The following is a 121896-nucleotide window of genomic DNA, read 5'->3' on the forward strand; positions in this document are numbered from 1 at the left end:
AACAAAAAGAATAAGATATTTAGGAATGAATTTAACCAATGAGGCTGGAAAATTATAGACTGAAAACTAGAAAATATTACTGAAAGAAATAAATTAAGACCTAAATGAATGGACAAAACATCCTATGTTCAGGAATTGGAAGAATTCATATTAAGAAGGCAATATTACCCAAAGCAATCTACATATTAAATGCCTTCCCTATCAAAATTCCAATGACCTCTTTTGCAGAAATGCAAAAGCTGATCTTAAAATTCATGGGGTCCCAAATAGCCATAGCAATCTCAGAAAAGAAGAACAAAGTTGGAGGACTCACACTTCTGATTACAAACCTTACTATGAAGCTATAATAATGAAAATACTGTGGTACGGGCATAAGGGTAGAAATATAGATCAATGAAATAAAATCGAGAGTTGAGAAATAAACCTATACATCTCTAGTAAATTAATTTTTGACAGAGGTGCCAAGACCATTCAGTGGAGAAGAATAGCCTCTTGAAATGATGTGGGGACAACTGGATATCCACATGCAAAAGAATGAAGTTAGATGATGATATTGTGAGCCAATGATTGTACACCATGTATGGAATGTTGGTAGGTTAAAAATGTTTGTGATATGAAACTTAACCCCACAAAGGATAGGTCAAGTCTACTTAAAATTAGGCCTAAGAGTCACCCCCAAGAGAACCTCTTTTGTTGCTCAGATGTGGTCTCTCTCTCCAGCCAACACAACAAGCAAACTCACCACCCTCCCCCTGTCTACGTGGGACATGACTCCCAGGGGTGTGGGCCTTCCTGGCAACGTGGGACAGAGATCCTGAAATGAGCTGAGACTCAGCATCAAGGGATTGAGAAAACCTTCTCGACCAAAAGGGGGAAGAGTGAAATGAGACAAAGTGTCAATGGCTGAGAGATTCCAAACAGAATCGAGAGGTTATCCTGGAGGTTATTCTCATGCATTAAATAGATATCACCTTGTTAGTCAAGATGTAATGGAGAGGCTGGAGGGAAGTGCCTGAAAATGTAGAGCTGTGTTCCAGTAGCCATGTTTCTTGAAGATGATTGTACGATGATATAGCTTTCACAGTGTGACTGTGTGATTGTGAAACCCTTGTGTCTGATGCTCCTTTTATCTACCTTGTCAACGGACGAGTAGAACGTATGAAATAAAAACAAATAATACAGGGAACAAATGTTTAAAAAAATGTTTGTGTTTTGTTAATAAAAATATTTTTAAAATATCCCCCCTAAGTGGGACATGACATCCAGGGGTGAAAGTCTCCCTGGCGACGTGGGAGAGGACTCCCAGGGATGAATCCAGACCTGGCACCGTGGGATCAACAGTTCCATCCTGACCAAATGGGGGAAAAGAAGTGTAATTAATAAAGCATCAGTGGCAGAAAGAGTTCAAATAGAGTCAAGAGGTTACTCTGGAGGTTGCTCTGATGAAAGCTTCAGGTGGACCCTGCTACCCATCATAGCCCGCCAATCCCCAACCAGGACCATTCCAGCCAATCCTAAAGAACACTTGGGGAGATTTATAAGATTCCACAAGGGTTCCAGTCACTAGAGTAACCTGCCAGAAACTTACAACCTCCAGATGGGTCCCTGGTCCAGATAAGTCCTGAAACCTAGCCCAGCCTCTCCAGAACATCAGATAGTTCCATCTCCCTACCCCGTATTAGTGACAGACCCTTCCAATAGCAAAAATGTTAAATGGCCATAGCCCAAACACCCCTAAAGAGAGGGATGGAAAGATCAAAGGTGATGGTGGAGTTATACAGAGAAGATAGGCTTTAACAAATGAATAAGAATGCTGAATCATTAAATTGATATCTCTTTTAGTCTCCAGTATTGTAGAGCAGCTAGAAGTAAAAACCAAAATTGTGAAATTGTAACCCATGTCAAAGTCTGAAATATGTTCTACAACTAATTGTGGTGCTGTGCTTGGGAATTTATAGCTTTTTTGTATATATGTTTCTGTTCTCCCAAAAAAGAAGGGAAAAAAGTTGGTTGTGATGATAAAAAAGTATTTAAGCCCGCTAGCCTCCTATATTCTGGAGCAGCTAGAAGGAAAAACATGAGAGGATCGTACGGTAACCCATGACAAACTCTGGGATATGTCCTGTAACCAGATTTTGAAGAGTGCTTTGAAAAGTATTGCTTATTTATTTCTTTGCTTTGTATATATGTTATACTATACAACAAAAAAGTTTTTAAAAAATTTAAAAATAAAAAGAATGAAGTTGGACACCTATCTCACACTATATGCAAAAATTAACGCAAAATCGATCAAAGACCTAAATGCAAGAGCTAAAACTATAAAATCCTTAGAAGAAAACATAGGGATGAATCTTGATGACTGTCAATTTGGCAATGGATTCTTAAATAAGACACTAAAAGCACAAGCAACAAAAGTAAACATAGATAAATTGGGCTTCATCAAAATTAAAAATGTTTATGCATTCCAGGACACTATCAAGATATGAAAAGACCATCTACAGAATGGTAGAAAACGTTTGCAAATTATGTATCTAATAAGAGATTTGTATCTAGAATATATAAAGAGCCCTTAAAACTAGCAACAAAAAAAGACAAAAAAATTTATTTTTAATGGGCAAAGGACTTGAATAGAGCTTTCTCCAAAGAAAGTACACAAATAGTAAGGAATCATGAAAAGATGCTCAACATCATTAGCCATTAGGGAAATACAAATCAAAACCACAAGGAGATACCATTTCCTACTCACTAGGATAGCTATTATTTAAAAAACAGAAAATAACAAGTTTTGGTGAGGATATGGAGAAATTGGAACTCTTGTTCATTGCTGGTGGGAATGTAAAATGGTGTAGCTGCGGTGGAAAACAGTTTTGTGGTTAAACATAGAATTACCATATGACCCAGCAATTCCACTTCTAGACATACGGTCAAAAGAATTGAAAACAGGTATTCAAACTAATACCTGCATGTGGATGTTCTTAGCAGCATTATTCACAATAGCCAAAAAGTGGGAACAAGCCAAATGTCCAACAACTCGTGAGTAGATAAACAAAATGTGGTATATACATAAAATGGAATATTATTCAGCCATAAAAAGGAATCAAGTATTGATACATGCACAATGTGGATTAACATTATATTATTGACAGATATTGGAAATATTATACTGATGAAAGAAGACAGATGCAGAAGATCGCATATTAGATGGTTCCACTTATATGAAATGTCCTGTATAGGCAAATTCATAGAAACAGAAAGCAGATTGGTGGTTGACAGGGGCTGGGGTGGGGGGAGGGAGATTGGAGGATGACTGCTTAATGGCTACAGGATTTCCAAACTGTTTTGGAACTAGATAGAGTTGGCAGGTGTACAATATTGTGAATATATTAGTTGCCACTGAATTGTTCACTTTAAAATGGTTATTTTAAAAATTATTGTGGTGCCATATAAAACATAAAATATGCCATTTTAATAATTTTTAAGTTTACAATACAGTAACCTTAATTACACTGAAGTTGTTACTTTTGTGTTAGATGGATTTCACCTCATTAAAAAAAAAAATGATTACCTCCATTTCTTAAAAAGTTAAACATAAATTTACCATGTAGCCCAGCAATTCTGCTCCTAGGTATCTATCCAGGAGAAATGAAAGCATATTTCCACGCAAAAACTTGTACACAAATGTTCATAGCAGCATTATTCTGAATAGCTAGAAGGTGAAAACCATCCAAATGTCCTACTGGTGAATTCATAATCAAAATATGGCATATCCATACTACTCAGCAATAAAAAGCAATGAAATATTGATACGTGCTGCACCATGGATGAACTTCAAAAACTTGCTCAGTGAAAGAAACCAGACCCAAAATAACACATATTATGATTCCATTTATATATGTTTCCAAAAGATACATGTCTATAGAGATAAAAAATTATAATAGTGGTTGCCTGGGGCTGTGAGTGGGGACAGTGACTGCAAATGTGAATGAAGGAATTTTTTCGAGTGACTGAAAGGTTCTGGAAGTGAATTGCAGTGATTGTTGTACAGTTCTAAAGATGCCAGTATTCATTGAATTGTATATTTTAAAAGGGTGAATTTGATGGCTTGTAATTGTACCTCAAAAGAGCAATTAAAAAAAAAAAAACCTAAAACGTTGCCTCAACCCATCATTATACTCTAGCTATTTCTCTCCTCCCTATCATGGGCAAACAGCTCAAGAGTTGTTTGTACTACTGTCCATACTTCCTCACTTCTTGCACACTTTTTCCTGTTTTATCATTTTTTTTCCTCCAGTCACGACTTAACCTATTATATATATATTTTAAATATTTTTACTGAGAAATCTCCACACACATACAGTCATGGTGTACAATCAGTGGCTCACAATGTCATCACATAGTTTTGTATTCATCACCTTGATCATTTTTAGAACATATGCATCACTCCAGTAAAATAAATAAAAAGAAAAACTCCTTCCCCCCTCCCTCTCATTGACCACTGGAATTTCAATTCGCCCAATTTATTTTTACCCCTTATCCAGCACCATGTGCCCTTCCAGTTGAGAGAGAAACCCAGCACATCATTGGTCTTCTTGAACAAAGTTATCTTTCCCTGGATGCCTTAATTTGGAGATTTTCACGGCCTTAGAACTGTAAACTAGCAACTGAATAAATTCCCCTTTTAAAAAGCCATTCTGTTTCTGGTATGTCACATTCCAGCAGCTTACTAACTAAAACAGATTTTGGTACCCGAGAAATGGGATGCTGCAGTTTGCAAATACCACACATGTTGGGACAGCTTTTTAAATGGATAAGGGGAAGATTCTGGAAGAGTTCTGAGGAGCTTGACAGAGAAGGCCTAGAATGCTTTGAAGAGACTGTTGGTAGAAATGTGGACTCTAAAGATAACCTCTGATTAGGCTTTAGACAAAAATGAGGAATGTGCCATTGCAAACTAGAAGAAAAATGATCCCTGTTTTAAAGTGTTACAGTATCTTGTGAGACTGTGTACTGCTACTGGATGGAAGTTAGAATTTAAAGGTGACAAACTAGTATACTTAGCTGAGGAGATTGCCAAATTGAATGTGGAAAGTGCAGCCTGGTTTCTCCTTGCAGCTTATACTGAAATGTGACAGGAAAGAGATAAGCTGAGAACTGAACTCTTGGGTATAAAGAAACCAGACATTGATGGTCTGGAAAATTCTGGGCTTCCAGAAAGGGAGACCCCATAGAATAGTGCTCCATGTGAGGAGTTAACCAAACATGGAACCAGTCAGCCATTTCAGGAAAAGTCAGGATTGGAGATGGAGTTATCCAGGAAGGATTTGTGGAAAGTTCTTTGTTCAAGCATACTGCATAAAAAACCAACAAGACTGTGTGGGATCTGTGTCAACAGAACTACTGCCAGTCTGGACTAAAAGGGACAGAAAAGGGACACATTGGAGGAAAAAACTTCAGAGGCAGGACTATGGAAGCTAAGACCTGAAGTCAAGAAACCACAGGCCAAGACAGTGGACCCACCCAAGCACTTGGAGAAGGTGAGTTTTCCACAAAAAGTTAATCACTTTTTCAACTTTTTAAACAGTTCCTATATGGGGTACTGATGACTTTCATAGCTTCAGAGCTCTAACTCTGAGTTCCAGGTGTCACATAAATACCCGAAGTTTCTGGGAATTACCAGGTTATATACAAACAGCTCAGTATCTCAGAATTAGAAATAAGTTACTGCTCCTGAAACCCATTAAATTTTGCTTCCACTCCCACCTTCTTGACCCATAGCAATTTACCATCTGCCCTCACCACTCCATGCAAACTCTCAGCAAAACTACCAATAAACTTGTTGCTAAATCTTGTTCTGTGTACCAAATCTTGTTTTGCTGACTACTGCTTCTATTTGGAACATGATTTGCCCTTGGTTTTTCTGACACCACACTCTCTCCTGGTTTTACCCTTCCCACTACTTCTTGGTTCCTTTTGGGGGCTGCTCTGGTGTTCAATGAAGTTATGTCCGAGGCTATTTTCTCTTCTCATCTGTACAGTCTCGGTGGGCAAACTCATCCATTCCTACGGCTTTAATAACCATCTACATGCTGATGACTCCCAACTCTATAGTTCCAGCCTGTATTTATTTCCTGAACTCCACATTCATATATCCAGCTGCCTCCTGGATATCTCCCCTTGGATGTCCCACAGACACTTAAAACTCAGCAGGTCCAAAATTAAATTCAGTATTTTCTCCCTGAAACCTGTTCTGCCTTGTATTCTCTGTCTCAGTGAATGTTACATCATCCACCCAGCCACTTCGGCCATAGACCCAGGCTTCCTCTTTGATTCACTCTGTTAATTACCACGTGTAATTTATTCCTAATCATGTTGATTCTTAACAAATTTATTGTGTTGACGTATATTCCTAAAATATGTAAATTTGTCATTGTCACCGTTTTCAAGCATACAAGTCAGTGCAATTAATAATATTTACAATATCATGCTATTACAGCCACCAACCATTACCAAAACTTTGAAATCATGTTAATTTTCACCTCCTAAATATCCTATGATTCAAAGATTCCACACAGGGGTTCATGGACCCTCAAGGTTTTCAGAGAATCCATGAATGTGCTGAACTGTAGGTAAAATGTTGTGTGATTGTATGTATAGGCATTTTTCCAAGGATAGTGTATAGGCCACAGCTTTCCTCACAATTTCAAAGGACTCTGTGGTCAACCAAAAGTTAAGAACTTTTGAAAGAGAAAGCTGTGCATTTCTCTACATCCACTATGTAACCTTCCACTCTGTGACCAGATGTAGTCACTAGAGAGGGTTGTCTATCCCTATAACAGCTTCTCTGATACCTTAGGGCCCGGAAGAAGGAGGGGAACTTCCAGAAGGCATGGACTGCGTGCACTCTGCCTCAGGGGGTTCCTGTGTGCTGTGACGCCTACTCCTCTCCTCTCATTCTGCTAGCAGGATTGTTTATTCTCTTTTCCTCCCCTCCCCCATTCCTCCCTCTTCTCCATGTCTCCTTTTTTTCTGTTCCTCATTCTCCTCCTCTTCCTCTTTCCATTCCCCACCTGATTCCTCATACTTCCTTAATATGTGAATTGCAGTGTACTTGTGGGTCTTTGACATACACAGCCTGAAGCCTCTTAAAAACCAAGACTAAGAGGCAGCATTCCCCTACCCACTGGATGCTCTCTCTTGCAGACACTACCCCAACACATAAAAGAGGAAGGGGGGGCTGACTTTGGAGATGAGGAGTCAGTAATAGGGACACCCCAAGTATAGCTGTAATGGGATAAAAGAAACATGTGGGACAGATCGAGGGATCATACACCTTATGATCTTTGATTAAAGCTTAAAGTTGAGGGGTGGCAGTCTTGGGGTTTGTTCATATGAAACTTAACCCCACAAAGGATAGGTCAAGCCTGCTTAAAATTAGGCCTAAGAGTCACCCCCAAGAGAACCTCTTTTGTTGCTCAGATGTGGCCTCTCTCTCCAGCCAACACAACAAGCAAACTTACCACCCTCCCCCTGTCTACGTGGGACATGACTCCCAGGGGGTGTGGACCTTCCTGGCAACGTGGGACGGAGATCCTGGAATGAGCTGAGACTCAGCATCAAGGGATTGAGAAAATCTTCTCGACCAAAAGGGGGAAGAGTGAAATGAGACAAAGTGTCAATGGCTGAGAGATTCCAAACAGAGTCAAGAGGTTATCCTGGAGGTTATTCTTATGCATTAAATATATATCACCTTGTTAGTCAAGATGTAATGGAGAGGCTGGAGGGAACTGCCTGAAAATGTAGAGGTGTGTTCCGGTAGCCATGTTTCTTGAAGATGATTGTATAATGATATAGCTTTCACAATGTGACTGTGTGATTGTGAAAACCTTGTGTCTGATGCTCCTTTTATCTACCTTGTCAACAGATGAGAGGAACATATGGAATAAAAATAAATAATAGGGGGAACAAATGTTAAAATAAATTTAGTTTGAAATACTAGTGATCAATGAAAAGGAGGGGTAAGGGGTATGGTATGCATAATATTTTTTCTGTTTTCATTTTATTGCTTTTTCTGGATAGATACAAATGTTCCAAGAAATGATCATGATGATGAATATGCAACTATGTGATGATATTGTGAATTACTGATTATATATGTAGAACAGAATGATCAAAATAAGAATGTTTGCATTTAATTGGCGTTTTTTGTATTAAAAAAAATAAATTAAAAAATTGAAAAAAATTTTAAAAATAAAAATTAATTTTAAAATTAAATAAATAAATAAAGTTTAGGGGTGGGCCACAGTGGTTCAGCAGGCAGAGTTCTCTCACCTACCATGCCAGAGACCTGGGTTCGATTCCCGGTGCCTGCCCATGCAAAAAAAGTAAACAACAACAACAACAAAATTTGAAATTTGAGTCTCTCCCAGCGTGCTGCGGGCCCCTCGGGCTGTGCGTTGCCTGGTTGCCTGCCTTCATGTGCTCGGACAATGACCCACCAGGGACCCTCCAGCAGGCCGAGGGAGACAAAAGTGGCTCTAAATCCATCACATACACATTGACACAAATTAAAGGATTTAATATGAAGCACAGAAGCAGATAATGCCAAAGAGCAAGCAGCAGTTGTACACATTTGGTGAGTGGGGCAGCATTTCCTTTGCCCACTACTGCAGAGATGGAGGAAATTACTCAAATTCAGTAGGAAACGGAATACACCGAAGGTATTAGCAATTGAGGGTCCCAGAAAAATTAAAAGTCCCACCACCAAACGCTGACTTGGCACAAGGATTCCAAGTCAGAGTTCCAAATGCTAGTGTAATAATGCAGGTTCCAGAGAGAATTTCTGTAGCAGGAAATCATGAACACATTCCATTTTCAAGTACTGCAGATCTTGACCTTATTCAGTGAGCTCCCTTTAAACCTCTGGCATTAAAAACCACCTCCTCGTGTACTTACACTAAGTGAAAGACCACTAGATTTTCTGGATTTAGAACGACGGCCTCCAACCCCTCAAAGTGAAGAAATCCGGGCAGATGTCAGACTGAAAAGGGAGGACTCTATGAGTGAAAATAGTGTTCGCCAAAATGGACAACTGGTCAGCAATGATCGCGCACCTGTGTTGCGTGGTGGGTCTGCTGCCGCCACTTGCAATCCTCATCGTGACAACGTCAGGTATGGCATTTCAAATATTGATACATCAGTTGAAGGACCTACAGATGACATGACTGTTGCAGAGGCAGCTTCCTTAAGACGACAGATAATCAAACTAAATAGACGTCTACAACTTCTAGAAGAGGAGAACAAGGAACGTGCTAAGAGAGAAATGGTCATGTTTTCAATTACTGTAGCATTCTTGCTGCTTAATAGCTGGCTCTGGTTTCGCCGCTAGAGGTGACCTCAGCTTTCAAAAATATCTGTCTCAAAAGCTGGAAATATAAAGAATGTGCAAACTTCTTTGTTTGTGTCTTTGTATCATGTGCCATTTTATAGTCTATATCCTGAAAATGTAATTTTTCCAGAAAGGAGGAGGAAGGACCTAGTTTTGTAGAAGTAAAGATATAGTCTGCCACTGGGCTGTACTCACTTTTAACTAGTTCTGCAGGAACCCCTCCTTAAAATTCTCCCTTTGCATGTTTTGTAAGTAGGCGCAAGCTTGTTTTTGATAGGAATTCATTTTTTGCCTCATCAGTTTGCACTACTAATTCTCTGAATGGGAGACGGCATAGAGTACAGGTTTGGAAAAGTACCTGTAAAAGGAAAACAGTTCTTTATTTTGTCCTGTTTCTCAAACACTGTTAGACGTTTTGTTAATAGACATGTTTTGCATCTGCAACTCAACGTAACACTTTTGAAGTCAAAGTCTGATGTCATATTTTTTTAAAAAAGCCACCTAATAGTTCATAATCACCTTTAAGTGCCTGTATAGATTAAATTAAAATAATTCCTAATATTTCAGCAGTTATCTAATATGTATGCAATATGTGCATCCTCATTTTCATTTTAGTTTTGCAGATGGTTTTCTATAAAATATGTTTTTATAAGTCCATGTGTGAATGGTTTTAAAAACTACAGAATAAAGTACAAATGCAGTGTGTTTAATAAACTGTCAAACAAAGCAAAAAAAAAAACCTTCAAGTTTGGAAGAAGTTTAAAGTTATCTAACCCAATCTTCCTCTCCTCTCTTACAGATGGTCCTTCCCCACCCCCACCCTGGCCCCTGGCAAACTGTATTCTAGTTCTTGATTCTATCAATTTACTTATTCTAATTATTTCGTATCAGTGAGATCATACAATACATGTCCTTTTGTTTCTGGCTTATTTCAGTAAACATGATGTTTTCAAGGTTCAACCATGTTGTCTCATGCATCAGAACATCATTCCTTTTTATAGCTCATTAATATTCCATTGCAGGTCTATACCACATTTTCTTTATCCATTCATCTGTTGATGGGCATGTGGATTGCGTCCATCTTTTGGCAATTGTGAATAATGCCACTATGTACATTGGTGTGTAAATATCTGTTTGAGTCCCTGTATTCCATTTATTTTGGGTATACAGCTAGAAGTGGGATTGCTGGGTCATATGGTAATTCTGTACTTAACTTTCTGAGGAAATTTCAAACTATTTTCCACAACAGCTGCACCCTTTTATATTCCCATCAAAAATGAAAGACTGTTCCTATTTCTCCATATCCTCTCTAACACTTGTTATTTATGATTTATTTTAATAATGTCATTCTAATGCATGTGGAATGGCATCTGATTGTGGTTTTGATTTGCATTTCCCTAGTGGATACTGTGAAAAGCAGTTTGGTGGTTCCTAAAAGTTAAACCTATAATAACTGTATTAGTCAGAGTGCTCTAGGGGAACGGAACCAACAAGAGATATCTGTAAACACGAGATTTCATAAAAGTGTTCCATGCAACTGTGGAGATGCACAAGTCCAAACTCCTTAGGGCAGGCCACAAGCTGACAGCTCCAAGGAAGGCTTTAATGAATCCCCCAGGAGAAGAGATTCTGAAATGGAGAGAGATTCTCTATTCTGACTTCTCCTTTAAAGCCTTCAGCTGATAAGATTAAACATCAATTACTAATTGCAAAAGACACTCTCTTTGGCCGAATGCAGAGGTAATCAGCCATGGATGCAAAGTGCTGATGATTTAATAAACCAGATTTTTTGGTTTATTAACTAGCCACAAATTGCAGTGATGGTTAGGCCAGTGCTGGCTTCTCCAGACAACTGGGCAGAATGACCTGGCCAAGTTTACACACGAACACAAACTATATCAGTTCACGCCTTGTCAACTTCACAACCATACTCATCGTGCAGGTTTGAAAGGATGTATGTACCCTAGAAAAGCCATGTTTTAATTCTAATCCCATTTTGTAAAGGCAGCCATTTCTTCTAATCCCTATTCAGTACTGTCTGTTTGAAACTGTAATTAGATCACCTCCCTGGAGATGTGACTCAATCAAGAGTCGTTATTAAGCTGGATTAGGTGGAGGCATGTCTCCACCCATTAGGGTGGGTCTTGATTAGTTTACTGGAATGTTATAAAAGAGGAAACATTTTGGAGAAAAGGAGACTCTGAGAGAGCAGAGAATGACAGTTATGAGAAGCAGAGAGTCCACCAGCCAGCGACCTTTGGAGATGAGGAAGGAAAACGCTTCCTGGGGAGCTTCATGAAACAGGAAGCCAGGACAGAAAGCTAGCAGATGATGCTGTCCTTGCCATGCACTTGAGAAAGAAACCCTGAACTTCATCAGCCTTCTTGAACCAAGGTATCTTTCCCTGGATGCCTTAGATTGGACATTTCTATAGACTTGTTTTAATTGGGACATTTTCTTCGCCTTAGAACTCTAAACTAGCAACTTATTAAATTCCCTATTTTTAAAAGCCATTCTGTTTCTGATATATTGCATTCTGGCAGCTAGTGAATTAGAGCACATATCACCTTAAACCATGCTTAATTAATAAATAGAACACAAAAACAAACATATTTTTCACCTAGCAATATTCAACTGTCTGCGTGAAATTGGAGGCACACTAAATCCAGAATCGGTGCAAGTCCTTGGGTACTTAATCTGTTAAACTTAATATTCTGTAAATTAAATACTATGACATAAACAATGCATCTTATGTCATATGATAAGGGGATAAGATAGTGAAGAAAACAAATATATTTGTTTTACATACAAATAAGAACATACTCATAACAAAATGAGGAAATATTCATACCATCACAATCCTCGTTTCTGTAACTGATCACATGGTCGTAGTTCATATTTATCACTACCTTCTTCCACTCCCCATCCCATGTTCCCTTTCCCCTCAGCAAGCACTTCAGCTGGCCGTGGTTCTTTGCCTGGTGGGGTGAACCAAACCTACATTCCTGAAGTTTCTGAGTCATTGGTAGTCCTGCCTGGATTGGGTTGTTGAAATTTTCCATTGACTTTAATCACAGGGCATGGTAATACTAAGAGAGGTCCTAAAGGATCTCCTGCATTCCAGGAAAACTCTTCTTTACCTCCATTGTATAGTTGCAGTCCTATTCCCCCACGACAGTCAGGATCAATCACCCCAGCTGTTCTAGTTTGCTTGCTGCTGGAATGCAACATAACAGAAACAGAACTGCTTTTTAAAGGGGGTATGTATTAAGTTGCAAACTTACAGTTCTAAGGCCGTGAAAATGTCCTAATTAAAGCAAGTCTATAAAAATGTCCAAACTAAGGCACCAACAAGAGGTTACCTTCACTCAAGAAAGGCTGATGAAGTTCAGGGTTTCTCTCAAATGGAAAGACACATGGTGAACATGGCAATGTCTGCTACGTATTTCTCCAGGCTTCTTGTTTCATGAAGCTCCCCCAGGGGTGTTTTCCTTCTTCATCTCCAAAGGTCTCTGGCTGCATGAGCTCTCATGGGTTCTCGTGGCTTTCTCGTGGCTCTCAAGCTTTTTCCAAAATGCTTCCTCTTTTAAAGGATTCCAGTAAACTAATCAAGACCCACCAGGAATGGGTGGAGTCACATCTTCCTCTACTCAAAAGTTACCACCTATGAATGGGTCACATTTCCATGGGAACAACCAAAAAGTTTCATCCAGCAATATTGAATGAGGATTAAAGGACATGACTTTTCTGGGGTACACAAATTCAAATTGGCACATCAGCAAATACAGTGATCTCCTTTCTTGCCTATTGATTCAGAAGTATGAGAAGCACAAAGTAGCCAGTTAAGTAGTCTTAACTTCTAGTTCAATGGAATCAATGTTGTGTCTCCTGGTAGGAGCACTACTCCTTTTGGAACTAAGGCCTGTAGACCAGCAGAGCCTAATGTTTCAGGAATAGGAAGCAAAAGTTTTTCTAGTGGATCACTTGGAGTGATAGTGAGTGGTGCTGTTCCTATTTTCACCCCTTGATTCCCCCACCCATGAATCCTGGATACGGAAGAAACAACACCATAGAGTGGATGCTGATTCAGAGCATACACAACCTACTGGAGAACATTGTCCCAGCCCTGCAAGGTATTGCCACCAAGTTGACACTGTAATTCAGTCTTCAAAAGGGCATTCCACTATTCTATCAGCCCAGTGGCCTATGGATGATGGGAACATGGCAAGACCCAAGAATTCCATGAGCATGTTCCCACTCACACTTCATATGCTGTGCTGTGGGTTCCTTGCTCAGAGGCAAGGCTGTGTGGAATACCATGATGGTGGATAAAGCATTCTGTAAGAACGTGGATGGTAGTGTTGGCAGAAGCATTGTTGCAGGAAAAGCAAACCTATATCGAGAGTATGTGTCTATTCCAGTTAGAACAAATCGCTGCCCCTTCCATGATGGAAGTAGTCAAATGTAATCAACCTGCCACCATGTAGCCAGCTAGTCACCTCAGGGAATGGTGCCGTATCAGGGGCTGAATGTGGGTCTCTGCTGCTGGCAGATTGGGCATTCAGCAGTGGCTGTAGCCAGGTCAGCCTTGGTGAGTGGAAGTCCATGTTGCTGAGCCCATGCATAACCTCCATCCCTATCACCATGCCTACTTTGTTCATGAGCTCATTAGGCAATGACAGGAGTTGCTAGGGAAAGAGGATGACTGGTATAAACAGAATGGGTCATCTTAGCCACTTGATTATTAAAACCGTCCTCTGCCAAAGTCACCCTCTGGTGAGCACTCACATGGAACACAAACATCTTCATGTTTTTTGACAGGATAGAAAAGTCTATCCACATGTCTCTTCCCCAAACCTCTTTGTTGCCAATTTTCCAATCATGCTCCTTCCAAGTCCCTGACCACACAGCCAAAACATTAGCAATAGCCCATGAGTCAGTATAGAAACGCACCTCTGGCCAGTTATCATTTCAAGCAAAATGAACAACCAGGTGCACTGCTCAAATTTCTGCCTACTGGGAGGATTTCTCCTCACCACTGTCCTTCAGGGACATCCTGGAAAGGGGTTGTAGAGCTGCAGCTGTCCACTTTTGGGTGATACCTGTATATCATGCAGAATCATCTGCAAACCAAAACCAAGTTTTCTCTTCCTCAGTTAACGAATTGTAAGGAATGCCCCAAGAGGCCATAGCTCTGGAATGTGAAAGAGAAGGTAATGTGGCAGGAGTGGGGGCATGGGTATTTGGGCCACATCTTCATATAACTTAGGACCCATTTGAGCCCTATCTGAAATATACCATTTCCATTTTTGGAGTGCTGCTGTGGCTTTATGGCTTGGTGGGTCAGACAACACCCAGCTCATGATAGGCAACTCAGGTCTCATGGTAACTTGGTGGCCCATGGTTAAGTGTTCAGTCTCTACTAAGGCCCAGCAGCAAGCTAAAAGCTGTTTCTCAAAAGGAGAGTAGTTATCTGCAGAGAATGGTAAGGCTTTATTCCACAATCCAAAGGATCTGCTTGTGATTCTCCTATAGGGGCCTGCCAAAGGCTCCAGACAACATCACTATTTGCCACTGACACTTTCAGCACCATTGGATCTGCTGGATCATACGGCCCAAGTGGCAGAGTAGCTTGTACAGCAGCCTGGACCTGTCACAGAGCCTCCTCTTGTTCAGGTCCCCACTCAAAATTAGCAGCTTTTTATTGTCACTTGGTAAATGGGCTGGAGTAGCACACCCAAATGAGGAATATGTTGTCGCCAAAATCCAAAGAGGCCAACTAGGCATTGTGCCTCTTTTTTGAGTATAGGAGGGACCAGATGCAGCAGCTTATACTTCACCTTTGAAGGTATGCCTCACACCATAGGACACTTAGAAATTTTACTGAGGTGGAAGTCCCCTGTATTTTTGTTGGATTTATCTCCCATCCTCTCCCATCCTCTGACACAGAAATGCCTTGCCAATAAGTCTAGAATAGTTGCTACTTCTTTCTCAATAGGGTCAATCAACATGATATCATCAATAACGGACAAGTGTGATGTCTTGTGAGAGGGAGAAATGAGCAAGTTCCCTGCTGATAAGATTATGACATAGAGATGGAGAGTTGATATACTCTTGAGGTAGGACAGTGAAGATATACTGCTGGTTTTGCCAGCTGAAAGAAAACTTTTTCTGGTGGTCCTTGCTAACAGCCATTGAGAAAAAGCATTTGCCAGATCAATTGCTGCATACCAGGTACCAGGAGATGTGTTGATTTGCTCAAGCAATGATACCACATCTGGAACAGCAGCTGCAATAGGATTCACCACCTCATTAAGTTTATGATAATCCACTGTCATTCTCCAAGACCCATCTGTTTTCTGCACAGGCCAAATAGGAGAGTTGAATGGGGATGTGATGAGAATCACCATCTCTGCATCCTTCAAGACCTTAAGAGTGAAACTAATCACTGCAATCCCTCCAGGATTCTGGTATTGCTTCTGATTTACTATTTTCTAGGTAGGGGCAGTTCTAATGGCTCCACTTGGCTTTTCTTACCATAACAGCCCTCACTCCATGAGTCAGAGAACCAATGTGGGGATTCTGCCGATTTTTGAGTATGTCAATTCCAATCATGCATTCTGGAACTGGGAAAATAAGCACAGAATGGGTCCAGGGACCCATTGGACCCACTGTAAGATGGACCAGAGCTAAAACTCCATCGCTCACCTGACCTCCGTAAGCTCCTACTCTGACTCATGGACTAGAGTGACATTTTGGGTCTCCTGGAATTAGTGTCACTTCTGAGCCAGTGTCTAAAAATCCCCCAAATATCTTATAATTTCCTTTTCCCCAAGCCACAGTTACCCTGGTAAAAGGCCATAAGTTCTCCTTGGGGAAGGTTTAGAGGAAGATTAACAGCATAAACTTTTGACAGTGGAGCAGGGTCCTTCCCCAAGTGTACCTGGCCTTCCCCTCCTTTAAGGGGCTCTAGATCTGTGAACTGTCTCAAGTCTGGGACTTCATTAAGGGGCCACGACTCTGTTTTTGTAATTTAAGTTAGACTTTTGTTCACTTGACCTAAAACTCTTCTGCTTATATAGCTCAAACAAGAAGTTAGTAGACTGCCCATCTGTTGTACATCTAGATACTCCATGATCTACTAGCCAATGACGTAGGTCTCTGAGAGTCAAATTATTTGACTGCTGCTTTGAGTCTGCTGTCCATTAGAGTGGCCACACCCACCTTGCCTTTGGTGATAGAGCACTGCCACAGGACTTCTGCCAACTCAAGATCCAATCATCCTCATTGTGTTCAAGGATTACTGTTAAGTGACAGCAGTTCCCACAGTAATATGTGACCTACAGAGAGGGGTGACTACAGAACTTTTCAGGGATGATGGAGCTAGTCTCACAAATTTATTTCTTACAGTTCTGGTAAAAGGTGTGTCCTCTGGATATTCCTGGGGTGTAAGAGCAGGCTTTCCATGACAGATCTACTCTAACATTCCATTCTCTCTAAGACGTTGGATCCCCTCATCTAAATTACACCAGGGCAGTTCTGGCATTTCAACCTCAGTTAATGTCAGCCACCTTTTGATCCACGTGTTAGCCAGTCACCCAAACAAACTTTTAATACCTTTTCTAACCCTTGTGCTACAACAGTGAATGCAGAATCTCTGCTTAATGAGCCACATCAATAAATTCAGTCTGATCCAACTTTATATTCCTTCTATCATTATCCCACACCCTTAATATCCATTCCCACATGCATTCCCCTGATTTCTGTCTGAATAAACTAGAAAACTCATGCAGTTATTTTGGGGTATAGCATGCCTCTTCATGGGGACACACTTTGTACCTCACCTTTTGGGGTCTGTTTGGTCTTTACTCTAGTTATAGGTCTTGAAGAAAAGAAGGGTGGTGAAGTGGGTCAAGAAAAGAATTAGAAGTGCCCTTCAAGCCAATTGCCTCAGGGCATTCCATTGCAGTTCCATCTGGTGAAAAAGGATTAATCTCTCCAGACAGAGGAGTAAAGGCTATTACCCCAGGGGTGGTGGTTACAGGTTTAGCAGGCACTGAAGGGTTAATCTCTTTAGGTGGAGGTTAGATGGCAGACTCCTCAGGGCAGACTGGAGGTCAGGAAGCTGTCTCCTCAGGGCATGCTGGAGATTGGGTGGCTGTTTCCTCAGGGCGGACCATTAGAGGTTTATTTAGCAAAGTCTCAGCAGAATCCAGGGTTCCAATATCCCCATTGCCATTGTTATCAACCCATATCAATTTTCAGGATCCCATTCTTTTCTAATCAAGGCATTTAACAGCAGACACACTGCAAGACTGAGATTTTAGTTTATGTTGTAAATCTGCTACTTGCCCAATGAGGCTCTGCATATGGTTTTCAGAGATCTCAAATCTGCACCCACAGGAAATAAGATTTTCTTTCAAGCCACACACAGAAACTTTTGAATCTTTCATGACATTTATGTTGCAAATTTGAAGTCTTCAACTCAACCCTTCCTCTCATAATTGTATCCAGCATTTTGAAGAACAACCAGCCAATATCATTATACCTCTTAATGCCACAAAACTCTGTTAAGGTGTCAAGAACACGTCACCCACAATTAGCAGAATCAAATGGTGATATTTTGCGTAGCTATATTGCCAACTCATTCCATGAACTGTCAGTGCCATCTTGATAATTGGAAATAGAGTATTAGTGCCTTTGAATCTAATCAGAGTAGAAAGCCAATTGCAAAACCCATTTTTAATATTCTGTTTAAAACCATTCCTGGCACAAAGCTGTATTAGTTAGGATTCTCTAGGGAAAAAGAACCAATAGGAGATATCTGTCAATAAGAGATTTTATAAAAGTGTCTCACGCAACTGTGGAAATGCACAAGTCCAAATTCTGTAGGGTGGGCTGCAGGCTGATAGCTCTGATGAGGGTTTAATGAATCCCCCGGAAGAGGCTGACTGGCTGAAATGGAGAGAAATTCTCTCTTCTGACTTCTCCTTTAAAGCCTTCAGCTGATTAGATTAAATGTCACTAATTGCAGAAGACTCCTCGTGGCCAACTGCATGTGTAATCAGCCATGGATGCAGTCAACACTCTGATGATTTAATAAACCAGCCTTCTGGTTTATTAACCAGCCATGAACTACCCTTACGGTTTTTTAGGCCAGTGTTTGCTTGATGAGACAACTGGGAACTATAACCTAGCTAAGTTGACACACAAACCCAAACCATGATAATTGCCATATGACCCAATAGTTCTACTCCTAAGTATACAACCAGAAGAATTGAAAGGAAGGACTCAAGCAGATACTTGTACACCAATGTTCATAGAAGAATTACACACAATAGCCAAGATGTGGAAACAACCCAAATACCCATCAATAGTTTATGGATAAACAAAAAATTATTGATGAAAAAATATGAATATTATGAACATTATTCAACCATAAAAAGGAATGGTGCTCTGACACATGTTACAACATGGATGAACCTTGAAGACACCATGTTGAATGAAATGATCCAGACAAATAAGGTGAAGCATTGTATGATTCCACTTATATGAAATATGTAGAATAAGCAAATCCATAGAGACAGAAAGTAAGTTAGTGGTTACCAGGGGTTGGAGGAAAAGAGAATGGGGAGTTATTGTTTAATGGTTAATTTTCTTCTTAGGTGATAAAAAGTTTAAGGTAGTGGATGATTGTGATGGTAGTACAACATTGTAAATGTAATTAATGCCATTGAATTGTACACTTAAAATGGCTAAAATGGCAAATTTTATGATTTATATGTCCCTACAATAATAAATAAATAAAATGAGTTTGTTCATTAAGAAAAAAGATCTGCTATGTGACATTTTAAGACTGGATCAATTAAAACTGTACTTCAAAAAATTAGGGGAGTAATTAGGGCAGTAAATAAAGAGGTATTTGCAAAGTCCCACTGGGGGACAGGGGAGAAAGGAGGAAATATTCAACTTCTCCATTTGGAGAATTTCTGATATTCTCACAAGCAGTGGGGACAACCAAATCAACAGGCTGAGCCCTCGATTTGGGGGCTTGCCCCTATGAAACTTATTCCTGCAAAGGATAGGCTAAGCCTACTTAAAATTATGCTGAAGAGTCACTCCCAAAGAACCTCTTTTGTTGTTCAGATATGGCCTCTCTCTCTAAGCCAACTTAGCAGGTGAGCTCACTGCCCTCCCCTGCTATGTGGGACATAACTCCCAGGGGTGTAAATCACCCTGGCAATGTGGGACAGAACTCATGGGATGAGCTGGGACCCAGCATCAATGTATTGAGAAAGGCTTCTTGACCAAAAGGGGGAAAAGAGAAATGAGACAAAATAAAGTTTCCGTGGCTGAGTGATTTCAAACAGATTCAAGTGGTTATCCTGGATGTTACCCTTATGCATTATATAGATATCCATTTTTAGTTTATGGTGTATTAGAGTGGCTAGAGGGAAGTGTCTGAAGCTTTTGACCTGTGTTCCATAGCCTTGATTCTTGAAGAGGACTCTATAATTATACAGCTTTTACAATGTGACTGTGTGTTTGTGAAAACCTTCTGCCTGATGCTCCTTTTATCCAGGGTATGGGTAGATGAGTAAAAATATATGGATAAAAATAAATAAATAATAGGGGGATAAGGGGTAAAATAAATTGGGTGGATGGAAATATTAGAGGTCAATGAAAGGGTGAGGTAAGAGTATGTATGAGTTTTTTCTTTTCATTTCTTTTTCTGGAGTGATGCAAATGTTCTAAAAAATGATCATGGTGGGCCGCGGTGGCTCAGCGGGCAAAGTGCTTGCCTGCTATGCCGGAGGACCTCGGTTCGATTCCCGGCCCCAGCCCATGTAACAAAAAACGGAGAAACAGAATACAATAAAACAAGAAAATGTTTAAAGATGTTTCCCTTTCTTCCTTCCTTCCTTCCTTCTATCCTTCCTTCCTTCTCTCTGTCTTTCCTTTAAAAAAAAAAAAAAAAAAAAATGATCATGGTGATGAATACACACATATATGATGATACTGTGAGCTATTGATTATACATCATGTATGGAATGTATGTGTGTGAAGATTTGTCAATAAAAATAATTTTTAAATAATCAGGGGAAATTTTTATTTATTTATTTTACTGGAAAAGTTGTAGGTTTACCGAAAAGCCATGCATAAAATGCAGAGTTTCTATATATCCCAATATATGCAACCCCAATAAAAATATGGAACTTCTTTTACTAAGATTGCATTGAATCCATGAATTGCTTTGGGTAAATTGACATCTGTGGATAGAACATTTAGTCTTCCAATCCATGAAGAACGTCCAGTACAATGTATCTTTGCTCTGGCTAGAACACGCCAATGTTGAATAACAAAGATACAATGGTGTATAATTCCTTTTTAATGCAACTTTGTTGAGATATAATATGTATTCACATACCATAGAATTATCCAAATTGTGCAATCAGTGGTTCACAGTATCATTATATAGCAGTGCATTCGTCATCACAATCGATTTTTGAATATTTTTATTACTCCAAAAAAATAAAAAATAAGAATAAAAGTCAAAAAGGACACCCAAAGCATCCCATACTCCCTCCCCCCTCTTATTTGTTTATTTGTTTGTGTTTTTTTTTCTTGGTCATCTATTCATACACTGGGTAAAGGGAATGTGAGTCACAAGGTTTTCACAATCACATGATCACACCCTACAATCTCTATAGTTATTCAATCTTCAAAAATCAAGCCTATTGGATTACAGTTCAACAATTTCAGGTATTTTCCTTTAGGTATTCCAATACACCAAAAGCTGAAAAGGAATATCTATAAACTGCATAAGAATAATCTCCAAAATGACCTCTCAACTCTATTTGAAATCTCTAAGCCAATGAAACTTTATTTTATGTCATTTCTCTTCCTCTTTTTAGTCAAGAAGTCTCTCCCAATCCCATGATTGCAGGGCCAGGCTCATCCCCACGGGTCATGTCCTACATAGGTGGGAGGGCAGTGAGTTCACCTGTGGTGTTGGCCGATGTAGGAGCCACGGGTTAAAACAAGACCTGCAGAATTTATTGGGAGCAGCTGGCGTCAGAGTGGCGGCAGGAAACTGAGGAGATTGTTATCTGCTTAATTGGAGGACAGTCTGAGTGGGAGAGAATGTTTGTTTCTTCTTTTAACCCCAAGGTCTTGTTAGCTATCTCTTGTATGCAGGGAGCAATATACTGAAAAGTACGCACTCTGTTTTATCACGAAATGTACGCATGCTTTTAGTCACGTAAACCCTGCAGTATATATAAGCAGGAACTAGTTAAGAATAAAGTTGTCTGTTGTCTGTTATGGCTGAGCTTCAGACCCCCTGATCCCGTCTGTCTCTTTCTTTCTTTCTCATCATTCCTTAATATCGTTCGAGCTCCGTTTCATAGGAAGCAACAGGCTGAGAGAGCGAGAGACCACATCTGAGCAACAAAAGGGGTTTGCTGAGGGTGACAGTTAGGCATAATCATAAGTAGGCTTAGCTTTTCCTTTGCAGGAATAGGTTTCATGAGGGCAAGCCCCAAGATTGAGGGCTTGGCCCATCAAATTGGCAGTCTCCAGTGATTGAGAGAATATCAGGTCTTCCCCAGGCAGGGAAGTTTAATATTTCCACCTTTTTTCTCAATCCCCCAAAGAGACTTTGCAGATATTTTTTTAATTTTCTGCCCAGATTACTGTTGTATGTACACCAGATTACTCTCGTATGTACACCACCTGTACAAACCAACAGGATCTCACTCTGTATTCAAGGTTTCATGTAGTTATGGTGTTTGAATAAGTGGACCATACAAGCTACATTCGATATTGTCCTATTGAAAATATAAATTTTGCCCTAAATAAACATTACTTCCTTTGGTCTCACACAGAAGTCAAAATTTTAAAATACAATCAATATCGTCCTTTACCTTTTAGTCTAATTAACCTTATTCCTATCCAGATCAGCTTCAATCATATCTGTAATTGAAGTCTGATCGATTTTTCAGTGTTTTTAACAGTTGCTCTATGGGGTAATGCTGACTTTCATAGCTGTAGAATTCTAGATCTGGGTCTCAGGTGTCACAAATACCTAAAGTTCTAAGGAACGACCAAGTTATACACAAATAGCTCAGCATCTCAAAATTTAGAAATAACAGTTACAACTCCCAATTAGATGTGACTGCTACAAGAGTTTACAATCTAGGAACCTTTACAAGAGGACTTCACCTGATATCCTATGCTCTCAAATTCAGTTGTCAGAGTTTGCATACTATAGTTAGTTCATAGTAGTTACATGTTATAGTATTTGTCTTTTCATTTCTGGCTTATTTTATTCATTATACTGTCTTCAAGTTTCTTTCACCTAGTTGCATGCCTCACAACTTCTTTCCTTCTTGCAGTTGCTCAGTAGTCCATTGTATGTATGCACCACAGTCCCCCTTCCATCTTCAGTCGATGTACCCCTAGGCCACTTCCATCCATTGCAAAAGGCAGAACATTGCCACAGTAAACAACTGTGGCACTGAAAGCAAAGAAGAAAGCCCCTGTCCCTCCCAAAATCGAAGCCAAAGCAAAGGCTTTGAAAGCCAGGAAGGCAGTACTGAAAGTTGTCCACAGCCACACAAAAATGGAGATCTGCACTTTAGCCACACTCCGCCAGTCCAAGACACTGCGTCTCAGAAGACAACCCAAATATCCTTGGAAGAGTGCCCCCAAGGAGAAACAAGCTTGATGACTCCGCCATTGGCAAGTTCCTCTGACCACTGAATCAGCCATGAAGAAGATTGAAACCAACAACACAAGTGTGTTCATTGTGGACGTGAAGGCCAACAAGCACCAAACCAAAGAGGCTGTGAAGAAGCTCTATGACACTGACATGGCCAAGGTCAACACTCTGATCAGGCCTGATGGACAGAAGAAGGCGTATGTACAACTAGCTCTTGACTATGACGCTTTGCATGTTGCCAGCAAAATCAGAATCATCTAAACTGAGTCCAGCTGGTAAATTCTAAATACAAGTTTTTTGGCCCTAAAAAAAAAAAAGGATCATATGTCAACCCCATCTCTAGCCTCCTCTGGAGCCACCTCAGTGCCCTCCAGAGAGGCGCACCTCTACTTCCCTACCAAGAGTGAACAGATACATCCCTCTTTCCACATTTCCTCCAGCAGTCATCTCACTATTCATTTTTAAACAGTCATATTCACATATCTGTATAATTCTTTAAATGTGCTGTTGGATTGTATTTGCTAGCATTTTGTTGAGGATGTTTGCATTTATATTCATAAGAGATATTTTTCTATAATTTTCTTTTCTTGTGGTATCTTTATCTGGTTTTGGTGTGAGTTTAACCTCATAGAATGAGTTAGGCAGTGCTCCCTCCTGTTCAACTTTTTAGAAGAGTTTGAGCAGGATTGGTGTTAATTCTTCTTTGGTAAAATTCACCAGTGAAGCCATTTGGTCCTTGGCTTTTCTTTGTTGATAAGCTTTTTTATTATTGATTCAATCTCTTTACTTCTTATGGGTCTGTTGATATCCTCTCTTTCTTCTTGAGTCAGCGTAGGTAGTTTTTATGTTTCTTAGGATTTTATCCATTTCATCTAGGTTACCTATTTATTGGCATACAATTGTTTATTATATCACCTTATAATCCTTTTTATTCTTGTGAAGTTGGTGGTATTGTCCTACTTTCATTTCTTATTTTAGTTATTTGCATCCTCTTTTTTCATTTTGTCAGCCTAGCTAAATTTTTGCAATTTTGTTGATGCATTCAAAGAACCAACTTTGTTTCATTTTTGGTCTTTGTTGTTTTTTTAATCTACTTGCTGGAATTTTGACTGAGATTGTGTTGAATCTGTAGATCAAATCTGGAAGAACCAACATCTTAACTATATTGAGTCGTTCAATTCATGCACACAAAATATTCATTTATTTAGATATGCTCTGGTTTCTGTCATCAGCATTTTGTATGTTTTGCTTACAGATATTGTCTATATTTTGTTAGATTTATTCCTAAGTATTCCACTTTTTGTGCTATTGTTCATAGCATATTGTTTTAATTTCAAATTCTAATTGTTCATTGCAGGTATATGGGAAAGCAATTGACTTTTGTATGTTGACCTTGTATCCTGTGACCTTGTTGTACTCTCTTATTGGTTCCAGGAGTATTTTTGTAGACTGTTTGGGATGGTCTATAACTCCACATATTTTGATGTTTTATTTTTATTCATTTCAAAATATTTTTAGATTTCTCATAATCCTGGAATTTCTTCTTTGATCCATGTGTGTTGAGAAACGTGTTGTTTATATAGATGATGGTGGCAAAGGCATGTCTATTTACTTAGGTTGGATTGTACGATGTGTGAATAAGACTGTTTAAAAATGAACAGAGAGAAACAAGTGCTAGAGAAAATGAGGAAAAAGAGATATACCTGTTCACTGTTGGTAGGGAAACTGAGAGTTGCAGCCCCTTGGAAGGCAGTGTGGTGGTTCCACAGGAGGCTAGGGTGGGCTTGCCATATGACCCTGCAACTCTTTTGCTCAGCATGTACCTGTAGGAACTGAGTGTGGAGACATGAATGGACATTTCCACACTAATGTTTCTGGCAGCGGCAGTGTTTGTAATCCACAATGAATGGAGGTGGCCTAAGTGTACAATGAATGAGGGAAGGAAGGGGCAACATTGGTGTATACTACAATGGGCTAGAGGTATGATTGAAGCTAATCTAGATAGGACTAAGGTATATCAGAATACAGGGTAAAGGATGATATCATCAGTATTTTAAAACTTCAACTTCTGTGTGAGACCAAAGGGAGAGAAGCTTATTTGGTGCAAAATTTATATTTTGCATAGCATACTGCATAATTTAACTTGTATGGACAGTTTAGTTGAGCATCACAAATACATGGAATCTTGAACAGGACGTGAGATTTTGTTGGTTTGTCCAGGTTGGTGTGGTGCACCAATAAATCCCAGAGTGATTTGGGCAGTGACTAAAGAAGTATTTGCAAAGTCACCTTGTGGGCCCAGGGAGAAAGAAGGATATATTCAACTTCCCCATCTGGGGAATTCCTGATGTTCTTGCAAGCAGTGGGGACAGCCAAATCAGTAGGCTGAGCCTTCAATTTTGGCATTCGCCCCTCTGAAGCTTAGCCCTGCAAAGGATAGGCTAAGCCTACTTAAAATTAGGCCTAAGAGTCACCCCCAGAGAACCTCTTTTGTTGCTCAAATTTGGCCTCTCTCTCTGGGCCAGCTCGGCAGGTGAACTCACTGCCCTCCCTCCTACATGGGACATGACTTCCAGAGGTGTAAATCTCCCTGTCAAAGTGGGACAGAAAGCTCAGGATGGGCTAGGACCCAGTATCAAGAGATTGGGGAAGCCTTCTTGACCGGGGGTGGGGGGGTGGATAGAGGAGAAAATGGGACAGAATAGCATTTTGGTGGCTGGGAGATTTTGGACAGGGTTGAGGGTTTGTCCTGGTGGTTGTTCTTGTGCATTGTATGGATGCCCCTTTTTAGTTTGTGGTGTGTTGGGGCGGCTGGAGGGAAGTGCCTGAGGCTGTGGAGCGTGTTCTAGTGGCCTAGATTCTTGAAGACAATTGTATGAAGATATAAAGTTTACAATGTGACTGTGATTGTGGGAACCTTGTTTTTGGTGCTCCTTGGATCCAGGGTGTGGACGGATGAGTGGAAAATGTGAGTAAAGAATATGTAAATGGATAATGGGGGGATAGGGGATGAAATAAGTTGGGTAGATGGAAACACTCGTGGGAGGGAGGGGTGGGGTGTATGGTATGTATGAGTTTTTTTCTTTTTTCTTTTTCTTTCTTTTTCTGGAGTGATACAAACCTTCTGAGGGATGATCATGGTGATGAGTGTACAGTTATGTAATGATATTGTGGGCATTGATTGTGTACCACATGTGAAGTGTGTGTATGTGAGGATTTCTCAATTAAAAAAAGGTAAAATAAATTAAAAAAAGAATGGGTGCTGGATTTTGTCAAATGACTTTTCTGTATCTATGGAGATGATCATGTGTTTTTTCCTTCCTGCTAGTAATAGGGTTTATTACATAATTGATTTTCTTTGGTTGAACCATTCTTGCATTCCTGAGATAAATCCCATTTAATTGTGGGATATAGTCCTTTTAACATACTGTTGGATTTGGTTTGCTAATATTTTGTTGAGAATATTTGCATTGATATTCATAAGGGAAATTGGTCTGTAATTTTCTTTTCTCGTGATAGCTTTATCTAGCTTTGGTATTAGTTTGATCTTAGGCTTATAGAAATGTCCCCTCCTCTTCAATTTTTTCGGGAAAATTTGAGCAGGATTGGTGTTAATTCTTCTTTGACTGGTAAAATTCACCAGTGAAGCCATCTGGTCCTGGGTGTTTCTTTGTTGGGAGGTTTTTATTATTGATTCAGTTTCTTTACTTGTTATTGGTCTGTTGTGATCTTCTATTTCTTTTGAGTCTTTTTGGGTGATTTGTGTGTTTCTAGAAATTTGCCTATTTTGTCATCTTTTAAATACGTAAATCTGATCACATCATTCCCATCTCAAAACCCTCCAATGGCTTTTCATTCTAACTCAAATAAAATGTAAACACCTTCCCATGGCTGATACAGCCCTACACAGGCTTGATCCAGAACTTTTTTCCTACCTCATCTAATATGACTCTCCTTTCTTGCTCTCTCCAGCCAGAGTTCTTTCTGAAATCCCTTGAATGATCCAGGCTCATTCCCACCCCTGGGTCTTTGCCCTCTGTTTAGCTTTGGGCCTCTGGATCTTCTTATAACATGACTGGTTTCTTCTTGTCATTCAATATCATCTCAACTGTCATCTCTTCATAGAGACCTTCCTTGACTATTTCATGCTATTGTCCATCCCCATCCAACATGATACCTTTGTACTGTTGTTTTTTTAATCACATGTTTGAGTTTTCGAAAACATCTTGTTCATATATTTGTTTAGTTGTTTGTGCCTCTCATACTTCCTCTAAAATGTGAGCTCCAGGAGAGTAGAGACCTTTCCTGCCTTTTTTGCCACTAAGTCACCAGCACCTGGAACAGTTCTTGACACCTAAATATTTATTTAATTACTGCACTTCTGCTTGAAAATTTCCAGTGACTTGTACCTGACTACTTTGATTCATGAGGCAGCCAGTGCTTATTTGGATATTGTTGTATGCTAGAAATTTCATCTTTCTCTTGAGCTTGATGCTGCTTTTTTTTACCACATAAACGAATTAGAAGGGGGGGGAACTTATGATCATTATAAAGACGCTAAAGAAGTATTGCAGAAAATTTGATCCCTGTTCAGGATTTTTAAAAATTCTTAGTACACTGGGAATAAGAGAGAACTTCCTTAACCTGATAAAGAGTATCCTCCAAAATCTTACAGTGAGCATTATATATCATGGTGAAACACTGAAAGCCTCCTCTTTAAGATAAGAAAGAACTGGAAGTCTGAGGCTGTGCAGTAAGACAAGGAAACAAAATAACAGGAATACAGATTTGGAAAGACACAAAATTGCCATGTAAATACACTTTTTTGTATTTTTCACCCAATGGTCCTCCTTATGCTTCTTGGTGGTTCACAGAACAAAGTTGTCCCTTCTTCTGCGTGATAGCCTTAAGTCTTCTTCCCTTTCTGAGCCTCAATCAGCTCATCGATAAAATGGAGTGCTGAGAAAGGCTATTCAAAAAGCTGCTTGTCATTCCATCTTTCCACAATTCTGTGAATCCATATCCTCTCTCCAGCAGACTAAACATCTCCATTTTCCTCAACGGTTCCTAATAGTGATGATTTCCAGATCCCTCTCTTCCTATGAACTTACTCAATTTTGTTCTTTTAAAAATATGCTTCCCTGGTCCAGTTAAGCCCTGAAACCTAGCCCAGCCTCTCCAGAGCATCAGATAGTTCCATCTCCCTACCCCATATTAGTGACAGACCCTTCCAATAGCAAAAATTTAGAATTGCCGTAGCCCAAACACCCCTAAAGAGAGGGATGGAAAGATCAAAGGTGATGGTGGAGTCATACAGAGAAGATAGGATTTAACAAATGAATATGAATGTGAATCATTAAATTGATATCTCTTTTAGTCTCCAGTATTTTAGAGCAGCTAAAAGTAAAATCCTAAAATTGTGAAACTGTAACCCATGTGAAAGTCTGAAATATGTTCTACAACTAAGTGTTGTGCTGTGCTTTGAAACATGTTGCTTTTGGTATTATGTTATTTTTCACAAAAAAGAAGGGAAAAAAGTTGACTGAGATGATAAAAAAAATATTTAAGCCCTCTAGCCTCCTATATTCTGGAGCAGCTAGAAGGAAAAATATGACAGGATTGTTTGGTAGCCCTTGACAAACTCTGGGATCTGTCCTGTAACTACTTGTTGAAGAGTGCTTTGAAAACTATTGCTTTTTTCTTTCTTTGCGTTGTATATATGTTATACTATACAATTACAAAAAAGTTAAAAATTAAAAAAGTAAATATATATATATAAATGATGCTCAGAAATTGGACACAGAATACAGTTTCAGGATGGGGTGAGGTGCAGAGAACCTGGCTATGGTAGAAGGTAAAGAATGAATGGGGCACAAAAAGATTGGAATAGAGGGAGTTAGACTGAATACAGAACCTGCAAATGGTAGAGAGGGGCAGTAGAGGAAAAGAGCTGAGGGAAGAGAGGACAAGAGTTAAGGGGCAGCATCTGAGGGAGAAATTGCCTGGCTGGCTGAGGGAGCTTGCGGGCAGTGTTCCTTCTCTCTGACATATCCCCTGACATGGGAGAAGGGTCCCCTGCTTGGCTCAGGGACAGTGATGGGAACTGAGTCTGTGCTTTGCTATGGCATTTGGAGCCCAGTTAGTCCAGTGCATTTGGCTCTGTTAGTCCTCCCTCCCAGTTTTCTTACCGCTTGCCTCCAGCACTCATCCTCCCTTAGCTGGTGGTGGAGGGCCATCGGCAAAAGCCTGCTCAGGATGGGAAGTGAGGCTGAAGAAAGCCAGGTCTCTGTCCAGGAGGCAGGAGCAGCCACCACAGTGGGAGGGAGCAGCAAGCCAACAGCTGAGTTAGACAAGGCCTGGGTTATTTTTTTTCCACTTTGTTGGCATGTGGGTGGATTTTTCTCCTTTTTTCTTCTCTTCTCTCCTGCTCTCTGCCGTTTCCACAGAGATGTGGGAGTTTGCAAATTTGTCTCAGTGGAGGGGAGAGGCAAGAGCTTATTTTTTTTGGGGGGGGGGTCCTTGTCAGGGACCTGGGGAGCAGAGAAAGGCATTGCAATTCTGGCAGCAAGAAATCTAGGACCCATTCCTTGACGGTATCACTGGGGCCAGGAAGGCTCTCACTCTCTCTCTCCTTTCCTGTTGAGGCTCCAAGAATGCTTTCTCACCACTTCTCAGCTCTTGGCTCTCAAATCCAGCCCACCTGGTGACTGCAGATGCTTTTCTCGGCTTCCTTCTCTGCTGTGTAATGCCAAATGCTCTTTCCTGAGGACCCTGGACAACCCATGGGCACACCTGAGACTCTTCTAACCAGAGGCTGCTCAGGCTCTCTGGGGGTTAAGGGGTGGGGAGCCAAGGAGCTTTTCTATTTTCCTAGTGACATCTTTTAAAGGATAAAAAAAAAAAAAAAAAAAAAAAAAAAAAAAAAAAGCAGTACCTGTAGCACATGTTCAATTGCCAAACAAGTGTTCCAGGCTTTCAGAGAGAGAAGCTTTCTGAAAGGATTGGGGTGAGGCTGAGGGGGCAGTTTAGGAAAGGCGTCCCGGAGGAGGTGAGACCCAGACTGACTGCCAAAGCAGGTGAGGGCCCGCCAGGCAGGAGCAAAGAGCGTGAGGCTATGGGTCTAAATACCAGGATTCTGGTCCCGGGTCTGCCATTACTTTGCAATGTGAGGTTGAACAAAGAAGTTACTTCCCTTCTCTTGGGCTTTGTTTCATCTGGAAAACGGGCTGGATCTGTGCAGATTGAATCCTGCTTCTTGGCCTTGGTGGTCATGGACGATCTAACGGGATGATGTGAATGCAGCGTGCATTGCCCACCACCAAGGGACAGGATGACCAATGTCACGGTTTGCCCGGGACTCAGGAGTCTCCCAAGATGCAGACGTTTCAAGGACTACAGCCACTCATTGTTATTATCTTTATCATCATTATTATTACCACTAGAGGGCAACACTGTCTAGGCGTAAGTCTTATCCCACCCCAAAAGGTGTAGTACCGAACCCGGCTTCCAGGACCTCTCAGTTTCTCTGCTGCAGGGGAGAAGACAGGAATAGAGAGACCTGGCCATCCTGAATCCCAGGAGCTTCGTTTGCCGGCCCCATGCGGCCGACTTCGCTGACTGTGCCCCCAGCCCTGACCACTACTCTGGTGCCTCGTCTGTCCAGTTGTGGCGGAACTGCCCTGCTTCTCGGGGGACTGGGGAAAGAAGGGAGATGCTGACAAGTAGCTTTGGTCTGTCTGAACACGACAAGGCACATGCACAAGGCTGCTGTGCCTCTGCTCTCGCTGTTTGCCCCACGCCTGGTGGTGTGGCCACGCGCGTGCATTCTAGGAGGCCAACCAAGGGCCGCAATGTGGGTGCGGGAGCTGGCCTCTTCCTCCTTCTTGAAGAACTGATTTCTGTATCACCTTATAGCCCTTCTCACATTGAATTGTAGTTATATGTTATCTGTCTATATACTCCATTAGATTGTTGATTTATGCATTCGACAAACATGTAGCAGGCTTTGGGCTGGATTTGGGGTATACAGTGGGGAGCGGTGCAGGCAGAGTATCTTTCCTTCTAGAGCTATCAGTCTAATGAGGAAGACAGGAGGTAAGCATACAGAGGACTGCACAAATCAATATATAATTACAAACTAGCTAAGATCAAGGAAAAGAAAGGACTGAGAGCATATAACAGAGGGTCCTTGCCTAGTCTGGGAATCCAAGAAGGTGCTGCCACTGAACTGCCATTTGACCTGAGATCTGAAGGGTGGCTAGAGGATAAGTAGTCAAATGCAGCCAGTAAAGCTTCCCTTGCCCAAAGAGCAGCAGGTATGCAGGGTCCAAGAAGAGAAAAGCTTAGCTCCCAGGAGAAACCATTTGCTCCTTGATGGCACAGCCTGCCTCTTGCTATAGCTCTTGTATAGCCTGGCACATACAAATGCCAAATAAATGCTTGCTTGTTGAATTAAAGTGAATGAAATTTTATCATGAAAAATGTCATAGACCGGGGGCCAAAAGGCCTGGCTTCTAGTTCCAGCTTTTCTAGACAATTCTATTCAATTTACCAGTTGCTTGCTGTGCATCCACCAGGTGAATTGAAAGCTGAACAAAACCATCTCTGCCCTTGAACAACACACAGTCAGGTGAAGTAACTAACAGATAGACAAGTCTCTTCCACTCTTTTGGCTGATTTTTATCCAGTTTTAAAATGGGGGGTTTGGATTACTTGATCCATTCCAGTTCTAAGAGTCTTGATCTGTTCTTCTTTGGAAAACAGCCAGTTAGATGGCAGTGGGGTGCAATGAAACGGACTTTTCTATTCTTCCTGTCCCATAGGAGTCACATGGAATAGGACTGGGGAAATACAGGCTTTGGGTTCTGTTTACGGACCATTCTTCCTTTTACAGGTGTCCCAGGAGCAGCCAGGGTTCATTGCTTTGGGCTAGAATGTGCCAGCATTTGATGAACCTTTTTTCCCTTTCTTTCCTGCCCCCCTTGCCCAATGCAGTTTTCTTTCCTATATCTAGGACTTGTTTTGCATACATCAGGGCTTGAAAGGACATTTAAAACCATCTGACCCCTTCAATCAGTGTTTACATTCCCTGCAAGAGACCCTTCAAATAAGGTCACCCAACCACCATTTGAAGACTTCCAATGATGGTGGACTCATCGTCTTCAGTTAGCTTTGACTGTGAGAGGTTTCTGCCCTCTGGCATCTGTCTCCCTATAATTTTCACCCATTTCTTCTGGCTGTCCCTTTTGGAGGTAAGCAGGATAATTCCACACCATTGTCCCCCATGATAGCCTAGTACATATCTGAAGACAGTAATCACGTTCTCAGAAATCTGCTCTCCTCTAGGCCAAATATCATCTGTTCCTTCAAGATGTTCTTCATTGTTCCAAATCCCCTTAGCATCTGTAAATATAGTTTAGTTTATATAAGATTTATATCCCGCCTACATTAAAGAGGCTATTAGACGACTCATCAGTTACAACATAAAAGAAAGGAAATTAGGGATAAACATGTGGAAGAAAACAGACCAGAGACCATGTAAAAGCAGGATAAATAAATGTTGCCAGGTACCTAAAATGAACTGGATTATAATTGGACTCTGAATTTGGCTTAAAGGTTTATGGCAGCTAGGACAAAATTGGAAACGCATTGGGTTTTGTGGTTTTATGTTCTGACAGGATAAAGCTTACATATCATCTTGAGAGAATTTTTTTTTTCCTGAAGCGAAACTCTAGACTAGCCAGCCTATTAAGATTGTTTTCCGTGTGACTGTGCAAGACTTACATGTACTCTGGATACATCTCGCCCCTTCCCCCACTAGGGGGGACAGGCAGGATAATTAATTAATTAGCCAAAAGCTGTCTCAGTTTTAAGCACCTCTATCTCTTTAGGGATCTCCACAGAGAATAGTCTTCCTTTTTCCTGCCTTTTTTCTTCTGTGTTCCTCACAGATGGTCACTTTCCTACATTTCTGCCTTCTAAAGACTACAGTCTTAAAACCCATTGCCCAGGGTGGGCCACGGTGGCTCAGTGGCAGAGTTCTTGCCTGCCATGCCCGAGACCTGGGTCCGATTCCTGGTGCCTGCCCATGCAAAAAAAAAAAAAAAAAAAAAAAAAAAAAACCCTTTGGCCCACCAGACCTCAGGAAATAGCACAAGAAAAAAATGTGGCCCGGTGGTCAAACAGCAATTATGTGGAAGTCACTTCTCTCAGATCCTTATCCATAAAATGAGAGCATGGCTGAGGTCCCTGCAGCTCTGGAACTCTGGACTGTAAACCCTTTGAGGGAAATAACGATGATGTGTTTTTCTTTATTCCGATTTTCCCATCTCTTGCCTGGCAGCTGACAGGTATAGGAGAGAGTCTGCTCATGGACAGAGCTGTGAGAATCCAGTAGGAAAAAAACAGTTTGAACAGATGCCACCTTTGCATCCAAGGAAAATGGTTCATGGATCTCATTATTATGACAAGTTTTTGTTGACTGGATATCAGCAGAGGTGAGATGTGGTTCTCAGGGCTCTTTCCTTCTCCAGCTCCGCATTCCTTGGCAAAGCTGGCCTTAGGGCAGGGGGAGTTAAGTGCAAATACACCAGGGGCTGAGGCTTCTGGGAAATGACTCTCGGAGGCAGCAGGCAGGCAAAGGAGGTAGTGCCACAGTGTCTGCTAAACAACAATGAATCAATACAAAACTCATCTTGTAGTCTGTAATATTCGTTACATATAATAGCCATGAAGGTCCCCCTTCCCTCCTACCATGCCGCTTCCCTGCTTCCTGCTTCCATGACTTTTTATTGCCTATAAGAGAAAATCCATATTCTTCATTTGGGTGATAGAGTCCTCTCCAAGCAGAGTCAAGCCATGTCTTCCCATCTCCTATCCCTTACAACACACACACACACACACATATACAGAGCTAAACTACATGTGGTTCCTTAAACACACAGTTTTCCTGCCTCTGTGCCTTTCCTCCCACTGTACATGGTTCCCTTCAGCAAGTATTGCTCAGCTCTACCACGTCCATCTGTCGAAATCCTAAGCTCAGCTCAAATACCTTCACTTCATAAAGACCTCCCAGCAGCCCTGGCTTCGTGCCTCAACTCAGCACTTTGCACGGTCTGTCTTGTTGGTTGCATTTGTAACTTCTGGTTGCATGTTTCCGACTAGGCTGGGAGCTCTCTGAACACACAGACTATGTCTGATTCACCCAGACCTTTCCATCATCCTTCTCTGCTTTGTTTTTCACCATCCAATATGCTCTCTACGTTCTACTATTTATTTATTATCTATCTCTCTCCCCCACTAAAATGTCAGCTCTATGAGGTCAGTAATTGTCTATTTTGTTCAGTGCTATATTCTCAGTTTCTCAAACAGCACTTGACACATGCTAGACACTCAATAAATATTTGTGAATGAATCTTTGTACCCATCTGCCCCCTCTTGAATGAAAAGAAGCAGAGATAAGGACAGAAAAACAGGTATTGTTTAGCACGTACTAAATGCTTTGTAAATGTTTGCTGGATGAATAGAAATATCTGATGGATATATTAATTTAAAATTTGTGGAGCATCTATTTTGTCAAAAGTCCTGAGGGGAAGATATAAAGATGTGATAAGGAAATATCTGAGCATACTGGCTATGCCCCTGTCTGTCCCTAGCCAAGTCACTCAACCTCTCTGTGCTTCATTTTTCTCATCTGTAAAATGAAGGGAATAATAGTACCTATTTGTGGTAGTTAGGTTCAGGTGTCAACTTGGCCAGGTCACGATGCCCTGTTATTCTGTTTCTCTGGACTTAAATCATGAGTATGTGAAATTCATCTATGGCTGATTACATCTGCGGTTGGTCTGCTAAGGGGAATGCCATCCACAATGAGTGAAATTTAATTTAATTAGCTGGAGGCTTAAAAGAGAGTGGTCAGAAGAGGTATGCTCAGCAGCTCAGCATACCTCATCTCAGCACTCGCAGCTCAGCCCAGATGTTTGGAGATGCAGAAAGGAATTGCCCCGTCGAAAGTCGCTGGTACCCAGAAGCCAGGAGAGAAGGCCAGCAGAGATCGCCATGTGCCTTCCCATGTGACATACTCAGATGAAAGCTAGGTGCCTTCCCTCTGAACTATAAATCTGTAACTAAATGAATCCCCTTGTTAAAAGCCGATCCATTTCTCGTGTGTTGCATACTGGCAGCTTTAGCAAACTAAAACACTACTTCATAGAATCGTCAGGAGGATGAAGTGAGTTGACATATGTAAAGTGCTTAGCACAGTGCCTGGCACCCGGTAAAGCACCATTGCTAGGGAATCACAGACACCTGTTAAGCAGCCATCTGCCTAGCCCTTACCTACCCCTCCCTCCTTCTCTGGGGAAGTTAGGAACAAATGCCAAGCGGCCATCCTCCAGGCCTTCGCTAACCCCACTCCCCCCGCACCCCACCCCCATCCCACCCCCGTTCTATTGTGTGCCATTCCACAACGTGGTGGAGGTGTTTAGTATACTGAAAAGGCAGGGCCAGACCTTAAACCCGGAAAGGGAACAAGCAGCCCCAGATGCTCATCAGAACAGGAATTCTCAGCGGCAGGGTCCCCTCCCCTCTTGGTGGATAAAAAAACCCAATCCAACAATATAGACTTGTGTCTCTTCTCTGAGGCAAAGGGGGTGTGTAGCTATGCCACCTCCCGACCCCTGTCTGAGCAGTTTCCGCCACCCTTGAGACTGGTCCTGATGGGAATTCTTCCCTTGCCCTTTTGGACTCCCTGCTGTGTGTGTGACACGGAGATTATTTGCCCCTTATGGACTCTTTTATACTGTGCCAGTGGTAAAGGAATCATCTGTTGAAAGTTTTTGTTGTTGCCTAAACCTGTGTTTCTGTGTTGCAGTGTTGTAGCAAGTCACTCCACAACCACAGAAGTGTTAGCTATTATTACTGTAGTTATTATGTGCTAGACTCTGTGTACGGTATTTTTTAAACAGCTTTATTGAGATGTACTTCACATACCATAAAATGCGGTTTAGTCAATTCAGTGGTTTTTAGTAGATTCACAGAGTTGTGCAATAATGACCACAATCTGATTTTAGAACATATTTGTCCCCTCCACCCCACCAAAAAAAAAAAACAGTACCCATTAGCAGGCAGTCCGCATTCTTCCAACCTCACCCTAGCCCCGGGCAACCACTACTTTACTTTCTGTTTCTCTGGATTTGCCTATTCTGGACATTTCACATACGTGGAATCATACAATATATGTCCTTTTGTGTCTGACTTCTTTCATTTAGTATGTCTTCAAAGTTCATCTAAGTCTTCAAAGTTTATATTTTAGCAAGTGTTAGTACTTCGATTCTCTTTATGGCTGAATAATGTTTCATCGTATGGATGTGTCACATTCTGTTTACCCATTCATCAATTGATGGACATTTGAGTTGTTTCCACTTTGGGGCTATCAGGAATAATGTACAAGTTTTGTGGGGACATATGTTTTCATTTCTCTTGGGTATTTACCTATGAGTGGAATTCCTGGGTCATATGGTAACTCTATGTTTAACATTTTGAGGAACTGCCAAATGGTTTTTCCAAAGCTGCTGCACCATTTTACATTCCCTCCAGCAATAAATGAAGGCTCTCTATATGCTCAAAAACATTGCCTTTTTGATTTTAGCTATCATAATGGCTAACGATGTCGAGCATCTTGTGCTTATTTGCCATTTGTGTATCTTATTTGCAGAAACATCTATTCAAATCCTTTGGCCACTTTTTTAAAATGGGGCTATTTGTCTTTTTATTGTTGAGTTGCAAGAGTTCTTTGTATATTCTGGATACAAGCACCTCATCAGATATATGATATGGAAATATTTTCTCCCATCCGTGGAGTTGTCTTTTCTGTGTAATGTGTTCTTGCATGCTTTTTCCCAAGATCAACCCCCTGAGGTAAGTGTTATTGATAGATAAATGAAAGTTCAGAGAGGAGAAGGTGGAATTTAAACCTTTAATTTAAAAATTTAAATTTCTCTGACTGTGTAACTTGCTTTTTCTTCTCCTCTAACCTCCTCACCAAGCTAAATTAAGTCATTAATTTAGTTAAGCCTTTCTGGCTTTAAGGAACTCACTCTAGGCAGAGGACATAAGACAAAAACACTAAGAAACGTGCTATAAAGCAAAGTTTCACTTGTGCTGCAAGTGCCATAAGAGAGGTTCAGAGAAAGTGCAGTGGGAGGTCAAGAGGAGAGAGAGCGTTTCTCTGGCTAGGGAAATCAGGGTTGGCTTCAGTAAGGTGGCATTTGAGCTAAAACTTGAAGGATGGGTACAATTTCTTTGGGTGGAGATGATGGAATGAATGGGGAGAGTGTTTCCAAAGGAGGGCAGAAAATGAGGATTGGACCGATGAATGGAGCCTTGTTTCTAAGACTGGCTGTGATGGCCCAGTGCTTATTGGGATGGGGGAACCTGGACTGCTTGGGTTGGATGACCCAGGGGCTGGCTAAAATGGGGGATCCTGAGGTTGACTGGGTTGGGAGATCTAGAGACTGGTGGGTTGGGGGGACCTGGGGCTGGCTGGAATGGGAGGTCCAGGGTCAGCCTGTGATGGGGGCTGGTGGGTGGCCACCTGAGATAGGAGGTCGATGAGGTGGCTGGGATGGGAAATCGGACACTGGTTGAGATGGGCAGATTTAGGGATTGGGACAGGGAATCGGCGGGTTGCCCGGAGCTGGCTCTCTAGGATGGGACCCCAGGGACGTTGAAACCGGCTGGGTTGGAGGGTTTCTTTAGGCTGCCTCGGGCGAAGATCCTGGGACGGGTGGAATGGCGAGATCTCGGGAGGGCTGCGATGGGACTGGTCCCGGCCTGGCGTCGGTGCCTAGGGGTCCGTCCAGCTGCAGGCGCTGTTGGCGGCGGCAGGTGGGGCGCGCGGGGGCGGGCCGGGCGAGCCGGGTGGGGGCAGGGGCGGGGGGCGGGCCGGCGGCCGGGGCGGTCCCGCGCGGCCGCGCTGCGCAGTGACTCCGCAGCGGGCGGAGCGCCGTGGGCCGCGTCCTCCCGAGCTGTGGCGGTGGCGGCGGCGGCGGCGGCGGCGGCAGCGGCGGCAGCCTCAGCTCCTGCTCCCCGTGCCGCCGGCCCCAGCGCTGTCTCCCGGGCCCCCTCGGGCCCCCGGGCCCTCAAGCCCGGTGCGCGCCCTCGCGTCCCGCCGGCCCCCTCCCCCGGCTGGGCCCGGGGGAGGGTGGCGTCGTGAGAGAGCGGGGACCGGGCTCTCCTGCCCCTTCCCCTGCCCCTGGGCCGCCAGGATGGAGGCGGGGTCGGGGCCCCCGGGCGGCCCGGGCTCTGAGAGCCCCAACCGGGCAGTAGAGTACCTGCTGGAGCTGAACAACATCATCGAGAGCCAGCAGCAGTTGCTGGAGACCCAGCGGCGACGCATCGAAGAACTGGAGGGCCAGCTGGACCAGCTCACTCAGGAGAACCGCGACCTGAGGGAGGAGAGCCAGCTGCACCGCGGGGAACTGCACCGGGACCCCCACGGCGCGCGGGATAGCCCCGGCCGCGAAAGCCAGTACCAGAACCTGCGTGAGACCCAGTTCCACCACCGCGAGCTGCGGGAGAGCCAGTTCCACCAGACGGCCCGGGATGTGGGCTACCCGAGCCGGGATGGCGCCTACCAGAACCGGGAGGCTGTGTATCGGGACAAGGAGCGGGACGCCTCTTACCCGCTCCAGGACACTGCCTACCCACCCCGCGAGCGCGACGTGACCCAGTGCCACCTGCACCAGGAAAACCCAGCCCTGGGGCGCGAGCGCGGCGGGCGGGAGGCAGGGCCAGCGCACTCGGGCCGCGAGAAGGAAGCCGGCTATTCGGCGGCGGTGGGCGTGGGGCAGCGGCCGCCGCGGGAGCGGGGCCAGCTGAGTCGTGGCGCATCCAGGAGCTCCAGCCCCGGGGCCGGCGGAGGCCACAGCACCAGTACCAGCACCAGCCCGGCCACAACCCTCCAGAGAAAGTAAGAAACGTGTGTTTGTGCCTCCCTGGCTCTTTCCCTCTAGATACCTCTCCAACTTGTTCGGCTGATAAGAGTAAGAAGCCTGTGCTCGATTCCATTTCCTCCTCTCTTTCTACCCCCCCCCCCCCCACACACACACACACTCTTTCATCCTGTCCCAACTCATCAGGAGAAGCCAGTCCCACTCATCCACCGACACCCCTCCACCCCAGACTGGGTTGGCCAGATGAGTGCAGGAGTCTTTCCTTTCCCTCAGACATATGCCTTGGCCAGTGAGAGGCTAGAGCCGTCACCATAACCACCACCACCACCACCACCTCCTTTCCTCAACTCCTAGCTATATCCTTGCCAGAAGATTGCTTTTTATTTATTTATTTATTTGTTTGTTTGTTTGGGGTGTGCTGGTTGAGATTTTTTTTTTTTTTTTTTTTTACTGCCAGTGACGGTGTTGTCAATTCAGAACCCCAAGGAGAGAAAGCCTGTTGGGGTCTCCTCCGTAGGTCCTGACTGCAGGTCTCATCTCTTCCCTGGCAGTCTCTGCTCCATCCTTTTCCAGTGAGGCAGGTGGGGACCAGAATGGCTGCTAGAGGCTGAGACATCCCTCTGAGGGGAACTGCAGCACGTCCGGGCCCCGGGGGAACAAACACGGGGAAGCAAAGATGGAGGCCAGGCCCTGGGCTAGTTCCTCAAAGTCCACCCCTTCTCCACCCTGCAAGGAAAACAACACCTAATCATAAAGAGCCGTACTAGGAAGGGAACTGTATACATCTCTCCTCCTCTTGGATCAATTTCAATTTCTATACTGGGGTCTGCATGTCTGCCTATTTAGGACACCTTAGCAATATGTCTTGTCTCTTGAATTGGTAGAAGATAGGGCTGGGTCCACTTTTTCCATGTAGGTATCATCATGAACTGTTTGGTTTGAGTGTATCAGGCAGAGGGAGTCAAGGGCATGCAGTCTAAAAGGGCTTCCCTGAAAGCTCCCTGATTATTTTCTGCCATGTTAGAAAGAACACTGGAACTGCAAGTTAGGAGATCTGGCTTCCCTTTCCAGCTCTGCTGCAGATTGGCTTTGTGACCTTGACTGAGTCCCTTCCTCTCTCAGGCTGTCAGTTCTCCCTTATCTTTTTAAAAGCCAAAGGCTGGCTTGGATGCTCTTTAAAGGCCCCTCCAACTTAGATTTGATGGTTCTGTGACTAATCCAGCCACGCCACAGAGCAAGTATGAAGTCCTCTAGCAAATGGACAGGCTTCCCCCTCCTCTCACTGCTCAGCTGGTCCTACCATGTGCCACAACCAGTAGAGTGTCTCTTGGAGGCTGGGCTGGGGGTGGGGAAGCCTTCTGCCTCAGGAAATCTGCCGGGAGACAGCTCTCTGCAACTCCCCCGTGGTGAGGCAGCAGGCTGGGGTGCTGGGTTGAGATGGCTGGGCCCCAGGAGCAGCAGCTGCAGCTAGAGGGCCTCACAGGGCTCTACTGCAGCACACCCTCAACTGGGTGGTGTGGACTGCCCCAGAGTAGTGTAGGGGTGAGAGACATGGGTTCTCCTGCCCAGGTCCGGATGCTAGGAGCCCATTCCTAGAGGATCATGTGCAGCTTGGGCCACCACACTGAAAGAGCGATACAGATAGACCAAGGCTTATTCAGGAGAAAGCCATGGTGGGATGGGGGTAGAGGAAGACTGGATGGGGGCAATGTGGCCTGGCCGCAGAAGACTTTTCTAGAAGGATCAGGCCGGTGACAGAGGAAGCAGTCTCATTGTATATGGCTCTAGGGAGCAGAACCAGGAGCAATAAGAAGATTTGGGATAAATCAGAAAGAACCTTCCAACCTGCCTGTCTGGTGATGCATTGGGCTGCCTCAAGAGGTGGGGGTGGGGGGTTGGCTGGACATATCCAGCAGAGGCCAGGGCAGGGTAGGGGAAATTGGAGTGTAGGGGAGCTAGAGAAATCATCATTCCTGAATCATGTATAAAGCTGGATGAAATTACCTGTGCCTTTCTCAATTCCAAGGTTCCATTATCCTCAGATTCTCTATCCTGCAGACATGGTTCTGAATCTCTTGGCTGGCTGGAAGGAAGCCCATTTGCTGTTGAGATCTATGCTTCTGCCATCTGTTCAGGCCTTGGTCTTTTCCTCTTTTTAATGCACCCTCCACATCGTTTGTTGGATTTCCTCATTTCACATTTCCTACTGGATTAATAAGGGGGTTCAGATAGTACTTTGAATTTCTCCCAACCATATATTAGCTATTATTTGCAGATCCATTATTACCTCTTTCAGCCCTCACAGCAGGCCCTGTGTAGTGAGCGTTATCAATTCCATTTTAGAGATGAGGACACTGAGGCTCCAAGATGAAGGGCCCTTCCTCACTGCCTGTCTCCAAGGTCTGTTATTTTTATTTTTTTGGCGCTAGACTTTTTGAACCCATAGGAATCTCTTGGCCTCAGGACCCAGGCAGGTGCTGAACTGGGAGAAGCCAAGAAAGCCTCAGCTATTTAGAGGATTTGAGCAGGAGGAGAAGACTCTGGGATGAGTGGGGGAGTCGATGGGGGAGGGAAGATGTCTGTCTCCATCCTTGGCACTCTTCCTCTTGGTCAGCATCAGGAGGGCCTGTTGGTGCGGGGTAGTCATTGCTGCCACCACAGCTGCTGCAAACGACTCCCCTGCTAGGCCTGTTCTGGGTTTGTGAGGAGTGGGTGAGAAGGCTGCCGCTGGAGGCGAGGGCAGGCAGGGTGGGAGTTGAGCAGCAGAGGCTGCAGCATTGGGGGAGGATAGGTAGAGCTGGAACAGGCTGGGCGCTCCTGGTCCCCAGGCTCCCTCTGGTGGAGAAACAGTGGCGAGTGGGGCCTGGGCCCAGCTGCAGCTCTTTTGAGGTCCTGTCCTGCCTGGTTAGTCCTCAAAAGGTTTCTGTACGTCTGTCACCACAATGCACAATTTACAGCTGAGGAAACAGAGGGCTCGGAGAGGCGAAGTGACCCATAGGGGGTCATGCTACTGATAAGACAGACTCCCAGTCTGTAGAACTTTCCCTCTCGACTGCATTTGACATCAGCTGTCACGTCCATCCCCACCCATAACATCTGCCCAGGATTCTCACATCCTCCTGCACTGTCTCTCCTGGACAGGTTCCAGTATGCCGGTATCCCTGCTGCTGTGCTCTGGGTGTGGCCTTCTAGTGCAGCTATAGAAGCCAAATAAGTCCCTACCTCCTTCTGAACACTGGTTCTCTGTATGTGTGTGTGTGTGGGGGGGGGGCATTTGTTTGGGGTTTTTGTTTTTAAGTTGCTGTTGCTCCCAACCAAAGCTCAGGTCTTCACCCCCCACCCCCCCGGAATTGTTATTGCCTCTTCCAGATGATCAGAAAAGGAGCTCTGCTTTCATTAGTGGTCTTGGCCTCAGCCCCTCTTGTGGTTCCGGCAGCTGAAATGATTTATGGGAGTCCTAGGGGCCACTGCTGAGTTGTTCCATGGTGAAGAGAGCTGCGTTGTTCATGCTTTTTGCATGGGCTTAGCTCCGGTTCTGCTGTAGGCGGTGGTGGGCTGAAGCTGGTTTGGTGGTAGCATTCTATCCTCTGCCCCACCCCCCCCTCCACCCCCCCACAAGCTGGCTCACATTTGGGGACAGCCACAAGAGGGGCTGGTCTGATGTTCTTGACAACCTGGGCAATGCGTGGTCTAACGCATGCCTGTTGGGCTGTCTTTCCGCATGCACGGGCGTGTTAGCATGCTCCTGGCAGGCAGGGGTCGAGGGCACTGAGAAGGAGTGAATGAGAGAGAGAGCAAGCCCGGGGGGGGGGGGGCTCTGGGGAAGTCTGTCTCCTTTAGGGTCTTGGCTCTTTTTCTCAGGGGTCTCTCCTTCTTCCCCAGAGGGAAAATCATTTATCTCCCCCCCCCCCCACACACACACACACTGTGTTGTGAGCATTATGCTTGGTGTGGGAGGAAATGATAATGTTGAGTTTAATGAGTATTAGAGGAATCTTGCTTCTCTGTCTAGATCCAGGGCAGAGATGGGTTGTTGTCATCCACAAACATTTTCTTGGTTGTGTGCAAAGAGCAGGAGGGACCACCAGGCTGAAAAAACGCCGTGTTCTGTGAGCCTGTAGACCGTCACCACCCCTCCCCAGCTAGAGAGAGTTCCAGGCTCAGTCATGCTGTACAGACTGGGTTCAGAATAAAATGTGTAGCAAGGATGGTGAGAGTTAGAGGTTCTAAGAAGAAGGTGGGATCGGGGCAGGCCAAGCCATTCCATGGGTCCAGGGTGAGGGAGGGGTGGAGAGCTTTGAAGGAGAGTGGGTGGCCTCCTGGTGTCCAATGGAGGGAGAGGTGGGAGGAAGAATCCAGACGCGGGCTTGCTGTCTGCTTCCCTTTTCTCATCTGTTCCACCCCTGCTTCCCATGGCTTCTGGATTTGTTGGGAGCATAGCAAAGGCTTGGGGCACAAAGAAGAGGCCACATGTGTCCTGAGTGAGTCTCAGCCTTCTGTGTGCCAGGAACCGCCCTATGTGGGTTTATGTAATAATAGCTAACTTTTTTTTTTTTAACTGCACTTACTGTGCGCCAAGCACCATTTTTTCTGAGCCTTTTCCTTGTATTAATTCATTCGACTTTCACAGGAGTCCTTCGAGGTAGATATTGTTATTAACCCCATTCTACAGATGAGAAGACTGAGGCCCAGAAGGATTAGATAATGTACCCAAGATCAAACAATAAGTGTCAGAACTGTGAAGGCACTGTAAGGAGCGCAGGAGTCTGCAGCATTCTTGTCCACCATGCAATCCTGCTTCTTAGCTCATTGCACAGAGTCCCTGCCAGGTGGATGTTGTTATTATTATTATTGGCTTGAAACAATGAAAATCTGTTCATTCACAGTTTTGGAGGTGTTGGCAGGTTGGTTTCTTCTGGAAGCTGTGAGGGAAAATCCATTCCATGCCCCTCTCCTTTCTATTGGTGGCTACTGACAACCCTTGGCATACCTTGGCTTGTGTCTACTGGAGGTTATTATTCACTTCATTTTTCAGACAAGGAAATGAGAATCAGTGAGGTGCGGTGACCTCCCCAAGGTTACAGCTGGGCAGTGTCAGAGCTGGGATGGAGCTCAGAACCATCTGACCCCCAAGCCTGTGGTACAACATTGCCTCCTGCAGGCAGGGTTTAAAGACGTTAAAGAAATACCATGCATGGCCCCGAGCTTCCCTAACAGAACTCCCAGTTGTAGTCACACTCTATCTCATGATCCTCTCCTGGGTTACTGCCATAGTCTTTTGTCCCTCCTGCTCTTCCTCCATCAAGCCTCCCAAGGAGTGACAGCTAAGCCAAGCTTTCTGCAGGACAGCTCCCATGGCTTTACACTCTTTACCCTACAGGAAGATGTCAAAACACCTCCGCCTGCCATGCACTGTCCTCCTATAATATGTCTCCAACTTAACTTTCTCCTCTCATCCTTTTACAGTCCCGTTCTTACAGACCGTGCTCCAGCCACACTGAACTGTGTTCCCCCGTTGTCACCTCACTCCTAATGGCCTCTGGGTCTTTGTTTCTGCTGTTCCTTTCTCCTGGGATGCTGTATCTACTTCCCAGGCTGAGCTCAGCTGCCATCTCTTCCCTCCTGATGCTCCATCTCTCTCTGACCATTGATCCTGTGCTGGTTATTTGTTTGCATCTTGTGCCCCCCTTACTAGATCGAGAGCCCCTTCAGATTCGGATTTAACTAGCAAATATTGAATGCATATTTTGTGTGCCTAGATGGTGTGGGCATGAGTGAAGGAGCTGTAAGCTGTGGAAACACATAGTTCACATACAGTAACTGGTCAATAAATGTTGAGTATACAGATAAACATCAGATTAAGTCCTGGCATGCTAATGAATGGGAATACCCAAAGTTTTCTTCTTTCCAACACTCCTTTAGAGAAAGTGACACAACTTCAGAATTCTCTTGACTTTGGTATGGCTTTTTCCCCAAACTGCCTGGAGCTGTTTAGCCTCTACTCTCTCTGCTTCTTACACTCATCAGTCACCCCATTCATAGAATCACGGGGTGTCAGAGTCAGACAAGATTTGGGGGACTTTTAGGCGAATCTGCTCATTGTTATATCTCCACGTCACACCATGATCTTGAGCGTCAGTGCAAAGCTCTTCTGCTCCTGAAGAAGCAAAACAGCCTGCATAGGGCCTATTCAGTCCTGTGGGGAGTCACTTATTTACCCATCAAATTTTTATTGGCCTCAGACCCTGGGCCAGACACTGTGTTTCAGAGTCACAAGAAGCTGCAGCCCCCTCTGGGTCATTCTCTACTGTGTTCCCTAGGAGAATAATGAACATTGATCACAGGGGAGAATGTTCGCAGCTTAAGCTCTCTGGGACCTTAGCATTGATTAAAAAAAAAAAAAAAGTGTGGTGCTGTGGAAGGAAGACACCATGCAAGTTCTAGGCAAGTTTCTTAACTTCCAGAGCCTCAGTTTCCCCAAGTAGTAAATGGGAATGAAACTCCACTTGCCAGTATGTAAGGTTCACGTTGCCTTCTACAAAAATGTATCCGAAACTTTCCTTCCTGCCCAACACTCCGATCAAAGTCCTAATCTGGATGGAAGCCTGAGGACCAAGAATGGAAAAAATGGCTGCTGCTGCCCTGCCCTCTAGAGGTAGAGCAGAACACACAAAACATTATTTTCAAAACAAAGATGACGAGCCAGAGCTGTGTGGCTGATCAGGATTATTTCTCTAACATTTTAAGATGTAAATTTATGACCGTTCTCACCTGATATGTACCAGGTCACTAGTACCACTGTGTTTCCTTGTAACTATGTGATTTTTAGACCTTTTGTTAGTGGTAATATGACTGTATAGCCAGGCCTTGTGATTTCCTGCTAGATTCCAGGATACAGTGTACTGCATTCACCCAAATACACCCCATATTCCCCTCTTTATAAACACTTTACAATTATTATCATTCTATCTGTTGTGAAAGCAACCTATTTTTTCCTTCTCTGAAATTTCCTTATAAGATTGGGAGGCATCCTACACAACTGTACATCTGATATGCTAGCCAATTCATAAATAACCCATCTCATTGTGATTGCTGTGAGACTTAAATAGGATGACATATACAAAGTGCTTAGCACACAGCGTGTGTTTAGTCAGCAATAGTCATTATTATTAATAATAACTTTGCACCGTTCAGTGTTTTGGAAAGGCAGAAGGGAGCGATGAAAAGGGAGTGCACCACATTTCTGAGAGAGAGAGGTCAGTCCTGGTGAGTGTGTGCCTACTATGTGCCGTGCCTCGTGCAATAGGAGGCAGGAAATTTGGTGATTAATGTTTTAAAGTTCCCAGCTTCAGGGGACTCACAGTTGGGTGGCAAAGATGGTTATGCAAAACTGAGGATTATAATACGGTAGCCTGTGGACTGTGCCAGGGAGGAGCACAGAGGGCCATGGGTGTCTAACAAGGGAGGTATGCCCAGACTATGGGAAAAAGCTTCCTGGGAGGAGGTGATGCCTGAGCTGGGGCTTGGAGGATATGTAGGAGTTAGGTGATAGGGGGTTAAGCTGGGGGTCGGGTGGGGGGGCAGCGTGTCCAGTGCTGTGTTTTAGAGCAATCCCAGTAGAAGGCAGTTTGGAAGATTGATTGGAGGACATTCGTGAGGAGGCAGCAGTCTCCTGAGAGATGATAAGGCCTGGGGTTGGGCAGAGGGAGTAGAGATCATTTACTGGGGGAGAATGATGATGACAGCACATTGTCAAGTACCGTGATAGAGGTAGGCTGCTGCAGTGGGAGTTCAGAGGAGTGGCAGCTGTGAACGGCCAGTAGGATTTCTTTTTTTTAACTTTTTTTATTGTATTGTATAACATATATACGAAGCAAAGAAATAGAAGAGCAATAGATTTCAAAGCACTCTTCAGAAAGTGGTTACAGGACAGATTCCAGAATTTGTCATGGGCTACCATACGATCCTCTCTTATTTTTCCTTCTAGTTGCTTCGGAATATAGAAGGCTATAGGGCTTAAATACTATTTTATCATCACAATCGACTTTTTTTCCCTCCTGTTTTTGTGAACAATAACATATATACAAAAAAGCTAGAAATTTCAAAGCACAGCACCACAATTAGTTGTAGAACATATTTTGGACTTTGACATGGGTTACAATTTCACAGTTTTAGGTTTTTACTTCTAGCTGCTCTAAAATACTGGAGACTAAAAGAGATATCAATTTAATGATTCAGCATTCATATTCGTTTCTTCGGTCCTGTCTTCTCTGTATAGTTCCACCATCGTCTTTGATCTTTCCATACCTCTCATTGGGGTTGTTTGGGCTATGGCAATTCTAAATTTTTGATATTGGAAGGGTCTGTTACTTAATATGGAGTAGACAAATAGAACCATCTGATGTTCGGAAGCAGTTTCTGGCCTGGCAGCCGGGCCTGTCACCCCCTTTTTCTGTTTTCATGGAAGAGGATGGGCCTGTGTATCATCACTGTCCTTGCATCGCCTTGGACAGGACATCTCCAACTTGAGTGTCGTCATTGAGAGTCCCCAATGGGATGATAGAAAAAAAAATGAGCTTTAAGAGACAGACAGACCTGAGTTTGAATCCAGGCTCTGCCCTAATCTACTGGAGAACCTCAGCTAGGTCCTTTTCTCTTTTCTGAACTTTTGTTTCCTCATCTTGTAAAATGGGATAACAATGCCCATCTCTCAGGATTAACCAAGAGAATTTCATAAGGCATTCCTTGATACTTGTAGGTGCTCAATAAATGGTCATTTCCTTCTTCTTGAAATCTCCCGTGGACAATGACTTGAAGAATTCAGGGGTAGGCTTCCCCTGAAACCAGTATGTTTTCTCCTTGCTAATACGAGGTTGTCATGGCTCCATTGTATCTTCCTTTTTGCCTCCGACACCAGCTAATTTTGAAGAACAGCTCTAACATCTTTTGATGACCACTTTTTCTTAGTTTCTGTTTTCTAGTTCAGTTTTATTGTTTCCTTATTTGTGTTCTTGGAGTAAGCCATCTCAAATCCTCTGTGATCTTGGGCAGGTATAAGTAACTAATGGGTGGAAACAGTTGTTCCGTAAACGGAGAGGCTGGAGTGGCTGGGCTGGCAATAGTGGGTTTAAAGAAGACAGTGATGCAGACTGGAGCAGCTGAGGGATTATCTGGATGAATGACTATAGTTCTGTGAGGAATCAAGGGATTAGTTGGGAGAAAATCAGTCTTTCACCCACCACTCTTGGCTCTGAAAAGAAGCAGGGATTGGAGAACAGGACCTCACATCATCTAGAATCATGAACCTCCCTATTTTGTGTGTACAGTATGGGAGACTGAGCTTCAGAAAAAGAGGAGGGACATGTTTTTAAGTCTGCTCATTGATGCAGATGTTCTAGGAAATGATCACGATGATGAATATTCAACTATGTGATGACAGTGTGAGTTATTGATTATATAACAAGAACGGAATGATCATATGATAAGAATGTTTGTGTTTGTATGTGGGTATCATAAATAAAAAATAAATAAATTTAAAAAAAGAAAGGGAGGGGTAAGGGGTATGGTATGTATGAATTTTTTCTGTTGTCTTTTTATTTCTTTTTCTGAATTGATACAAATGTTCTAAGAAATGATCATGATGATGAATATGCAACTATGTGATGATATTGTGAATTACTAATTATGTATGTAGAACGGAATGATCATATGTTAAGAATGTTTCTGTTTCTCTGTTGTCATATTTTTCTAAAAAATTTAAAATTAATTTTAAAAATTTTTAAAAAAGGAAATCAAAGCAGTGCATATACATAATTTTAAAGATGCAAACAGTAAACGAAGGCTTATATAATAAAAAGCAGCCATTACCCCATCTCCCCCCATCCCCCAGAGGCCACTACTTTCCATTTATGCTTTCAGTTCTTCTGGTAGAAACTTCATATCCCTAAGTAACATGTTTCCATGGTAATTTCTTTGTTTATCAACCTCAAGCGTTATCTATTGACTTCTGTATACTCCTGATAAATGAGAATTTAGCTTATTTTCAATACCTGCCTCTTTCTCAAGCCCCTCCCAAATTTTGATAGGTATATTACTATTTTGGATTCTCTATTAGTTACCTGTGTAACTTTGTGAAATAATATTTTAAGCTGTGATTTCTTGATTCATCGATGTCCCACGGTTTCTCTTGACCACTCACTTTGCAAGGCACAGTTATCAGTATCTCACCCTTCCGTCCATCACGTCCTCCCCTTCTTCCATCTCCCAGTTTTTTCTTCTGTACTTTTGAATCCAGCGAGGCTGACTCCGTTTACATTCCGTTCTGTAAGAATAATTAGGTCTTTATTGCTTTATCAAGAGAGATTGATATAAAAGTTGACTACCCATATGCTATATTTATGTCACTATGATTATATCAATATTACTCATTGCAGGGCCAAATAGTGTACTATTGTAATACCTCATTTCCCACATTTCCTTTGTCACAACCTCTGTACTCCTGGGAGAATGTTCCTAGCATCAAGTAAGATCAAATGAATTTTCCTTTCTTATGGTCCACCAATTCCTCAAAATTATGCCCCCTTTTACTTTGTTTCATATTTGGACAAAGTCTTACTTTCTTTTTCTTTCTGTCTTATTAATTAATTTACTTAGTTACTCACTTATTTCCCTACTGTTTTGTAGGGCTCCTTGAAACCACGTGATAATCATAGCCCCTCTTCTGGGGACCTGTTTCACTTGGAGATTTTTAGGTGAGGGATTATTTTTAAAACTTCATGCTGAAATATAATATTCATGCAGAAAAGTACTCATATCATAAAATGAATAGTTTGATCAGTTTTACTGAAAACAGCTGTGAAACCAGCCACTCCTATCACAGTCTTTCTTTTCGTTCACCCCACTCTGACACTCAATGAGCCCTTTTAACTTAAAAGATTATGTTTCTTCTTACATTATTTTTTTGATAATTTCCTCCCCTTCATTTTCTTTTTTCTCTTTCTGGAATGTCTGATAGTTGGATGTTGAACTTCTTGAGCTGATCTTCTAGGCTGCTGATCTTTTCTCTCATATTTTTCTGTTTTATAGTTTTTGAATGAGTTAGTAGAAGCCTGACTGAGGATATCTGTATATCCAGGTTGGCTTGTTTACTCAACTGGCTTTATTTTAGGTGATCCAGCAGAGATGCTATAATGGCTGCCAGGTTGTTATAACAACCAAATACCAGAATGAAAAGCTCTTTACTTTGGGGTCACCAACACGCTACTAGGTACCCTAATTCACCCCAGATAGTTTAATAACTTTAGGGAGAGCTCTCTGATATTTTGCTCCAGGCATCTTGCGTTCTGCGCCTGGGGATTAGGGGAGGAGTGGGGACAAGGGAAGACACACTTATCTTCAGTTTAGACCTCTGTTTTTACCCCCTTCTCGCTCCAGCCTTCCCTTATACCCACCATCTCTAAGTCTGGAGTCTCTCTGGGGCTCTGCTGGCCTGGCTGACTCCTTTCTTGGCTGTTACCCCCTGTGTGGTGTCCTTGGCTCTCCTTCAACTGTGAACACTTTTTGATTTGTGTGGGTTTTTTTGTTTTTCCTTTTTGCTTCAGAAATTTGTTATAATCTCTCACCTACTGATTATCACCATCTCTCATCAACTTCACTGTTATGGGTTCATACCTTATTTTATTCCTTCACTTTGATTTTAGTGGGGTCCTGGGAGAGAAGGGAGATAAACATTTATGCTCCTGAGGTTAAAAAAAAAAACAAAACAGCTATGGCTAAAGCTACGATTTTTAAAATGGTTGTTTTGATTTTTTTCAATCCATACTGAAGATGGAAACTATTCATAACCGTATCCCTGCCCCCCCAAATACCTAATCCTGTTGCTTGTGACTCCGGACTAGTCTTCCTTGTGAGCAGCTTTCCTCAACCTCTGCCATCGAACCATGTCATCAAGAGACCCTCAGCTGAGGAACCCTCAGGGTTCTGACCACAGCCCTGCCACTGCCTCCCTCTGGAACCTGGCAAGCCCGTCCATCTTCTCTGGGTGCCTGCTCTGTAACGCGAGAGGGTCTCAGTCTGGTACGAGCCGTGCTTTGGCAGGATCGGGCGGGTGCTTGGAGAGCAGCCCAGCCTCTTTTGCTTTTAGGCAGTGGGAGCAGGTGGGCCAGAGATGGGCCCAAGCACACAGGAGGGGGTTGGTTTGAGGCTGAGCTGAGGCTGCTGCAACAGCAGGCTGCTCTAGCTGCTCCCCCTTCCGCCCACTCTCTTTCCCATCATGGCTGAGTCTCCATCCCTCTGCCTCCAGCAGAGGGAGGAAAGAGGGGAGGGCTGGAGAGCCATTTCCATTTTTCTTTTCTTTTTCTCTTTCTTTGTCATAAGGCTGAGCTGATCTGGGCTGCAATACCTATGCCAGACTCTCCTTCCCTCCCTCCTTCCCTCCTTCCCTTCCTTCTTTCTTTCTTCCCTTCCTTTCTATTTGCTTATTTATTCATGCCCCCTCTTTCAGTCCTCAAATGATTGTCTAGTCTAGAAGCACTCTCAATGCCTGTGGTGTGAACGGCCTTGGGCAGCATTGTGTATGGATGGGAGACAGGAGACAGGGGAGAGAGGGAGGCCAAACTCACAGGCTGGCATGGGAGATGAAGCATCTCTCTGCTCTGTAGTTTGACAGAAGGAAGCAGCAGCTGTAGCAGTTAAAAGCATTGGTTTTGGAGTCAGTCAAACCCATATTTGAAATTCGGCTCCACTACTTATTAGCTGTGTGACTCTGAGCAAGTCACACTGCTTCTCTGAGCCTTAGTTTTCTCACCTATACAGTGAGAAGAAGAATCACCATGTACAGCTGTTACGATGATAACAAAAGGTCTGGACCATTGCAAGTACTTAATAAATGGTAACTTCATTATTATTTGAATTATTACAAGGCAGAATAAGTGAAGGAGCAAATAAAGCCTGCCTTAGCGATTGAAAGGAGTGTGAGGTCAGGGAAAGCTTTCTTATAAGAGGCAACCTTGGACCCTGTCACTTTTTGGGTCAAGCCCCCCAGCTCCTCCCCAGCAATTACAGGATGAAGTTCACACGATTTTGCATAAATCTTGAGATGATACTTGCCTCTTTTTTTCCTGAAAAGGAAATTTAGGATGTTATAGGCAAATATTTCTTTTAAAGTATGCAGCAATCTTGATCCTCATCGTTGTCATTTGTTGTGGTCATCATCCTCCTAGAACTTGTTCAATGAATTGTGGTAAAGTAAGGTCTATAGGAAAAATGATCATCAGCAAAAGGAAAACCAGCAACTGAAACTAGCATGGCCTTCATTTTGCATCCTGGCCACCATCTTCACCTTGGATGCTGTTTGGATCCATTGCTGAAAGTAGTCACATTATCCAAAAAGCGTTCTGATTCATCCTGTGGTTTGTCTAGTTATGCGTCTCTCTTTTTTTTTTTTTTACTTTTTTAAATTTAAATTTATTTATTTATTTTTATTTTGGTACACAGCCACCTACAAACACAAACATTCTTATCATATGATCATTCCGTTCTTGTTATATAATCAATAATTCACACTGTCATCACATAGTTGTATATTCATCATCATGATCATTTCTAGAACATCTGCATCAATTCAGAAAAAGCAATAAAAAGAAAACGGAAAAAAATTCATACATACCATACCCCTTACCCCTCCCCTTCACCGATCACCAGCATTTCAATCTACTAAATTTTTTTTAACATTTATTCTCCCTATTACTTATTTATTTTTAATTCGTATGTTGTACTTGTCCGTCGATAATTTAGACAAAAGGAGCATCAGACACAAGGCTCTCACAACCACACAGTCACACTGTGACAGCCATATCATCATACAATTATCTTCAAGAAACATGGCCACCGTGGCACAGCTCCACATTTTCAGGCGGTTCCCTCCAGCTTCTCCATTACACCTTAACTAAACAGGTGATATTTATTTAATGCGTAAGAATAACCTCCAGGATAACCTCTCGATTGTGTTTGGAATCTCTCAGCCATTGACACTATTTTGTCTCATTTCGCTTTTCCCCCTTTGGGTTGAGAAGATTTTCTCAATCCCTTGATGCTGAGTCTCAGCTCATTCTAGGATTTCTGTCCCATGTTGCCAGGAAGGTTCACACCCCTGGGAGTCACGTCCCACATAGAGAGGGGGAGGGTGGTGAGTTTGCTTGTTGTGTTGGCTGGAGAGAGAGGCCACATCTGAGCAACAAAAGAGATTCTCTTGGGGGTGACTCTTAGCCCTAATTTTAAGTAGGCTTGACCTATCCTTTGCGGGATTAAGTTTCATTTGAACAAACCCCAAGATTGGAGGCTCTGCCTATTGCTTTGGCTGTCCCCACTACCTGTGAGAATATCAAGAATTCTCCACTTGGGGAAGTTGAATTTTCCCCCTTTCTCACCATTCGCCCTAGGGAACCCTGCAGATACTTTCCTATTCACTGTTCAAATCACTCTGGGATTTATCTGGGCAGCACTGTGGACAAACCTACAAAATTTCATGTCCTACGCAAGGTTCCAAGTACTATGGTGTTCGATTAAGCTGTCCACATAAGTTATATTAGGAAATTATGCTTCTCTTTTAATAACTTTTATAAGATTTTCTTGCATGTCACCTTTACCTTATCCATCGATTTCTATACCTGCCTCTTTTTGTCATTTCTAGGTTTGATTCTTGGCTCAGATGGGCCTTTTAGAAAAGACTCTTCTGCTCTACCTGAACCATCTTTCAAAAGGCTTTCTACTTTCACTTTTCACATTGTCATGATTAGGTGGCACTTGAACAAGGGAGGCGTCTTTATCACTCTCTTAGTGCTTTTCTATTTCCTTGCTGTCACAAGTAGGTATTCACACCACTTGTAATAAAGGAAAGTTCTTGCATGCTCCTTTAGACAAGGGCTGCTCTCCCCACTTACTTCTCTAGCCCCCCATTCCCTTTCTAACCTTGTACTCGAGATGTCCTGAACTATTTAGAGTTCTCTAAGTATTTTATTCGTCTTGATATTTCATGACATTATTCTTGTCTATATTGCAGATATCTATCCGATTTTTTTAACTGTTAACTATAGTCCACAGTTTACATGAGATGTATTTCCTCCATTTACCAACCTGTTATTAACCCCTTGTAATGGTAACATACATTGATTTTAGTGCATGAAAGAATATTCTTATATTTGTACTATTAATCACAGTCTACCGTCCCCAACAGGGTTCACTGTGTTATACGGTTCCATGTTTTATCTTCTAACTTTCCTTCTAACAACATACACGACCCAAAACTTCCCCTTTCAACATTCGCAACCGTAATTTAGCACTGCTAATTACACTCACAATGACGTGCTACCATTACCACCATCCACTTCCGAACCTTTACAGTCAAAATAAATCGAAATTCTGTACAAATTAAGCATGAATTCCTCATTTTCTACCCCCGATTTGTTAATCTATATTCTAGGTTTTTTTTTCTTTTTGCATGGGCAGGCTCCGGGAATACAACCCAGGTCTCTGGCGTGGCAGGTAAGAATTCTGCCACTGAACCACTGTTGCCCTATATTCTAGATTTTAACTCTATGAGTTCGCTTATAGTTAGTTCACATCAGTGAGATAATACAGTATTTGTCATTTTGTGTCTGGATTATTTCACTCAGTTGATGTCCTCAAGGTTCATCCATGTTGTCGCTTGTATCAGGACTTCATTCCTTCTTATAGCTGAATAATATTCTATCCTATGCATATACCGCATTTTGTTTATCCATTCATCAGTTGATGGGCACTTGGATTGTTTCCATCTTTTGGCAATTGTGAATAATGCTGCTATGAACCTCGGTGTGCAAATGTCTGTTCAAGTCCCTGCTTTCAGTTCTTCTGACTATCCGACTTGTTTTTAACGTCTTTTTTACTGTTAAATATAACATATATACAAAGAAAAGAAAGAAAAAGCAATGATTTTCAAAGAGTACTTCAACAAGTAGTTACAGAACAGATTTCAGAGTTTGTTGTGGGTTACCATTCCACTATTTCAGATTTTTCCTTCTAGCTGCTCTAAAACACTGGAGGCTAGAAGAAAAATTTTTTTCTTTTTTGTGAAAAATAACATGTACAAAAAAGCAATAAAATTTCAAAGCACATCACAACAATTTTTTATAGAACAGATTTCAGAGTTTGGTATGGGTCACAGTTCCATAATTTTAGGTTTTTATTTCTAGCTACTCTAAGATACTGGAGGCTAAAAGAAACATCAATATAATAATTCAGCAATCATATTCGTTTGTTAAACCCTACCTTCTCTGTGTAATTCCAACATCGCCTCTGATCTTTCTCCCACTCTTTAGGGGTATTCAGGCTATGCCCATTCTAAATTTTTTATGTTGGAAGGGGCTGTCAGTAAGATGGGATGGGGGATGGAAGTAGCTGATGTTCTGGAGAGGGCTGGCTGTCTACGTTTCAGGACTTATCTGGTCCAGGGACCCATCTAGAGGTTGTCAGTTTCTGGAAAGTTACTCTAGTGCATGAAGCCTTTGTAGAATCTTATATAATGCCCTAGGTGTTCTTTAGGATTGTCAGGAATGGTTTAGGTTGGGGTTTGGCAAGTTATGGTACATAGCAATGACTATTCAACTTTTGCAGAGCACCTTTTATGAACATACCAGCCAGTGTTCCACGTACTTGGGAGCAGTGAACAAAACAGACAAAACTGCTGCACTTAATGGAGCAGACGGTCTAGTGTGTATGTATATATTAGTGGTGGTGGTAGCAACAGAAAACAAATAAATAAACAAAGAGATATGTCGAATAGTGATAAATGCTGTGGAGAAAAATAAAGCTGGGCAGCAGGGTGGGGCTGCAGAAGGCTCAATCAATGCAACCATCACTAATATCTGCACATCCATTATTACCTGCTAAAAGGCCCACATAGTCAATGTTTCTTATTTAAGCATTTTCCCACGTTCTTACATTTTCTTTATAATCATAACCCTCACAATAACCTTATAGGTCAGTGCTATTATTATCTCCATTATATTGATGAAGACACTGAAGATTAGAGATGTAAATCACTGAGAAAGAAGGGGCAGAACTGAAATTCATAATCATTATGCCATTCCATCTCCCAGCATGCCTTATATGAACTTTGGAGTCAGGAAAACTGAGATTCAGAAAGGGGAATTGACTCACCCAAAATTGCACAGCAAATAAGTGGCTTTCATACCCATATCTGTCTAATGCTAAAGGCTTGCTCTTCTACGAACTCTGAGGACTAGGGATCTATGGTCTTGTCCGCTTTTATATGTAGGGCCCAGGCTTGGTACCACCTGAAGCCCGTGGTCCTTCCCCTTTCTCTTCCCATCCACGGCTCACATGAAACCTTGATATGTGTATGGACACCCCAGTCCACATGTCCAAGCCCTGTCCATTCCCCCTTCCCTTTGGCTACCCCTTGGGCCTAGCACATGGACCTGGATAATAAGCCCACACAATTCCTGATAGTAAGCTTGAAAAATTTGGACAAGGAATTTTGGAGTCCCGGGTACCTGGAGTGCAGTCTTGTAGGGATAAGGCCACAGATCCTGATGTGCATAGCCTTTCGGCCCTGTAGGCTCTTTGCCTCGTAGGGAAGGGCCTCTAAAATGTGGAGTCCAGTGTAGGAGCCCCAGTTTCCAAGGACAGCCTTCGGTGTTGGCAATTTGGAATAGGCTGGACTCCAAGATCCTCCTCCTTTGGCTTCCTGAGATAGGTCTTCTTTGCAGTGAAGGTGGAGAGATATTCCATGTGCCTGGGCCTTCAGTGTCTCTAGCCAGTGAGGGACAGAGCCTTCCCAGCCCAGCCCTGCTGGACATGCCGACACGTTCTTAGGTTCCTCTTTTTGTTCTAGCACTATAAGGACACTTATCTTCATTTTCTTAGTACTTTTGAAAAATTATAAATTTGATAACACATCCTTCCATTAGAAAATTAAGAAGACTTGGAAAAGGAGAGGTGACAATCATTACCCATAATTACAACAAACAAAGGCAGCCACTCTGAACACTTTGGTATATTTCCCCCCTTCTCTGTGTTCTTTACACACAGTTGAAATGATCCTGCACGTGCCATTTTTTGTCTTGCTTTTTTCATTTGTGCATTCCCCATGTTATTACATATTCTTCATAACCATAATTTTTAGTGGCAACCAATAAACCATAATGTACTTAACCATCCTCTGTGTGTAAGGCATAAAAGATGGGGCCATTTATTCAACAGTTTAAATTATGCTGCAATGGCATCCTTTCACATAAAGCTTTTAGGAAACCTACTAGATCTTACCTTATATAGGAATAGTTTGTATTTAGTTTTATCACTTTCTAAATTGTTCCCCTGGCGGGGCCCAATTCATCCTTATAGTCATCCATTTATGCATTCATTCCATCATCATATATTGACTTTGTACCTCTATGCACCAGACTCTGAGAACTGGGGTATGGGCATAAATAAGACACAGCCCCAGACCTCCAGGAGCTCCCAGGCTGTTGGCAGAGTCAGACGTGGAAATGGGCAATTTCAGTACAGTTTGATCAGGGCTGTGGTGGAGTCAAGGAAAGGAAACTGTGAGAGAAGAGAGGAGGGTCTCTTAATCCAGCTTGCATTAAGGTAAGCTTCTTGGAGGAGGTGAAGGATAAATAGGGGTTGGGTGGAATAAGAAGGGGAAATTCCCATAAAATTTAATGAATTGAACAAACCTGTTTATTTCTGCATCCCCCAAATCCTGCTACAGTAAGAGTAAAGGAATATTTTGGAGAATTCCTGATATTCATGCAAGCAGTGGGGACAACTGATCAATTGGCTGAGCCCTCCATTTTGGGGGTTGCCCCTATGAAACTTATTCCTGCAAAGGATAGTCTAAGCCTACTGATAATTATGCCTAAGAGTCACCCCCAGAGAACCCCCTTTGCTGCTCAGATGTGGCCTCTCTCTCTAAGCCAGCTCCACAGGTGGACTCACTGCCCTCCCCGACCCCCACATGGGACATGACTTCCAGGAGTGTAAATCTCCCTGACGATGTGGAACAGAACTCCCAGGATTCACCAGGACCTGGTATCATGGGATTGAGAAAGTCTTCTTGACCAAAAGTGGAAAGAGAAAAATGAGACAAAATAAAGTTTCAGTTGGCTGAGAGATTTCAAACAGAGTTGAGAGGTTATCCTGGAGGTTATTCTTATGCATTGTATAGATATCCCTTTTTAGTTTATGGTGTATTGGAATGACTGGGGGGGAGTACCTGAAACTGTTGTACTATATTCCACTAGTCTTGATTCTTGAAGACAATTGTATAATGACATAGCTTTTACAATGTGACTGTGGAATTGTGAAAATCTTGTGTCTGATGCTCCTTTCATCCAAGGTATGGACAAATGAGTGAAAGAAATACGGATAAAAATAAAGAATAGGGGGATACAGGGTAAAATAAATTGGGTATATGGAAATACTAATGGTCAATGAGAGGGAGAGGTAAGGAGTATGGTATGTATGAGTTTTTTCTTTTTTCTTTTTATTTCTTTTTCTGGAGTGATGCAAATGTTTTAAAAAGTGATCTTGGTGACAAGTACACAGCTATATGATGATATTATGAGCCATTGATTGTACACCATGTATGCACTGTGTGTGGGGGGGGATTTGTCAACAAAAATATGTTTTAGAAAGATTGGTACTATTTGAGGAAGGGCATCAACCTGAAAGACTGACATACATATATAACTTGAAAGGAACAGAGATAATGAAATAGTAATGGAAGGAAAAGAAACCTGGGAAATTAAAAATAGTGAAGCCAGTCCTTCTGGAGAGCAGAAGGATTAGAAAAAGAAAAGGTGCAGAACTCTCCTAGGAAGTAGGATAACAAGACATAGATGGGCAACAGAAGAGAAAAGCTGAGAAAATTTGAGGATCAATTGAGGAACTGCAATAATCCAATATTAGGAGTTTTAGAAATAGAGAATGGGAGACACAGCAGGAGAGAAATTATCAAAGACATAATACAAGAACATTTCCTAGAACATTTCATACAATTGAATGAATAAATGATTTTACCAAGTCCCCAGCAAAATAAATGATAAAAAGGCCCACATCAAGATGTGTGCTGGTTTGAAATGATGTATGTACCCTAGGAAAGCCATGTTTTAATCCTAATCCCATTTTGTAAAGGCTGCTGTTTCTTCTAATCCCTACTCAGTATTGTATGTTTGAAACTGTAATTAGATCATCTTCCTGGAGATGTGATTTAGTCAAGAGTGGTTGGTAAACTGGATTAGGGGATGACATGTCTCCGCCCATTTGGGTGGGTCTTGATTGGTTTACTGGAGTCCTATAAAAGAGGAAACATTTTGGAGAATGAGAGATTCAGAGAGAGCAGAGAAGAATGACATAGTCACAAGGAGTCCACCAGCCAGTGCTTTGGAGATGAAGAAGGAAAATGCCTCCCAGGGAGCTTCATGAAACAGGAAGCCAGGAGAGAAAGCTAGCAGACGATGCCATGTTCGCCATGTGCCCTTCCAGATGAGAGAGAATCCCTGACTGTGTTCACTATGTGTCTTTTCACTTGAGAGAGTGACCCTGAACTTCATCGGCCTTCTTGAACCAAGGTATCTTTCCCTGGATGCCTTTGATTGGACATTTCTATAGACTTGTTTTAATTGGGATGTTTTCTTGGCCTTAGAACTGTAAACTAGCAACTCACTAAATTCCCCCTTTTGAAAGCCATTCCGTTTCTGGTATATTGCATTCCAACAGCTACCAAACTAGAACAATATGCCACTGTGAAATTGCAGAATACCAGGGATAAAGAGAAGATCCTAAACGCTTCCAGAGAAAAAGCATGTGGTATACAAAGGATCAAGATAAAGAAGGGCAGTGGACTTTGCAACAGTGACACTGGAAACTAGGAGCAATGGAGCAATGTTCTCAAAATTCTGAGGGAAGGTAATCACCAACCTCAAAGTCTACACTCAGTTGAATTATCAGTCAGAGGTGAAGGTATAATAAAGACATTTTCAGACATGTAAGGCCTAAAAATCGTTTGTCCTGTGTCTCCTTTTTCAGGAAGCTCTAGAGAATGTGCTCCAGCGAAATAAGGGCATAAACTAAAAAAAAAAAAAAAAAAAGACATGGATTCTAGGAAACAGGAAATCCAATCCAGAAGAGAGGTGAAGGGAATCCCCAGGATGATGGGGAAAGGAAGAGATCTTAGGGCCTAGAGAGCACCCAGTCTAGATTGCAGCAGGAGGATGGGTGTCTCTAAGAAAAAAAATAATAAATCAATGAATTACCTGATATGTCAAAACATATTGAGAGGAGAATTCTACTTCTGACGGAGTTCGAAGAGGATTGATCATCTGTAGGAAGAAAAAACGAAGCAAACAAAAAAAAATAATAGGCATTTCTCCACACCAGGAAAAAATTTAAAAGTTACAATGGAAAGGAAATGCAATCATAGTTTGTGATATGATTTATCCATTATTAATATCTATTCAGTCATAATAACGTAAACCACAAATATTCGTTTAACCAAACTTTTGTGCTACAACTGTAATTGTAGGATGAGAGAAGTGTCTGTGTGCAACTGCATGAAAGCTGGGGGGCTGCTGGTGGTGGTGGTGGAAGTGTGAGAGCGATACATCTTTTTCCTGCATTCTTCTTCAGTGTGTAATCTATAAAGCTAAAAAAAAAAGTCAAGAAATGGCAGTGTGCATGTGTCCTTTAGAAATGAAGAGGTGAATACCGCCCCTCCCCCAATAAAACAGTTCAAAGAACTGAAAATGATTCACCTCTGAGCTTGGGAAAATGATTCACCTCTGAGTGAGGAGCAGAAGAGCAGGGAGTTTGTGGGGGGTTTTTTTTGGTTATAATTCTTATAGTACTATTTGACTTGAAAATCTCTATATGTGTATTACTTTGGGGAAAAATAAACTTAAAAAGACACAAAATTTCAAAAACAGATTAACAGTACAAAGCATATTATTTAGAAATGAAAGTAAGGTGACGAAAATAACTAGGAGTTTAAAAGGAGACTGCTGGTTTTGTTATAATCCTTTTACACTTGGACTTTTTAAAGCTATCCCCGTGTATTGCTTGAATAAAATTAAAAAGTAATTTAAAAAAAGTAAGGAGGGACAAGAGCGTTCCAGGTAGCAAACACCAGATGTTTAAGAGGCAGGTGGGAGGGTGAGGCAGTATTATGAAGAATTTTAGAAAGGTTGGGCTTGATCGTGAGGTCGGTGGGGAATTACTGAGTGTTTGAAGCAGGAAAACCACATCAATGAATTTATAATTTAGAAATGTTCCTTTATCAGTTGGTGTGAGAAGGGAGTCGTTCTTTGAAAAGATTTGCACTTAGACAAGGTGGCATTTGGGAGAGAAGGTGCCTGGCTGCCCCAGGGCCTGGGTCTCAGCTTTTGGAGGAAACTGCATGATCCCTGGGCCAAGGTATCCACCTCTTTTTCCTTAGGACACTCCTGGGAGGAGCCCGGGTCACAATTGCCCATTAAGCATCCTTTATAAAAAATCTACTTCCAATGGTGAACAGTCCTTTCTGTTGGACATGTGGTTTTTTAGAGCTGTTACTCACATCCCAGCTTGTCTCTTTCAGGTGACTTTGCATATCTAGTTTTGGGTGCATTTTGTTTGTTTAATTAGTTTGGCTCTCAGAGGACAACTTTGGTTATCTCATTTCCATTTCCTGGGGTGAGGGACTTTGTTGTTTCCCTAGTTACTGCCTGTAGATGGCTTGGAGGAGAAAAGCCAGAGGCAGGGAAGCTAGTTGAGAGGTAAGGGCAGAAACTCCAATATGGCAACTTGAGGACCTGCATTCTTTTCAGTCATTCTGCCTTGTTGTCCCTATACCTCGCCAGAAGGTTTGGCAACTTTCAATATTCTGCTCTTGACTCTGTTATTGCCCGCTAGGTTGCCTGTTGTACCTGGAAGCAGCAATACCAAAATCCTTGTTGAGATTGCACCCCCAAGGTTTTGGTTCAGAAAACATGGTCACTACACTCCTAGGGTTTCAAAAAGTTGCTGTTTATTGAACAACACTACTGAGGATGGGAATTGCCATGTCCAAGTCTTTTGAGAATCCCGGGGTCCTTAGCATCCTACATTAAGAAGGCTGCGAATGTGACTGCGTGTGAAAACTTTGTGTCTGATGCTCCTTTTATCTACCTTATCGACAGACGAGTAAAACATATGGGTTCAAAGTAAATAAATAATAGGGGGAACAAATGTTAAAATAAATTTAGTAGATTGAAATGCTAGTGATCAATGAAAGGGAGGGGTAAGGAGTATGGTATGTATGAATTTTTTTCTGTTTTCATTTCTTTTTCTGAATTGATGCAAATGTTCTAAGAAATTATCAGGATGATGAATATACAACTATGTGATGATATTGTGAGTTATTGATTATGTATCAAGAATGGAATGATCATATGGTAAGGATATTTGTATTTGTATGTTATTATGTTTCATAAATTAAAATAAATAAATAAGTAAATAACAGAAGGTGGGAATGGTTGCAGTCCATCTTAGCAGGCTGCCTACCACACGAATCTATAGTGACAGAAAGTAGCCCAGTAATTACCTGGAAGCAGGACAGTGTGAAAAGGGAGGGGAGAGAAAGACAATAAAAATTTTAGACGCAATAAATATGTTCACTTTCTTGATTGCAAAGAATATGTCATAGGTGTATTCGTATTGTCAAAATTTATCAGATTGTACACTTTAAATGTGTGCAATTTATTGTGTCACAATTGTACCTCAATAAAGTTATTTTTTTTAACTTAAAAAAAAAAAAGAAGAAGGCTCGAGGAGTAACAGGAGAAATCAGTCTTCCTTCTCTGCTGACTTGGATCTGCAAAGGGAGGTCTGGTCCCTGGATCTTTGTTTCTCCCCTCAGACAGCTGAATCAAGTTAAGAAAGGAGATAAACTTTGGGGTTCTAAAACCTTATAGAGAAACTAAATATTTTAGAGCCTGAAGATTGCTTCGAACTCAACTAACATAGCCCTGCCATTTTACAAATGAGGAACTAAGGTCCAGAAAGAAGTAGCTTCTCCAAGTTTACACTGCCTGTTAGGGAATGAGCCATAATAAAACCCAGCATTCTTTCTTTTGTTTGTTTGTTTGTTTTGTTTTTTAATATTTTTATTGTAAAAACTTAACATGCAAACATATATTCTTGACATAACATTCCATACATGGTGGACAATCCGTGGGTCACAGTATCATCACATAGTTGTATATTCATCACCGTCATCATTTTTTGAACATTTGCATCACTCCAGTAAAAGATATAAAAAGAAAAATCTCACACATACCATATCCCTCACCCCTTCCTCTCATCGACCATTAGTGTTTCCATCTACTCATTTTATTTTACCCTTTGTTCCCCCTGTTATTTATTCATTTTTAGCCATATTTTTTACTCATCTGTCGATACTCTGGATATAAGGAGCATCAGACACAAGGCTCTCACAATCCAGCAGTCACACTGTAAACATTATATCTTTATACAGTTGTCTTCAAGAATCTAAGCTACTGGAACACAGCTCAACAGTTTCAGATACTTCCCTCCAGTCACTCCAATACCCCATAAACTAAAAAAGGATAGCTACAGAATGCGTATGAATAACCTCCAAGATAACGTCTTGACTGTTTGAAATCTCTCAGCCACTGAAATTTTATTTTGTCTCATTTCTCTCTTCTCCCTTTCGGTCAAGAAGGCTTTCTCAATCCCTTGATGCCGGGTCCTGGCTTATCCCAGGATTTCTGTCCCAATTGCTAAGGAGACTCACATCCCTGGGAATCATCTCCCATGTAGGGGAAGTGGGGAAGGCACCAGCATTCCTTCTACCACTCTGCCCTGCCTTCTAAAGGAGTGATGACCCAGCTTGGTGAAGTAAGAGGTGGATTGACATTAGGCAGGGTATTGACCTCTGAAGACGCATTGGATAACCCAGCATTAATGATGATTCTTATCCATACATAACTGCATAAAGGGCTACACACCACTGAGTTGAGATGTCACTCCACCCCACCCCCCCCACTGAAGTCATATGATGCCATATATCCTCCAACTAGTAAGAATCAGTCCACGATGAAAAGAATTGGCTAATTCATTCCGCATCATGACTTGGAGCTTTTTGGCTGTCCTTCACTGCCATCTTGAGGACTGTAATACATCATATAGTAATACTTTTGGAGCAGATGTACATATCTGGAAACCTCTCAGAAGAAAGAGCACTGGAGAGGAGGGGTTTGCCGGTATATCTGTGGCTTGATATTGGGGAATGAGGATGAGGGAAATCACCGTAACGGTGTGTATGTGGCCAGCGCTGAGCTACTGGTACGGTGGAGTGTGCTGACGAGAGCACATGCCTTGGGGTTAAGTTTAAGCCCCACCATTTTTGTGACCATGGGCAGGTCATTTCATCCCCCTCACAGTCTCAGTTTCATCCTAAAATTGGATGAATAATGCCCACTTGACAGGATCAAAGGACATAAAGCATGAAAAGAGCCTAACACTGTGCCCGGTCCATAGCTTGATTGTTTGTGATGATAATGGTGATTATTATATATACTGCTTATACTTTACCATTTACTGGGGCAAGTGACCAGTCCGTGAGCTAGCTCCTTGAGGGGTTGTCTTCCCAGGTCAGTGCCTGGCATAAATAGACTGAATAAATGTGTGCCTGGGGTGGTGCGATGGTGGCTCAGTGGCAGAGTTCTCACCTGCCATGCCGGAGACCCGGTTCGATTCCTGGTGCCTGCCCATGCAAAAAAAAAAGATTATAAAATGTGTGCCTGGGGTATGGGGTTGGAGTGGGGTGGTGAGGAGAGAGCCTGCCTGTGGCAGAGAGTAAATGTTAGAGAGGGAGGCCGAGGGGCTTGGCCTCATTTGGTAGGCAGTTGGGGAGTCATTGAAGATAGGCCCCTCACACCTGGTACCTGAAAGTAATTGGGCCAGGCCTCAGAAGCACTCTTGCTGCTGCACAGTGAGATGGAAAGTTTTAATAAATGTGAAAAGGCACTCTGTGGCCCTGGTCCTCTGTTCCTTTAGGGGACTGAGAAAGGTAAAGGTTGGCATGGCTATCAGTGGCTGAGCAGGCACTATATACCAGGCGGAGCCTCAAAGCCATCCCCTGCCCCATTTAACAAGTGAAAAAGCTGAGGCTTGAGAAAGTGAAGTGCCTTCCCCAGGCTTATATGGCTAGTAAGTAGGAGAACTGGATCTGCTGTACTCACCCACTGACTGAGTTCCAACACCGTGATGCTCACTGGGGGGGTGGGTGTCTTCCATTCACTCTTTTAACAAAAACTCTTTTCTGAGGGCCCCTCTCCTCCCTGTGTGTCCCTCTCACTTTGTACACGCTGTAGAAGAGGGCACCGCACAGGAGGGCTTCCCTCGCAGAGGGCACGTCTTGGTTTGCTCACCTGAGGCTAGAGCCAGCCTGTGCTATGTTCATTGCTATCTCCTCTGCGGTCCAGCATGGGGGAAGGGGCGAAGAGATAGGTTAGAGGAGGAAGAAGACAAAGGAAGAGGTGGAAGAGGGCTTCCCATCCTCTCCCACTTCCAAGTTCCCTGGTCCTTCTTTAGCCCCTTCCCTACCCACAATATGCTAGCTCCCTAGATCCAGTCCTCCCTTCCCTACACACACACACACACACACACACACACACACACACACACACACACACACACACACACACACACACGTTCTTGGGGAGCAATAGCCAGAGGGGTGTGGCTCAGACTTCACTTGTTCCCTCGGTTCCCTCAAATCTGTCCCCCCACTCCATTCTCTTATCTTGCCCTTTCTTTGCCTCTGAAGGGGCCGTACAATGAAGAAGGCAGACCAGTGAAGTAGAAAGGAACCCAGCGCTGACTCACTTACTCTCTCAGCCTCATTCTCTTCATCTGGAAAATAAGCAGGTTGGACCAGGCAATTGCCAAAGCCTCTTCTATGTTAATAATACCTGGCATTTATCTACTGGGTTCTAAAGGGCTTAATCATCCCCAAAGCCCCGCGAGGATTGGCTTCTTGTTACAAAGGGGGAGACTGAGGCTCAGGCTCAGAGAGGTGAAGTGACTTGCCTGGATTATAGGGCTGGTGAGTGGCAGAGGCAGTATCCGAGTCTAGGTCTCTTCTGTGTGCAAAGCTCGGGCTTTTCCCCTGCCTACAGCTGCAGGCTACTTTTCAGGCCACTCGAGTAAACCCTGACTTCCCCACCCATGACCCACTAGGCCCCAAACTGTTGGTCCCTGGTACCTCTTTGACTTTACCTCCAACCACTTTTCCCCTGGCTCACTCCACCCCAGTCACAGTGTCCTCCTCCTGTTCCTTTAACTGGTCGGGCACTTTATCATCTCACAGCCTTTGCACTTGCTATTCTCTCTGCATGAACTACCCTTCCCCTCATTTTCATGACATGCATTAGGCTTCAAGGTCCCTATGTAGGGTAGAGGGAGAAGAATAGTAGAGAACATGTACTGACTGTATTGTTTTTGTTTTTGTTTTTGTTTTTTTTTCTGTTTCCATTTCAGGTCCGATGGTGAGAATTCCCGAACAGTCAGGTCAGTACCTCCTTTCTTTAGTAGCAGTTGGGAGATGAGGCAGGGACTGGGGTGGGGATTGGTGGGGGTGGGGGTGGGGGCTCTGGTTTGCTCCTTTGGATCAGTGGGCAAGGGCCAGGGGCCAACTGAAAGGGGTTTCTTCCCTTCGGTATTAGGAGTGGGGGTGGAGTGAAGTGGAAGGGCAGGGGGAAATGAGGCAGGCTTGCGGAGGGGCTTGAAGACTGTTCCTCGGCCTTTCTGATCCCAGCTGACTCGGGGACTTGACTGAACACTGTAGGGGCTCATAGGAGCTACCCAGATATGAGAACCAGTCTCCAGAGAGGTCAGCTCTGAACTTGGGACCTTTCCCGCCTCCTGCTCCCAGGGGAAGAGGACACAGTAGATGCTGGGCTTCCCTGGTCTGGCATTTGCATACTGCCCTGAACTTTGCCAGCTCTCAGTAGTGGGATTTAGATGGAATTTTGACGTCAACACCTCTCTAGACATTAGAAACACACATAATGGTGACAAGTAAAAAAAAAAAATGTTTGTGTGCTTGGTAAGAAAAAAAGGTTTACAAGCTTCAGTAAATTTTAAGGGCGTCATTAATCTGCCACTTGAAGAGGTACGAGCAAAGCTGGGGTAAGAGCCAGCTATTTGTGTCCTTAACCTATCAGAAGCTTCTTACAGGCAGATGTGTCAAGCATCATTGGGACGATATGGGAATGATGGAAGGCTCAGGGTAGGACAAATCTTAGCAGGGGAGTATCAGGAGGGCCTCTGAGATGAGATGGATGCAAGCAGGCTGAGGATCCAGGCAGCTGAGGCACGGCATGGTCACAGTTGGTCCCAGCCAGGGCTGCAGCTCATCTATGCAACAACTTTGCAAAGAGTGGGAAAAGGTGCCCCTTTCAAGGGTACCCCACTAGAGAGGGTATTAATTAGAAACATTTTCCCTTATTAATTAATTAGAAACATTCCCTAATGCAGCCCCTTACCAGGGTTCCTGGTTTGGAGAGCATAGCACAGGCTGAATTTCAACCCCCACGTATGCCCTCTTGGCTGTGAACCCTTGCACAAGGCAAAACTTGTCCAACCATACGAATATCTGGAGTTCCATCATCTAGGCAGTGAATGTGGCATGGGGCCAGTAAATGCCAGCATACAGACAAGAGGTGTATGATGAGACTCACTGTCCCAGCATCCCAGACAGGAGATATGGGATGAGCATGCTAATAAGTCCCAGGGCCAAGGTAGCGACTCTGAAATGGGTGTAGATGTAGGCCCAACATTTGGGCAGGGGAACTGTGATGTCCAAGCAAGGTTATTTGATGAGGCATAATTAGGTTCCAGCATGCAGCCAAGGGATGTGGCATGGGCGCAGCCTGCTTTAGCATTTGGGAAGGTACTTGTCTAGCAAATGACACAGATCCCACTGTCCCACTTTGGTTTTGGAGAAAGGCAACTTGGGCTGACTCTGAGCACATACCTGTTTCTCTGCCTGCTGCTTGTTGAGGAACTGGATTGAAGGCATGTCTGATTCGCTGCTCTTCCCAGTGTGGGAGTGCCTGGGACCTATAGCTCAGGGCATTTAATAATGCTCATAATTATAAGTCATATGATGATAGATATTGGGCCTTTCCAACTTACAGAGGTTGTTAGGAACTTTTTTTGTTAGTTCATTTGATCCTCCCAGTGGCATTGTACAGGGAGCCTAGGCCTTATCATCACTGCTTTTACAGTTGAGGAAACTGAGACCTGGTGTGGTTAAGGAAGGGTTTGGTCCACAGCCACACAACTAATATGTGGCTGAGCCAGGATTCAAGCCCAGGTTTACCTATGAGCCCAGAGCTCTGCCCACGCTGTCACTGTAGGAACACTCACAGCCACGCAAGTAATAGCCATCATCTTCAACCTCATCCCAGTGTTAGTAATGATAGCAATTGCCATTTGTTCCTCACATACTGAGAACTTTGACTATGAGGTTATTTAATGCTCACAACAGCCCTATTTGGCATGATTAAGAGCCCTGACTTACAAATGAGGTTTCATCAGGTTCAGTGTCTTGCCCAAGGAAAGAAGAGCATATGGGGCATGGTAGCATAACTCTGATTCATACTTTGGGCTGTTTCTGGCTCTAAAGCCAGCATTTGTTTTACAAAGATGTCCTTTCTGACTTTCCTGGGCCCATAGTCAAAGAAGCCACAGGGGGCCTTGAGGACTCAGCAATTGGGGAAGCAAGGGTCAGACTTCAGGGTGCAATGCAAATGAATGAAAGAGAACCCATAACTCACACCCTATACAAAAATTAACTGAAAATGGATCGAAGACCTAAACATTAGATCTAAGATCATGAAACTTTTAGAAGAAAATACAGGGAAATATCTTATAAAACTTGTAATAGAAGGTGGTTTTCTAGATCTTACACCCAAAGCATGAGCATTAAATAAAGAAATAGATAAATGGGAACTCCTCAAAACTAAACACTTTTGTGCATCAAAGAACTTTGTCAAGAAAGTAAAAAGACAGCCTACACAGACAATATTTAGAAACAACATGTCAGATAAGGGTCTAGTATCCAGAATATATAAAGAGATTGTTCCACTCAACAACGAAAAGACCAACAACCCAATTACAAAATGGGCAAAAGACATGAACAGATACTTCTCAGAAGAGGAAATACAAATGGCTAAAAGGCACATGAAAAGATGCTCAACTTCCCTGGCTATTAGGGAAATGCAAATCAAAACCACAATGAGATATCATCTCACACCCACCAGAATGGCCATTATCAATAAATCAGAAAATGACAAGTGCTGGAGAGGATGTGGAGAAAGAGGCACACTTATCCACTGTTGGTGGGAATGTCAAATGGTATAACCGCTGTGGAAGGCAATTTGGTGCTTCCTTAGGAAGCTAAGTATAGAATTGCCATATGAGCCGGCAATATCATTGCTAGTATCTATTCAGAGGACATGAGGGCGAGGACACAAACAGACATTTGCACACCAATGTTTATAGCAGCATTATTTACAGTTGCCGAGAGATGGAAACAGCCAAAATGTCCATCAACAGACGAGTGACTAAACAAGCTGTGGTATATATATACGATGGAATATTTTGCAACTGTAAGACAGAATAAAGTCATGCAGCATGTAACAACATGGATGGACGTTGAGGACATTATGCTGCGTGACATTGGCCAAAAACAAAAGGACAAATATTCTACGGTCTCACTGACATGAACTAACATTAATGAGTGAATTTGGAGAATTTCTATTAAGAACAGAGGTTATCAGGAGATAGAAATAGGGTAGACATTGGGTAATGAGCTGAAGGGAGGGCGGGCCACGGTGGCTCAGCAGGTAAGAGTGCTTGCCTGCCATGCCCGAGGACCCGGGTTCGATTCCCGGTGCCTGCCCATGTGAAAAAATAAAAAAAATTAAAAAAAAAAATGAGCTGAAGGGATACAGATTGTGCAACAGGACTGATTGTAAAAATTCAGAAATGGAGAGCACAATACTACCTGATTGTAGCACAATCGTGTAAGTACACTGAATGAAGCTGAATTTGAGAAGGTTAGAGGGAGGAGGGCTGGGGGCACATATGAAACCAGAAAGGAAGATAGATGATAAAGACTGAGATGGTATAATCTAGGAATGCCTAGAGTGTGCAATGATAGTGACTAAATGTACAAATTAAAAAATGTTTTTGCATGAGGAAGAACAAAGGAATATCAATATTGCAAGATGTTGAAAATAGATGGTCATTTATGTTAAAAAAAAAAAAACGTCAGTGTATAGAAAGGGCTTAAAACAGCATTTGGGGAGGTGCAACAGTGGCTGGGTGGTGCAATAGTGGTTCAGTGGCAGAATTCCCGTGCCACTGAGTGCCATGCCTGAGACCTGGGTTTGATTCCAAAAACCTGCCCATGCAAAAAAAAAAAAAAAAAAAAAAAACGATAAACAACATAGCATTTGTGGGACAAGACCTTACGATCATGGCAGGAAGACCCTTTAACTTGGAACCATGGTTAGGTGGGTACAGTTAGGTGGGTATAGTCTATTGCAAGAATGCTCTCAGGACCCCATATGGAAATTTTTTAGTTCGCTTTAGTTAGGGTGCAGGGATAACTCCCTGGAGAAGGCAGGGTCTGAGCTGGGCTGTGGAGCACTGATATATAAACACACCTTGCATATGAAGGCATCCCTGGAGGTAGAAGCAGCACATGTGGGAAAGTGAGGGATAGGTTTAGAGACAGTGAGCAGTCAGTTGTGTTAAAACAGAAGATTTGGGCAGGAAAAGAGCAAATGTCAAAGTTTGGAATGCCAATTGGAACTGGGTCAGGACCCCTTGTCTCATCAGTGGGGAGCTAGGGAAAGGTTCTATACCATAGAAAGGAAAGAAACTCTGGATCCAGATAAACCTGGGCTCCTATCTATGGCTGGGTTGCTTTTGAGTTATGTGACTTTGGACAATCCCTTCATCCCTTGGAGCCCAGGTTTCCTCATCTGTTAAACAGTCGTGGGGGAGGGAAGGTTAGGAAAATAGAGGAGACACCAAGGGGGTTCTAGATCTCAGATGTTATGGAGACTGAACAGTACAAAGAGAGCAGGGTAGGTGGATCAAAAACCACCCGGGTCCAGGCCTGAGGGCTTCTAAGTGTGGGGTGCCAGAGGAGATATGGAGTCTAATTAGAGCTGAACAGCTGGTATTGGGGGAGGGCTGTGGGCAGAGGAAAGTTTCTGGATTTCCTCTAGATCCATGAGAAGTTGTCAAACCTAAAGCCACCTTAAACCAAGGTCCAGAAGGGGTTGACAACAAGGTCACAAAGCTAGTTATCAGCAGAGTCTGCTTCCTAGCTGTGTGACTTTTACTAAGTCGCTTAACTTCTCTGATCCTTAGTTTTCTCACTGATAAAATGGAGACAGTAATTCTGATGTCTCTGGGTTGATGAGAGAACTTAAAGAATTAAATTAAGCAATGCTTGGCATAAAACAGTGGCTGAACAAATTGCAGTAGTGCCCTCTGCCCTTACCTGATCCATTATCATATACTGGATAGTCAAGCTGAGAAAATGTGGGGATGTATAGAAAATGAAAACTGAAGGGCAGGAGAAGCCTGATACAGCCCACTACCAAAAGAGGAAGGAACCCAGATGTAGAGGTGCCACTGCAGTGAGGGTCAGACCGGATTTTGTGGGCCCTGGGGACCAGTCTCAGGTTGCTAGGCACGCAAGGATGTGAGCGGAAAGAGGTGGCCTGCTGCTAGGGAAGGAGGGAGGGAGTGGGGGAGCTGCTGACACCCGTGGAGCCAGGGACATCCCCATGGCAACGGGAGCCGCTGCAGTCTAGAGGAAAAGTGGGAGGAGGAGCCACTGCTGGCTCTGTTCCCAGAGGAGGCCTCCCACTCTGGGCCTCAGTGCCCCCATCTGTCCAACAGAGTTTAGATTAGACAATCTTTGAGTCTTCCTTTTTTTGACCTTGTGGCACTCTGGGATGGCAGAGACTACACGAACTCAACGTGACTCCTCCATCCACATGTGCAAGATACCCCCTGTCCCCAGAGTCACCCCAGCTGCTTCCAACTCTCCCCTACCATGCTGTTTCTGGTTCGGCTCGGCCTGGTTACCCACCCTGTCTGGCTCTCAGTTGCCACCATTTATTTTGCCTGGAATTTTGGAACCTTGTCATTTCCTGCCTCCTGAAGGTTCTCTGGCTCTGGGAGGCCAAATTCCAGTCCAGCTCACTCTAGGAAGCTTTCCCTGCTTGCCCTAGTCCAGCCTGACTGTTTCCTTTCCACTGGAGTTCTCTGACCCCAAAGGTTTGCGTTCCTCCTTCTGCTCTTAGGAATCACTGCTATAATTGATCAAGCACTTCTGAGAGTTGGGTTCCACATGGGACATTTTACAAACAGTAACTCACATCTCTAGAATCACTCTATGGTGTCATATCTTGAATCCCCAGTTTTGCATATGAGACAATACTCTGAGAGGTTTATGTGACTTATCTGAAATCTCATAGCTTCCCAGCTGCTATGTGGTGGAACCAGATTTGGAACTTGGCTCTGTCATCATCATCTTCAGCAGAGCATTTAATAGATGATAGCCAAAGCTTTCGTATGCCAGGGACCATGCTGGGTACTTTATGTATATTCTCTTATTTAATCTGCACAATAGTCCTGTAGGGTGTATATTTTTGTCACTTTACAGGTGAGGACACTAAGGCTTAGAGGACGAAAATAATTTGTACCATACTAGAGTTGGGATATAAATCTAGACCATCATATTTGTACTCACCATTCTGCACTGGGGGTAACCCATTTGTATTCCAGAAGCATCTGTGAACCAAGCTTGTGTTGAGTGATACCGTGGAGGAGATGGAAGCAGGCAAACAGGGTTCCTGCCCTTGGGAAGCTCCCACTCTGGGGTCAATACGCAAGAGCAGCTAACTCTGGCGAGACCAAGTAGGAGTGTGATGACATGGTAGAAAGCCTGTGAACGGACACGAGTCTAGAGGAGGTAGAGATGGATTCTGACAGTGGGGCAGAGAACGGAGGTGGGGTAATTTTCCCAAAGACGCTACCTTTCCGGGAAGCTCAAGAGTGGCAAGAAGGAGTAAGAGGTTTCTCTTTTCCTCCCTTTCCTGTTTGTGTTCTCCTGCCCCCGCCTGGCCCAGCCCCAGGAAGTGGGTGACCCCTAAACTGGCTGGGTGCCTGGTTGGCACCAAAATAAACTTGCCTTCTCTCTCTTCCCCTCCCCTCGCCTCTGTCCCCTCTGTCCTGGCTTTAATTAGCAGCCTTGGAGATGAGTCACTTGGCAGCTGGGGAGGGAAGCTGCGCAGAGCCCAGTCAAGCCTTGACTCCTGCCCTGAGCCTTACAGGCAGTGTCACTGTGTTCATGTGTGTGGGTGTGTGTTATTGCATGTCACTGAGACTCCTTGTCAGTGCGGGTGTGGGAAGTGCAGGGACATCACTGCATACTGGCATGTGTCCATGCATGTCAGAGGGCCTGTATCATAAGCATGTTTGGTTGTTGATGCATTTGTTTCTGGGTGTCACGGAACATTAGGATGTGTGAGTGTGTGGCTGTAGTGTTTGTCTGTGGTAGCAAGTGTTAGGAAGCAAGGGAGCTTTGGGGTGAACAAACTCAAATGTTGTATAGCTGCGTTCACTGCTCCCTATATAAGTGCTCTCAATGTGTTTTTGCTTATGCAATCCATGCACTTACATTCCCAATTTTCACTTGTCTCAGTCCAGGTACATTTTGTTGTAGGGACCCGAAACTCACACTAGCTCCAGAATAAAGAGGAGGGGAACTATTGTGAGGTCACATCTCACAGAATCTAAGAACAGGAAATGAAGTCCAACCAGGCCTCATGCCAACTGGCAGTGGAACCAGGAAATCAAGGACCGAGAGTGCTCTCTCTCTCCGTGTCCTGGGCCCATGTCTTGTCTCTCGCCATCTCTCATGACTTTCCTGAACTTTATCTTCTCTTTTCCCTTGTCCCCTGTCTCTGTACTGACTTCCTCTGCTTTCCCACAGCCTAATGTGGTCACCAACCTAGAAGCCATATGACCTTCCAGCTTCAGGGTCCACCTTCTTATGACTGCAATGTCTGTCCAGCCTACGCAGCACAAGGGGTTGTAGATTGGAGTAGATTCTTTTAGAGGTGCATGAGGGTAAAGAGATAAAATGCTTGGTGTTCCTTTCACACTGAGCGCAATTCTTTTGTGTACCCAAGTAAGATTGGAACTGAGTGGGGTGAGTGCTTAGGAGCCCAAGATTGCAAGATTGCCCATCCGTCACGATTTTTTTGTTCCTAGTCTATTGCAAGTAGAGCTTTGTTCACTGTGATCCCAAGTTCCATGCTCTCACATCAAAACACTTTTATCTAAACAATTTCCCTTATTTTATGCCAAAACAGCTTTCAAATGCACTGCGACTATTACCATTGCAACCAGCTTGTGGTAATTTTCATAGCCTCAGAACAACTGGCGTGATGCTACTGATTTTACAGCTGTTACCAAGTTCCTGGTTGTTTCCACAGTTTTTATATTTTATTAGTGTCGTAACCAAATTTATAGCAATCTGTGGTGTATAATTACCAGCATGCGTTATCAATATTATCAGCTTGACGCTTGAGCTAACTTTTCCATTAACACAAACCCTGCAGTTTTTACATTAATTACAGAGGGAATTAATGACCCCTTAGACAAGTTTTCACCTATGAGTAAAGACTTTGGAACCAGCTGTGCCCATAATGACTATTCTTTAAACGCAGGAGCAATGCCCACAGCCCAGCCCTGACCTTGGCCCTGGCCTCACATCCTCGGGCTTAGATAAGAGTGTTTCCACCACCTCCTCAGGGGCTGCCTGTTTCTGGTCTGGCTCACAGTAGGTGCTGTTGATCCATAGAATAGCTTTCTTATTATTAAAACTCCGTTCTATATATAAACAGTAAACATGAGGGGTGAGATTATCCCAAGCTCAAAGCAGAATCTCCAAGTCCTTCTCCCTTTTTTTTTTATTTTTTTTTTTTATTATTATTCCAAATGTCAGTAATTGCTTTGGTTCAGAAAGTGCCTGTTGTGTATCAGGGACTGTTAAGGAGCACTCGATACACATTATCTTTAATCCTCATGTCCGCCCTTCCAAGTAGGGGTGGTTATATCCACTTGACAGGTGGGGAACCTGAAACCTAGAGAGGTAAAGTGACTTGCCTGAAGTCATCTCTTCATTCTTTCATTCATTCAAAGATGCCTTATCAAGTACCCTGCCACGAGCCAGCCACTATGCTGAACCCCTGTTCTGATCGGAAGCTCACTGTCTGGTAGGGGAACAGGCAACTAGATACAAGTATCAGGGAAGTGTAGAGTGCCATGGGAGCACCTTTGAATTATACCCATTTCAGGCTGGAGGTCAGGGATGCTTCTCCAAGCTGAATGTAAGCTGACACTTGGAGGATGAGTTGAAGTTAGCCAGGCGAGGAGTCATAGTAGGGTGAGGTAAAGGTAGGGAGTGTGGCAGGCAGAGCGAAAAGTGTATGCCAGAGCTGAGAAGGGTGGGTTCGGCACCCATGTCTGTGAAGGACTAAAGCTCTCTCTTCAGTGAGAGGGGGCTGTCATGAGATGCTCTGGAAAGGGGATCAGAAGGCTAGTACTGGGGGCTGATCACCCGGGTCCAGAGCTGAGGCGTTGCAGGACCCAGGAGCATAGTTTCCATGTTTTCTGGGCTCCTGGAGACCACCCTGGTCTACCTGACAGCATCTGGCCCACGATTCCAGTGGCTGCGGTGCCCTCTAGTGTCCACCAGCCCATCTTGCAGCTTGCACCTCAGGGTGGATTGTCTGTCTCCCACCAGCATTCACTGACATATGTGACTAGCTGCTCCATGCTGGTCACCCTGCGATGAACTAAGATAACAACCCCTGTCCTCAGAGAGCTCATGGCAAAGAAAGGGGCAACGGGCATGTAAATGGACTGAGCACAGTGCTGGCCGAGAGGCGCGCAAGATGTGAAGGACACAAGAGAGACAGCATGGGCAAAGTCAAGGCAGGTTCCAAGAGGGTACAACCCCTGAGCTGACTTTTGAAGAACAAGGAGGATTAGCCAGCTGAGGAGGTGGGAGTGGAAGCTGGAGTTGTGATGAAGGCCCTTTTGAAGCAAAGGGGTAGCATGTGCAAAGGTGAGGTGTGGAGCAGCAGAGTATGGCAAATAATTGCGAGTCGTTCTGTCTGGGTGGAGCGCAGATTGAAGATGGGGGTAAGGCTGAGACTAGCTGGAGGTGACAGGCAGGGGCTCGCTCACAGAAGGTTCTACCAGCTCACAGTAAGCTCTTAGTGAATGGAATCATATAAGGAGCTTCCTAACCCTTTTGGGGTCACAAACTCATCTGGAGATCTGATGAAGACTAGAGGTATGCCCCCGTCCCCCACCTAGAAATGTATTCTTAGCTCATTAATATTTCTCATACAGTTTCAGGGGCTTCAGAGACATCTTTCCCCAATGCCTATCCATGAGCCACAGGCTTCTACATTGCCCTTCACATAAATACTGAAATCTTCATCATGGCTTTCAAGTCTCTGTGTGAGCAACAGCCCTGCCTACATCTCTGATCGCTCCTCTCTCCCCTTTGCTTTTTCCACTTAACCACATGGACCTCTTTGCAGTTCCTGGAAATACGACCTCAGGTTCTTTGCTCAAGAGGTTTCCTCTGCATGTAATGCTCTTACCCTGCTACTTCACTTTTTGCTTAGTTTCACTTCATTTGCTGTTGAATGTCCATCTCCTCTCACTTGGATATAAGCCCCATGAGAACAGGACATTGTCTACCCTTAGTCACTGCTGTACCCAGCACCTGGCACAGTGTCTGGTATGCAGTATTTGTTGAATAAATGAATGAAGGACACATTAGTGCCCTGTGGCTGGGTCAAACTCCTAACCTGTAATTCCTTCTTCCCTTTCTCCCTTCAGTGCCTGATGGGTCATCCCATGAGTCTACCCAACATGTTCAGATATGTCTGAATTCCAAGAGTGGCCCCAGATTAAGGCATTTTTCCTAGAAGTCTTCCCATCCCTGAAACAAACAGGCTTCCCATGGGTCTACCCTACTTCCCTGGGAGAAGGCTCAGACTCACTCAGGCTCCAGGTGAGACTCTTCATCATATGCAACTTTGTCTCACTGAATCCTTTCAGGAACCTGTGGGGGTAGGAAGTGCTTCTCCTTCTTTATAAATGAACAAATGGAATCTCAGAAGGGTAGAACAAGACGCCCAAGGTTACCTGGCTAAAAAAGTGACAAAGCTGGGATGTGTACCCAGCTCTGTCAGGCACCAAAGTTGAGGCTCTTTGCCTTAGCAACAAGAAGAGACTTGTCCAAGGTCACACAGCATGAACCTTAGAGCCAGTACTAGAATCTGTCTCTAGAGTCTTGGCAGGCCAAAAGGAGAGTCTGTACCAGAAGCACAGCTCTAAGGATGATAACTGCAGATGGGCAGAAGGTGAAGCTGCTGCAAGAGCTAGGAGAGTTGCTCAAGGACAGTAAAAAACAAGCAGTAACTGAGTGAGGTCAGACCCCAAGTACTATGGTGGTTTTAGGGTGTGGGCAGAGGGAGAGGAGGCCACAAAGGGTCCACAGATGCCAACTTTGTGGTGCTATGGAGGGCCTGTCTCCCTCTCAACAGCTTTGGCCTTCTAGAGAGGAACCAGCTGCCCCAGCAGGGAGGCAGGAAGACTGGCCTATTGCCTGTCAGCTCCTATTCCTTCTAGATCACTGGCCCCCTGACCCCTCCCAGGGCCGCCTTCTGCTCAGAACAGCCAGGGTCCTGGGCTCCGGGGCTCTGAAAGGACAGGAGCTCTCTGAATTGGATCTGTGGTACTCTTTAGCAGCACCACATCCTTCAAATTCTCAAAATTCTCTCCTTTCTCCAGCTTCACAGGGAATCAGGGAACCTGTATTCTGGTCTGACTTCCAATATGAACTTTAGTAAGACTCTTCCTTTCTCCAGGCCTCAACTTCCCCCAGCTGCAAAATCAGGCTGGGCAATTTCCTTGGAAGAATAGCTTTACGACTGTGAGTGGTGTTTCTTCTGCTTGTTGCTTTTCTCTTCAGGGAGCAATTCTGTTAGCCAGTCTGGGAAACATATAGGAGAGAGTGAGAGCTTATTGCATTGGTGAACAATATTGGCCAAAGCCCCATCTTGATAGTCCCAAAATGGGTGATTTGGATTTTACTTGATTTTGGGCATCCCAGAACAACTTCCAAGCATAGTCTCTTTGTGCTGAAACTGGGGATGTTTGTGAAATGCTTCTTTTGAAAGGTTTCTGTATTCCTAAGGTAGTGATATGGCAGAGGGAACAGAGTCCAGATTTTGAAAACAGCCAAACCATGTCCTAATCTTAGGGTTGTGCCGCTTAGTAGCTGTCTTACCTGTCCTCAGTTACTTAACCTCTCTTCATCTCAATGTTCTCTTCTGAAGAATAGGGCTAGCAATATATACTTGAGAAGCGTGATTGGGAATATTCTAGCGGAGGTGCACATAGGGGGCCTGGCACCAGGATTGGGCCATAGCTGTAACTGCAGGCTCTCAAAGCTGCTTCCTCTTCTGAGTTCCCAGCCCTCCTGGGGCAGCAGGGGAAGGAGCAAAGTTTCCAGTTGCAGTCTGGCCTGCAGCCCAGCTGGCCTGGCCCCGCCTCCTGGGTTCCTCCTTCTAGGGAAGGGCTGGGGAGGAGAGGGTGGTGACATGGTGGAGGCACCCGCCGGGGCCTGGGCCTGCCCTCTGGACAGGTCCAGACCCATGGAGCCCCCCGGGAGGAGCAGCAGGTAGGACCCCGGGCCCCCACAGTCTGGTCCCCTCCCTCCCTTCCCAGGCCTGGACCCAGTTCCTCGGCTGCTGATTCAGCAGTCTTCTGGCTTCCTGGTTCCTGGCTCTCCTCTTGGACTCTTTCAGGCCTTTGGCTTGAGGGAGGGAGCCAGCTCGAGTAGGTGAGCATGGGCATCCGGGGGCTGGCTCTAGGAGCGGCACAGTTTGTGGCCTGTGAGGGATATGATTGGCTGCTGGCCTGGCACCCAAGGGCTCCCAGCTTGCTCCTAGCAGCCAGGATTCCCTGACACCAACATTACAGCAGCCTAAGGGGTTCTGAGTCTCAGAGTCAGTGAAATCACAAGTAAAGGACTTGGGCTGGCGACTGGCCCTTAAGTGGCACTTGAGAAACAATTGCTCTGATGATGATGATTATTCCAGAGGCTCTGATGAGAAGAGTCTCAGATTCAGAGATTCTCCGAAAGGTTCTAGGATTTGGGCATCCTCAAATTCTCAGTGAGTGAGATAGTCGGTCAGCTGGCCTGGCATGCAGCCACATTTCCTGACCTTTTCTTAGGCTCTTGAATACCTGGGACCTGACCAGAACCTGGATCCGGGGGCTTGCAGGAGATAGGGCCTGGCTGACCTGAAGAGGCTGGCTCCACTCTCAGCTTGTCCTAACTCTGGCCACCCAAGTGACCCCCATTGGGTAGGGCAGGGTCCAGGCCATCAGCCTCACTTCTCTGCTCTCCCTCCTCTTCCCTCCGCCCCCTCCCCCTCTCTGACCTTTAATTGAGGGAAGTCGGAGGCAGAGGGGCCTTTGGACCCTGCACTGGGGGAGGGGGCACAGCACTGGGGGTGGAGCACGGGCCCGCCCTGGGGTGGGGGTGCAACTCTGGCCTGCAAAACAAAGACTCCTTGGAGCCACCCCATCCTCTGCACCTCCCCACCACCCCAGGCCCCACCTACCTATTGAGCCCTGAGTCCCATCCTGTCACCAAGACCACTGAGACCTTGTCAGCTCTCCTCTGCCCTTGCACTCTCTGCCTCTCCCTGTCTTCTCTCTGTGTCTTTTGTCTCACCCTTTCTCTGTCTTTCCCTCCTTTTCTGTCTCACCCCTTCCTTGTCTCTTTCAGTTTCTCTCTGTCTCTCTCCCTCTCCTCCTTCAGTGTTTCCCCCCACCCACACCCCCACCCCTTCCCTGGGTACTTTCTCTTCTTTGGGCCCAGTGCCTCTTCTCTCTCTCCAGCCCTCCTTTCCTTTCTGTGAAGGGTTTTCTACAAGGGGAGCCTAGTTTCCCCTACCCCATCGTTCCCTTTCTCTTTCACCTCCCTTTCCCCCTCCCCTCTTCCCTTCCCGTGTGGCGTCTGGTGTGAGGAGGGCTCCCTTCCCCCTTCCCTGCTGTGGTGTCCCAGCGTCTCCGTGTGGAGGTCCCCGCGGAGTCAACTGGAACACCGGAGGCCAAGCCCAGCTCTTTCGTCTCTGCTGCCCCCTGTTGTCGTTGTGTTGTTCTGTTTGTGGTTCGAGTGCCGTCCTCTCTTTCTTGACTTTGTGTTTTTTTTTCTTTTTTTCTTCCTTCCTTCCTTCCTTCCTTCCTTCCTCCCTCCCTTCCATTCCTCTCCCTTCCCTTCCCTCCCTCCTTCTCTCCCTACTTCCTTCCCTGCCTCCCACACCTCCTCTTCCACTCCCTACTCTCCCGCCCTTTCCTCCCAGTCTCCCCTTTACCCCTCCCCCATTTACTCTCGCCTCCTTGGCCCCATACCGCACCTTGCCTCTCCCCGCCCTCCCTGTCTCTTTCTCTTTCTCTGTCTCTCTCTCTCTCTCTCTCTTTCTCTTTCTCTGTCTCTCGCTGTCTCTCAGGTCCACAGCGTCTCATACTCTACACCAGTATTGCTGTCCTACTCAGGTCCTTGACTCCATGAAGCTTCCCCCCTCAGGCAGGCTGGCAGAGAGCAGGTAAGAGCTAGACCCACCCCTCCCCTAATCCCTCACCCTTCCAGTCGAATATGCAATGTCATTGCCAGTCCCCCCACCCCATCTCCCTCTAGCCCCTGGCATGACTGTGGAATGGATGGATGTCTGAATGGCTGAGGAGGGTGAATGGGGCATCAGATCAGGAGATGAAAACCAGGATGTTTGGAATCTGTTTGTAGTTCCTCCTTCCTTTAAATATCCTCCACAAAGCTACCTGCCGTCAAAGGTGGGAGAAGTTGGTACATTAGCCTACATCTGAGGGAGAGAACAACTGTAATCAGGGCAGACTTCCCCCAGTAGGTGACATTTGAGCTATCTTAAAGGATGAGTAGGAGCGTGCCAGTTAGGTAGGATGAGGAAGGGTGTTTAGGCAGAGGGAACAGTCTGCCGACACTTTTGGAGAACAATATCGTTTCCGAGTTAATTAGAAAGCACACTTTACATTTTCTAATTCTAGTGCAACAAAGTGAAATGTTAACAGGGAAGACAAAAAGGCTATCTCTACCCCTCACCCCCATCCCCAAACCCATTTGGACTTTTAAAAATACTTGTGTTAAAGAGGAAATAAGAAGGACACTGGGAATACTGCCTATCAAAACCTATGGGATATGGCCATAGAGGTTCCCAGAGGAAAATTTGTAGTCTTAAATGCTTTCCTTAGAGAACAAGACAGTTTAAATTAAATGAACCGATTATTCCACTCAAGAAGCTAAAGAAAGAATGATGAGGAGAAAGTAGAATAAAGTAATTGGTACAGACAAAACTAGAAATTAATGAAATAGAAAACCAAAGATTTAAACCAAGAGGTGGTTTTTAAAAAGACCAGTAAACCAGATATACCATTCTCTGGCAGATATAACTGAGGGGAAAAAAAGTAATAAAACACAAATAAATTAAGGTAGGAGAAAGGAGATTTAACCACAGATACTGAGATGAAAAAGTCGTAAGACCATGCTTTGTATACTTTTATATCAATGAATGTGAAAAATCTAGATGAGAAATGGGTGGTTTCCTAGAAAAAATGTAAGTTAGCAGAAAAATGGCAGGAAACCTGAATAGACCAGTAAGTACAGAAGAAACAGAAAAGATAGTCAGTGTTTTCTCTTCAGAAATGGTTCCAGGCATAGTTGATCTTATGGAAGTTCTGGTATGTTGGAAGTTCCATCAAATCTTGAATGATCAGATAATAGGAAAAGATGGACAGCTTCCTAGTTAATTTTTTAAGCCTACTATAACTGGACAGGTTTAAAAAAAACAAAACCATAGCCTAATTTCACATATTAATAGAATAACAGACATTTTAAATAAAAGATTAACAAACTGAATCCATCAGTGTATTAAAAGAATAATATATCATTAAAAGATACTGAAAAAAGATCCCATTCAGAATGGCAAATTCCTAGATATTTATAAGAAATGTGAAATACTTTTTTTGTAGGACACTACAATATTTTTCAGGGCTGTAAGAAGACCTTAATAAATCAAGGGTTATGTCCTGTTCCTCGATGGAAGTTTCCAAATGGTTAAAATGAGTACTTTCCAATTTTGTGTGGCGAAAGATACTATATACAAAGTTAAAACATAAGCCTTGGGCTGGGAGAAAGTATTTGCTACACAGATATCAGGCAAAAGATTTATGTCTTTGTCTGTGTCTATATCCATATCTGTATCATCTCCTGTAGATAAATAAGAAAAAGATTTACTACCTATTTAAAATGGAGAAATAACATGATTTGACAATTTAAAGATGAAATAGGCAAATAGCTAATAAATAAGAAAGGATGCTCAAGCTCACTAATAATTAAATAAATGCAACTAAAATGACAGTGAAGTACCATTTTAGAGGTGCCAAAACGAAAAAGATTGAAGAGATTATGGGGAACCAGAATTTCTCATACGCTTTGATTGAAGTGTCCGTTGGTGCAACTTTTTATGTTGCCAGTTTGCCAGTTACCACCAGAATTTTAAATGTGCATATTCTGCCAACTTGAACAACAGTATATTAGAGCTAAATTTCTCTAAGGTTTTACTCTTAGGTAGACCCCAACTTTACCAGCCAGAGGCCTTTTCTGAAATACGCCTTTTCAGACTGCAAACATTAGCCATACTTGTGCAGCTCTTCATTACCCACCCTTGAAGGATGTCATTCTCAACCCACTGTTATTTAAAAGGTTTCATGATGTATATGCTTCTCAAAATAAAGACAGGATGGTATGAGTAGGACTAGTCTTATTTTTAGGCCAGTCTATAAAGATGTTAAAGCAACAGAAATAACTTTTATCTACATTTTAAACAAAATGTACATTCCTTTGGCCCAGAAATTCAACTTTTAGGAACCTATCCTTCAAAAATACTTAGAAAGGTAATGCAAAAATGTTCGTTGCAACATTGTTTATAATAGCAAAAATTAACAGCCTAAATTTGTTCCTCAGTAGGGAAAAGTTTTTATTTCATGATGCAAACATACCATGGATTACTCTGTAGCAGATCAAAAGAAAAAGGTAGCAGTGCAAGGGTAGTTCAGTGGTAGAAAAAAAGAAAAAGGTAGATATCTATATACTGGCATAGAAAGATCTCCTAGACTTGTTATTATATGAAATAAAATAAAAACAAGTTGCAGAACAGGGCTTTATAGTATAATCCCATTTTTTTGTAAGTTAAAAAAAACAAACCTACAATGACAATGAGAACATATCACACACACCCTGTTATGATTTTAAAACCTTTTACTTTGATCCCATTTCCATGCTCTTACTAACTCATTTCCCTCCACTTATATACGTTTTTCCCTATTTCTAAATGTTCTGATCTTGCTTTTCCTTTAATAACTACCTCAAAAACTACCTAATTCATTCAACAAACATTTTGTCTTTCCTGCTTTAGGTTAGGCCTTGTGCTGAATCTTGATGGGACATGGGAATGAATTGTATCTTGTCATGTAGTTAGGGAGGTCGAGTCTATAAGGGAGAGAGTTGCATGGAGAATGACAGATAGTGTGGTTTGGAATGGGAGGAAATAGACTCAGAGGCCTGTAGGAGCCCAGAAAAAGGGAGTCAAGGAAGGCTTCCTGAAGGAAGTGACATTTGTACTGTCTTGAGAAAGTAATAGCTTTCCTTCATACTTCTCCCCCACTAGAAGTGGTCTTGCCCACTTTTTGGCTTTCCCAAGCAGGATGACTTAATGGTAGAAAGACCAGTCTTGAGTCAGTAACTGTATTCGAGTCTAGGTTCTACGACTTAACAACACTATAATTTGGGGCAAGTCATTTAACCTCTGAGCCTCTGTTTGTTTCCTCATCTGTGTAATGGGAATAATATCTACATACCTCTCAGGGCTGTTTTAGGATTAGCAATGATACATGTAAATGGTTAACTGTCAACTCTTGAAGGTCAGGGGCCACCCATGTCTGGTTTTCCTCATGGCGAAGTATCTTGCTTTGCTCATAGCAAAGTGTGTAGCATTAGATTCAATATAATAAAAGCCTGGGGATGGTTCTGGAACAAAGGACGGACCTGACCACAGCAGGGGTTTGGGATGAGGAGGCTATAAGTAGTACATGGGGTAGAAAGGACTGCACCATAAAAGGGGAGAGCCAGGTACCTGGTCTCGGCATAAAGATGGCAAAGGAGGAAAGATACAAGTTGGTGGTCCTAGGAAATGGGGCCCAGGCAGGGAGTTCTGGCCCTGATTCTTGGTCCTGTTCTGCTGATGCCCTCTCCCAGTCTCAAAGTCCAGGGAGCCAATGTGTCTCAGTTTCGACTCCAACTCTGTCACTTACTGGCTGGGTGACTTTGAACAACTCACTTCACATCTGTAAGCCTAGTCCCTTATCTGTTAAAAACGACACAACAATAACTGTTATTAGTATTCATTTCAGTAGACATTTATAGAGTACTCCCGTGGCCAGGGCCTATGCTGAGTAATGCACCTTGCCCTCCAGGAGTTCCCAGTTAGTTGGAAAGACTGAGATGGTCTATGACAGGAGAGCACAGGAGATTCTGGAGGCCCAGTGGAGGGGATCTGGCCTAGTCTAGGGCTGGTACAGGTCAACTCAGCCTAAGAGCTGCGTCTTAAAGGATGAGTAAGAGTTATCCAGGGGCAGAAGGGTGAAGTGTGAAAGAGCATTCCAGGCAGAAGAAACAGCATATGCAAAAGAGCCTGGCTGTTACTGAGCAGGCTCAGAGGTTCTTGTGTAAGAAGAACCTGGAGTGTAAGGCTCCCAGATGGACTTCACGTGGCCCATGAACCTTTTGAATCTGAATGCAAAATCTTGCATGTATATAACTATGTCTAATTTTTGCATGGTGGTGGTGATAGGGAAACAGTCCAGGGCTTTCATTAAATGGTAAAGAGTTTTGGCCCTCCCCCCCCCAAAAAAGGTTAAAAAACAATGTTTTTGGTGACAGAGGGTCATATGAATGGATTCTAAGTAGGAGAGTAATTTGGTAAAATTTCTTTTAGAAACATTATATTAACAGTCAGTATGAAAAATGGATTGTACGTGTGGACTACCTGGAAAGCCTAAACTAGGGGTTGGCATAGAAGACATGGATTCAAACAGGGTTACTGTGTGGCTCAATGCTAAGGGCCTCCATTCATATGGAAACATTTTAATTTCAAATGATGAAATCTAACTCCTTTGAGAACTATTAATGAAATAGACACAAAAGAACTGTTGGGTAATATACACTGTTGTGGAGGTAGAAGGTGAGAGAAAGAAGGAGGCAAGGATGAGACAGTCAGGGGGACATGAGTCTAGGCGAATAGTACAAGAAGAGGAGAACTTCTGTTAGTGCTCACCCAGCATTGATAGTCCTTGGGCTCTGACATAATTGCTAATTTCCGTTCTACTCCTGGTTCTCAGAGAGACTGGAGGGGCCCTGGAGAGCACTTACTTCCCCACGGATTTTGGAGAGAAGCTTCTTCTGGTTTGTGAGTCAGATAAAGTTTCCTGAAAAAAGTTGTATCTGAGCCAGTCATTCGAGGTCCATAAGACTATGAGAGCTGAAGATGGGAGAGCCTTTTGTTTGTTTGTTTTGGTAGGCAGCTGGAGAGCCATGAGTAGTTCTTGAGTAGGAAAAGTGACATAATCAACTTAACATTTTAGACCAAGGAGGAGACCCCAGAACTGGATTGACTTTTGCAAAGGAGATTTATTAAGTTACAAGTTATAATTTAAGGCCATGGAAATGTCCAAATAATTAAGGCATCAGCTAAGAGGATACCTTCACTGAAAAAAGGCCAATGGTGTCCGGGTTTCTCTGTCACATGGGAAGACATATGGTGACATCTGCTGGTCCTTCTCTCCTATGTTGGATTCAAAGTGGCCCTCTCAGCTCCTGTGGGTATTTCTGGCTTTGGCTGGGGCATTTTCTTTTTTAGTTCCTCTAAAGTTTCTCGGCTCTCTTAAAGGAGTCCAGAAAACAGATCAAGACCCACTTTGAATGGGCAGGGTCACATCTCCATGGAAATAGTCTAATCAAAGGTCCCACCCAACAATAGGTCTGCCCCCACAAGATTGGATTAGAAGAATATGGATTTTCTGGGGTACATAACAGTTTCAAACCAGCCCAAGACCATTGCAGTAATCTAAGAGATATAAGCTGAGGTAGTAGCAGTGGGATAAAGCAGAGAAGGTAGGTTTGCCAGGCTATTGAGAGGAGGAAAGGATAGGAGGCAGAGACGGAATAGATAATGGGGAAGTGGAGGGATAGGGAGGTAGAGATGACTGAGGAATACATGGTAAGTTGAAGTGTTTAGGCCTAGTAATGGAGTCATTTTTCAAAAAAATATTGAGGACCAGGGCTGTGCTAAGCACTGGACAAAACAGACACCTGATGGATCTTACATTCTAGATGTTAGATAATAAACATCTAAATATATATAATGTCTCTGGGGTCAATAAATGTTATGAAAAGAAATAAAGTTAGGTTAAGAGAATAGACGACACTGAGGTACATTTTATAAAAAATATTTTTATTGAGAAATATCCATACATATACAGTCCAGACATATACAAACAGTGGCTCACAATATCATCACATAGTTGTGTATTCTTCACCATGATCATTTTTAGAACATTTGCATTACTCCACAGAAAGAAGAAAGAACTCATGCATCCTATAACCCCTTACCCTTCCCTCTCATTGACCCACAGTATTTCAATCTACTCAATTTTTTTTAACCTTTATGCACCTATTATTTATTTATTTTTATCCTTATATATATATTTTTTACTCATCTGCCCATACTCTGGATAAAAGGAGCATCAGACTATTCTTCTTCAAGAATCAAGTCTACTGGTAGCCAAAGTTTCTTGAAGAAGATTGTATAATGATATAGCTTTAGCAGTGTGACTGTGTGATTGTGAAAACCTTGTGTCTGTTGCTCCTTTTATCTACTTTATGGACAGATGAGTAAAACATATGGATTAAAAATAAGTAAATAATAAAGGGAACAAATGTTAAAATAAATTTAGTAGATTGAAATGCTAGTGATCAATGAAAGGGAGGGGTAAGGGGTATGGTATGTATGAATTTTTTTACTGTTTTCTTTTTATTTCTTTTTCTGAATTGATGCAAATGTTCTGAGAAATGATCATGATGGTGAATATACAACTATGTGATAAAAAAAGAATTTTCATATTTTGTGTTGGTTTTAGTAATAAAAATTTAAAAAAAGAATCAAGGCTATGGAAGACAGTTCAACAGTTTCAGGTACTTCTCCCTAGCCACTCACCATAAACTAAAAAGGGATATCTATATAATGTGTAAGAATAACCTCTTGACCCTGTCTGAAATCTCTCAGCCACTGATACTTTATTTTGTTTCATTTCTCTCCTCTCCCTTTCGGCCGAGAAAATGTTCTCAATCCCTTGATGCTGGGTCCTGGCTCATCCCCAGGAGTCATGTCCCACTTTGCCAGGGAGATTTACACCCTGGGAGTCATGTCCCACATAGGGGGCAGGGCAGTGAGTTCACCTGTCAAGTTGGCTTAGAGAGAGAGGCCACATCTGAGCCACAAAAGATGTTCTCTGGGAGTGACTGTTAGGCACAGTAGGCTTAGCTTCTCCTTTATAGAAATAAGATTCATAGGGGCGAACCCCAGGATTTAGGGCTCAGTCTATTGAATTGGTTATCCCCATTGCTTGTGAGAATATCAGGAATCCTGAAGATGGGGAAGTTGAGTATTTCCTCCTTTCTCCCCAGTCCCCCATGGGGACTTTGCAAATACTTTTTAAATTCTCTACCCAAATGACTCTGGGATGTATCAGGGCATTACACTAACCTGTACAAACCAACAAGATCTCACGATGTATTTAAGATTACATGTAATTATGGTGTTCAAGTAAACTGACCATTCCAGGTAAATTAGATAATGTGCTAATATTGGGGTACTTGTTTTAGAGGAGGGCTTCTCTGAAGAGGTAGTATTTGAGCAGAGACTTGAAGGAGGTAAAGGATGAGCCATGCAGCTGTCTGGGGGAAGATGTTTCAGATAGAAGGACTATCAAGTGTGAAGGCCCTCAGGCAAGAATGTGCTTGTCCTGTTTGAACAGCAGGGAGACCAGTGTAGCTGAAGAAAAAGAGCAAAGTAGTGGCGAGAGGAGTAGAAGATGAGAGCAGAGAGTTAGCAGGGGCCTGATCATGTTGAGCCTTTTAGAACCATTTAGAAGGCAAAGTCAGCAGGATTTGGTGATTGACTTGTTAAGGGAGTAGGTAAAGTCTAGGGTACTTCTGAAGTATGTTTCAGGGTGGTGACTGGATGGATGGTGGTACCTTTCACTAAGGGGGGAAATGCAAGAGATGAACAGGTTTGCAGTGGTAAGATGCTGAGTCAGAGGTCCTGTGAGATCTGAAGGCACTAAGGGCTTTTCTGGTAGAGCTGTCCAGCAAGCATTAGACTTCATGGGTCTGAAACCTAGGAGACATCCATGCTAGAGAGAGATGCGAAGGTCCTCAGCTATACTTGAAGTTATGGAGTGGGACGAGATCACTGAGAGAGAATGGGGAAGATGATGTTAGCAGTACTGGGGGAGGGGTACCAACACATAAGGAATGGGCAGAGGAAGAGGAATTGGGGGGTGTCAGAGAAGTAGGAGGAAAACCAGCAGGCAGTGGGCTCACGGAAGCAGAGGAAGAAGAGAGGCTTATAAAGAGTGTCAAGTGTTGCAGCTGAGGGAAGTAAGATGAGGGTGGAAGAGAGCCTATTGGCTTTACCCACTAGGAGGTCCTGGGTGACCTCACTAAGAACAGTTTCCGTGGGGTGATGGGTGCATGAGGCAGATTGCGGTGGGTTGAAGAGCTCGTGGGAGGTACCAAAGTGGAGATGGCCGGTGTAGACAAATTTCTCAAGAACCTTAACTGTGAAGAGGAGAGAGGGCCAATGATTGCTAGGGGGGGATGTGGGGGCAGATAGAGGGTTTTTATTCCCAGATGGGAGAGACTTGAGCTTCTATAAATGTTGATAGGAAGGAGGCAACAGAGAAGGAAAGATTGAAAATATAGGAGAGAAAGGGGATAATTATTGTGGAGGAGGTAGCAGGGATGGGCTCCAGAGCCCAGGTGGAGGAACTGGCCTTAAATAGTATAGGGACCACCCCATTTCTCAAAGAGAAGGAAAGCAGTGGAAGGCAAGGACACAAGGACATTGAGGGGATTGGTGAAGGAAATGCTTCAAGAAAGTTCAAAGCAATAAAGGGACAGCTCTGGCCAAGGGCATGGGAGCTGAAGCTTGGAGGAAGCAAAAAATACTTCTGGCTGAGAGTCAGGGAGAACTTCCTGCAGGAAGCAGCATTTGGGCTGGGCCATGAAGTTCAGAGAAATTTCCATAGGCAAAGACAAGCACAGAAGGAAGAACATTCTAAGTGGAATAAAGAGAATCAGCAGAGGCATAGAGGTGCGAAAAGGCTGGACATGTTGATAGCATAATGAGCAAGTTAGTTTGACGAAGGCCGGGCATGAGTAAATAGGATAATATGGGTGCTAGTGATAAGACAGTAATAATAACAGCTACCATGTATTACACGCCAAGCTGACTCAGTGACAAGGTCCTTTACGTACTTGAATTCATTTAATCCCACTATGTCCTGCAGAATAGGTATTTCCTTATTTTACAAATAAGGAAAATGAGTCCCAGAGAGGTGAAGAAATGAACCCAAGGTCACCCAGTGAGCAGGTGGTGGGGCTGATATTCAAACCCAAGTCTGCCTCACTCTAAAGTTTGTGCTTTTTCTACCTGGCAGGAAAGACCAGGTGAGGCCACATGGGAGATGGGGGGACCTGAATGCTAAGTTGAGGGACCTGAACTTTTATCCAGGAAGCAATGGAGAGCCAAGGTGGGTGTCTGAGCAGAAGAGACACATGCTTGAAGGTGGACCTCAGGAAGGCTAATATGTCCCAAGAGGTCAAAAGGTATCTGGAGGTGATTTCAGTATCAAGTTGAGAGGTAGCAGTGGTGTGGCCAAGATAAGAGGGGAGCAAGCAGTGGGACTGGAATTTCATTTGATGCTCTTGACAGCCTTGAGAGGTGTGGACTTTCCCTTCTCCTTTTATAGATGAGGAATGGGAGACTCAAAAAGGGAGAGCTACTTGCTCAGGACTTTAGCCCTGGTTTGAATGATTTGCTGACTCAGTGATCCTGTAGAGCTCTGAGTCTGAGAAGGGTATGTGCATGTGTGTGTGGACGTGTGCGCTTGTCTGCCAGATGGATAGCAGTGCTTTCCCTTGTCTGTCCTTTCTCCTTCCCCTGTCTTTCCAATCCTCCTGTTTCCTGAATCCCATTCTTACTGCCTCCTCCGGGCCAAGGGATCTGGGAATGGGGCGATGCTGCTCGTTTCATTGGCTGTCCCCAGAAGATCAACCTTTTCACTCTCAGGCACCTGGTCCTCTCCCAGCCCTACTGTCTGTTCAAGCACCCTGTGAAAATGTAGCTCCAGCTCCAGTGACTGCCACATGCACACTGGTCCCTAGTCCTATTCAGCAGTTCCCCTAGGGGCAGGCGCTTGTTCCTGCAATGACTGTCCCTTCCTCCACCCCCGGTGCTGTGGCTGCTTCAATGCGGGTGCAAATGGCCACCTTGAGAACTTGATTCAGTTCATGAGCAGTTAACGATAGCCACCACCATGTCCCCATTACTATTGTTTGCCAGGCACTTGATGCACATTCAAGTCCTTGGAACAATCTGATGGAGTTGGCATCATGAGCCCCATTTTTACAGATGAGGAAACTGAGGCTCAGAGAGAGGCCACAGCATGCCTGGGGTCACATAGCTTGTAGAGCTGAGATCTGAACCCAGGTGTGCTTTCTTCCAAAGCCTGTAGGCTTTCCCCACTCCATTTCTGAGCATCGCCTATTTTGCCAACCCTCACCCTTCAGGAAATACAAATCTTTGTTCTTCAAGGGCAGAGTGGATTTCTAGAGTTTGTGCCATGTCTACCCAGAGGACCTGATGGGATGAGTCTGAGATTTGAGCTCTAGGAACTCTAGGTTCAAATCCTGGTTCTACCACCATCCCAGCTGTGTGTCCTGGGGCAGTTATCTAACCTCTCTCAGCTTTGGTTCCCTCATCTGTGAAAGGTTACTGTTGCAGGGGTTAAATGAGATAAAATAAAAGTGCCTGCTTGGAACAGATTGCTATTATTTATATTAAAATGAAGATTGGGCACCTGTCACAGTCAGATGTGGAGTTTAAACTCTGAGGGTGACCTGTAACATAGGAGTTCCTCAAGACTGAGCCCAGTATGAGGGCTGGGGTGGGGGGTTGGGGGACCAGCAGCAGGCTTTTTGGAGAGTGAGTTGGGAATGACCCTGGATAATCCATCATGCTGTCCCCCTTTTTGGACTCCCAATCCTAACCTCACCACCCTGGTTCCAGCCCTTCATGTATCTCCCCTGCTCTGCAAACTAATGCCTCTGCCTCTCTCTGTCACCCGCCGCCTGTGGCCTCTACCTTGCCCTTCCTGGCCCCAGGGAAGAGGAGGAGGAGGAGGAGACTGAGGAAGAGGAAGAGGAAGACGCTCATCAGTTCTGCTGTCCAGCCTCCGAGTGCAGCAGTCCCTCCTCTCGGTAACTGAGAGGACAAGGGTCATTTTCTATGCAGAAGCAAAAGCCTTAACCAGCCCCCTCCCCCAGCCCCCGCGGATCCCCCATGGGACCCTGTCCCCTGCTTCAGGAACCAGATGGGCAAGCTTCGTGCCCCTTCTTCCCCCCACTTCTTGGAATTCCCATCCCCACTGCTATCTCCCCTGGACTCCAGCCCCTGAATTATAAAGAGCTGGAGCCCCAGGTCTGGCTGAATTGTGGGAGAAGCAGAGCTTTGCAGCTTTTGGAGCCTGGATCATCCTGCACCCACACTCTCACTTCCCAGGCACCCTGGAGCCTGCCACTCCTGGAGAGGTCTCCAAATGACATCCCGAGGACCTACCTCTGTCCTCAGTGAGCACAAACAGAGATGCAGGGTGCCTAGGGCTCAGAGGACCAGACGGGGGCAGGACCCAGCCTGCCTAGTTCCCGTCATTCCCTTGTTGTGGCCATCGCTGCCATCTCCTCCACTGCTTGAAGGCCTTGTGCCATGCCCCCTGCCACTCCCATAATGCTCTGTAAATATAATCAGGAGGAGAAGGCCTTTCAGAGTATGTTGCTGTGTACAAAGGAATTTCCATCAATAAAAGCTGATCTCTTCTCTCTGTCTGATGTATGTTCCACCCCAACCCACTTCCCTTTCCCCATCTCCCCTGGGGCCTTAACTTCTTTCCTGTCCAGGGCTGGGAACGGGCTGGGAAAGAGAATAGGGACTGTGTTTGATTCGTGGTATTATCAACACTCAAGAGGCACTCAATAAATGAATGAATGGTGCGGACAGGCCTGTTGCAGTTGTCTTCTTTAGCCTTTAGCCTGAGGCAGCAAGAGCTGGCTAACCTTGGACATGTTTCTTGATCTCTCTGTTGACTTCATAATTTGCCCCTCTGTAAAATGAGAAGGGAGGTTAGGCCGGAAGCTCTCCAAGGACTCTTCCAGCTCTGATATTCTGTGAATCTGAGATGCTACAATCTTAAGAAACTATGATTATATGAAGTTAAAATATCATAATTCAGTGACATATTCCATGCAATTCTGTGATTTCTGTCTCTATAATTCTGTGATTTTTATGTTCTCCAATGCCGTAGTTTTAAGACTTCATGGTGCTACTATTTAAAAAAATTCTGACAGTGTAATTTTAAGATGCTGTAATGTTAAGATTCTTTGATTCTGGGCTTTGAAGAGTCTGTGATTCTACAACTTTAGGGTTCTCTCAATCTGCGAAAAAGCCATTTTCCCCCGATACAACGACCCTAAATATTTCCTGCACCAGGCCAGAAACTGTCAGCAGGAGGCTGGGAGGTGTTCTCTTTGGATCTGTAGGACCTTTATCTTCCATGAGATGTCTGAGTTAGGAGCAAAGACAGAAGACCGTGAAGTTGGCTTATACCTGACTTTTTCCTGTCTGAGCCTTTGGCATTAAACAAATTCGAGTTTAATTTCTGGTTCTACCACTTACTAGCTGTGTAACCTTGAGCAAGTATTTTCTTCTTGAGCTTTCATTTTCTGAGTATACTGAGAAAAGATCTACCTCTCTGGGTTCTCATGAAGATTAATGAAAGAATGCAGAGAGCCCAACATAAGGTCTGGTGCATAGTTGGGCAAGTGTACAATGATTGGTGGCTCTTGTTTTGACTAAGGTTCAGATTGAAGTCCCTTCTCCTTTCCTCCCCCCCCCCCCTTCAGTGTCCCTATCACATTGATCCTGTAGTTTTTCCAGAGCCTCACCTCAAGCACTCCTTGTTTCACTCAGTCACTAAACACATCTGCTTGGTCTCTGATTCAAATTCTCATTTATTTCTCCCCTCTCTCCCTTCCTACTCATCCTCCCTCCTCTCCCTTCTTTCCCTCTCTCCTTCCTTCCTTAAACTAACTAACTAGCTTCCTTCTCTGTCTCTCTTCCTTATTTACTCTGAAAACAACTATTGCTTGGGCACCTACTGTGTGCAGCACCTCAAGCTAAACACTGTGAAGAATCAAGAGTAAGATAGTGACTCTGTTGTCCATGAGTTCTCCCTCTCTCAGTGGAAATGAGAGATCCTCTGGGAAAGTGATTGGGCCGTGAAGGGCAAAAATGAGCAGAAGTGACTTCAGTGATAAGCAAAATAGGTTCCTGGCTCAAGGAGGAGGGAGATGTCAAAGTGTGGGCCGGAGGATCCAGGAGGGTTTGCTGGAGAAAGAGAGGCAAGAGGTGGACCTTGAAGGGTGGGGAGGGTTTGAATAGGTGGCAAGGGATGAGAAGGCATTACAGGGAGGTAGGGCCAAGACAAAAACCTGGTGGAGAGTTCCAAGGTCATGTTGGGAGATGGTGAGTAGATTACTCAGTTCAGTTGGCTCTCCAGGGTGTATGAATCTAGGTGACTTGGACTCTGGAGTGGGAGACCCTTCTACCTTTTATTTGGAGTAGAAGGAAGTGTGGTGGTGGGTGGGGGATGAGGGTTAGACTAAGTGGAGGGAAAAGGTAAGTTCAGATATAACCATCCTGGGTGCTGTGGGGCAAAGACTCCTGTGTAGGCAACTGTATTGGTTGAATAGAGCAGAAGGCCTTTGCTGTGTGAAGGGGGAAGGTTGACTATCGTGAGAGAGATATGTGGACATGCATGGTCTTTGTGTGAGGTTGTGCAAGTCTTAACAGTAGTGAAAGACCATGTGCACTATTATGCATCCAAGGGAATGTTGACTTATGAGACTGGGATTTGAGGAACTCTGAGTGTGTGGGGTCAATTGTATGACCTGTGACTTCCAGTGTGTGGCAGGCTCTATGGGTGTGTCTGATGGATATAATTGCAAGGCTGGGTGTGAGTGGCTTTTGAGCTTGTGGGGCTGTAGCTTTTAGGGTGACAGTTGTCAGGCAGGATAGTCACGCACACACAGACACACATGACTGCCACCTGTGTTCTTAGGGTACCAAGGTGGGTGCTGAGCACCTACAGTATGCTGGGCGCCAGCTTCAGTATATGGGTCTACAGAGGTGACTCATACCAGGACACTGACTTTAGGAAACTTGTAGTCAAGGGAAAAGGAACAGGGTAGGGCCCAAACACTTCAAGAGAGAATCACAAGACAGCCAGTGATGATAAGGACCAACTATGATATGGATTTGCACAAGACACAGAGGAAATAGTAGCTGACCATGTCAGGTGCTGTGAGAGGAGGGAGTGAGTCAGAGCCAACTTCCCAGGAAGACCTTCTCAAACTACTGCAAGATGAAGATGAGCACACACCCAGACAGATGAAGGCTGGCGGTAAAGGGAAAAGGCAGAAGAAACAAAGGAGGAGATGTGGACCAGCTCACCTAAAAAAACTGCAAATTAAGTTACTGTTTGCTGATGTTCAAGAGCTTAAAGGAGCATGTTAGGAGGGTGGCTGGACAGATTCAAAGGGGCTTCTTAAAAGGGGCTTCTGAAGTGAAAAGACAGACACTGGCCTGGAAGGTAGGGGATTTGGGTTCTCATGCTATGTGACCCTGGGCGAGTCACTTTGGCTCTCTGTGCCTCAGTTTGGACTTGATGGCATTGGATGGTTCATAAAGTCCATCTCAGCTCTGTGGATCATCTACCCTTGGCCAGCAAAACCCATGAGTCATTGCTCTTGAAGTCAGAAACATCTTTTATCTAACCTCAGTCTTCCCTGCTTCCTCTGGGTTGCTTCCTCATTCATACACTCTACAGATGTTTACCCAGCATTTGGCCCTTTGTGTGGCACTGTGGGAAAGCATGGAGAGATGGAGAATGCAAGGACTCTACCTTTGAAGTGCTGCTCAGTGCCTAGTGTGGGGTAAGAGCACATGAGCTTTGTGTTCAGAGATGCCTTCATCTGCATCCTGGCTCCTCCATTGCTGACCTTTGAGACCTTGGGCAAGTTACTTCATCTCTCTCTACCTCAGCTCCCCTCTCTGTGTTGTCCCTTCAGGGGAGTTACTATGCCTAGCAAAGAGTAGGTGCTCAGTAAATAACAACAGTTATTTTTAGGGATGAAAAGAGGCAGAGCCAGTACTCAAACCCAGGTCTTTGTATTCTCAAAGCCTTTGTTTTGAAAGCTTTGTAGTCTCAAAGCCACTGTACCACCCAGTCAGCCCCTTAGGGTGGGGAGGTCTCCTCCCCTGTCAGCACCTGTGCCAAGTCAGGCTGAGCCCAGGTTCGGAATCTCTGTGTCACTGGGAGTGTATAGCAGAAATAGCTTGCAGAAGAGCTGTTGGAGGAGAGAGGGTGGTTGGTGGTCCCGTCTGCTGTGTTGTCTCCTTGCCCAGTATTTCTGTCGTCTCCTTGCCCAGTCTTCTCTCAGAGCCCAAAGCCCCTGGCCCTGTTTAGGTGTGCTAACTTCCACATCCTGTTTTTTTGTTTCTCACTTTGTGTGCCCCTCTTCTAGCTTAAGTTGTCATGTGAATAGTCCTCAGCATCCCCAGCTTCCTTTTGCCCTCTTCTTGTGGTTTCCGTAGCAACAGCCCCCAATTGTTTCCATAACAACTGCATCCTGATCCCATTCCCTGCTGGCTGCCTGGTTCTGGGTAACGCCAATAAATGGAAGGAGGGGGAGAAGACCTCCCATCAAGACCAGCATCTGGGGAAGGTCGGTGCCCACACCATGGGCAGGCTAGGCTCAAATCCCTAGGGAACTTCCTACCCCACTTCTCCCCATCTTGGTGTCTTGGCTCACCAGATTCCCTCATCCCTCATCTCTACCAGCTTCTCTTAGGCAAGGTCCACTTCAAAACCTTCCTTCCCCAAAAAGACTTCAAAAGGAAGCAGGGGAAATAGCATTAGCTTTGGGGTTTGAATCCCTGTTCTGCCACTTGCTAGCCGTGAGACCTTTGGCATTCACTTCCCTTTTCAGAGCCTTTTTCTTCATCTGTAAAATAGGAATCCAAATTCTCTTCTCATGTTTGCCATGCAGATTAAATAATGTGCAGAAAATGCTTGACACAGGAAAGGTGCACAGTAAGTATGAGTTTATTTTTATTCTGCTCAGCCACCCCCAGGCAGAAGGGATCTTTCTCCTGAGCTCCTCCAGCGCTTCCTCTGTTCCTCAGCCCTGATAACTTTCCGCTTTGTACTGTGTTTATTTGTGTAACATGGCTTATTTCCCCCTCTGCAGAGGATGGTCTCCAATTTCCCTCACAGAGAGTGGACGTGTGTGTGTGTGCCTGTGTGTCCATGTGTGTTCTGGTATGCAAATAATCTGTGTGTGTGATTGTGTCTGTACATGTGCATGTTTGTCTGTGTTCATGTCTGTTTTCTTGTGTTTGTAGGTGTGGGTTTGCGTCTAGATTTGTCGGTCTTTAGATGTGTCTGTTTTCATACCTGTGTGTTTATTTGTGCTTGTGTGTGTACTTTGTTTCTGGCTGGAAGGAGCTTAGAGAGGGGGGGTGGGTCTCCTGGGCACTTTCTGAAGCCTGGGAATCCAAAGAAGGAATTGCATATGCTGAGGCCCTGTGCAGATAAGAAACAGGCGCAGAGAGGTAAGGTGACATGCCCAGGGTCACACAACTGGTAAATGGCAGAATCAGGACCTGAAGGCTGAGGACTTCCCAGCTTTTTACTCTACATATTCTGTGTGTGTGTGTGTGTGTGTGTGTACATGTACGAGAGAGAGGGAGGAGGACAGAAATTTTCTATGTGATCGGCAAGTCCTCAGGAATCTTTTGGGGGCTCTGATTAGGAGGCTTCTAAATCCTCAGATTCCATTTCTTCAACAATGCGTATAGTGTCAGGAGCAACCCCCTCAAGCATGCTCCTTTTTGCCAGGCCGTCTTGCAGGAGGCTGTGTTGACAGCCCAACCTCCCTACCATTATTCCCTTGGCAACCAAAAAAAAGGGGGCGAGCTCTTGAGGGGGAAATTGCCAAAGAGTGGAGAGCAAGGGGCGGCACGGAACCAGGAGTGGGGAGAGGTAACAAGATGTTTGCATCCCGGTTTTCTCATTTGGTAGTTTTGTGACCTTGAGCAAGATTTATTTACATCACTTCTCTGAACGTCAGTATCCTCATCTGTAAAATGAAGTTCGTGGTGGTTGGCTCAGTAAGTTGTGAGGATTCAATGAGCTAATTAAAACCCCTGCCCTAGGATACAGGTGACTACAGGGCCTTAAGGCAGCACAGAGGGAAGGTCTGTAAATAAGCCTGTGGGCAAGAGCTGAGTGAAAGGTTGAAAGGTGACCAGGAGTTAGTCAGGTTGGGGTAATGGGACACGGGCTATATGAGGCAGGGTTCAGGTCAGAAGGTCCATCAGTGACCATGGTGACCAATAGTTGGAGGCTATTCTATAAATGATGATCCTTATAAAACCTAAGTTAGATTATGTCCCTCCTCGCTCATCTCAATCAGAGCAAAAGCCAAAGTCTATACCATGGGTTCAGAGTCCTTCATAATTCGGCCCCCATTACCCCTCTATTCTTATCTCCTGTCACTCACTCTGTTCCAGCCTACACTGGCCTCCTCCTTGTTCCCCAAACAGGCTAGGCACAGTTCCACCTCAGGGCCTTTGCACTGGCTGTACCCTCTTTCTGGACTGCTTTTACCTTTTGCTACACAGCTCACCTACTCACTTTCTTCAGAGCTCTCCTTATATGTTATTTCTTCAGAAAGGCCTTCTGTGGCTACCACATCTAAAACAGCACCTTTTATCATTCGGCTTTAGTTTCCTTCCTACCACTTATCCCTATGTGAAATAATAATATATATTTGTTTCTTTACAGCCTTCTCCCCCGACTAGAATTGCATATCCCTGAGGGAACAAATCTATGCATCTTGTTCGCTGTTATATTCCCAGCACCTACCACTGTGCCTGGCATGTGGAAGGTTCTCAATTGTTGTTTGTTGAATGAGTGATGGGGAGCCATGAAAGAGTTTAATGTGGGGGAGTGGAATGGTCAGATTTGTATTTTTGAAAGCTCTCTCTGGCAACAGGATGGAGAATGGATTGGAAGAGGAGATTGGAGGCTGTGGTAAAAATCCACAGAGCAGCTGCCAGAGCTCATGCCTTGACCACCTCACTCCAGAAGCTTTTATTGAGCACCTACTCTGTGCCAGGCCCCCTGCTCTGTGTTAATTCAGAGATTACCAAGTTCTCTTCCTCTGCTGGGATTCTGGGAGTCATGAACACAAATAGCTGTCTCACTTGGCCAAAGCTAACCTTCACCATAAAAAGAAAGACAGACATGTGCCGTGTGTGGAAGCTCCAAGCAGGATCAGCAATGATTTGTGGCTGGAGGCAGGATTCAGGAGGGCTTCCTAGTGGTGGCATCTGACCTGAAACTTGACAGAACTGGGGTATGGGGGGATTTTGCAGATTGCAGAGGTGATGGGGATTGCATTTTCAGGAGGAAGGTATTGTATGAGCAAAAGTTTTGGAGGTGGAGAGTGGAGGAGTATCTGGGAGAAACAGGAGCTGGGCCAGGCTGGAGGAAAGGGTGGACAGGGTAGGGGGCTGGCAGCCAGCCCTGCAGTTTGCATTGCGCCCTGGAGTCAGACTATCTACCGTTAATAGCTTATGATCATAAATATGTTGCTTACCTTCTCGGGGCCTCAGTTTCTTTAGGTGTAAAATTAGGATAAGTAATATCCAGCTCATGGGGTTGTTTTGAAGTGTAAGCAAGCTATTAAATGTGAAGTGGTAAGAATGGTGTCTGAAAGTGCTAAGTGCTCAATAAATGTTAGCTGTTGTATCTTGGGGAAGCCTCAAATGCGAGGATAAGGAACCTGTGCTATCTCTTGTGGGCAGCTGGAGCTATGAATGGTTTATAAATAGAGGAAACAGTTGATCCAAACTGGGCTTGAACTGTGTACTGGGTGGGAGGGGAGAGGTTCGAGAGGTTACAGGTTGGGATCCTGCAGTCCTGAGGAGGAGGAGGGAAGAGGAGCATCTTAGATGCCTAGGGTAGACTGGGTTGAGTCTGACCCCTGGAGAGTAATGTCAGGAACCCCTGAGTCACAGGAAGAGAGGATTTGGGGTGGAGGATAGTCCCCCAGTCTGTTTCTACCTTGCTCATGGCAGTGCTGTAGACTAGCACTTGGGAGGATGGAAGATGAGCAGTGGGTTGGAATTCCCACCAGAGCTGCTGAGCTCCACCACCATGGCCCTGGACCCAGCCTCGTGGGTGCAGCCTCCCCACTCTGCCCAATCCTTGGCCTTCCCATGGGATGCCCGCAGTGCTCTTCTGTAAGGCTATCAGGCCAACTGAAGCTCCTTCATTGTACCTACCGCTTGTACCTACCCTAATTCACCTCTGCCCTGTGCCCTGGTGTCTACCAAGGAGGGACTGGGGAGTTGGCCCCTTAATCCTTTCACCAGCCAGGAGAGCTCCCCAATCCTGTGCCCCTCAAACAGGATCACTCTCTGGACCCCAGCACTTCCATCTCTATGCCCCAGCCACACCCATTCACACCCCCGCCCCTGTGCACGCACGTGCACACACACACACACACACATACACCACATACACACACGCACACGCACACAGCCTCCTCCTTGCCTCACTAGCTTGTTCTTCCCCTACTGACCCCTCCTTTGTTTTCCTGCTTCTGTGGCTCTGCCCTGCTCGGCGGCTCAGGGCACCTGGGCTCTGTCGCCACCTGGGTTCCCTGGCAGCCTGGTTGCCATGGCACTGTGGGAACAGGTTCCGGCGGAAGAACAGCTCTGGGTAAACCCCAGCAGGCAAGACCCGGTGCCCAGGTTCTGCCACTCTCTAGCCTCTAGTCCCCCTACCACCCTCTCTGAGCTGAGCAGAGGCGGCCATGAGGAGAAAGAGGAAGCTGCCCCGCAGGGCAGCGCTTTACCTGTGAGGATGCTGGATGGGCGGCGCCTCCCGCTGTTGCCCAGGGAACTGGCCAGGACCAGAGTCCCCGCAGCTGAGGGCTGGGGCAGGGTTGCAGTGGGGGGCAGGGCTGGTGGAGGGAGTTGGGGTGGGGGTGGGGGAGCCCCGGAGACAAGGCTGGGAGGGGATGGCACTGCGGGGGGAGGGCGTGGGGGAGGGGGGATAGTACTCTGAGGAAACGTGCAGCCTGCCCTGTGCTGGGGATAGGCCCTGAGGGATGAAGCTGTGACAGAAGTGTTCTGTCGGGGGCAGGAGGGCTTGGGGATGGAGCTGTTAGAGAACAGGACTATTAGAAAAAGGGGCTTGAGGGGACAGAGCCAGGAGGAAGCTGGTCTGGGAATAAGGCCTTGAGGAGAAGTGGCCATAAAGGGACCAGGCTGTGAGGGGTAAGTAGGACTGGGGATAGAACTGTGAGAAAACAGAGAGGCTTGATGGAAAGGAGTCTAAGAGGATGGGGCTGTGAGGAATTTGCGGCAGCAAAGGAGATGGTATTTGGGGATGAAGCTGTGAGGTGATAGGGTTGTCAGTGGGGAGACAGCTTGAGGGGCCTCAAAGTATTGGGGCCCCCCATATCTGTGAGGAAGCTGGGGGTAGCTGGTGATAGAAGGAGATATCTGGTCTACCTACTCTCAGACTGGCGCAGCAGGCCCCCCTCTTTTCCCATATCCTGGCTCATCTTATCTCATCCCCACAGTGTGGAGGGTGATGCCCCAGGCAGTGACCTGAGCACCGCGGTTGATAGCCCTGGGAGCCAATCCCCCTACCGGCTGAGCCAGCTGCCTCCCACCAGCAGCCATATGGGGGGCCCCCCTGCTGGGGTGGGCCTTCCCTGGGCTCAGCGGGCACGCCTTCAGCCAGCCAGTGTCGCCCTGAGGAAACAGGAGGAGGAGGAGATAAAGCGCTCCAAGGCTCTATCGGACAGCTATGAACTCTCCACAGACCTGCAGGACAAGAAGGTGCAGAAGAGATAGCTCTCTGGCTGGGAGCAGGGAGCAGGGAGTGGGGATGCAAGAGAGCCAAGGGAGGGATTGGGATGTGGCATTTGAGTGTGGTGTCTGGGGGTGGGGGGGGATAGTGGGACTGGAATTGGAAAAGACTGACTCCACGACCTTTCACCCGCTTAGGAATTCACTCGCTCACTCACTCACTCACTCATTCACCAACCTTCCACTGAGCCTTATATTTATTCAGCAAACATTTCTTGAGCTCCAATACCATGCCAGGTGCCTAGAGATGTAAAGATGAATGAGACCTGGACCCTGTCCTCAAAAAAAACACTCAGTCTTATGGTGGAAGCACCCACATAAGTGACAATTTTAGAACAGTGTGATACGATATTTTGTTGTTCAAACAAAAAAGTAACAGCACACTACATATAGAAAATAAAACACAAACTAAATATGGATCTTCCTCCTTCCTTTGGCCTTTCTTGTTCTAAATTTAATTCTCCCTTCTTTCCTTTGTGACTTCTCTCTTTTTTTCCAATTTTTTTTTTAGAATAATGAACATTCTTGTAAATAAAAAAAAAAAGTCCAATATACTATGACAAACGCTATCTATGATTAAAGAGAGAACACAACACTAAAATCACAACCTGGCAGTCAGGTGACTGTGAGCAGTTAGCTGTGACTTGGGTGTCAATGTGGTTGAGGGCCCAGGGAGATGAGGCTGTAATGAATTTCTGACCTTGCTCTCCTCAATCCTCCCCTGACAGGTAGAAATGCTGGAGAGGAAATATGGGGGCTCCTTCCTCAGTCGCAGGGCTGCCAGAACCATCCAGACAGCCTTCCGGCAGTACCGCATGAACAAGAACTTTGAAAGGCTACGCAGCTCAGCTTCAGAAAGCCGCATGTCCCGCCGCATCATCCTATCCAACATGCGGATGCAGTTCTCCTTTGAGGAGTATGAGAAGGCCCAGAACCCTGCTTACTTCGAGGGCAAGCCTGCCTCGCTGGACGAGGGTGCCATGGCTGGTGCCCGGAGCCACCGCCTTGATCGGGGGATCCCATATGGGGGCTCCTGTGGTGGTGGCATCGATGGCGGTGGAAGCTCTGTCACCACATCCGGCGAGTTTTCTAATGACATCACGGAGCTTGAGGACTCCTTCTCCAAACAGGTCAGGATCCCTCCATATTCATGTTCTGCCTACTCCTGCTACATTTTCCCTATACTCTAAACTGAAAGAAGTTTGTACAACAAGCATTTAATAACACTAAGTAGCTACAGTTTGCATGGAGACTCTGAGAATTATGAGAAATAATTTGCAAGACAAAAAATGTGGTTAAATTAAAAATCTGGGTGTACAGAACAAATTAGAAAATAAATGTTCTCACTATTTGGAACTTGATCCACTATCAAATTAAGACTTAATTAACAGGTGATGTGCTCCTCCTGTGTGCCAGGAGCCACGTTTGCCTCATAACAGACCTACAAGACAGGAATTATGACTCCAATTTTATACAGGAGGAAACTGAGGTTCTGAGGCTTTGAAAGGTGAAGTGACTTTCCCAAACTGGTTTGGAATCCAACTCTCTCTGGTTTCAAAGCCCACGCATCAGATGCTGTGCTGGGCACTGTAAGGAAGATAGATGAACTGGCCATGTCCTCATGCTCGTGGACCTCTCAATCCAATAGGAAATGGCCGATCTGGCACAATACTGTCTCCTGAAGCAGAGTGTGTGCAGAGGCAGGAGAAAGGATCACATATAGGACTGTGGGGACCCAAAGTAGGGAATGGAAACTTTTCTTCTGGGAGGACCAGAGAAGATTTCTTTGAGAAAACAGCTTTAGAGCTGGGACTTACCAGACATAAGATTTAGCAAGTTAGAGGTAATTGGGAGGGTGTTGCTTGCATGGACATTGCATCAGCAAAAGTGTGAAAGGGTGGGAGTGTGTGTAATAGGCAATGATGGTGGTGGGAGGTCATTCTGGATTTGGGATGGCAGGCGTGTCTGCCCAGGTTTGAGTCCCAGTTCTGCCATTTCCTAGATGTATGACCTCAGGAAAATGATTTAAGTTCACTGAAATATGATGAATAACGTGGAAATAAAACCACGTTTTTAAGGCTGTTTTAAGGATTCAATTCAATTAGGTAACATATACAAAAGCACCTAGGACATGGTAGCTGCTACGCCTCTTGGTAGAAGTTGTTGAGTGAATGAATGAATGAATGCAGTTTTATAAGAAAAGAAATCACTCTGCTCTAACCTTTGTGATCTGGCCTTGCCATCAGCTTGTGCATGCTTCACTCAAGCTAGTGATGGGGGGTTGTGGAAGGAAGGAGAGAAATATTGAAGAAAAGATGTATCTCATTCATCCATTCATTCAAATAGTCTATTCGATGTCAAGCAGTGAGCTAAAAAGAGAGAATCCAGGCTTGAATCCAGCCCTCAAATAGGGGAAATGGGAGATCACAGTCTGGTGGAGGAGATAAATGAACCAGGCCTTATCCTAGCTCTCAGTGCTATCCAAGTCTGGTAAGGGAAGTACATTAGTTATCTATTGGTACATAACAAATTACCCCAGATTGAGCCATTTAAAACTCAGCTTAAACAGCAAATATTTATCATCTCATACAGTTTCCTGAGGACCAGGAATCTGGAAGTGTCTCTGCTGGGTAGTTCATGCTGTAGGCTGAGACTGCAATCTCTGAAGACTTGACAGGGGTGGTGGATCTGCTTCCAAGCTCACTCATTTGGCTGTTGGCAGGAGGCTTCAATTTCCCACCATGTGGGCTTCTCCATAGGACTGCTCATGATGAGACTTCCCCCAGAGTGAGTGGGAGAGAGAGAGTGTGCACACAAGTGAGCAAGATCACCCAAGATGGAAGTTGCAGGCTTTTATAACCTAATCTCACTGCTATGTGCTATTGGTCACATGTACCAACTCTGGTACAATGCAATATATAAGGGTGTTGATTCCAGGCAGTGGGGAATCATTGGGGACCATCTTGGAGACGAGTTAACCAGGCTTGATCCATACGCTCAAGACTACATATTACACATTTCCTAAGAGAGAACCAGACAGAGAATTCTGGGATCTTATTTTACCCTGGGGGATGACAGAGCCAAGAATATGGATTGAATCAGTTAGGAGGTAGCATTTAGCTTGGGTCTATATGGGCATGAAAGAGGTATTGGGATATCTGAGAAGGGAACATGTGGGCATCAGTCCCAGCACTTATGAGTTCACAATGGCTCCCTGAGAATTACTTTATAGACTGCAGAGAACCTGTTGGGGGTGGTGGGAATCCCTCTTCTTGGCTGACCTGCCAGGAAGATCCCCCCACCCCCACCCTTCCTTCCTTTCCATCTTTCTGCCATCCTACCACCCTTCCCTTTACTATTCCTTCCTTTCTCTCCCCTTCCCTCCTCCCCTACCCCCCTCCCATAGGTAAAGTCTCTGGCTGAATCCATCGACGAGGCCCTGAACTGCCACCCATCAGGGCCCATGTCTGAGGAGCCAGGGTCAGCCCAACTGGAGAAACGGGAGTCAAAGGAACAGCAAGAGGACAGCTCGGCCACATCCTTCAGTGACCTTCCCCTCTACCTGGATGACCCAGTTCCCCCACCATCCCCTGAGCGACTGCCCAGCACAGAGCCCCCACCCCAGAGCAGGCCCGAGTTCTGGGCACCAGCCCCTCTCCCACCAGTTCCTCCCCCAGTGGCATCAGGAACCCGGGAAGATGGTAGCCGTGAGGAAAGCACTCGCAGGGGTCCTGGGTGCTTAGAGTGCCGGGATTTCCGGCTGCGGGCTGCCCACCTTCCCTTGCTTACCATTGAGCCTCCTAGTGACAGCTCCGTGGACCTGAGTGACCGCTCAGATCGCGGCTCTGTCCACCGCCAGCTGGTGTATGAGGCTGATGGCTGTAGCCCCCATGGGACCCTGAAGCACAAGGGGCCACCAGGCAGGGCCCCAATCCCACACCGTCACTACCCAGCCCCTGAGGGCCCAGCCCCAGCCCCTCCAGGGCCCCTGCCACCAGCCCCCAACAGTGGCACTGGGCCCAGTGGTGTGGCTGGGGGTCGGAGGTTGGGGAAGTGTGAGGCAGCAGGTGAGAACTCTGATGGTGGAGATAATGAGAGCCTCGAGAGCTCCAGCAATTCCAACGAGACTATCAACTGCAGCTCTGGCTCCTCTTCTCGGGACAGCCTGCGGGAGCCTCCAGCCACTGGCCTCTGCAAGCAGACCTACCAGCGGGAGACGAGGCACAGCTGGGACTCACCAGCCTTCAACAACGACGTGGTACAGAGGCGGCACTACAGAATTGGCCTCAACCTCTTCAATAAGTATGTATTTGCCCATTCTAGCTTCCACACCTCTTCCTACCCTGCCACAGGCACTCTGGTCCCTGGGCCTGAACTCCAAACTGTGATCCTGGTACTGCCATTCTCTCATTCTGTGGAATAGTGTTCTTCCTCAGCTGTTCAGGGAAGATAATTGGCAACAGTGTGGCAGAGTGGAAAGACCCTCAAAACTCCTGGTTCTAGCTAGTACTGCTACTGACTGTGTGATCTTGGGCAAGATGTTCCCACTCTCTTGGCCTCAGTTCACTATCTATAAAATGGATTCCAAACCTTTTCTCCCCTACCTCTCCTCTTAAGTGGGAAGGTAAAGTGGTATAGAAAGAGCCCTGGTCTAGAAAACAGGATACCTGGACCCGTAGTCTGATTTTGGGCTAGACTCACTGTGTAACCCTGGGCAAGGTGTGTTTCTTTCCTGGGCTTCAGTTTTTCCATCTAAAAAAATAGTAGCAGGGGTGCAAGTGTAGTTCACTGGTAGAATTCTTGCCTGCCATGCGGGAGACACAGGTTCGAGTCCCGATCCATGCACTTCCCCCCCCCCCAAAAAAAAGCCAACAAGCAAAACAAACAAACAAAAAATTCAACAAATGGTGCTGCAATAATGGGATACTCACATGGAAAAATAATGAAATGTGACCCCACCATACAGCATACAAAAAAATAAAATAAAAATAGCAGGGCAATGTACCTTTGAGGTGTTGGGAGGCGAGGTGGAGTGCTGTCCTAGTCAGTGACTGTGGCTGAGCTCTTTCTAGGTGCCTGGTCTTGTGCTTGCTTAGAAGGGGAAGATGTGTGCCATTTGATTAGAAAATGAGAAAACAATGCCTTACATCTTTATAATCTGTGAAACACTGCCACCTAGATTTAATTCTCACAATAACTTGGCGAGTCAGATAGTAGTGTCCGTGTTTTATAGATTAAAAAAATTGAGGTTTGGAGAAGTAAGGGAATTATCCAGAGTCATGCAATTTAAGTGATGGACTGAGACCCCTGTAGCACCAAAGTCTCTTCTAAATTCTAACTTCCTGGGGTTCTAGGTTCTGGGGCTCTGAATATGGGAACTAGTATCTGATATTCAGACCCAGATATCTGGCCTAGTGGAAAAAGAAGGGAACAGTCATCTATGGAAACTTCATAGATGACACCTGCCTGTGTGGGATGTGGAACATGGGACAAAGTAACCTCTCCATTTCTTTCCTACTTGGAGGTTCTGTGACTTAGAACTCATGCCTTCTCTCAGTGCCTGCTGTGAATATCAAAGCTCTTGGTCTATAGCAGTTTCTCCTTAAATACTGAAAATATTGAAAAATTGAAAATTATGGTGTTGCTGCCAGTGAAAGAGGAAGTCTGGTTGAGGATATCTTAGAATTTTGAAGCTCTGTGAAATGGGCATGTGGTTTCCTCTCCCTGGACCTCAGTTTTCACATCTGTACCTCAAAGTGTTGAGCCCAATTATATATTTAACTCTTTGGCTCTCTGAGACCATGCTTGAGCCCAAATGTAGTCCAGAGTGCTCTGTAATAGGACAGAGGGCACAGTTTGTTCCAGAAGGACAATCGTCTCATCTACTTTCCTTCTTTCTGTAGGAAGCCAGAGAAGGGTATCCAGTATCTGATCGAGCGGGGCTTCCTGTCAGACACACCGGTGGGAGTGGCACACTTCATCCTGGAGCGGAAAGGCCTGAGCCGGCAGATGATAGGGGAATTCCTAGGGAACCGGCAGAAGCAGTTCAACAGAGATGTGTTGGAGTGAGGAGCCCAGGATGGGGCAGGCTGGGCCAGGGATTCCTGGAAAAGGAGAACAGGAGGGAAGAAGAGGGAGCCTCAGATAAACTTTTAAAAACAGGATGACAGGACTTTCCTGCTCCCATTGCCCTCTGCCCCAAAGAGGTCTAATTTCTCTTGACCCTATTCTTAAAGTCTTCTGGGTGGCCCTGGGCAAAACGTGTTTGTCCTTTAGCCTGCTTTGGTTCTCAGTTTGCTTATCTCTGAAATGAGTGGGTTGATGGAAAGGATCCCTTGTCACTTTGTGTCCTACCTAGATTTTCTAAGATGAACTGAATTTCAAATACTCTATTCTCTTAAGTACTTGTTTGGGCCATGGGATCAGATTTTGGAAGTCTGTCAATGGAGATGTCTGTCCATTCAAGCACATCAGGATGGGTCAAAGGTTTTCAGCGGAGAAATTGAGTGTCACACCCTCATCTTTGCTCCTCAGCTGTGTGGTAGATGAGATGGACTTCTCCTCCATGGATTTGGATGATGCACTCCGGAAGTTCCAATCCCATATTCGAGTTCAGGGTGAGGCCCAGAAAGTGGAGCGACTCATCGAAGCCTTCAGGTATGTCTGCTTTCCACTCTTGAAGTCGCCCTTCCCTTCTTTAAGGGAGTATCTACAAGTCATCTCTTAGCCTCATAGTTTCCTCACCATAAGACAGAAATTATAAATTCTATCTTGCAAAGCAGTCATGAGGAACAGTTGTGTGTCCAGCTCAGCATCTGGGACACAGGTATTCAATAAATGACCAAAAAAAGAAAAGAACAAAAACAAAACAAAAAAAACCAGTAACAGCTACAATACATGAGCACTTACCAATGCCAGATGCTGAGCTAGACACTTTACATGGTTATTTCACTGAATATTCACAACCATCCTTAGAGGTAGGGGCTTCTATTATTTCCAGTTTGCAAATGAGGAATCTGAAGTTTAGGGAGGTTAAGTGACTCGCTCACAGTCATACAGCAAGTAAGCAGTACGGGCAGGATTTTAAATCAAATCTCTTATTCCATGATCCATGGACTTAAGCATTGTACTCTATTACAAATGCTTTGGGAATCAGATAGACCTGGGTATAAATCCTGTCTCCACCACTGTAGGGTATTTACAGCAGAAATAGAAGAGTTGAGAATTTGTTTCCCGTAAGGGGAAAAGGATTAGTTTGCAGTCAGAAAGATCTGGGTTTTCATCCTGACTTCACCTTGGGCAAGTTACCTCACCGTTTTGAGCCTCATCTGTAAAATAGAACTGCCAATAGTTACCTTGCAGGATTGTGATGGAATTACATGAAGCCCCTGGCACAGCTCCACAAAAGGGAGCGATTGTGATTTTTATGGCTAGTCTTGAGGAAACTCTAAAGAGGACACACCCAAAGGGCTAGGGAATATTTCTTGGAAGAAAAGGTTGGTGGTGCCAGAAGTGGGAGGATGTTGGGTAGATGGAGATTGCTGGTATCTGAGCCTGGCCTTGACCCCTCCTACCCTGCAGCCAGCGGTACTGTGTGTGTAACCCAGCCCTCGTGCGCCAGTTCCGGAACCCAGACACCATTTTCATCCTTGCTTTTGCCATCATCCTCCTCAATACTGACATGTACAGTCCCAGCGTCAAGGCTGAACGCAAGATGAAACTAGATGACTTCATCAAGAACCTGAGAGGTGACCAAACGTCCCTATTAGTTTTTCCTATCCTTCACCTGGGAAGGGAATGGGGGTGGGGGGGCGGCGGGAGAAGAAGGATGGGGGAGAGCACAGCTCCCCCCTGAAAATAACCAGTGATGTACTCACTTTCTACCAAGATTGGATATTCCCAGGACATTCATTTATCAATTCACTCAAATACTCATTAGTCCATTTACTCACTCATGTACTGAATATTTACTGAGCACCTACTGTATACTAGGCTCTGTTCTGGGTCCTGGCATTATAGCAATGCAGATGATAGAGAAAAGTCCTGGCCTTTAAAGAACTTACACTAATTTGCTCACTCAGTCACTCATTCATCTGTTTATTCATTCACTCATCCTTTCATTCATTCACCCTTCTTTCCCTCTCTTGTTTATGTCCATAAAGGCTCATTTAATTATTTTTTATATAATTTTGCTATTGAAGAAGTTGTAGGTTTACAGAAAAATCATGCAGAAAATACCAAGTTCCCATATATGCTTCTGTTATTAACACTTTGCATTAGTGTGGTATCTTTGTTGCAACTGATGAAAGAATGTTAGTATTATAATTGTACTATTAACTATAATTGTACTATTAACTATAGTCCAAAGTTTACATTAGGGTTTACTGTTTGTATTGTACAGCCCTATGGTTTTTTTAAAACCATTTTATTCTAGTGCAGCCTAAAATTTCTGCTTTTAATCACATTTAAATATATAATTCAGTGCTGTTAATTACATTCACAGCATTGTGCTACCATCACCACCATCCATTACCAAAACTTTTCCATCACTGCAAATAGAAACTCTTCCAATTAAGCATTAATTCCCCAATCCCTACCCCAGCCCCTGGTAACCTGCATTCTAGTTTCTGACTCTATAAATTTGCTTATTCTAATTATTCTACGTGCCCTTTCCTCCATTTATGTATTGATTCATTCATTCATTTAACCAGTCAACCAGCCAGCCAGCCCATCAACACTTTCTAAGTACCTCATGTGTGGCAGGCCCTGGGATGGGTGCTAAGGACAATGGAGAGGAGTCTGCCATAGTCCCTGCTATGAGAGAGCTCCATATTTGTGGGACAGACTGTCTTGAAGTACCCAGATAACTAAGACAAGACAAAAATTACACAGCGATGACAAGAGAGGCTAAAAATGTAGTCAGAGCTCAAAGGAGGGAGGGCCTACCACCTCCAACTAGTTTCATGGAGGAAGCGGTTATTTTGATGTGGCCCTTGAAGGCTTGTGACAGAATGGAGTTAAAGGAGGGATTACCTAGCAGTAAAAATAACAAAGGCACATAAGTAGGAAAATGTAGAGTGCTTTAGAGAGCAATCAAGATGGGATGGGTGATCCTTTGGGAAAGACAATTGGAACTGATACATAATGGCATTGAATGCCAGATGAAAGTGAATCTTTTATTGTTGATCTTTTATTGATCTTGATCTTTTATTCTTAGTTTATTGCATTGCTGTCAAGCCCACTTCTCTCCAAAGACCACCCTACTAAAAAATGGCACATATGTTAAGATTATTTAAACAAAAATGAAAGAGGGAAATATGACTCGAGAAAAAAAAAAAGATAAGCCAATTGTGCTGATACCGGGGTTTGCACAGTTGATAGGTTTTCAGCTGTCTGGCAGCTAAGGTTAAAAAAACAGCAGTGGGATGAAGGTTGTTCTTTTAGCACCTGTCCTAGGAGGAGGTGTGATCTTTCCAAAGGCAAAAACATTTTCCCTAGCAGAAGGTTTAGAAAGAAGAGTGAGCAGGTTTTACGCAGCAGACAATTAGGAGTGGAAAAGGATGGTAGACTTGGGAGGAGGGAACTAGAGGCTAATTGGAGCTGTCTCCTAGAATCCTACCATTCATTCATTCATTCATTCTCTCTCTTTTTATATATATATACTAGTTTTCCCACCAACTATTAAAAAAGTAAATAAACAGAGAAACACAAGGAATAATACTCATTTCAGAAATTTCAGAAAATATAGAAAATTTATTTTGATCACCCCAAATTCTGCCCTCTACAGGCAAGTATGGTTAATATTTTGGTGTGTTTTCTTCTAAGTCTTTTTTCTTTGGATCTGTAACTTTTTACTATAGTTAATTAAGATCATACTGTCCATGCGATTTATTGTCCTGCTCTTTTCACTTAATTTTCCACAAGAACTTTCTCATGTCATTGAAATCTTTTTGTAAGTGAATTTTAATAACCATATAGTATATATTTTTTAATGGATATACTGTACTTAGCTGTCCTACTATTATTAGAACTTTGGTTGTTTCAAAATTTTTCTCTTGTCTTTTTTTTTTTTTTACATGGGCAGGCACCGAATTTTTCTCTATCTTAAAGAACACTTAGTGAACATCCTTATACATTTATCTTTGTACATATTTCTGATTCATTCCTTGGGGCAAATTCCTAGAAGAGTCACTGGATCTGAACATTTCAGCTCTTGCCAAATTACCTTCCAAAAGAGTTAGGCTACTATACATGCTTGCATCCCTGCACTCTTACTAAAACTGGATATTATCACTTACAATTATTTCTGCCCATTTGAAAGGTTAAAAAAATCGTATCTGATTGTTTTATTTGCAGTACGTTTAGACAAAATTCCTACCCCAGGGAAGACAGTCACTGGCTGTTGTGTTGAAAGGCACCTTCCCAGGTCCTGACAGAGGGTCTGATGGGTGCACCCACTCACTCCCATACTGACCATTACCCTGGCCCATGCCTGGGGGTTGGGTGCAGTGGAGACCCCCTACTACTTACTCCCTGCATTGCTCTCCACACCCAGGGGTTGACAATGGTGAAGACATCCCCCGGGACCTCCTGGTGGGCATCTACCAGCGCATCCAAGGGCGCGAACTGCGGACTAACGACGACCATGTGTCCCAGGTGCAGGCTGTGGAGCGCATGATTGTGGGGAAGAAACCGGTGAGTGCGTTGGGAGGCTGCAGAGGGGACAGGGTTCTGGTCTGCTGCCTCTGCCACTGATCGGTAAGTCACTGAGTCTCTTAACTGCAAAATAGAGCAGCTGATAATGCATTTCCCAAGGGGCTGAGGGATAGGATTAAGTGGAAATGCTCTGTGACTGCTGCATCTTGTACTTTGCAAGTCACATAGTTGGTGCTCTATAAATAGTAACATCCTTCCCACCTCTCTGGTCTTGCCTGCCATTCCAAGGGAGGAGCCATACTAATAGTTAGCTGATAACAAAAGCCAGAACAACTACAGTCAAGGAACATTTACAGATGCCTTTCCACTGAGTCTTGCATTTCACTGGGTGCCAGAGACACAGATAAGAATCTAACACAGTCTCTGCCCTTGGGGGCCCTCACAGACCAGTGGCCTGTCAAACAAAGACACAAATAAAATCATTTCCAGCCCTGGGAAATCAGGAAAGACTTCTTGGAAGAGATAACATTGGAATTTGGCTTTGAAAGAGAGGTGGAATGTGGCCTGATGGAGCTGGGCAAGCAAGGCATTCCAGACCAAGGGAACTATAGAGACAAAGGCAAGGCAGCAGAAAAACTTAGGCCTTACTTGCCTATACTCCTTGCATCAATGACAGCCATTATGTATCAGAGGTTAACTTCCTGTTGCAGTTGGATATTAAGGTACCTGAGACCTGAAGCTGCTGGGCTGACCTTACTGACCCTTACTGATTTCTTCATGCCTATCAAGGTCCTGTCTCTTCCTCACCGTCGACTGGTTTGCTGCTGCCAGCTCTATGAGGTGCCAGATCCCAACCGTCCCCAGAGGCTAGGGTTGCATCAGCGAGAGGTCTTCCTCTTCAATGATCTTCTTGTGGTATGAGCACTGTGGTGGGGAGGGGATAGAAAGGCTATGGTAAGCTTGGACTCTGGATCTGTTGTGGTCCATGTTAGCTTTGGTGGGTGGAGCTCTGCTGAGTAAAGTGTTCTACCATGTGATCTGCATGATCTTGGGCAAGGCATTGGCCTCTCCGCCCCTCCACCTTCTCATAGATCCATTTGGAGGTATTGACATTCACACGGGAGCAGAAAATGTGAAGAGCAGAGGAGATGACAGACTTACAATCTGGAAAGTGCTAGGAAGTGTCCCTCCATAATACAGAGGGTTGGGGAAAGGGAGATGACTCTGGGTGGCCGGGATGCTTGAAGTGATCCTTAAAACAGAGTTCTTCACCAGTATAGATATTTGACAATTAGGGAAGGGACTCTTAGGACACTGTGGGCTGAAAGGGAATCTCAGTCTCCTGTCCAGCCTCTGAACAAGGCAAGAACCAGCCTCCTGGATGGCCCCCTACTTGTATGACTGCAGGGGCAGAAAGCTGCTGACCCCCCAAGGTAGCCAGTTTCCTTTATACCTCTGACTGCCAGAATCTGTCTCCCTATGAGTTTCCCCCAAGAATCTTCATTTAAACCTTGGGATCACAGAGAATATGTGTTCTCCCTCTGCTCTGGACAGTTCTTCAGGAATTTGAGGACAGTAATCCTCTCTCCACCCTCCTTTGGTTTTCTTTCCTTTTGAGCAGGGCTTCTCAATCTTGGTGCTATTGACATTTGGGGTCAGATAATTCGTTGTTGTTGGGGGCTGCCCTGTGTTTTATAGGATGTTTAGCAGAACCTTTATCTCTACTTACTATGTGCCAGTAGCACCCCCCCCCCAACCCCCAACGTAACCAAAAATGTCTCCAGATATCACTAAATGTCCCCTGGTTGGGGATAGGAAGTGGCGGCAAAATCACCTTTGTGAAATGGGGTAATCCCTACCTCATAGGGTCGTCATGAGGACGAAATAAGATGCTGGATATGAAATGGCCTGACCCTGAGGAGTGGCTGGCTTACATTGGTACTCAGTAAATGTTTAAACACCTATCGTGTATTGACACCTATTCTGTGTACCCAGAGATGAATCAGTTTCAGTTCCTTTTCTCAGGGAGCTCATAATCTGAAGGACCTAAAAAATGCTTTGCATAACTATATACTGTAACCATCTTGAAACCAAATACGTTTGCTTTTAAGAGCTAATCGCAGACTGTCTGTGGTATTTGCAGCCTATGTGAATTGAGCCCAGAATGCCCAAGTACTTGATAAAGACATTGGGTTGTTGAGACTGTGGCTTGTGACCATTATGTGCTAGGCCCTGTGGGCCCAGTGGGGATGGGTGAATTACGTTAAAACCAGACCCCTGCTTCTTGGTGCTCCCAGTCCGGCAAGGGACAACTACATATACTGAGGGCTACATAATACCTGACAGGTAAAAGGTACTGAACCAGCACTCTGGATACTGAGAAATGGGAAAAAAGAAATCCCTCTAGAACATTAGGACAGGCTTCCTGGAGGGAATAGCATACAGTTACTTCTTGTAAAAATTGTAAATTCCTGTTGTGCATCGTCATTACATCAGGAACTTGCGTTCTCTCCCACCTCTACCATTCTTCTCCGCAAGCTTCAGTTCTCCCCGACTTGTGGATATATGTGTTTGTGTGTATGTCTGTTTGTGGGGGTATGAGAGCAGGGTGAATACTAGAAATAGGTACCATGTGGAAATTCCCTACCCCAAACCCTGCCTCTTGTTTTTTTCCCACCCCTGCCAAAGGTCACCAAAATTTTCCAGAAGAAGAAGATCTTGGTGACGTATAGCTTCCGTCAGTCCTTTCCTCTCGTGGAAATGCACATGCAGCTCTTCCAGAATTCATGTGAGTCCCTTCTTGGATCCTAGCATCTCAAGAGTCTATTCAGTGGCCCCCATGCTCATCCTTTGTCCATACCAGTCTCCTGTGGCTGCCTTTCCTAGCCAACCACTCATCCATACCAGCCTCCAATTTCTGGAGTCCTTTACAATGGGGCTAAGGTCTCCAAAGCACCTACCTTGGTCCTGGAATGAAGGGCAGCCCAGCATGGAGTATGGCATGGGCCTAGCACTGGGAGAGCCCCTGCTCTTACAGAGAACCACAGTGTGTGTGTGTGTGTGTGCACACATGCACGTGTGCACACACATGTTCTCTGGGTGGGCTGAAGAGATGGCTATCATGCTGAGCCTTGAAGGGCTGAGCCAGGAGGAGCTTCACTGGGTGGCATTCTGGGCAGCAGAACCAATGTGAGTACATGCAGAGGTGTAAAGGGCAAGGGTCCCAGACAGTAGCATAGAGTTCAGTTTGCCTTTATGTTCTAGAATATAGGGAGTAACAGAACCATGGTGATTATGAGTTTGGGGGATGTGGGGACAAAGGTGAGCCATCGAAGATTCTTGAGAAGAGAGGAGGCATGATCAGAGCTGGATATTAGAAAAATCATTTCACTTATTAGCCACCTTGCTTCAGTCCTGACAGAGGTGCCCAACCTTCCTTGCCACCTCTGTTGCTCTGCAGATTACCAGTTTGGGATCAAGTTACTGTCTGCGGTACCTGGCGGGGAGAGAAAAGTCCTCATTATCTTCAATGCTCCCAGCCTCCAGGACCGGCTGCGCTTCACATCTGACTTGCGCGAGTCCATTGCCGAGGTGCAAGAGATGGAGAAATACCGCGTGGAGTGTGAGTAGCCCAGCCACCTCTCCTTTCCCCTCTTCTAATATACTGCCCCGCAGAAAACAAGAATCCTGTCCTCTGACAGCCTCAGAGTTGAGGTTGGCTTTATCCACCCTTCCCACCCTCATTCCAGGAACCCCTCAGCCTCTGCTTGAATACTTTCAATGACAAGGGGTTGACAAGGGGGAATAATCTATTTCCCAAACTCAGATCATTATTCCAAGCCCTAATTATGAGCTAACTCTTCCTTCTATTGGAAGACAGCAGGAAGAATCAGGGTATTGGAGGTAGGACTCTATTTTTAGACCCCAGGTAAGCTATTTATTATCTGGGTAAACTGGGGCAAGTTACTTAACCCCCTGAGGCCCAGTATCTTCATACATGAAATTGGGATAGTGAAATCTCCTTCACAGAGTTGTGGCGATTAAGTGAGATAAAGTGGACAAAGTGTCCTAATGCATTTTAGGGGCTCAACAAATACGATTCCCTTTCTCACACTCTCCTCTACTATCTATGCATGCTAATTTCTGAGCTGAGTCTTGGTGACCTATCCTCTCAGCCCCCCAGGGACTACACCAGGTCATTTTGATCATATCTAATGGAAAACAGTGATTATATCTCATTCCTCCCATTGCCCTCCAAGTTTTCTCTTCTTCAGGCTAAACAGTCCCAGTTCCTTGTCACAGTTAAGTAACATGATGATAAGGAGAAAGAGGTAGGCAGACAGAGAAAGAGAGAGAGACAGAGGCATCAGACAGCTCTTTGGTGAGGACTTCACAGTTGCAGGGTCTACTCTACTCAGCAAGGCAGGGTCACAAATTTCTGTTTGCCAGATCCCTTGAGACCCTGAGGAAATTCAGAGAGAGAGAAAGCGATTAGGGTACCATGACAATAGACAAGAGAGCACAGGCTACAGAGTCAGGCAGACCTGCTCCCAGAAGGTCAGCTCCACCATTACCAGCAAGCTCCATGTCACGTCTCTGACTCTCAGACTCTTCCTTTGAAAAATGTGGAGGGTAATACTTAACCTCAGAACTGTTGTGAGGAACTGAAAGAGATGAAGTATGTATAGCACCCAGCAAACTGCCCAGCACGGAAAGTATTCAATTCCCGTCAGTTTCCTGCTCCTGTTCTTCCAGGAGTCTCTCTGCTCTGGAGCCAGGTATCTGAGAGCTGAGTGAGCTCTGGAAAGATTGCCCTTTGCCATAGGCTAGCAGGGCCTCCCTGTGCCTACTGTGAACCACCTGCTGTGAAGCTCTTTGTTAACAGGCAAGGGTGGTTTGGGAGACTGAGAGGGGGCAGGGATGGGGAGAGGCAAGGAGGGTGAAAGGAAGGGGAAAGGAGCAGGAAGAACTGACATTGTAAAAGGATGAAGGGAAGACTGGTCACGAGGAGATGGTGCAAGACAAGGGCTGGGCACTGAGGGGAGCTTCCGAGATGAGGCTGAGGTTTAGGGGAAAATGTGCTGGTTGTCTAGAGGGCAAAACTGGAAGCCTGGAGGACAGAGGAAAGGAAGAGGAGTCAGGCTCTTGGAGGGTTGGGGTCAGTCAGGCGGAATCTCACTCCTGTTCCTGACCTTTGCTCACTATCTCTCCCACTGCCACCCAGCGGAGCTGGAGAAGCAGAAAGGTATGATGCGGCCTAACGCCTCACAGCCCGGAGGGGCTAAGGACTCAGTGAATGGGACCCTGGTCCGCAGTAGCCTGGAGGACACTTATGGAGCAGGCGATGGGCTCAAACGGGGTGCACTCAGCAGCTCTTTGCGAGACCTCTCTGATGCAGGTAAGTCTTCTGGGCCCCTGCCCTAGCTGGGGAGACGAGGAACCAGGTGTCCTCTTTGCTTCCTATCACTTACCACCAGCCTTCCCTCAACTGGCCACACGCACACACACATACACACGCATACATGCGCGTACACACACACACACACACACACACACCTGCCTTCATCCATAGCCCTGGGCACTGTGCCACAGGGGGCCTGGTAGCCAGGTCAGAACAGGTGGAGCCCAGGGTTTGGGCTAGGGAGTGTGAAGTGGGGCCACAGTCTTAGCCTCTCTCTCTCTCTCTCTTTCTATCTCTCCCTCTCTCTCTCCTCTCTCTCTCTCTTTCTCTTTCTCTCTCTCTCTCTCTCTCTCTCTCTGCTCCACCTCTCCTCCTCTTCTTCCTCTTCTCTCTCTCCTATACTACCTCTCCTCCTCTTCCTCCTCCTTCATCTTTTCCTCTTCTTTTCTTCTCTACCTCTCCTCCTCCCCACCTCCCCCTCTTCAATGGGGGAAAGGGATAAAGGGGTGTCTGTCCCCGGGAGGGGCCCAGGCCTGGTGCCCAGCTCTGGAGCCCAGCAGGGTGGGGAGGGGGGGTTGCTGCTCTGACGCTGGGCTCCTTGCTTGTGGGTGCAGGGAAGCGGGGGCGGCGTAACAGCGTGGGATCGCTGGACAGCACCATCGAAGTAAGTGCCAGCTCCTGCCCCACTCGTCCTCTGCATGAGCCCTGCCCCGCCGTGGAGCCCCAGAGGAGGAGGGGACCTGTTGCTTCCCCTTCTTCTGTGCTGGGAAACGTGTGGCTGCCTCTCCCAGCCAACCACTCTCTCCATCTGTCCTCAACTCTGTCTGTCCTCACTCTGCCTGTCTCTCAGTCTGTCTTCCCCTCTCCCATGGCCCTTCTCAGGCCCAGGGCAGACACTGAGCAGTGACGCCCTTGAAGCTGGGCCATGAGAAGCTCTTACTCCAAGTCCTGCTCTTTGACCCTGAGCAAGTTACTCTGCCTCTCTGGGCCTAATATTTTTCTTGCCTGCAAAATGGGAATGACGAGGAGGTCATATTAATTCTTCCTCTCCCAGCTGAGGCTCAGATGAGATAGTGGATGTGACAGCAGACCTTGACAAGCTGGGAAGCTCCATGTACAAGTACAGGACTGTTATTTTGTTATTATCATGGCTTGGGGGTTCCTGTCTCCCCAGCTCCAGCCCTCAGGAACAGGGGTGGAGTTTAGGGTTGGGGGTTTAGGACCTCTAGACCGGCCTGACTCCCCCCTCCCCCTTCCAGGGGTCTGTTATTAGCAGTCCACGCCCTCATCAGAGGATGCCACCTCCGCCCCCACCCCCGCCGCCAGAGGAGTACAAGAGCCAGAGGCCCGTCTCCAACTCCTCATCCTTCCTGGGCTCCCTATTTGGAAGCAAGCGGGGCAAGGGGCCCTTCCAGATGCCACCACCGCCAACAGGCCAGGCCTCTGCCTCCTCTTCATCTGCTTCTTCCACCCACCATCACCACCACCACCACCACCATGGTCACAGCCATGGTGGCCTGGGGGTGCTACCTGATGGGCAGTCCAAGCTCCAGGCCCTGCATGCCCAGTATTGCCAAGGACCAGGCCCTGCCCCACCCCCCTACCTCCCACCCCAACAACCCCCTCTACCCCCACCTCCTCAGCAGCCCCCACCCCTTCCCCAGCTGGGTTCCATCCCACCACCTCCAGCCTCAGCCCCACCTGTGGGACCACACCGCCACTTCCATGCCCATGGCCCAGTCCCAGGCCCCCAGCACTATACTTTGGGCCGGCCAGGCAGGGCTCCTAGGCGGGGAGCTGGAGGACACCCTCAGTTTGCGCCACATGGCCGCCACCCCCTGCACCAGCCCACATCCCCGTTGCCCCTGTACAGTCCTGCCCCCCAGCACCCTCCAGCCCACAAACAGGGCCCCAAACACTTTATCTTTAGTCACCACCCACAGATGATGCCAACAGCAGGGGCCTCTGGGGGCCCTGGATCCCGGCCGCCAGGAGGTTCCTACTCTCACCCCCACCACCCCCAGTCACCATTGTCACCACACTCACCCATCCCACCCCACCCCTCCTACCCACCTCTGCCCCCACCCTCACCCCATACCCCGCACTCACCCCTGCCACCCACCTCACCCCATGGTCCACTGCACGCCTCTGGGCCCCCTGGCACAGCCAATCCACCCACTGCAAACCCCAAGGCCAAGCCAAGCCGGATCAGCACCGTGGTCTGATGATTGGATAGAGTGTGCTGGGGCCCGGGAAGATCTGAGGAAACCATAGCAGGAGGGACCTTGTACCCTTTCTGCTGCCTCAGTTTTTTCAAAATATATATACACATACAAATCTCCTCCCCTTGAGAACCCTCCGCTAACCCCTCAACAGTCATCATGGGGTTTTCTTCCGGATTTGAAGTTCCTTGCCACTCAAAGCCTAGACCCAGGGCTATCTGGCCTTGGGGAGTGGTGAGGACCTCTCAGAAATCCTCTTCCCTTTTACCCTCTCTTCATCTCAGTCCCCCTCCCCTCCCCTGTTTTCCCTGGAGGTCTAGCCAGATGGCCTCAGACCCCAGGCCCTAGCTGGACGGCCTCAGACCTCCGGGCATTCAGCTCTGGCTGGTAGAGAAGGGCGGGTGTCAGGAGCTCTCTAAGGGTGAAGGTTTTCCCAGAGCTTCTCTGGCATATGGGGCTAGGAAAGAGCTCTGTAGAGTTGTGGTCAAACCGTAGCTGGCTTGGCCCTCTCACTGACCTCAGGGCCTGGCCATGCACCTCCATGTGTCTTTCTGCCTGCTGGAGGACATAGACTGTCAATATACTTGGTGGGTGGGACCCCACTTATAATGGCCCCCAGATGGGACAGTGCTTCCTCTCTGGATCCAGTCTATGCCCTCTCTCCAGTGGGCCCTAGCCCAGACCTCTTGAGCTTCAGGACCTTGTCTCACCCTGCAACCTTCTTATCCTGATCAAAGTCCAGACAGGTTTTTTCCCTTTCTTTTTTTTTTCTTTCTGTTTTTTATGGAGGAGGGGGGCAGGTCTGGGATGAGAAGGGCACTGCCCTCCACCCATATTGCATGCCCCCTCCTCCATTCCCTTACACTTATTCTGCCTACAACTGAAGACAATGCACTTTACAGATATCACCCACACACACCTCGCTGAGCAGGGCACTCAGCATCAGCCCCGGGGAGAGAGGTTTCCAGAGGGTCATCGTGAGCCCAAGATGTCCTTCCTGAGGCAGAGATTGAAGCCATCAGAGTGGGGGGCTGGGAGCCAGGATGCCTGAGTCCTTCTGTCCGTCAAAATCTCCACTGCCTCTCCAGCCCCTTTGCCGCCCTGTTTATTTATTATAAATATATTTTTTACAAGTGCCAGCTCCTTTTTTTGCCCTGCATATCCAGTCCCTTTCTGAGCTCCTACCTCCCTCTCCTCTCTCCACCATGGTCACTCAGTACAGACAGACAGACCCTGGCTGTATGAAGGGCCGGGAACCTCGGGGGGCTTAGGGTGGGGGAGGGTGGCAGTGGGAGGGGCTGTATGGAGAGGAGCCCGGGGTTCAGGCATTGTCTTTTTTCTTCCTTGTATATAAGAATGTATATTTGATGCCTCATAAAAGACCTTGTGCTCACCTCCTGCCTCTGCATCCTACTTTTGCCCTCCTTTCCCCCCTGTGGAGCCCATGGAGAAAGAGGCCTTAACCCAGGGAGATGACGAGCTGATAGCAGAAGTTCAGGCAACTGGGTGGGCAAAATGCTTTGGCTGGGTGGGAGGTAAGGGTGAAGGAGGGTTCCCTATATCATTTCATAAGTAGTCTGCATGATATAGCAGAGAGAATTTGGGCTTTGGAGTTGATTCTGTTCCAATCTGGGGTTTTCCACTTCCTAGGCATGTGAACTTGGGAAAGTTATCCTCTCTGAGTCACAAAGTCTCAGTTCCCTACATTTAAACCTTAGCCACATGGAGTTGTAATGATTCCATGAGGTCATGAACATCAAACAGCCGCATGGAGTAAGTGCTCAATAAGTTTAGTTCCTTTCTCTGTTGCAGGTT

At 44.8% G+C, this 121896-nt stretch overlaps 1 protein-coding gene and 2 pseudogenes across 3 annotated transcripts; all 3 read left to right on the forward strand.

Annotated features, from left to right (window-relative positions):
• Positions 1 to 8656: 8656 nt before the first annotated feature.
• Positions 8657 to 9441, forward strand: LOC143670592 (mitochondrial fission factor pseudogene; annotated as a pseudogene).
• Positions 9442 to 22895: 13454 nt separating this feature from the next.
• LOC143672031 (large ribosomal subunit protein uL23 pseudogene) lies at positions 22896 to 23369 on the forward strand (annotated as a pseudogene).
• Positions 23370 to 38306: 14937 nt separating this feature from the next.
• Positions 38307 to 121574, forward strand: IQSEC2 (IQ motif and Sec7 domain ArfGEF 2). 3 transcript variants are annotated; one of them, XM_077145282.1, is made up of 16 exons: positions 38307 to 39078; positions 66644 to 66673; positions 80815 to 80910; positions 101511 to 101772; positions 102531 to 102932; positions 105209 to 106104; positions 107706 to 107867; positions 108337 to 108459; positions 109384 to 109550; positions 112358 to 112497; positions 113248 to 113373; positions 115147 to 115246; positions 115919 to 116080; positions 117683 to 117856; positions 118474 to 118523; positions 119119 to 121574. In XM_077145282.1, exons 1-16 carry the CDS (start codon positions 38375 to 38377, stop codon positions 120082 to 120084), a joined length of 4560 nt encoding a protein of 1519 aa, XP_077001397.1. In that variant the 5' UTR covers positions 38307 to 38374; the 3' UTR covers positions 120085 to 121574. The 3 variants fall into 3 exon arrangements, with proteins under 3 accessions (XP_077001397.1, XP_077001398.1, XP_077001396.1); XM_077145283.1 differs by lacking the exon at positions 80815 to 80910; XM_077145281.1 differs by lacking the exons at positions 80815 to 80910; positions 118474 to 118523 and having other exon boundaries at positions 38308 to 39078; positions 119119 to 119253.
• The last annotated feature ends 322 nt before the right edge of the window (positions 121575 to 121896 follow it).

Source organism: Tamandua tetradactyla, chromosome X (assembly GCF_023851605.1).
Source record: "Tamandua tetradactyla isolate mTamTet1 chromosome X, mTamTet1.pri, whole genome shotgun sequence".
NCBI classification, from domain to species: domain Eukaryota; kingdom Metazoa; phylum Chordata; class Mammalia; order Pilosa; family Myrmecophagidae; genus Tamandua; species Tamandua tetradactyla.

What these genes read in the sequence shown, in the direction of transcription:
- IQSEC2 (XM_077145282.1), top strand. Translation starts at nt 38,375, where the DNA reads ATGGAGGCGGGGTCGGGGCCCCCGGGCGGCCCGGGCTCTGAGAGCCCC. An exon ending in CAGACCTGCAGGACAAGAAG is followed by an intron (nt 101,773 to 102,530) that starts GTGCAGAAGAGA and finishes CTCCCCTGACAG; the next exon opens with GTAGAAATGCTGGAGAGGAA. An exon ending in CGCTGGACAGCACCATCGAA is followed by an intron (nt 118,524 to 119,118) that starts GTAAGTGCCAGC and finishes TCCCCCTTCCAG; the next exon opens with GGGTCTGTTATTAGCAGTCC.